The 143,109-nt window shown below is 43.5% G+C and overlaps 2 protein-coding genes and 1 long non-coding RNA gene across 3 annotated transcripts; 2 read left to right on the top strand and 1 right to left on the bottom strand.

Moving 5' to 3' along the window:
• Nucleotides 1–26,221: 26,221 nt before the first annotated feature.
• On the top strand, nt 26,222–32,628 carry TMEM101 (transmembrane protein 101). The gene is made up of 4 exons (XM_089674547.1): nt 26,222–26,458; nt 29,063–29,243; nt 31,620–31,766; nt 32,157–32,628. Exons 1-4 carry the CDS (start codon nt 26,328–26,330, stop codon nt 32,463–32,465), a joined length of 768 nt encoding a protein of 255 aa, XP_089530673.1. The 5' UTR covers nt 26,222–26,327; the 3' UTR covers nt 32,466–32,628.
• Nucleotides 32,629–47,522: 14,894 nt separating this feature from the next.
• NAGS (N-acetylglutamate synthase) lies at nt 47,523–70,309 on the bottom strand. Its single transcript, XM_089674546.1, has 7 exons — nt 69,916–70,309; nt 64,126–64,388; nt 60,443–60,656; nt 60,185–60,365; nt 57,476–57,647; nt 56,344–56,526; nt 47,523–49,738 (listed from the first exon to the last, which is right to left on the bottom strand). The coding sequence occupies exons 1-7, from the start codon at nt 70,240–70,242 to the stop codon at nt 49,594–49,596; spliced, it is 1,485 nt and encodes a 494-aa protein (XP_089530672.1). The 5' UTR covers nt 70,243–70,309; the 3' UTR covers nt 47,523–49,593.
• Nucleotides 67,351–106,259, top strand: LOC149464551 (uncharacterized). The gene is made up of 3 exons (XR_016312361.1): nt 67,351–67,412; nt 79,460–79,725; nt 106,066–106,259. It is a non-coding gene; the product is annotated as an uncharacterized LOC149464551 (long non-coding RNA).
• Nucleotides 106,260–143,109: the final 36,850 nt, after the last annotated feature.

Raw genomic sequence — 143,109 nt, 5'->3', positions numbered from 1 at the left:
CTGTTTTTCATCAGTTTACATTCATTTTTTGACATCCTTTACCAATGCAAAAACAGACCATATGTCAGTTTACATCCGTTTTTCCATTTACATCTGTTTACATCTGTTTTTCATCCATTTACATCCGTTTTTCATCTGTTTTTTGACATCCTTTACCAATGCAAATACAGACAATATGTCAGTTTACATTTGTTTTTCCATTTACATCTGTTTACATCCATTTACATCTGGTTTACACCTGTTTATCAGTTTACATCCATTTTTTGACATCCTTTACCAATGCAAAAACAGTACATATGTCAGATTACATCCGTTTTTCCATTTACATCTGTTTTTCCATTTACATCTGTTTACATCTGTTTTTCATCAGTTTACATCCGTTTTTTTACATCCTTTACCAATGCAAAAACAGACCATATGTCAGTTTACATCCGTTTCTCCATTTACATCCATTTACATCCATTTTTCATCCATTTACATCTGTTTTTCATCAGTTTACATTCATTTTTTGACATCCTTTAACGATACAAAAACAGACCATATGTCCGTTTACATCCGTTTCTCCATTTACATCCATTTACATCCGTTTTTCATCCATTTACATCTGTTTTTCATCAGTTTACATTCATTTTTTGACATCCTTTAACAATACAAAAACAGACCATATGTCATTTACATCAGATTTTCATCCATTTACATCTGTTTTTCATCAGTTTACACTCATTTTTCCATTTCCATCCATTTCCATCCGTTTTTCATCCATTTACGTCTGTTTTCCATCAGTTTATATTCATTTTTTGACATCCTTTACCAATGCAAAAACTGACCATATGTCAGTTTACATCCGTTTACATCTGTTTTTCATCAGTTTACATACATTGTTTGACATCCTTTACCAATGCAAAAACAGACCATATGTCAGTTTACATCCCTTTTTCCATTTACATCCGTTATCATCTGTTTTTCATCAGTTTACATCCGTTTTTGACATCCTTTACCAATGCAAAGGAGAGCAACCCATTCTTTCACAGATGTTTGTAGAAGCAGTCTGCATGCCTAGGTGATGATTTTATACACCTGTGCCCATGAAGGTGATTGGAACCAGGGGCGGACTGACAACTTATGGGGCCCCCGGACAATAGGGGATCATGGGGCCCCTGTGTCCTTGCCCAAACTCAAAAAATCCTATGAAAAAGGTACCAGGGGCATCTCATGGGGCCCCCTACTGACCCCGGGCCCTCGGGCAGTGTCCGAGTTTCCAAATGGTCAGTCCGCTCCTGATTGGAACACATGAATCCAATCATTTGGAGGGGTGTACCAATACTTTTGGTAATATAGTGTAGATTCCTTAGATTTCTGCAGCTGCCATTCACACTGACAAACTGCCCGTATGAATGTAGCCTAACTTGCTGAGTTGTCTCCCCTGCCTAACAAAGGCCACAGAGCCCTTAATTCTATAGATAACCAAAGACCTCCAGTGACGTCATTCTTTATTTTTTGTAGGATAACCTTGATGTGAGTGAAAAAAAATGGTATTCCTATTTGAACAATAAATGCATTGCTGATGTATCATTACTGACTTTCCTAACCAGCGGAAAAGGACGAGGGGGGGGGGGGGAGGGGTGTTGATCAGATCAGATTAATTTACTTATTTCTTATTATTTTGCATAATAATTATTTTATGTTTGAAAATTATTACTTTTTGTACTTTTTGTAAGGGGCTCAGCAATGGATTTTGGTGATATGGGTTGAAGAGAAATATGTGAATTCAAGCAATGTTGTCTTCCAAGGATGAGGTTTCTGGAAGATGTTTTTGCTATGGCAGGGTGATCTTGATACTCTTCTTACGTGTCACCAGCATTTGAATTCAGTGCTACCCAACCTCCATTTTAACATCATACATGTCTGGATGGACTTTTGTCTTTTTTCAGCCAGACTAACTATGTAACTATGATTTTCTCATTTCTGGACACCAGGGTATACCTTCAGGATGGCTGCCTCTATAGTAACCTTGTTATTAATATACCTATTGAAAGTAATCAATTGGTGAAGTTTACTAGTTTCCATCCACCACCAGTATTTAAATCATTCCCAAGGAGCCAACTGCGCATGTATCCCGAATTGTCCAGGATGAATTCTCCGCTCCTTGCAGGACCTCCTACTCTCTAGCTCTTGTCTGCTCCTCCCATGCTTGTCTCCAAGACTTCTCCAGAGCCTTCCCCATCTTCTGGAACTCTCTACCCCAATCTATCAGACTATCGCCTACTCTGCCAAATTTAGGCGATCTCTGAAAACCTATCTCTTCAGGGAAGCCTATCCTGCCTTCAGCTAATAATGGAATCTTCTACTCTTCCTACCACTCCATCCCCCATAGTTACTACCTTTTGTACCACCTGCCCCTCCCTCTTAGATTGTAAGCTCCAAGGATCAGGGCCCTCCTAACCCTCTTGTATTGAACTGTATTGTTGCTGTATTGTCTCCCTTTATATTGTAAAGCGCTGAGCAAACTGTTGGCGCTATATAAATCCTGTGTAATAATAATAATAATGAATTGATTAAGAAAGATAGACATTTGGAAATGAGTAATGGACTTGTGGCACAAGGTTATCCAGATAAAAAATCGGGATCTGACACTAATACCCAATCAGATTAAGACTTGATCGTGAATATAGAATATAGAATTCCGTGCATATCTCAATAGCATGAAATGGCACAAAATATTTATTTTTCTTGCCCTAAGAGACATTGACACGTAGTGATGGGTCGGTAGCCACAAATGGGAGAACCTTTTCATGTTTCTCTCCATTCATATAGAAGATGACGGACGATTTATAATCATGGTCCGTGTTGACTGTGTGGGCCCGCCCCCCCCCCCCGTATCTACTACTACTTTTGTAGATGCCAGAAACGGGTAATAATCCTTGTTTATTGTGTGTTCATTCCTCAGACATGAGTAATGGGTCTCTTTTTTTCACCCACACCAAGATTACCCAACAAATCCAAGAATGACGTCACTTGTTTGACTTTTTTTTGTTATCTATGCAATTAAGTGCTGTGTGGACTTTATTATGTATAGGAGGCCACTCAACAAGGTAGAAATAGACTTGCCAGACACAAATATGTAATTAGGGGTTAAGGAGTGAAACAGCCTTTGGCACAGCAATTTCTTGAACAGAGAGACAGGTCATTGTCCGAACTGAAACATACAATTATTGATTCAGTGCCTGAGATCAAAAGAGGAGGTGACAGGGAATTGCTTCTTAGACTAGCTTCATACTCATGCCTGTGCTTTTCAGGCGTTTTATGGTACATTTTTGTGAAAATAAAAACCTGCGCTACACCCAACATATAATGTGAATAAATATACATACAGTGGGGATCGAAAGTTTGGGCGCCCCAGCTAAAAATTTGTATTAATGTGCATAAAGAAGCCAAGGAAAGATGGAAAAATCTCCAAAAGGCATCAAATTACAGATTAGACATTCTTATAATATGTCAACAAAAGTTAGATTTTATTTCCATCATTTACACTTTCAAAATAACAGAAAACAAAAAAATGGCGTCTGTAAAAGTTTGGGCACCCTGCAGAGTTAATATCTTGTACTGCCCCCTTTGGCAAGTATCACAGCTTGTAAACGCTTTTTGTAGCCAGCCAAGAGTCTTTCAAGTATTGTTTGAGGTATCTTTGCCCATTCTTCCTTACAAAAGTCTTCCAATTCTTTGAGATTTCTGGGCTGTCTGTCATGCACTGCTCTTCTAAGGTCTATCCATAGATTTTCAATTACGTTGAGGTCAGGAGATTGTGAAGGCCATGGCAAAACCTTCAGTTTACGCCTCTTGATGTAATCCCCCGTGGATTTCAAGGTGTGTTTAGGATCATTATCCATTTGTAGAAGCCATCCTCTCTTTAACTTCAGCTTTTTCACAGATGGCATCAAGTTACCATCCAAAATTTGCTGAAATTTTATTGAATCCATTTTTCCTTCTACTCGTGAGATGTTCCCTGTGCCACTGGCTGCAACACAACCCCAAAGCATGATTGATACAACCCCATGCTTAACAGTTGGACAGAGGTTCTTTTCATTCAATTCTGTGCCCCTTCTTCTCCAAACGTACCTTTGCTCATTCCGGCCAAAAAGTTCAATTTTAACCTCATCGGTCCACAGAGCTTGTTTCCAAAATGCATCAGGCTTGTCTATATGTTCATTTGCAAAGTTCAAACGATGATTTTTGTGGTGAGGACGTAGAAGAGGTTTTCTTCTGATGACTCTTCCATGAAGACCATATTTGTACAAGTATCTCTTTATAGTGGAATAGTGGACCACAACTCCAGTGTCTGCCAGATCTTTCTGGAGGGATCATGCAGTCAAACATGGGTTTTGAATTGTTTTTCTCACAATCCTGCGAGCTGTTCTGTCTGATATTTTTCTTGGTCTTCCAGATCTTGCTTTAACTTCCACTGTTCCTGATGACTGCCATTTCTTAATTACATTCCGAACAGAGGATATTGACATCTGAAAATGCTTTGCTATCTTCTTATAGCCTTCTCCAGCTTTGTGAGCGTCAACTATTTTCAGTTTCAGTTTTCTAGACAACTGCTTAGAAGAACCCATGGTGCTGATTGTTGGGGCAAGGTCAGATGAGTCTGGGCATTTAAAACCTTTGAGATTGACATCACCTCGTCTTCCCAGACAATGATTGAGAACAATCCATGACACTGGCAGGTCTAAGCTTTGCAAAGGGGGCAGTGCATGCTATAAATTCTGCAGGGTGCCCAAACTTTTGCAGACGCCATTTTTTTGTTTTCTGTTATTTTGAAAGTGTAAATGATGGAAATAAAATCTAACTTTTGTTGACATATTATAAGAATGTCTAATCTGTAATTTGATACCTTTTGGAGATTTTTCCATCTTTCATTGGCTTCTTTATGCACATTAATACAAATTTTTAGCTGGGGTGCCCAAACTTTCGATCCCCACTGTATATACATACATACATATATATACATACATACATACAGGGGCGGACTGACAACTCATGGGGCCCCCGGGCAATAGGGGATCATGGAGCCCCTGTGTCCTTGCCCAAAATAAAAAAAGCCTATGAAAAAGGTACCAGGGGCATCTCATGGGGCCCCCTACTGACCCCGGGCCCTCGGGCAGTGCTCGAGTTTCCAAATGGACAGTCCGCCCCTGCATACATACATACATATATACATACATACATACATACATATATACATACATATATATATATATATACATACATATATATATACATATATATATATATATACACATATATATATATTTGTGTGTGTATGTATATATATATATTTATTTGTGTATATATTTATTTATTTATGTGTGTGTATATATATATATATATATATATATATATATATGTATGTACATAAATAAATATATGCACAAATATATATATACGCATACACATATACACACACACACACACAAATATATATATATATATATATATATATATATATATATATAAAATAAATGAATGAATAAATGAATAAAGTGAACTGCCGCTACTCTCTTCCTGAATACCAGAATAATCAAAAATAAAAATAAATGAGTGCGCTGAACACTATAATAACCTGACACAAGAAACAAAAAATAAACCACAAATTCACATAAGCAAGTGTACAAAGAATACATATATGGTGCTATGAATTAATGTCCATAACATAAAAGTACATAATAAGTCCCAAATCCAATATGAAAGTGCTGCATGCTGAATATAATCTCCAACAAAGTGCTATGGTGTCCACAAGTGCTCGCCATACCAAACAAATCAGCCTCTTATGCAGGCCATAGATTTTTCCGCTGCAAAAAAAATCGGCCGATTTTCGCACCGTTAGTGGGTTAATTGGTCAGCCATTTTTCGGGATTTTGGCACATTTTTTTTATCAGTGAAGTTGGAAAAAAATCAGCCGATTTTCGCACCATTAGTGGGTTAATTGGTCGGCCATTTTTCAGGATTTTGGCACATTTTTTTTATTGGTGAAGTTGGAAACAAATCGACTGATTTTCGCACCATTAGTGGGTTAATTGGTCGGCCGATTTTTGGGATATTGGCACATTTTTTTTATCGGTGAAGTTGGAAAAAAATTGGCTGATTTTGTCGATCAGCCGATTTTCCTGGCAATGATGGGCAAATCGGCCGATCTTTTTACCGATAAAAAAATCTGCGCATGAGCCGTGACCTGCAAGAAGAAGAAAAAGAAGAAGAAGAAAAAGAAAAGCAGAAAAAAAAGAAAAAGAATTCCAGTCCGCTATTATATTTGACATGAAAAAGTATTGCGGTTGCAACATTGTATCTATTTGTATCCGAATAAAAACATCTGTATCCGAAATGGAGACAAATAGATACAAATGGATACATTGTTGCAACAGCAAGACTTTTACATGTCAAATATATTAGCGGAGCTCTCTGCAGGGACAGAAGTAATTAAATGCTGGCTGTAGACGGGACGAAAATCGGCCGATTTTTTTTACCGTTGGTGGTAACATCGGCCACACACAGGCGCGTGAACGTGTGCACATGTACGAGTGTGGGTGCACATTGGCACAAAGCAGGCTTTTTAAGCTGCACTAGTCCACTGTGTCATTGCCAAAATTTGTGCTTAGCACACAATTTGCAAAGTGTTGTGCTTAGTGCGCAATTTGCAAAATGTTGTGCTTAGTGCGCAATGTGCAAAACGATGTGCTAAGTGCATTTGGCAGCCCATTCAACTGAACGATCTTCAAAACCAGAACGCGCAGATTTTGACTGTATAGTCTATGATAACACGGTTGCTTTGAATAGACTGAATAATATACAGTAATTGATTGAAGTTGATTATTGCTGGTCTTAGCAGTATATATGTGAGTTCTGATGTATCAGTATGTATCTGTAGAATTGTTTTTTGGGTTTTTTTCGCTACTGAGGTCCATCAGAAAGAAAACTGTTAGTATGTCCATTTTAATATTCTACAAATCTTGTTATCTGATACGATAACAGAAACAAAGGGAAGAGGAAGTTCTTTGTTCTCAAAGCCTACTGTAAAGCCCAACTGAATTCCTAGTGTAAAGCAGAACTAAACCTGTCCTTCCCACTCATTAGTTTCACAATTCGTTCCACTTTCAATCAACTAAATACATTCCATCTGAAGGAAAAATTTAACAGGTCTAATACTTTATATTCTTTTGATAACAGCCACAGCCTGTTGTAGAAAAGCCTGTCACCTGCCAGCATGCTGCAGAGAAGGAACCTTGCTCTCTATTTGGAGGCAGTGGTCTCTTTGCAGAGGTCTGATATGCTCCTGATGAGCCAGACCAATAGCTCTGCAATCAGCATGGAGCCTGATATATTTTTTTTTAAATATATTCTTCAGATTTTTTTAACATATAAAAAAGTAATTTTAACATATATTTTTACATATATTTGTAAATGCATTCCAAAAATGTAGATTTGTATTTTTAAAGACATACAGAATATTTGAAATATATTTTTAAAAATATTTTTCATATATTTTGTAATAAAAACGCATTGCAACATGCAGTATCTATGTATGTATATATAATATCTATCTATCTATCTATCTATCTATCTATCTATCTATCTATCTATCTGTCTGTCTGTCTGTCTGTCTGTCTGCCTGCTGTCTGCTGTCTGTCTGTCTGTCTGTCTATCTATCTATCTATCTGTCTATTATCTATCTATCTATCTATCTATCTATCTATCTATCTATCTATCTATCTATCTATCTATCTATCTATCTATCTATCCGTTATCTCTCTCTCTCTCTCTCCCCCCCCTCTCTCTCTATCTATCTATTATCTATCTATATTGAAATATATTTTGAAATATATTGAATATGGCCAAAAGTGTAGCATTTCAAATATATGTCAATATATTTGGGAAGAATATTTTTTAAAATATATGTCAAATATATTTTCCTTCCATATGGGTATACTATTCTGCCCAGTGTTTTGCTTCACACTGACCTGAAGATCTCTTCTTTCCTGCTGCTGGCACCACTCTGGAGACTGCTAGCTGGGATTAGAGGTGATTGCAGTTGGTATCACTTTGCATGGGCCAGGAGCCGGCACTACAGAGGAGGCATCAGCGTATTGGGCTCTTGCTCCCTACTACACCTCCAACTTTACAAGTAGTCCCTCTGCATTGCACTCCGTTTGATGCTCTGGGATGGGGGGGTCAGCAATCCCAGACAATGATCTATCAGTCACCTGGCCAAGATCTACTGGTAGATCGGGATCTACAGGTTGCTGACCCCCAACATAGAGGCTTATCAGCCCCCACTGATAGCAATGAAGGTCAAGTTAAAAAAAAAGGAACATTTTAAAAGTTAAAGTTAAGTTTTTGGATTATTGATGTATCCTTTCTATGATTTTAACTCTTCTGCTTAGAAAGTTGGTAGATTTGCAAAATCACTGTAAATGACAGTGGCTGATCCACAAGATGTCTTTAGTTTCGTTTCTCCAATATTACAAGGTGAAGCAGATGCTTGTGCAGTAATGGTTCACATACACCTAGGCAGGTTTTACCAGTTTGGAAATGTCAACCACATGGACAGGAATTTTCTAAAGGAATTTTTTTTTTCCTTTTGCAATATTTTTTATTGTTTTTTGTAATAAACAAAAGTACAAACATTTATTCAGATCGAAAAAAAATAGTTTATTTATTCAGATTAAAAAAAAAAAAGCTGCAAAAAGCAGTGAGTCTCAGAACATATACAATACTTGATTGATATACATATATATATATATATATATATATATATAAAAAACAATGTGCAGTGCTGGTACACTTGGTGATAATAACTATCAAACCAATAAATATGTTGTCACATAAAATATTGAAAAAATAGTAAGGCAATAGTGAATCTGTGAAATAAACATGCAAGAAAAAGAAAGTCTTCGATCATTCTTAGATACACAGAATATAACTGGATACTAACATTTATAGGTAAAGTTGATCCAGGGAATATCCGATTGCCTCTCTGGGGGATCAGGAAGGAATTTTTTTCCTTGCAGAAGCAAATTGGATCGTGCTTTGCTGGTTTTTTTTGCCTTCCTCTGGATCAACTGTGGACAGGGGCGGACTGACCATTTGGAAATTCGGGCATTGCCCGAGGGCCCGGGGTCAGTAGGGGGCCCCATGAGATGACCCTGGTACCTTTTTCATAGTTTTTTTTGAGTTTGGGCACAGACACAGGGGCCCCATGATCCCCTATTGCCCGGGGGCCCCATGAGTTGTCAGTCCACCCCTGACTGTGGATATAGGATTATAACTTTTTTTTTTTTAATGGTTGAACTGGATGGACTTTTGTCTTTTTTCAGCCAGACTAGCTATGTAACTATGAATAAATAATGCACTATATTTAGATTTTTAGAGTGATTTTCCACTTTGCGCCCCTTCCGATACCACCTTGTGAGCAGGGGTGGACTGAACATTTGGAAACTTTGGCACTGCCCGAGGGCCCGGGGTCAGTAGGGGGCCCCATGAGATGCCCCTGGTACCTTTTTCATAGACTTTTTTGAGTTTGGATGTTCTTCTATTGTGCTACAAATCAGGTGTGAGGAGGGGGCTAAAAGAATGGGGACTGTAAATTCAGCCTTAGACAGCAATCCAATTATATATTTTATGTCACCTTAATGACACCTTTATTGATATTTGGCACCTAATAAAAAAGCACAGCTGCTATATAGGGCAGGTATGGGGAACCAAGAGCAGAATAAAACAATTTTTAAATAATGTGCATGCAATAAGGAAATATATATGGGATTTTCTCTTCCTCAATATTTTAATGACCCTTTAAATGCCCAGCTGTTATATTGGGTCAGAATAGGGAACCAAGTGCAAAGAATAATGATTTTTATATGTTGTATATGCAATAAACAAATCTTTAATAGAGTTGTCACTGCATGTTTTGTCTTCCTGAATATTGTCATTACTTGTGTCATCATACAGCAGCAATAGTTTGTGAAATGCACAGAAAAGAGAAGTTATTTAGAGGAAGAGCCTGAGCTGCCAGGTGGGGACAGTTTATTGCTATGTGATCACATTTCTGTTCTTTTTTATACAGATTTAGAATACACAACAGTTAAAGGCAGAAGTCTGTCACTGTTTTATCTCTACGCATAGTGGGGGTTTGCAGCAGGTGGTAATATGTAACAGTTATACATAAAGGGCATTGACGGGAAATCACAAATACTTTTTTTTAGGTTTATGTCTACGGAAAAAAAATGTACAAAAAAAAAAATAAAATACACTATTGCCAAAAGTATTGGGACACCTGTCTTAACACACACGTGAACTTTAATGGGATCCCAGTCTTCATTCATAGGGCTCAATATTGAGTTGGCCCCGCCCTTTGCAGCTATAACAGCTTCACCTCTTCTGGGAAGGCCGTCCACAAGGTTTAGGAGGGTGTCTATGGGAAGGTTTGACCATTCTTCCAGAAGTACATTTGTGAGGTCAGGCACTGATGTCGGGGGAGGAGGCCTGGCTCACAGTCTCTGCTCTAATTCATCCCAAAGGTGTTTTGTCAGGTTGAGGTCAGGACTCTGTGCAGGCCAGTCAAGTTCCTCCACCCCAAACTGGCTCCTCCATGTCTTTATGGACCTTGCTTTGTGCACTGGTGGGCAGTCATGTTGGAACAGGAAGGGGCCATCCCCAAACTCTTCCCACAAAGTTGGAAGCATGAAATTGTCAAAAATGTCTTGGTATGCTGACGCCTTAAGAGTTCCCTTCACTGGAACTAGGGGGCCAAGACCAACCCCTGAAAAACAACCCCACACCATAATCCCCCCTCCACCAAAATTTACACTTGGCACAATGCAGTCAGGCAAGTACTGTTCTCCTGGCAACCGCCAAACCTAGACACATCCTTCATATTGCCAGACAGAAAAGTGTGATTCATCACTCCAGAGAACACATCTCCACTGCTCTAGAGTCCAGTGGCGGCGTGCTTTACACCTCTTGTATACTGTCTGCAGTCTCTGACCATCTCCTGTATTATTTCCACAGTCTTAGATTATCTATCATGTCATGTCTGCAGTCTCTGACCATCACTTGTATCATGTCTGCAGTCTCTGACCATCTCCTGTATTATGTCCACAATCTTAGATCATCTCTTGTATCATGTCTGCAGTCTCCAACTATCTCTTGTATCATGTTTGCAGTCTCTGACCATCTCCTGTATCATGTTCGCAGTCTCTGACCATCTCTCGTATCATGTCTGCAGTCTATGACCATCTCTCGTATCATGTCTGCAGTCTATGACCATCTCTCGTATCATGTCTACAGTCTATGACCATCTCTCGTATCATGTCTGCAGTCTATGACCATCTCTCGAATCATGTCTGCAGTCTATGACCATCTCTCGTATCATGTCTGCAGTCTATGACCATCTCTCGTTTCATGTCTGCAGTCTATGACCATCTCTCGTATCATGTCTGCAGTCTATGACCATCCCTCGTATCATGTCTGCAGTCTATGACCATCTCTCATATCATGTCTGCAGTCTATGACCATCCCTCGTATCATGTCTGCAGTCTATGACCATCTCTCGTATCATGTCTGCAGTCTATGACCAACTCCTGTATCATGTCTGCAGTCTCTGACCATCACTTGTATCATGTCTGCAGTCTCTGACCATCTCCTGTATTATGTCCACAATCTTAGATCATCTCTTGTATCATGTCTGCAGTCTCCAACTATCTCTTGTATCATGTTTTCAGTCTCTGACCATCTCCTGTATCATGTTCGCAGTCTCTGACCATCTCTCGTATCATGTCTGCAGTCTATGACCATCTCTCGTATCATGTCTGCAGTCTATGACCATCTCTCGTATCATGTCTGCAGTCTATGACCATCTCTCGTATCATGTCTGCAGTCTATGACCATCTCTCGAATCATGTCTGCAGTCTATGACCATCTCTCGTATCATGTCTGCAGTCTATGACCATCTCTCGTTTCATGTCTGCAGTCTATGACCATCTCTCGTATCATGTCTGCAGTCTATGACCATCCCTCGTATCATGTCTGCAGTCTATGACCATCTCTCGTATCATGTCTACAGTCTATGACCATCTCTCGTATCATGTCTGCAGTCTATGACCATCTCTCGAATCATGTCTGCAGTCTATGACCATCTCTCGTATCATGTCTGCAGTCTATGACCATCTCTCGTTTCATGTCTGCAGTCTATGACCATCTCTCGTATCATGTCTGCAGTCTATGACCATCCCTCGTATCATGTCTGCAGTCTATGACCATCTCTCGTATCATGTCTGCAGTCTATGACCATCTCTCGTATCATGTCTGCAGTCTATGACCATCTCTCGTATCATGTCTGCAGTCTATGACCATCCCTCGTATCATGTCTGCAGTCTATGACCATCTCTCATATCATGTCTGCAGTCTATGACCATCCCTCGTATCATGTCTGCAGTCTAAGACCATCTCTCGTATCATGTCTGCAGTCTATGACCATCTCTCGTATCATGTCTGCAGTCTATGACCATCCCTCGTATCATGTCTGCAGTCTATGACCATCTCTCGTATCATGTCTGCAGTCTATGACCAACTCCTGTATCATGTCTGCAGTCTCTGACCATCTCTTGTATAATGCCCATAGTCTTTGAATATATCATGTTGTGTTTCTACTTTCTCTGATGATGAATATTCACAGAATTTTATGTGTAGCCCTTTAGGTGATGTCAGGGGTCTCATTTGGGGCCCTCTGTATCAAGATAGTTGACCACTACTGCTCTAGGGTGTTGAAACCATCTGTCTGGGAACAGTTTATTTAATTAACATCAATACTTTACGATAACAATACCAATACGTTAATGGGCCCAGTGCTATTTTTCCACTTTCCCCAACTAACTTTGTAACCGAGAAAATATGCAGGCTGCCTTTGCTGACCTCTCCTTCTAAAGGACTCTAACTCTTTGGTCATCATGCTGATCCTGTATTATTTCCACAGTCTTAGATTAATTATCTATCGTGTCATGTCTGCAGTCTCTGACCATCACTTGTATCATGTCTGCAGTCTTTAACCATCTCCTGTATTATATCCACAAACTCTGACCATCTCTTTATCATGTCTGAAGTCTCCAACTATCTCTTGTATCATGTCTGCAGTCTCTGAACATCTCCTGTATCATGTCTGCAGTCTCTGACCAACTCTTGTATCATGTCCGCAGTCTATGACCATCTCTCGTATCATGTCTGCAGTCTATGACCATCTCTCGTATCATGTCTGCAGACTCTGACCAACTCTCGTATCATGTCTGCAGTCTATGACCATCTCCTTTATTATGTCCACATTCCTAAGTCATCTCTTGTATCATGTCTGCTGTCTCTGACCATCTCTTGTATAACGCCCATAGTCTTTGAATATATCATGTTGTGTTTCTACTGTCCACTTTCCCCAACTAACTTTGTAACTGAGAAAATATGCAGGCTGCCATTGCTGACCTCTCCTTCTAAAGGACTCTAACTCTTTGGTCATCATGCTGATCCTGTATTATTTCCACAGTCTTAGATTATCTATCGTGTCATGACTGCAGTCTCTGACCATCACTTGTATCATGTCTGCAGCCTTTGACCATCTCCTGTATTATATCCACAAACTCTGACCATCTCTTGTATCATGTCTGCAGTCTCCAACTATCTCTTGTATCATGTCTGCAGTCTCTGACCATCTCCTGTATCATGTCTGCAGTCTCTGACCATCTCCTGTATCATGTCTGCAGTCTCTGACCAACTCTTGTATCATGTCCGCAGTCTATGACCAACTCTTGTATCATGTCCGTAGTCTATGACCAACTCTTGTATCATGTCTGCAGTCTCTGACCAACTCCTGTATCATGTCCGCAGTCTATGACCATGTCTTGTATAACGCCCATAGTCTTTGAATATATCATGTTGTGTGTCTGCTGTCTCTGATGATGAATATTCACAGAATTTTATGTGTGGCCCTTTTGGTGATGTCAGGGGTCTCATTTGAGGCCCTCTGTATCAAGATAGTTGACCACTACTGCTCTAGGGTGTTGAAACCGTCTGTCTGGGAACAGTTTATTTAATTAACATCAATACGTTACGATAACAATGCCAATACGTTAATGAGCCCAGTGCTATTTTTCCACTTTCCCCAACTAACTTTGTAACCGAGAAAATATGCAGGCTGCCTTTGCTGACCTCTCCTTCTAACTCTTTGGTCATCATGCTGATCCAATGGCTTCAGCACGTTCTCAAACAATTGGAACAGGTATATAGATCAGGAATTCTGACTTCACTCTGACTTTTATGCATGTTCATTCCAGGTCATCAAACTTCTTTCCTAGTATTGAATAGTCTTCTCCACTACGGTTGAGCTTGGTTGTGTTCAGATCTTAGTCTGAACCCACCTGAGTGAGTCCCTCAGAAAGCTGTCACTGTACTGGGCCAGTCTTCTGCAGCCGGTGTATTCCCTGCCTCACAACCATGGGTATACAAGGGGCATGTATACGTGTGGCTTTGGGGAATGCCTTAGTGGCTTATGATTGGCCCAGTACAATGACAGCATCTTGGCAGGTATGCTCAGGTGGGTTTGGACTAGGATCCCAACAAGCCCAAGCTCATCCCCAGCCTTTACAGAAACTCAGCAGGATTGAACAGGACAGAAATCCAAAACTGAAGGACATATGCTGGTTGAGAGTTCAATCAATGGGAAAAATACAAATTAAGGCAATTAGAGGAAATGTGCAACAGCTGAATAGATTCATTTTGCAACATGGTAATACAATGGCAGCAAGAGATGAAATATGTGGTCAGCAGTTCTCTATTCAGGTCCAACACTTTAACTCCAGACCATTTCTGGCACATTGTGTTTACATTTTAAAATCAGTATTTTTTGCTAGAAAATGCCTTAGAACCCCCAAACAGGGACGGACTGACCATTTAGAAACTCGGGCACTGCCCGAGGGCCCGGGGTCAGTAGGGGACCCCATGAGATGCCCCTGGTACCTTTTACATAGGCTTTTTTGAGTTTGGGCAAGGACACAAGGGCCCCATGATCCCCTATTGCCTGGGGGCCCCATGAGTTGTCAGTCCGCCCCTGCCCCAAACATTATATTATTGGTAAATTGGTGGTTTTTTATTTTATTTTATGTCACACATATTTGCGCAGCGGTTTTTCAAGTGCAATTTTTGGGGAAAAAATTAGCTTTTTTGAAATACACAATACACAACCCAAGTTTTTTTGTAAAATATAAAAGATGGTGTTATGCCGAGTAAATAGATACCAAACATGTCACGCTTTAAAATTGCGCATGCCTATGCAATGGCGACAAACGGAGTAAATGTTACTATAGGCGACACTTTAGAAGCCTTTACAGGTTACCACTTTAGATTTACAGTGCTAGAATTACTGCCCATGATCTGATCATGGCAATAACTCAGATTTGTGGAACGATCGCTGTTTGTGTGTGTGCGGGACCGACACATGCGTTCATCTTTGTGCATAAGCATGGGGAAGGGGCGTTTGCATTTTCATTTTTTTTTTTTTTATTAATTTTATTTTTCATTTTTACACTGTCAATGAAATTTTTTTTTAAATCACTTTTATTGCTGTCACCAGGAATGTAAACATCCCTGGTGACAGCATTAGACATGTGACAGGTATTTTTATGGAGAGATCTGGGGTCTATGAGACCCCAAATCCTTCCTCTGCACTTGAAACCATTCAAAACACCAAGATTGCTGTTTTTGAATGCTTCCAGATTTGGCTCCAAAAGTTTCTGAGTAAACCAGAAGTGATGTCAGGTCATCGCTTCCGGTTTACAATAAAGGAGAGCCGATCAGAACCGACTTGGCTGTCCGGCCAGCCAGCTGATGCTGGACTCCTGGTGGGACTGGAGATCACGAGAGAGTGGCGGGAGTCCCCTCCCGCTGCGTGTACAATCAATGGAGCGACTAGTAGCCACTCCGATTGCTTGTACAAGAACGTGGCTCTAAAAAACGGTACCGGGGTGATGCCTGTAGCTGCAGGTATCACTCTGGTATAACCATGGAAAGTCCAGCGACGTACAAGACCAACTGAACTTTCAGTTCAAATCAGCAATTCCTTTTCATTGGAAAGCAGCCACATCCTGCGTGGAAAAGCCTGTCTCCTGCCAGCATGCTGCAGTGAAGGACCCTTGTTCTCTGTGTGGAAGCAGTAGTCTTTCTGCAAAGGTCTGCGTCAGAGTTCCTATCAGCAAGAAGCATACACTTTGCTGATTACAAGGTTACCAAGTTGGCATTTGCTGAAAATAGAAGAAATTGGTGAAAGATCACTTGTATAGTTCCAGGGGTTACAATGGTTATAACCTTGACTTGGCCCATGTTGCAGGACCTGTGCACTGTAATGAGCATGCTCAGCAGAGATATAATCTAGAACTGAGCTGTGCCGGGACATACAATTGGGTTGGTTTAGAAAACAGGGGTGCTTCTCCCTGTGTCTTGGTTGTGTGATACTGGAAGACAGCAAGAGGGAAGGGGTCAAACAGGGATGGCAAATAGGAGATGACCCAAACCCTGCACCAAGACCCCTGACTCTACACCCCTGGCACAGGGATCTCAATAATAGTATTTTTTTGAATATTGTTGTATGCAGATCATCCCTTTGATCTGCACATGAATGGAACAGAGTGAATACCATGTAACAATGAAGTTATTACATTGTATTTGTTGACCTAGGTCAGCCTTTCTCAACCATTTCAATGCAGAGGAACCCTTGACGTAACTTTCTGGTCTCAGGGAACCCCTGTTTAAATGACTATATCTACAATTCATGATACATTAGTGTGATGGTCAGTGGGAAGAATGCTCCTTACACTTGTGTTCATTGGGAAGAATTACCCCCTTACAGATAGCTAAAAAGATCAATGGTGTCAGTAGGAAATTATCTGAGAGGCAAAAATTGCTCATTGCTCAAGGAACCCCTAGAAACCTCTGGAGGAACCCTGGTTGAGGAACCCTGACCTAGGTCCTCAACTAGTTTAACAGCCTCTCTGGTGCAATTGCACTTATTTTGTAGCCTGTCCAGGCTCAGGGGCCAGTGTTGATGGGTGTTGGGCTTGTGTGGATGACATTAGAGTGACATCAGTTTGAGAAGCTGCTGAGATCCCTCAGAGTTCATTGATAGGCACATTCAGGTCCTCTTAATAGCATCATGGGCCCCTTGGCAAAATAATGCACTGGGGCCCCTAACAGAGAGATTGCGATCAGTGGCGCACTAAGCACTCTGGGGCAAGAAGTGGATGTGGCTAAATATGCTACGTGTTGGGCGTGTCTTTTTAGTCTGATTAGAAACAATAAACACAACCATGGATTTATCCCAAATTAAATTCACCCCTTGTACGCACTGCCCCACCCTCTCTACACACTGATCCCCATTGTACTCTTTTCCTCTATTCTAATTTTTTAAAACATTTTTGCAGTTTTTGATTTTTTTCTAATTTTTTACAATTTTTTAAAACACTGTTCGGAATCTTTGGTGAAATATCAGTGATATAAGCAGACCCCTGATGTCTCACTTTTGGGACAAGAAAGGGACTGGAGGCATACATTTCCCCAATCCCTTTCTCTGCAGCCTCAGTTGCACTGGAGATGAATGACTAGGAAGCACTTTGTTCATTCACAAACTGAAGCATAGTAAACTCAGTGCTTCAGTTATGAATAAACACAATGAGTGATCAGTGCCAATCATTTGCTGTGCTCATTCATGAAAGGAAGGGGCCAGTAAGTATGAAATATTTACCATCCCCTCCTCCTTCACAAGCTTTCCATCTCAATCACATTGCATGACAGGCACACAGCAGGGGGCGCACAGTGGGGGCATGGGCAGCAGGAGGAATCACATGCGGACAAAGCGGGTGATCAGCGCAGCGGATGGGGGAAATAACTGGAATGGGTCTTCTGTGTGGCTCTTTGCAGCAGCTGAAAGATGAAGGAGGAATTGCAGGCTTTCAGCTGCAGCAGTGAGTGAAGATAGCGACGAAGGAAGAATAACCGTAAGCAGGGGCGGACTGACCAATTGGAAACTCGGGCACTGCCCGAGGGCTCGGGGTCAGTAGGGGGCCCCATGAGATGCCCCTGGTACCTTTTTCATAGGCTTTTTTGAGTTTGGGCAAAGACACAGGGGCCCCATGATCCCCTATTGCCTGGGGGCCCCATGAGTTGTCAGTCCGCCCCTGACCGTAAGTGACAAGGGAACAGCATTTCTGGCAAAATCAACAGATATTTTCTGTACTTGCTAAAAAAATGTGATTGGTCTGAAAAAAAGAAAAGTAATGCAGCCACCACATCACAAGGGCTGTAAGATGCAATATATTACATTTTTGATCTTGGGTTTAGTTATTCTTTAACCCTTTTACTACCACTGACGTAAATACTATGTCGGTGGCTTCCCATATGGAAGAGAAATATATTTTCAATATACTTAGAAAAAAAAATTATACCTGCGACATATATTTACAATATATTGGCCTACACGAATATATTTTAACATGTATTCCAAAATTGTAAATTTAAAATATATTTTTCAAATGCCTATATTTAAAAATATATTTTTCGAATTATTTTCCAGATATTTTTGAACATCTAAAAAAAATGCATTTAAACATAGATTTTTAAAGATAATTGTAAATGCATTCCAAATTACACTTTGATATATATTGCAGCATGTGTTCTGAATACATTTTAATAATATATTCACAAATATATTGAAATATATATATGAAATATATTGAATATGGCCAAAATTGTGGTATTTGAAATATATGTCAATATATTTGGGAAGAATATATTAAGAATTTATTTTTAAAATATATTTTTCTTCCATGTGGGTTTGGGGGTGATTTTATGTAGTTTGTGTAAATCTGACAAGCTAACTGTTGGCCAGGGGCGGACTGACCATTTTGGAAACTCGGGCACTGCCTGAGGGCCCAGGGTCAGTAGGGGGCCACATAAGATGCCCCTTGTACCTTTTTTTTCATAGGCTTTTTTGAGTTTGGGCAAGGACACAGGGGCGCCATGATCTCCTATTGCCCGGGGGCCCCATGAGTTGTCAGTCCGCCCCTGCTGTTGGCTGTCAAATGGAAGCGATCTGGTGGCTGTGCAGCCACCAGATCGCTTCCACACACCCTGGTAAATCCCAGTCAGCCCCCCACCAGTTTCCAGTGCCTTGCATACCCATTGGCAGACCCGTGACATCCGTTTGCTGATCTCCCCTTCCTGTTACTGACTTGGAAGCAATGTTTAACAACATATAGCTTGCTGGGGAAAATACTAACAGAATGCAATCTGCATTCCATTAGTTTAATTGGAGGACAGGTGAGACGTCAAGGGACTTTTAGGATGTCTCATCAAAGAGAACCTGTCACCAAAAAATGCATCACATGCATGTGATAAAAAAAAAAAAAGTTTAAAAAGTGTAAAAAAAAAAAAAAGAAAGTTACACCCAAAAACCTAAAATTTCCCCCCATAAAAATGTTTGAACTCCACCACCCCAGGGTTACTCTTGGACAGTTTCCTGTGTTGCTAATCTGTCTTAACCAGTGCTCATGATTGTTCATGGGCTTAGTGGTTAGCAGCTCTGGTTTGTATTGCAAGAGTCAACAGTTCAAATCCTAACTACAGCACAATTTGCTTGGCTTTTGCATGGGTTTCATCTGGGTACTTTGGTTTCCTCCCATGCTCCATAGACATGCTGGTAGGCTAACTAGCTCTATTATGTGAGATGGCCCACATGGAAGAAAAATATATTTGAAATATATTTTAAAAATATTCTTCCCAAAAATATAATGACATATATTTGAAATGCTACAATTTTGGCCATATTAAAAAAAAATATATATACTATATATATATATATATATATATATATATATATATATAGTGTTGAAATGCATTTTTATATATGAAAAATATTTTTTAAAATTCATTTCAAATATGCTGTGTGTCTTTAAAAAAAACAAATCTACATTTTTGGAATGCATTTACGAATATATGTAAAAATATATGTTAAAATTACTTTTTAAAATATTAAAATAATCTGAAGAATATATTTAAAAAATATTTATTTTTAAAAATCTCCAGCCTTCCTCAACCACTCAATCCATCTTCCACCCAACATGCCCAGCCTCTTGCCAGGAGATTGGCCAAGACCCCAAAATATGTAGATCTGGTCCTCCTCCCCTCCTTTCCCCAGATCCCCATCAGTTCAATAGGAGGGCCTGGGCACTTGTCAAGCAGGAGGGCCGTCTGTACTGCTTTATGACTCTTATGGATCCCCCTGGCTTTCTCCCTCTAGCTGCTCTGCAAGGGGATTGGTTTTTGTTTCTGCGCCCCTTTTCACCTGCTATCAGCAGCCCCCCCCCGTGTGCCCCCTCCCCGGCAGAGCTGCTGGCTTTCCTCCTCTCTTTTCCTTTCCCACCGGCAGCTGGTGAGGATACACAGGGGGATGTACAAAATGGAGAGCGGGACAGGGAGGAGCTATGGGGGCTAAATATGTCATATTTACCAGCCCCTTCCTTTCCTGAATGAACACAGTGGGCAATTAGTACCAGTCGCTCCTGTGTCCATTCATCACTGAAGCAAAGCATAGTAATCTGTATTTACTATGCTTCAGTTTGTGCATGAACAGAAAGCCTCAGAGTGCTTACTATTCATTCACTGCCCAGTGCAAAAAAAGGGACTGATAAATCTTGCTCTCAAATGTGAGACATCAGGGGTTCGTTTAGCCCCCCTGATATTTCGCTAAAGCCCCCCTCCCACCAGGTCAGTTACAAAAAATCTACAAAATAAAAATTCTTAAACAAAGAAGGAAATTCTAAAGAATAATCTTTCAAAAGGGCTCGTTCACATGTGCTTTGCTCTCTGAAGAGCAGTCAGCATATGGATCGCTCTTAAGAGGGCATTTGACAAGCGGCGAGGAGGCATATTGCTTGCTTTACACCCTCCACAACTGTGCGCTGTGTACTCAGTTGCTGGGCGCTTGCAGAGCATCGCTGTTCACTTGGATGGGTTATGCTGCCATGGTTGCAAAGCACAGCCATGACATTTTGATTTTTTTTTTGGGGGGGTCCTTCCAGGTAGACTGTAGAGGACCCCGTGATTTCTGACAACAGCCCTGCTGATCGTGATTCTGTACCTATCCACCTGGCTGTTACTGAAATCAGCTTGGGATCTGACTCCACGCTTCTGTGCATCTGACCTCAGTACTTCCAAGTTCAAGTTCGCTGATCCAGCTTCTTGACCCCGTCCCCTGCACTGGTGGTCCCTGGCTCTGCTACTAGGGGTGCTTGGACAGGAATTGTGCAGGAGGCCACCTTCATCATCTCGAGCTCCACAGACAGGTACAGTGTCGGACACAAAGTTTGCATGCCTTCTGGTAAAAATGGCTTGCATGGCATTTGAAACTAGTTTGAGATTATTATTTCAGGTACTTATATGGCGCCATCAATTTACATATATATTGTACATTCACATCAGTCCCTAACCCTCAAGGGGCGTACAATCTAAGGTCCCTAACTCACATTCATACATACACATACTAGGGACAATTTAGACAGGAGCCAGATAACCTACCAGCATGTCTTTGGAGGGTAGGAGGAAACCAGAGTACCTGGAGGAAACCCACGCAGGCACAGGGGGAACATGCAAACTCCAGGCAAGTGGTGCTTTGGTTGGGATTCGAACCAACAACCCTAGTCCTGCCAGGTGGAAGTGCCCACCACTTACCCACTGTGCTGACTGCAGCAGGTGTGCCTTCTACAGGGCTTCCACATTGACTTGCAATGGGAATAAAAGCCAATGTGACATATTGCTGCAACGCAGGAAGTGCTGTTATTGACAGAAGTGATTTTACTGAGACATGAATTTCAAAATTGAAAATGCATGTGGTAGTGATTCACTTCCTATTCTCATCACATGCTGAGTGTCACAATCACTCCTGGACCACCCGGGCTTGTGGTCATAGACTAGTCTTTAACATTCTACACCAGTGGTATCCAATCTTTTACAATTGGTTACAAACCAAGATGAACCCTTAAAGGTTTGTATTTATAAATGAAACCTCAACCTGATCAAACTTCTAAAATATTCTGATTGTACAATCTCAGAATTTCTTTCAGATTGGTCTACTGAATCCATCCAATTTATATCCAATCAAGACTTTGGTATTGTATAATTGAGAAATGTAAAGGAGATTGCACAATTCCTCTGTGATGTGTATGGGCAGCTTAAATCCATGCATCCCCCCAATAAAGCTTAATCACCCCACCCCCAAGCTAGTCCTCTAAATATATTTAAAAAAAAAATTAAACTGATTGCCTCATTTCTGCAAATGGATAAACCGCACTCCAATGATGTCACAAAAGTCTGACAACACACACGGCGTCCTTCCACTCTAGATCCGCCCCGATAATGCGTTTCACCCATCAGGGCTTAGTTGTAGAGACGGGTGTACAGGGTAACCCACATGGAAGAAAAATATATTTGAAATATATTTTAAAAATATTCTTCCCAAATATATTGACATATATTTGAAATGCTACAATTTTGGCCGTATTCAATATAATTCAAAATATATTTCAATATATGTATATATAGAATATTCTTAAAATATATTTCATATATATATATATATATACACTGTATGTCGAAATGCATTTTTATTACAAAATATATGATAAATATTTTTAAAAATAAATTTCAAGTATTCTGTATGTCTTTAAAAATACAAATCTACATTTTTGGAATGCATTTACAAATATATGTAAAAATATATGTTAAAATGACTTTCTTATATGTTAAAACAAATCTGAAGAATATATTTTTAAAAATATATATTTTTTAAATATATTCTTCAGATTTGTTTTAACATTTATTGTATTAATGTATTTTAAAAAATATTTTTCATATATTTTGTAATAAAAATGCATTTCAACATACAGTATGTGTGTGTGTGTGTGTGTGTATATATATATATATATATATATATATATATATATTTGAAATATATTTTAAAAATATTATTCCCAAATGTATTGACATATATTTGAAATACTACAATTTTGGCCTAGGCAACACAAAAATTGGATGCCCCCCTCCCCCCCCCCCGAGAGAGAGCCTGCCAGTGACCTACAACACCCCTGCCCCATCCCCTTCCCCCCGAGAGACCCTTCCACTAACACCCACCCCGGCAACAGAAAGAAAGACACTCATCTTTACAGCTCTGGCCATCCCCAGGAGTGACAGTTGGGATCTGCATACACCATCAAGCAGCCCACAGCCTCTCTTGGATCCCACCTGGTCCCCATGTCCCTCCTTCCAGGGGGCAGTGCTGCTACCTAAAAAAATGCCGCCCTAGGCGAATGCCTTGTTTGCCTTGTGGTAAATACGCCCCTGGGTAGAGTGGAGTGCGCAAACACTGCTTTGCTGATCATACTAGTGAAAAAACTTGAGAGTAACAAAAACATGTGACATGCGTGATGAAGGGGTCCCCGCGAGGCTCTAAAACGTTCCTTCTGTCACTGAATAAAGCTTTAGAAATCCTTGGTGTGTTGGTATTATGATTTCTGCTTTGAATGTCTTTGGTTTCCAGGTTTCCCCCACTTTCATTTACAGCCATTTTTCAGGAACATGTGCATTGTGTTTAACCCCTTGCCTACCGGGCACTTATACCCCCTCCAGGCCAATTTTCAGCTTTCAGCGCTGTCACACTTTGAATGACAATTGCACGGTCATGCAACACTGAACACATGAAATTTTAATAATTTTTTCACACAAATAGAGTTTTCTTTTGGTGGTATTTAATCGCCACTGGGTATTTTATTTTTTCCTAAACAAATGAAAAAAGACTGAAAATTTTGAAAGAAAACATGTTTGTACAATAAAATTTTGCAAACTTGTAATTTTTCTCCTTTACTGATGTACGTTAACGAGGCTGTACTGATGGGCACTGATAGGCAGCACTGATAGGCAGCACTGATGAGACGTCACTGATAGGCAGCACTGATGGACACTGATAGGCTGTACTGATGGGCATTGATGAGGTGGCACTGATGGGCATGGAAGAGGAGGCACTGATGAGGCTGCACTGATATGCAGCATTGATGGGCACTGATAGGTGGCAATGATCGGCACTGATATGCTCACTGATGGGCACTAATAAGCAGAACTGAAGGGCACTAATAGCCAGCACTGAAGGAAACTGATAGGCGACACTGATAGGTGGCACTGACTGGCAGCACTGATGGGTTTGGATTGGCAGCACTGATGGGCACTGACTGGCAGTACTGATGGGCACAGATTGGCAGCACTAATGGGCAGTGACTGGCAGCACTGCTTCGCAGCACTGCTGGGCACTAATTGGCACTCTTGGGGCTACATTGATAGGACAGTAATTGGTGCCCTGTTTATCAGTGTAGATGTCTGCTTTCACACTTGCCAGTTATTGGCAGTACTTTCCTCACACTGTGATAGCGTGAGGAAAGTACTGCCGATAATCGGCAACTGTGTTCACATCGTCAAAAGCTATGATTGGACACAGCTGATTACGTGGTAAACGGCTGCTGTGATCGGCCCTAGAGGTCACCAGACTTTGTATATTGAGTCATTGTGTCAATATGAACATTGGCCATAAGAGGTCACCAGACTTTGTATACTGAATCATGTGTCAATATGAACACTGTCCACTAGAGGTCACCAGACTTTGTATACTGAATCATGTGTCAATATGAACACTGGCCACTAGAGGTCACCAGACTTTGTAAATTGAGTGTGTCAATATGAACATTGGCTACCAGAGGTCACCAGACTTTGTATATTGAGTCATTGTGTCATTATGATCTTTGGCCATAAGAGGTCACCAGACTTTGTATATTGAGTCATTGTGTCAATATGAACATTGGCCACTATTATTATTATACAGTATTTATAAAGCGCCAATAGTTAGCTCAGCGCTGTACATTACAAAGGGGGACAGAACATGTGACAGAACAATACCAATACAATGCAAAACACGAGGGGATTGAGGGCCCTGCTCTTTCGAGCTTACAATCTAGGAGGGAGGGGATGGTGGCACAGGAGGAGATAGCTGTGGGGGATGGGGTGGTAGGAAGAGTGGAGGAGGTCGGCAAGTTAGCAGGGGGTGGGGTAGGCATCCCTGAAGAGGTGGGTTTTCAGGGTGCGCCTAAAGGAGAGGAGAGTAGGTGATAATCTGATGGGTTGGGGCAGGGAGTTCCAGAGGATGGGTGACACCCTGGAGAAGTCCTGGAGGCGGGCATGGGAGGAGGAGACCAGGGAACTAGAGAGAAGGAGGTCTTGTGAGGAGCGGAGTGTGCGTGCTGGGCGGTACTTGGATATTAGGTCGGTGATGTACTTCGGGGCAGTATGGTGGACAGCTTTGTACGTCAGTGTTAGGATTTTGAATTTGATCCGTTGCGCAATCGGAAGCCAGTGGAGGGATTGGCAGAGGGGGGGTGGCGGAGATGGAGCGGTTGGAAAGGTGAATGAGTCTGGCAGCCGTATTCAGGATGGACTGAAGCGGGGATAGCCAGCGGCGAGGCAGGCCAGTGAGGAGGGAGTTGCAGTAGTCGAGTCGTGATATGATGAGGGAGTGGATGAGCTGTTTAGTGGTTTCTGGGGTTAGGAACGTGCAGATTTTGGCGATGTTGCGGAGGTGGAGTCTGCACGAGCTTGTTAAAGATTGGACTTGGGGCTGGAAGGATAGGTTGGAGTCCAGAATGACACCAAGTACCCTGGCCCGCGGGGCGGGTTTGATGGTGGCGTTGTTGGATATGATGGAGAAGTCAATGGGGGGTGGTGGCCGGGCTGGGGGGAAGACACTAGAGGTCACCAGACTTTGTATATTGAGTCATTGTGTCAATATGAACACTGGCCACTAGAGGTCATTAGACTTTGTATATTGAGTCGTTGTGTCAATATGAACACTGGCCACTAGAGGTCACCAGACTTTGTATATTTAGTCATTGTGTCAATATGAACATTGGCCACTAGAGGTCATTAGACTTTGTATATTGAGTCATTGTGTCAATATGAACACTGGCCACTAGAGGTCACCTGAGTCGGCGAAACTGAGCCCGGCCCCTTGAACAAGGCAGAAATGTCTCTCCTCATAGCTGGCGGAACTCTATGGCTTGGATGGCTTACTCGTCCCCGGCAGAGCCTGTGCTGTGGTCGGCGGAAGTGAGTTGTCCTGGCGGAAGTGGGGAGCTGGCCTGGGTGTCAGTATATCGATAATGGAGGCCAATGGACGGAGGAAACTTCTGCAGCTGGTGACCCGGTTTGGGGTGCTCCTGCTGACCCGGTGCCCGTTCTGGTTTTGTTTCAGCCAGCTTATGCTGTATGCAGAGCGAGCAGAGGCTAAGAGGTACCCAGTGTGTACATGACTGACCCCCCATTCATTTCCAGGGACCCTCAGCTGCTGCACCGGTATATGTGAGCGCCACAGGGGGCGCAGAGGTCTCATTGAGGAGATAGGAGGGGGGGGGGCGCTATCCACTGCTTCCACTGGGATGGCGGTGGTCGCAACACTTTGCCTGGTGATGGTTTGCAAGGAATGTGATTGGCTACTAGTAACTAGGGACTTGTTTTTCGGAGGCATTTGACAGGCGATGCGTTGGCAATGGTTTAACCCCCAGAATGCCAGGCCACTGTGCCGCCACCATCTGCGTTACATGTGGTTGTGGGGCGCCTCCATGCGCTTTATTGGGTTCAGCAGCGGTACTACTGCGCCTACCTTGCTGGAGTAGCTGGTCAGGAAGGGGGGGGGAAATGGTGGATCAGCCGCCTACTTTTACTGCCCCCACCGTGTGCCCAAATTACAAACCGATTACACAATCTGCTCTAGATCTAGCGACATGTATGTAGTCTGATTGGATGGGTTAGGTACATTCTTATATTACCTAGTTTCATCTGGGCTTTTTTTAAAACTTGAACGCAGTTCCAGCACTGAATGTATGTCATGGGTAGGGGTGTTGCGTGATCCCGACGCTGGGGCGCTGTCCGTTCCAGCGAGCCCGGTGCTGGGGGCGCTGTTCGTTCCAGCGAGCCCGGCGCTGGGGGCGCTGTTCGTTCCAGCGAGCCCGGCGCTGGGGGGCGCTGTTCGTTCCAGCGAGCCCGGCGCTGGGGGGCGCTGTTCGTTCCAGCGAGCCCGGCGCTGGGGGGTGCTGTTCGTTCCAGCGAGCCCGGCGCTGGGGGGCGCTGTTCGTTCCAGCGAGCCCGGCGCTGGGGGGCGCTGTTCGTTCCAGCGAGCCCGGCGCTGTTCGTTCCAGCGAGCCCGGAGCTGGGGGCCCTGTTCGTTCCAGCGAGCCCGGCCCTGGGCCGCTGTACCTTCCAGCGACAATAAACTGACCCTTTTGTTTAGAAAGTTTGAAGACACCTGGTCTAGAAGAAGGTCTATTGTTGTTAGATGCTGAAGTTTGCATTGATACTGGCTGCTGGGGTGTGTGTCTATTGTTGCTGGGAGGGATCTACTGTTGAGGGTGGGGTCTTTTTTTGCTAGCTGCTGGAGGGACTACAGATGCTTGGTGCGGGAAGATCTGTTGTGGCTGGGAGGGATCTATTGTTGCTGAGGAATGGGGGGGGGGGTCAATTGCTGCTGGCATGGATCTACTGTTGATGGAGGGGTCTCTTGTTGGCCACTGGGTGCTGCTGCAATGCTGACTGCGGATAGGGGTCTGCTGCTGCTGAGGATCTATTGTTGCTGTGAGGGGGCTATATTGATGTTTGCTGTTGGGAGATCTGTTGTTGCTGGGAGATTTACTGTTGAGGGAGGGATTTATTGTTGGCTGCTGGAGGGTCTATTGATGCTGACTGCTGTAAGATCTGTTTCCACTGGAGAGAATCTGTTGTTCCTGGCAGGGGGTCAATTGTTGCTGGTAGGAATCTACTGTCTAGAGGAGGGTGTATTGATGCTGACTGCTGGGAGATCTGTTGTTGCTGGTGGGTATTGTGTTGCTGGGGAAGTGGGGATCTCTTGTTGCTGAGGGTGTTTATTGTTGCTGGTAGGGATCTACTGTCTAGAGGAGGGTGTATTGATGCTGGGAGATCTGTTGTTGCTGGCGGGTATTTTGTTGCTGGGGAAATGGGGATCTCTTGTTGCTGAGGGGGTTTATTGTTGCCGGTAGGGATCTACTGTCTAGAGGAGGGTGTATTGATGCCGGCTGCTTGGAGATCTGTTGTTGCTGGTGGGTATTTTGTTGCTGGGGAAGTAGGGATCTCTTGTTGCTGGCTGCAGGGGATCTATTTTACTGCTTTTCTTGTTCTCATTAACACATTCTATACAAGCAGCAGCTGTAACCAATCAGAAGTAGCCACTGTTCAGGTATTCTGTTAGACATTGCCAGTGGCAGCAGGAACAATTGATCTCAAACAATCGAACTGCAAAAGACGCACGTTACTGTTCTGCACTTTAAATGTCGAAGAAAAAATGTGCTCAATCACGCGTCAATCTAAACGAACTATTATGATTGTTTATTTGATCTGCATTATGATTGGTTCTCTGATACAAAAGGAGATTTTTTTTTTCTGATCAGTCAGAAGGGAGTGAGAATATTCCTCCACAGCTGATTGACCTGGCAAAGCCGAAATCACCTAGTAACTCAGTGCACTGATTAAAGGGGCATTGATTAGATTTTTTTTTATTTCTCTATTCAATTTGATCAGATTGGTCAGACTGAACGATTATAGTGATACACGTGCTGCCGCCATAACTATTAGTAAGTGAAATTGTTCAAGGCAAATTTACTAAAACTGGGGGCAGGCAGAATCTGGAGCAGCTGTGTACGGCGATCGAGCAACTTTGCACGGCAACCAATCAGCTTCTGTCTTTGGCTTGTTCAGTTAAGCTTTGAGAATGTAAACTAGAAGCTGATTGGCTACCATGCACATCTGCTTCAGATTCTGTCATTGTGTCCTGTACATCTATAACTGTCCTCACATGAGTGATCATTTTATTCTTCTGTTATCTTAGGAAACCGGACATCCCCGTGCCTTATCTGTACTTCGATCTGGGAGTGGCAGTGCTGTGTGCCAGCTTTATGTCCTTTGGTGTAAAGCGCCGCTGGTTTGCCCTGGGTTCTGCCTTGCAGCTGGCTGTAAGCACCTACGCAGCCCACATAGGAGGTCATGTCCACTACGGCGAGTGGCTGAAGGTGAGAATGTCTAATGCAGGGCTTGAAATTTCCACCCGCCTGCTCGCCAGTGGCGAGTGGAAATTATGGTGGGGGCAAGTGTGTCCCCCGGGGCCATCTTGCTGAGCAGGCTTGGAGCTCAGGCCGGATCTGTCATTGGCACTGGGTGCCGTCAAACTGCTCAATAGCTGAGTGCAGTGAAAGCAAAGCAAGGAGTGTGTGATGTGCTCTCTGCCTCCCCCTAGAGTGCAGTACCCGGATCTGTGAGTGAACAACGAAGTACTGCAACTTTTTATGGGGGGGGGGGGTGGCAGTGTGTGTGCGCATGTACAATTGTACATGTGTCTGTGTGTATGTACATTTGTGTATCTGTACATGTGTCTGTGTGTATGTACATGTGTGTATGTATGTACATGTGTCTGTGCGTGTGTATGTACATGTATCTGTGTGTATGAGTGTCTGTACATGCCTGTGTGTGTACATGTGTCTCTGTGCGTGTGTGTACATGTTTCTGTGTGTGTATGTGTATGTACAGTTGTCTCTGTTTGTGTGTGTTTGTTGGTGGCGAGTAACTCTAAGGCCTGGCTAGTAGCTCAGGACTTGAAATTTTGAGCCCTGGTCTAATGTGATGGCCAAAGTGATCAACTTGGGGTGTTTTTTGGCAAGTTGCGTCACTCTTGCCATCTTGATGGCTCGGGTGCTGTCCATATGTCATGTTTATTAGGGTACATGCACACAGATGCAAGTGGGTCATGCAGTATATAATCAGGCATATCTGTCCACCCACGAGTCACAGTGCAGTGTACAACCCTTGTGGATCAATGATAGGCCAAAAAATGCAGCCGCTGCACTCCGATGTACTAACATCTGAGTGGTACTTGCATGCAGGGATGTGTGCACTGCCCTGAACGCAGACTGTCTATACGCAAGTACTGCTCAGATGTGCATAGACCGACGTACAGCCTGTCATTTATTTTGACCGGCGGCTGTGCACTGCACTTAATTGCACACCGCATGGCCCTCTTGTAGCTGTGTGCATGTACCCTAAAAAGATTTCCCTTCCACACTTCTAATCTGCAGGTTTCTAATGGGTTCGGTGACTGAGAAAGTATTGGAGCCAGAGATGTCCAGGCAACGAGTATTTTTAGCAGGTGGTCAATAATCTCATCTCCTATAGTTTTCTCAGTTCAGGTTTCATTCTATTATGATATTCTCAGAGGTGGTTGCACCCTGTACTGGAGGCATCATAGGTATACTGAGTACTGGCCGGTTACAAAATTTATAGCATGTCATAAGTACACCAGGGTTATAAGGGATCAAGTCTTTTTTTAACTGCACAAAAACAGGAGAAACATGTTTTGGGGTAAACTTTAGTGGTGTGCCGAAATGAAAATTCTGGTGCCGAAACCGAAATTCAGGATGTGCTAAAGGTATGACAGCTGGTATCATGTGCAGGAGAGTGTAACAGAGTAGTGGATACAGGAGAGGAGTGTGAAGGGTATAACAGCGGGCAATATACAGAAGTCATGAGAGGAGAACTGGTTTGATGGCAGGTAGTATGTGCAGAAGAAGGGGTGCAGAGGGTATGATGGTGGGCAGTATGTGCAGTAGAAGAGCGCTGAAGGTATGACAGTGGGTATCATGTGCGAGTGTGGAGGGTGTAACAGAACAGTGGATAAAGGAGAGGAGTGAGAAGGGTATAACAGTGGGCAATATACAGTAGTCATGGGAGGAGAACAGAAGGTTTGATGGCAGGCAGTATGTGCAGAAGAAGGGGTGCAGAGGGTATGATGGTGGGCAGTATGTGCAGTAGAAGAGCGCTGAAGGTATGACAGTGGGTATCATGTGCGAGTGTGGAGGGTGTAACAGAACAGTGGATACAAGAGAGGAGTGTGAAGGGTATAACAGCGGGCAATATACAGTAGTCATGAGAGGAGAACTGGTTTGATGGCAGGTAGTATGTGCAGGAGAAGGGGTGCAGAGGGTTTGATGGTGGGCAGTATGTGCAGTAGAGGAGCTCTGAAGGTATGACAGCGGGTATCATGTGCGAGTGTGGAGGGTGTAACAGAGAGCAGTGGATATAGGAGAGGAGCTTGAAGGGTATAACAGTGGGCAATATACAGTAGTCATGAGAGGAGAACAGAAGGTTTGATGGCAGGTAGTATGTGCAGGAGAAGGGGTGCAGAGGGTATGATGGTGGGCAGTATGTTCAGTAGAAGAGCCTGAAGGTATGACAGCGGGTATCATGTGCAGGAGAGGAGTGTAAAGGGTACAGAGACAGCAATAAAAACTCTAGAGTTTAAACACTTCCACTTTATCCAGCATAAGAAAGTATTTCCTAATGGTTGGGCTCTCAAAGGGCAGATTTAACAGTTTCCACTCCTCCATGTTACTCAGGTACGAATGTACTCTCGAATCATTGCTGTCATTGGGGGATTCCTCATCCTGGCCAGCGGAGCTGGAGAAATTTACAGGCAGAAGCCTCGTAGCCGATCACTGCAGTCCACAGGACAGATCTTCCTGGGCATCTACCTCATCTGTCTGGTATGTAGACTGCTTCATGATATTTACTGTGAGCACGTCTGTCAGGATCAAGGTGGATGAATACTTTTTTAAGCCTTTTTTACAGATAGTGATTTTATGTCAGCTGTATCTTTCTGTATGTCACAATGCAATGATCCATGCCTGAACATCTATTCATAGGACTGGACATTGCCATAGGAGCAGGAGAAGGTACCTGTGGTTCTCTAATTCTGTGGTTGCAGAGGGTATTTGGAGGGGACAAGGGTGCAGGGGAACATTGGGGGGGGGGGGAGTGTTGGCATACAAAAGTCAAGGTATGTTCTGCAGCAATTGTGTAACTAGCATTGGAATGATGCTTGGTGGTGACAGAAGGATAGAATTATTAAAAAAGATCTCTATTGTCTCTACTAGGCATACACGCTACAGCACAGTAAGGAGGATCGCCAGTCCTATCTGGACTTCCTCCCAGGAGGGGAACCGGTCCTGCAGATCATTTTTGTCCTGTATGGAGTGTTGGCGCTGTCCTTCCTGTCCGGCTACTACGTAAGGTTCTCTGCTCAGGTACTTGCTGTCCTGCTCCCCTTCTCTCTGCTCTTCGTAGATGGAAACATTGGCTTCTGGCACACTAACCGTCGGGTTGAATTCTGGAACCAGATGCGAATGATCGGACAGAATGTTGGCATTTTTGGAGCTGCTGTCATATTGGCTACAGACGGTTGAGAACAAATCTGTTCATTGTTCATAATCCAGAAGCAAAGCAATGGTGCACAACGGTCTCAAGTTCTTTAAATTGTCCTCAGACTTTCATGGGAGCATTGTTAAACCTTTCATTGGAATGGCTCCATATCTGTGAAACAGGTCCCATAAATCATTGTTCATATCACCCAGAATTCTCTACTCTGTGTACTGATGGCATGAGGGATGCACCATTTTCTTTACATTCCATATTTCTACTATGCTGGGTCTAGGAGTGTTTTTTTTATATTTTGTCTTTATTGTTCATGTGAGTGAGTGGAAGCGCTGCAGTACTGAAAGGCGTTACCCTCCAATGGACATAGGCAGAGCGAGTGAAAAAACACATATTGATGGCAGGTGCCCTACTGTGGGTCTGCATGTACAGGATATCTCACATACACAGGCAGTCTTCTATGAAGATTAGTCCATTTTGGCAGATACAGACTGCACAATGGTGGAACTTTGAGCTGTGCTGTATACACACGACTCATGTTCATAAAAGACATGAATGAACAAAGCACTGAGCATCAAACCAAACACAGTTCAGTGCTCTGTTGTATGCAGATCTCCTGGAAAGTTTTGAGTCTTTTTCTATTTATTAAAAATCAGCACAAGGGACACAATGTACAGATAGTATGTTTTCCTTGTGCTGATTTTTCTTCTTTTAGGGGAAATCTTCCTCCGCTCTGAGCAATGCCAGTTTTGAGTGGTTCCAGACCAGTAGCTTCTTAAATGTCTTGGGTACCTTGGTGGAAGGTCTCCACGCCTGAGTTCCCAGCACCACTGACCCATTTTTGCCATTGGAATGTTCATTTACCTTACATCGCAAAGACTGTAGCAGAAACCGTGATTTGCCCTCGCAATGGTTCCGGTGGGTGGAGTTGAGAACACTGCCTTTTTTTTTTGGGCTAGTTCCCATGGTCTGCGGTGGCCTGTGTTTTCTGCACTGGATAAACGCAGGTCACAATTTCGTTTTCTGAGTGCCCTATTCACACCAGAAAACAAGTGTGATTGATGGTGCATAAAAATGCAGCTTGTGCAGCGCACTAGATGGAACCGAATGCCACCAAGCAGCAGTGCAACGACAAGGATGAAGTGTCATTATGTGACACTTCAAATAAAGTTGAAAAAGAAATAAACAAGAAAGCCGTGTGTTGCGCTGAAACGTGTATCGCACTGCTACCTGCTGGAGTCGACACGAACATTCGCCCGTACGCTGCGTTTTACTAGATGGGATAGTGTGGACCTTGCGTTTAAAGGCATTTATAAGACGTTAGAGCCTACTTTACCGATGTGCATGTTTTTTGTTGATTATGCTGAAGACTTAAAGGGGTGTTCTATATGAATGTGGTTTGGTCACTTGTTGAAGGACTGATGAAGCAGGAAGCATTTCCCCCTATAGGGTGCTGGATAGAAAAAAAAAACCTGTGCAGGCATAATGGAACTATGTTTACAAAGTTATTGCTTTATATCTTTCTTACAATATCAGGTTTGCTGTTACGGTCATTCTTTAATCCATACGTGAAATATGAGGCTGCCATGGCTGACCTCTCCCAGAGAATGATGGCTCTCCGACTTTATTATTTGTAATCACTGACCGGGAACATGTTTGCAGTTAAAGTGGTAGGAAAAGCTAAACATTTAATATTCTTAAAAACATTCCTTTCCCCCTCCCCCTACCTATGATGCGTGCCTCGTATGCTTACCATTTTTTTTTTATAAATTCAATTTGGTCACGTAATCCTGCAGCTCTGGCTTCCCTGTGTAAAGGAGTACTTGGGAAAGGCTGTGAATTCTAGGAGCTGTGACATCACCCAGGGGCGTATTTACCAGAAGGCAAACAAGGCATTTGCCTAGGGCGGCGTTTTTGAGGGAAGAAGGGACAGGGCTGTTTGATGGTGTACGCAGAGCCCTACTCCCATTCCTGGGGATGTCCGGAGCTGTGAAGGTGAGTGACTTTCTCTCTGTTACCTGGGGGGGGCGGTGTGTTAGTGGAAGGCTCTCTTGGGTAGGGGTGTTGTTGGTGGTCACTGTCGGGCTCTCTCCAGGGTAGGGGGTCTGGTGTTGGTCGGTGTCAGTCTCTCTCCGCCAGGAAGGGGGGGCGTCTGATTTTTGTGTTGCCTAGGGCAGCAAAAAATCTAAATGCACTACTGACATCACCCGTGGCCCAGCCATCGTTGCCGCTCCCTTGTGTCTCCTGCAGCAGCTGCTCACTGAAACAGGGAAACTGGAGCTGCAGAATCACATGATTGGGCCACAGTGTATTAAAAATGGGTAGGTACACAGATCCTTTTTTAGGTGGAAGAAGCGGGAAGAGAACTTTTTTTTCGGAATATTTGGCCTTGTGCTTTTCATCCACTTAAAGTCACTAAACCTCATGTGCATAATTGCCCACGGTCAGTGACCCTAAGTGTTAATGCAAGAGGGCCAGAGTTACAGACAAATAGGGAGCGAGCGATAGCAGCCTCCATGTTTTCTTGGAAGGTTTCCTTCCTGATTGGACATTCATTTTAAATTCGCTAAATATTTCAGATGCACCAGAATGAAAGGTGCTCAAAGCAAACGCAGTCTAAGTGAAAAGAGAAGCCTGTCCCCTGCCAGCAAGGTGTAAAGAGGGACGCATGTTCTGTGTGGAAGCAGTGGTCTCTCTGCAGAGGTCTGACGAAACCCCTGCTAAGCCAGGACTATATAGCACTCTCCAGTCATCAGGGAACATGAGCTGGGCTGATTGCAGATCTGTAGGTTTGACTCAGCAGGAGGCATGTTGGACCTCTGCAGAAAGACCACTGCTTCTACACAGAGAGCAAGAGTCCATCTTTACCCCATGCTGGCAGGGGGACAGGCTTTTATTCTCCGCTAACTTCTAAGTAAAACAAACTAAAAGGTTTCACGCTTGTTTTGCTACACACCTGGAATGCAATTTTAACTGAAAGTCCAGTTGGGGATTAATCATGCCATGAGCCACCAATGGTATAGCTTGTTTACTGGCTGATAAACCTGTGCGAAATCTGCTTGGTTTTTTTATATTGACACCTCTTAAGTCCCGGTTCACACTGATGAAAATTCTATGCGGATTAGATCCGAGAGGCATAGATTCGCATGTCATCTGAGAAAACATTGTTTGCTATGAAAGACGTTCACATCTATGCGGTGATTCTGATCCAGTTAAAAAAAAAAAAGGTCCGCTGCGAGCTTAGCGCGGGTCCGGTGTGAATTTTATCTCTAACTATGCCAAATCTCGTCAGAAATCGCATTAATTCACATTAGAATCACAGAAATCGCACTGTGAAATTGCATCAGATTCGCACCACATCAGTGTGATCCTAGCCTTAATGAAGATTCCTGTATGAAACTATATATTAATGTCCTCAGTCTAGAGGAGCTGTGCAGCGCATACTGTCCATGGACAACTGAAAATCAGTCTTTATTGCATTTCTGCAATATCACCTTTTGGGGCAGCAGAGCCCATTCAGGGGTGTCAAACTGGCGGCCCGCCAGGTATTGTGAAACTACAAGTCCCATCATGCCTCTGCCTTTCAGAGTCACGCTTGTAACTGTCAATCTTGCAATGCCTCATGGGACTTGTAGTTTGGCAACAGCTGGAGGGCCGCCAGTTTGACACCCGTGCCCAGAGTCTAGCTTGTATATGTTTTAGTCTATGTAGTTGACATGATGTGCCTTATCATCAAGCTGCTTTTTCACTTGTAGAGTTACAAATCTGTTCATTTCCAGGGTGCCAAACGTTTGTTCCTGATTTTTTTTATCCTGGCACAATTATGTCACAGCATTCTCTGGTTGAAAGAAACTAAAAAAGGGTAAAACCATTATGAAAGGGAAGGTAAAATAGAAATTAATATTTATTAGCATTCAATGTGTTTAATTTATCTTGTTCTAGTAAAGTCCCGTTATCGCCTATACAAGCAGTAGAACTGTGTACAGAACAAAGCTCTACAAGAGTGACCCAAGATGGTTACATAGGCCGGCTGAAAAAAGACAAAAGTCCATCCAGTTCAGACATAAAAAAAAAAAAAAAAAAAGTTATAATCCTACACCCACAGTTGATCCAGAGGAAGGTGATAAAAACCAATTTGCTCCTGCAGGGAAAAAAATGCCTTTCTGATCCACCGAGAGGCAATCGGATATTCCCTGGATCAACTTTACCTATAAAATGTTATATCCAGTTTTATTCTGTGTATCCAAGAAAGAATCCAGGACTTTTTTAAAGCAACTCACTGAGCTGACCAGAACCAACTCTTGAGGGAGTCTATTCCACATTTTTACAGCTCTCACTGTGAAGAAACCTTTCCATATTTGGAGATTAAATTTCTTTTCCTCCAGATGTGAAGAGTGCCCCCTTGTCCTCTGTGATGACCTCAGGATGAATAACTCTACACCGAGTTCACTATATGAACCACTGATGTATTTATACATGGAGATCATATCCCCCCTTATGTATTATACATAGAGATCATATCCCCCCTTATGTATTATACATGGAGATCATATCCCCCCTTATGTATTATACATGGAGATCATATCCCCCCTTATGTATTATACATGGAGATCATATCCCCCCTTATGTATTATACATGGAGATCATATCCCCCCTTATGTATTATACATGGAGATCATATCCCCCCTTATGTATTATACATGGTGATCGTATCCCCCCTTATGTATTATACATGCAGTTCGTATCCCCCTTATGTATTATACATGGAGATCGTATCCCCCCTTATGTATTATACATGGAGATCGTATCCCCCCTTATGTATTATACATGGAGATCGTATCCCCCCTTATGTATTATACATGGAGATCATATCCCCCCTTATGTATTAAACATGGAGATCATATCCCCCTTATGTATTATACATGGAGATCATATCCCCCTTATGTATTATACATGGAGATCGTATCCCCCCTTATGTATTATACATGGTGATCGTATCCCCCCTTATGTATTATACATGGAGATCATATCCCCCCTTATGTATTATACATGGAGATCGTATCCCCCCTTATGTATTATACATGGAGATCGTATCCCCCCTTATGTATTATACATGGAGATCGTATCCCCCCTTATGTATTATACATGGAGATCGTATCCCCCCTTATGTATTATACATGCATTTCGTATCCCCCTTATGTATTATACATGGAGATCGTATCCCCCCTTATGTATTATACATGGAGATCGTATCCCCCCTTATGTATTATACATGGAGATCGTATCCCCCCTTATGTATTATACATGGAGATCGTATCCCCCCTTATGTATTATACATGGAGATCGTATCCCCCCTTATGTATTATACATGGTGATCATATCCCCCTTATGTATTATACATGGAGATCATATCCCCCTTATGTATTATACATAGTGATCATATCCCCCCTTATGTATTATACATGGAGATCATATCCCCCCTTATGTATTATATATGGAGATCATATCCCCCCTTATATATTATACATGGAGATCATATCCCCCCTTATGTATTATACATGGAGATCATATCCCCCCTTATGTATTATACATGGAGATCATATCCCCCCTTATGTATTATACATGGAGATCATATCCCTCCCCCTTATGTATTATACATGGAGATCATATCCCTCCCCCTTATGTATTATACATAGAGATCATATCCCCCCTTATGTATTATACATGGAGATCATATCCCCCCTTATGTATTATACATGGAGATCATATCCCTCCCCCTTATGTATTATACATGGAGATCATATCCCCCCTTATGTATTATACATGGAGATCGTATCCCCCCTTATGTATTATACATGGAGATCGTATCCCCCCTTATGTATTATACATGGAGATCGTATCCCCCCTTATGTATTATACATGCAGTTCGTATCCCCCTTATGTATTATACATGGAGATCGTATCCCCCCTTATGTATTATACATGGAGATCGTATCCCCCCTTATGTATTATACATGGAGATCGTATCCCCCCTTATGTATTATACATGGAGATCGTATCCCCCCTTATGTATTATACATGGAGATCGTATCCCCCCTTATGTATTATACATGGTGATCATATCCCCCTTATGTATTATACATGGAGATCATATCCCCCTTATGTATTATACATAGTGATCATATCCCCCCTTATGTATTATACATGGAGATCATATCCCCCCTTATGTATTATATATGGAGATCATATCCCCCCTTATATATTATACATGGAGATCATATCCCCCCTTATGTATTATACATGGAGATCATATCCCCCCTTATGTATTATACATGGAGATCATATCCCCCCTTATGTATTATACATGGAGATCATATCCCTCCCCCTTATGTATTATACATGGAGATCATATCCCTCCCCCTTATGTATTATACATAGAGATCATATCCCCCCTTATGTATTATACATGGAGATCATATCCCCCCTTATGTATTATACATGGAGATCATATCCCTCCCCCTTATGTATTATACATAGGGATCATATCCCTCCCCCTTATGTATTATACATAGGGATCATATCCCTCCCCCTTATGTATTATACATGGAGATCATATCCCTCCCCCTTATGTATTATACATGGAGATCGTATCCCTCCCCCTTATGTATTATACATGGAGATCATATCCCTCCCCCTTATGTATTATACATGGAGATCATATCCCCCTTATGTATTATACATGGAGATCATATCCCCCCTTATGTATTATACATGGAGATCATATCCCCCCTTATGTATTATACATGGAGATCATATCCCCCCTTATGTATTATACATGGAGATCATATCCCCCCTTATGTATTATACATGGTGATCATATCCCCCCTTATGTATTATACATGGAGATCATATCCCCCCTTATGTATTATACATGGAGATCATATCCCCCCTTATGTATTATACATGGAGATCATATCCCCCCTTATGTATTATACATGGAGATCATATCCCCCCTTATGTATTATACATGGAGATCATATCCCCCCTTATGTATTATACATGGAGATCATATCCCCCCTTATGTATTATACATGGAGATCATATCCCTCCCCCTTATGTATTATACATGGTGATCATATCCCCCCTTATGTATTATACATGGAGATCATATCCCCCCTTATGTATTATACATGGAGATCATATCCCTCCCCCTTATGTATTATACATGGAGATCATATCCCTCCCCCTTATGTATTATACATGGTGATCATATCCCTCCCCCTTATGTATTATACATGGTGATCATATCCCCCCTTATGTATTATACATGGAGATCATATCCCCCCCTTATGCATTATACATGGAGATCATATCCCCCCCTTATGCATTATACATGGAGATCATATCCCCCCCTTATGCATTATACACGGAGATCATATCCCCCCTTAATCTCCTCTTCTCAAGAGAGAATACATTCAGTTCCTCTAATCTTTCCTCATAGCTGAGCTCCTCCATGCCTCATATCAGTTTGGTTGCCCTTCTCTGTACTTTCTCCAGTTCCCCAATGTTCTTTTTGTGAATTGGTGCCCAAAACTGAACTGCATATTCCAGATGAGGTATTATTAATGATTTGTACCGGGAAATGATATCTCTCTCTGGAATCTATACCTCTTTTAATACAAGAGAGGATTTTGCTCGCTTTAGAACCCGCAGCTTGGCATTGCATGTTATTATTAAGCTTGTGATCTACCAGAACCCCCAGATCCTTCTCCACCATTGAGAGGCTGTGTCCTCCTGATTCCACTGCCAGGCATACAGTAAATGGATTTTGCACAGTTATCTCTGGAAAGAGGTTGTCTCTTGGTAACTGTCTCTGTAATACAGATTTCGGGCTTCCGTTCTTCTTGCTGCTTTATTGGCTGTATCATGGAATCAGTTTTCAAGGGAGGACTTTTTTTTTTTTTAAACTTAGATATAGGCAGACAAACTGTGAATAAACTGAGAGAGTTTTTTAAATCTGATTTATTTTTGCATGTCTTGTAGTGGTAGCAGGTTGTGTGGAAAACGTTTTATTTATTTTTTCAGTGAAGATCCAGTTCTGTCTAGTCCCTCTCTGTTGTTGGCACCCTTGCTGCCAGCCATTCTTATCTAATTGGAGGGCAGATACAAAAATAAGGCATGCATCTGTAGGAGAAAAGAGAGGAGGAGACTGGTGGAGGAAATTCACGGTACTGGATCGGACCAGCCTGGTTACCCACATTACATCCACTAATAAACAAAGCCTAACTATACATTACTTTTTATTATTCGTTAGCAAGTTCTAGTCTGAAGAGCAAGCATTTTGAAGGCATTTATTAAACCTCTAGCAACTTTCTTGAAGCCCTTAAAGGTGAATATATTCTGTTTCTTACTATGTTTGGCATCATGCCTCTCTGTAAACAGTTTTCTTTAACCACTTACCCTCCAGAGGATTTACCCCCCTTCCCGACCAGGCCTTTTTTTTTTATTTTTGTGATACGGCGCTGCGTTGCTTTAACTGACAATTGCGTGGTAATGCAACGCTGCACCCAAATGATATTTATGTCTTTTTTTTTTTTTTTTTAACCACAAACAGAGGTTTCTTTCAGTAATATTTGATCGCCTGTACGTTTTTTTTTATTTTTTGTGCTATAAACAAAAATAGACGGACAATTTTGAAAAAAAACAAAACCATATTTTTTACTTTTTGCTATAAAACATATCCAATAAAATTAAAAAAAAAAAACTTATTTCTTCATAAATGTTAGACCAAAATGTATTCTGCTACATGTCTTTGCTAATAAAAAAAAAAAAAAAAAATCCCAGTACATGTAAATTGGTGAAAGCTTTTAATACACACACAATTTTTTTTTTCTTTTACTGGTAATGATGGCGATCAGCGACTTATAACGGGACTGCTGCAGGCATTCTGACACTGGGTGGGAACTGACTAACTGCCACTGACATCCCCAATGACATTAATACAGTGATCAGTGCTAATAAAAAGCAATCAAAGGGTTAACTGGGGGCGATCAAAGGGTTAACTGTGTGCTTACTAGGGAGGCATACTGCTTTGTATCTCTCTGCTGTGCAGAGAGATACAAAACAGCATGTCCACGCTGACAGGGGAGAGATCTGTGTTGTTTACACTCATGTCCCTTTCCTGTCAGCTTTACCTGGCGATCGCCAAGTGCCAGCCGGGAATCACTGGCCGGGACCCGGTGATTGACATCCCTAGCCGCCAATAGCGGCGCGGGTAGGCCGACACGTGCCCCGCCCCCCCCACCGCTATAGGGTGGCAGGAAAGCAGTTAAATGGTTTTGTGAGCTTTTTGTAAAGTTCCTTTCATGGAGATCCTGCCAGTAACAGCAGGTTGACCGTGTTCAGCTACTGCCCAGCAGCAACGCCAGCCTTCCATGTAAGCCCACTTCAATTGGCTCTTAAGCTGCCTAGCTAATAGACGTGTCAGGCAGCTCCAACAGCCAGCTAAAGGAACGCACACAGCAGGCTGGCAACATTGCTGCTAACTACAAGGCAGCAGCTTAACTTGTCAGCCTGCAACAGGAATTGCTGTTACTGGCAGGATCTTCAGGTCAGAAATGTTATTGTATACAGTGAGGTGTGATGCTACACATACGAAGACACAGCTTTGGGGTTTTCATACATTTTAGGCCCCCTGCGTACAGGGCGATCTAGGAGTTGTGCATCCCTCCTGGGTATTTATTGTTCCGGGGAGGGACATATCCAGCGTCCAGCCCTGCGACAGGTAACATGTAAAAATCTATGGCAGGCTGTGGCTGAGTGGTACCAACATTTAGGGCCCTGTGTGTTCAGGGAAAGGGTTCTGGAACTCAGGTCTTCTGCATTTCAGACCTTCATCCCTGAACAGACAGGGCCCTAAATGTCGGTACAACGTTCAGCCACAGCCTGCCGTAGACTTTTACACATTGCCTGTAGTGGGGATGGATGCCGCACCTGTCCCTGCTGGATGCACTAAAACACGGGGAGGGTCAAACTGCTCCTAAGTGGCCCTGTGTGCAAGGGGCCTTAAGGTAAGCTTTGCATTTACCTCGGCTATAATTTCCTAAATACTTATGTCTGCTAAAGTTTCCTAAGTGCCAGATGCATGCCATGTTCTTCAGACTAGTCATATAAATATTAAACGTAGTTCAGGCAGAGGTGGTCCTTTAAAGGGACCTCCAGCCAAAACACCAGTAAATACATGGGGGTTACTTACTAAAACCGCATGGTGCAAAATCTTTTTGCAGCTGTGCACAGAAACCAATCAGCTTCCAGGTTTTATTGTCAAAGCTTAATTGAACAAGATGACGTCAGAAACTGATTGGCTTCCATGCACAGCTGCACCAGTTTTAGTAAATCTCCCCCATAGTGGCAGTCTATTGATGCTATATAACTGGGAGGCGCAGCAGTTCTTGCACTAGTAGGGGAGGGTTTAGTGTTGATTAGATCTTCCCTAAGTTTAATGGCGGTTGTGCTGTTCAGGACTCGGTAAGTAGAGGTTGGCTCTGAAGTCAGGCCTGTCAAGCCTTTACTAATGAGGTGAAACTAGGGTCAGAGGGGTGCACAGTGGAAGATTTTTGGCTAACAAGTGATTGTAGGTATACTGTAATATCTGATTTTTGGTGAGAATTTACAGTTCCTAATGGAAAAGTCCTGGAAGTCGCACACCTCTGTAAGAAGGTGTATGACAGCCTCAGCCCGGGCTCCAACCAGGCCACGCACACACGTGGAGCTGAAAGTGGTTCTAAAGGCTCAAGATTTTTTACCTGCATACCTTCTGTGTGCAGCTCACCTAAGCCCCCCCCCTCGATCCTGCGGTGTGCACTGCAGTCTCGGCTATTCCTGCGATTCCCTCTTCTCATTGGCTGAGACAGCTGTCAATCACAACCAGTGAGCCAATGAGAAGGGGGGGGGGCTGTGGCTCCGTGTGTGAATGCTTTGCTGTTTTTTTTTCGCCTTTCTCTGGATCAACTGTGGGTGTAGGATTATAACTTTTTTTTTTTTTTCTATGATTGAACTGGATGGACTTTTGTCTTTTTTCAGCCAAACTAACTATGTAACTATGAATGGATACACGGAGCAGCGGGTGCCCCCATAGAAAGCTGCTTGCTGTGTGGGGACCCCACAGGGGGAAGGGGCCAGATCCAATATAAACATTAAACTTAGTTCCTGTGGGGGGACCCCACAGGTGGAAGGTGCCGGCGGGGGACCCTAGAAGAGGAGGATCTGGGATGCTCTGTGCAAAACCACTGCACACAGCAGGTAAGTGTAGACATGGTTTTTTTTTTTTTTTTTTAAATTTAAATAAGCCTTTAGAATCGCTTTAATCTTGACTAGGTTCCGTGGGCAGAGTGAAACTCGTTGAGGCGTGGCCCTGTGGAGCCCATGCTGAGGCTGCCGCACACCACCTTATGGGGTTTTGGAGAGATGTGCAACTTCCAGGACTTTCCCCTTTTCCATTAGATGTCTAGAGCTGCGATGAGCTCTGTTCTTGTTTGCACTCCAAGCCATTGCTACGTAGAAGGACCCGGTGGAACCTTGAGCAGCACGCGTCAATTTAGTTTGGGTCACGGTGAGTTTGCAATTCCTCACAGCTTAGAGAAACATGGTTTAGCTATATTTATTCTCTAGGTCTTCTTTTTATGGTTTTAAGGACTGGGATTCACTGCTTTTGGAGAAAAAAAAATATTTTTGTTAACATCTCTCTTCTTTTGTTATTTGAAATATATTTATTTTCAGGTTCTATGAAAGCTAAAAATTTTTTTGTTTAAAAAAAAAAAATAAAATCCACATGAAAGTTCAATGTCTGCCAGTCTTCTGTTTGACACGTGAGTAATGTCTCTGGATATTACATACAAGCAGCCTAAAATGTATTTAAATTGTAACCCCCGCTAGGCAGGTTTTATATTCTACAGCATGAGAAAACGTGAACATATTTGTATAGCATTCAGTCAGTACCTGTCATGTTGTGTGGTTTGTTTTTTTTTTTTTTTTTTTTTTTTTTTCTTTTGGTGTGTTCCTGAAGTATTGTTGATATCTAAAGGGATACAGGCGTGCCTCGGTTAACATAATTTTACGAATTAAAATCCATTGAAAATAATGCCTCGGTTTACAATTTTTTTTCGCAATACGAATGGATTTATTGGTTTTCAATGCATTTACAAATTTTTTTTAATCATGTCCCTGTACAGTACTATGCCTTTAAAGTGCACTTTATAAAGAGTTATTTGGACAGAAAATAGCCTTTTTTTTTTTTTTTTTTAACTGTTTTCTGACCTCCGGAACAGATTAATTGGTTTTAAATGCATTTACGAATTTTTGTAATCATGTCCCTTTTAGGCCTTTAAAGTACACTTTATAAAGAGTTTTGAACAGATAAGACTTTTTTTCTGACCTCCGAAACGGATTAATTGGTTTTCAATGCATTCCTGTGGGAAACCGTGTTTTGGTTTACGAATTTTTCACAGTACGAAAAGTCCCGCAGAATGAATTAAATTCGTAAACCGAGGTACGCCTGTACTTGGCTGCCATTGGGGAACTGTGGGGAGGTACAGTGTTGGGTCTGTGACATTGTGCCTTACTTTGTATATAATCCCATGGCAAAATGTTAAAGTAGAAGACCAGTCTATTCTAACAAAGCTATTAAACCTGCTCCCACCCCCATTCTAAATCCTTATCTAAATACCCTGCGAAAGGACGATGTATCTCCTTACCTAATTACAGTGTCGGGTCACGTGATTGCCTCCCAGCTATGGCTTCAGGGGAGAGGAGGCTCAGCCGACAATGGATGCCCTATAGTAAGCCTATGGAGAATGTCAATGCACAGGCATTGCAGCCATTTTTTGCGATTTCTCCTCTCCCCTGAAGCTGACCACTAGGGAGATCATGTGAGCAGTCGAGAGCGCCCTGAGAATAGGTACATTTAAGCCGACAAGCCCAACATGAAATTTCAGCTGGCTTGCAGAGGATAATCAGAATGTGACATAAAGAAGTGTAACATACAGTGCCACGTAGACTAAATGGAAGTTTAGTCTGTATCCGGCACTTCTTTGGGATATCATCGAGCTGCAGACAACATAAAGCCGGTATATTACTGTTACTTTCTGTATAGAGACCACTCGAAGTAATGTCCACATGTGGAATTGACAGCTAAATGCTTAAATAGTTTGTTTTGGCCAAGTTGACTCAACAAGGCTTCCTCTCATTGGCTGAAGTGGAGATTTTGACATCATCCACCTGACTCTCCACCTTAGTCAAAGGAAGCCTTTTATTCATTGATAGAAATGTAAGGCTTCCCGTGAATGGCTGAGAAGCACCGAACCTGACTCAATTTTGTTCGGGCAGAAGATGAGAAGTTCCCATACCGTTGTTGGAACACAGATCTGTATACTATATGTAGCTGATGCCGCATCAATTAGTAACAAAGTTCATTTGGGCCAGCTTGGCCTGAGTGAGCTACAACGTATTTAAAGTAAAAGGAGACCTGAAGTCAGGCTTTAAGCTCCTTGCCTATTGGTAGCTCTCAAAGCTTTTTGAGGGCATATTGTCAGTTTATTAAAAAGATCACAACCGAGACTCTCCCATGGGACCTGGAGTTATTGTTATTCAACAATACAGCCATACCCATCCCCAAATATAGGAAATCAGTGATATCCCGCCTTCTAAATGCAGCTAGGAGTCTGATCCTAAAATACTGGGAGACCTCAACACCAGCACCAATGGAAGCATGGATACTGCCAGTAGATATAATACACATGTTGGAAGAGATTTACTATCCAAAAAACTGCCGAATTAAATTTCCTGCCATACCTGGGTGAGTTGCCTACTTTCTAAAAACTCATATTGCTGTAGATCTCTACTGGAGATATGCAGGACATGGAACCCACCACAACCTCTAGATTTTCTATGCATTCCTGGTGAGTTTAAAGCATTTTTGGGGCCTATTACTGGTTTTGTGCAAAGTTTTTTTTTTTTTTTTTTTTTGCACGTGTATCTCACTTTATCCATGTGTTTCCCAGACTGGGCTAGTAGAGGAATTTTCAGGTGCACAGACGCATGGGTCACGCATTTTACAGATGCACCCATTGATGTCTTTGGGGGCAAAATCACCCTGAATTCACTCGAGAACTGGTAAGTAAAGTATACAAATGTAAATAGAAAAAAATGCAGCGCTAATTAGAAAATATAATAAAGTCCATATAGATCCTCAAACAGATGAAATGAAATATAGAAAATATAATCATGTCTAAAATAAAGTCCATATAGATCCTCAAACAGATGAAATATAGAAAATATAATAATGACCAAAATAAAGTCCATATAGATCCTCAAGCAGATGAAATACAGAAAACATAATAATGTCCAACATAAAGTCCATATAGATCCTCAAACAGATGAAATGAAATATAGAAAATATAATTATGTCCAAAGTAAAGTCCATATAGATCCTCAAACAGATGAAATGAAATACAGAAAATATAATAATGACCAAAATAAAGTCCATACAGATCCTCAAACAGATGAAATACAGCCTTTACAACCAGTTTATCTCCAGTTTGGAGATCTTTGAGTTATAATCCTGTACCTGGGAGAGAGGATATCTACTGGAGATTATTTGCTATACTGATTCCTTAACACACTGCGCTTAGTAACCGTTGATATACGGTCAAAGTGTCCGGTAAGGGGACAGTTTTTTCCAGGTGTATGGTGACTGTTTATGGGATCAAGATTTTTCTTTTGCATTTCACCTGTTTGAGGATCTTTATAGACTTTATTTTGAACATGATTATATTTTCTAATTAGCGCTGCATTTTTTCTTTTACATTTTGCAATATCGCCTTTTATTTGCCAGCTGCTTTTTGTTTTAACTTTTTTTTGCTTTTTGAGTGTTGCTATATTCTAGCGCAGGTATTTGTGTTTTATAAAATGTACAAATGTAAAGAGGATGAACTGCAAAAAATGGGATTGTGCATGTTGAGTGCTTTGCAGCTTGTTTCTCTATGCCAGACTACGCTCAAGTGTGAATGGAGGCTTAAACAAAAACTCCAGACTTTATCACAAAATCAAACTTTTATTTTTAATACAACTCAAACACGTAGCAAAATCTCAGTTTACAGACAACCGGCCATGACTGAATTTATGGAAGAATATGAGCCTTCAGTCGGACAATATTTGAAGGGTGTAGGCCAATGTCAGGATATTTACAGTGGCTGCTTTATTTACTTTTCCATCTGTCTGATTTGCTTGGCTTGTGTGCTTTAATCACTTGTTTTGTGTGGGTCTTATTGATTTCATCATCATGTTACATTTTTTTTTCCTGGTGCTTTATGTTCTATAGGTGAAAACAAAGCCTGGCTGCTGCCTGACCCCTCATCCAGCTTCTGAAGGTGCGGTCTGTGAAAGGGTCAGTTCACCTTTACAGAAAAAATGTAAAGGTGAACTAATACACCCCTGGTTTCTGCAGTATTTACCTTCGGGGACGCTGAACTGTCAGCACCCCTCAGCCAGTCCAGGGGTTTGAAATCCATGCTCTTCTCTGCAGCGTTTCCATGCGGGTCGAGTTAGATTCTGATTGGCCAGTGCTGATACAGTGAATCGATGTCATCTGTCCTGGAAGTACTGCAAAGTGAATAAGGATTTCAAATCCATGGACCGTTGTACCAGCAGACAGCTTATCAACCCCAGAGGGAAGTACTGCGGGGACCACCGGGGGGAAGGGGGTTGGTCAGGGTGTTAAGTGTTCACCTTTTCAATTTTTTTTTTTTTTTGTAGAGATGAACACTTGAAGTCAGGCAGCAATTTAAAAATTTTAGCAAAATTCCAGGCACCATAATTTGAATACATCTCGGGATATTGGGAGCTAGTTGCCTCTGCAGTGTGTCCATCCAGGCTTTTCCTAAGTCATCCTCCAGGACAGTCACATGAGAGATAGGCTCCATCTCCCACAGGAAACACAAGCACAGAGAAGTTTAAAAGGCCGCCTACAAGGCTACCCCTCGGTTCTTGTGTTTCCTGCATCCAGCAGGCATCAAGCAAAGCATCTCCAGTTTGTTGTTTTTTGTTTATCCCTCTATTTGGAGAATGTGTCCCTGAATACCTCTTACCCTCCTTCCAATCATATTCAAGTGAGGCGGTCCTGTTTCAGATAGGGGGTAAGAGGAGGTGGGAGGAGATGTCGGTGGTGGTGTGCAGCAGGGGGTGTAGAGGCCAGGCTTACCTGGATGGCTGGCCAGGAGGCTGTGGTGTACATCCATCATTTCCTGGAGCTTTTCCTTTTTATCCATACAAAAAATAGGGCTTTTAATTGCTCCAGATAGTACAACTCTTACAGTACTTGCCCCCCTTCCTGTCTATGCTAATGCTGGACATAAAATTATATATTATTTTCTACATTCTAAATGAAAAAAAAAATCTAGTATGGATTGAGTAATGTCCCATGCCGGCTATTGTATTCTGATAGCCAGCTCCAGCAGCTGTCAGAATACCCAAACAGTGTCTGCATCTGATAGAATACAGATGCTGTTTGACAATTTTCCACCTGGTTCCTTTGACAAAAATCTATTAGAGTTACCCATGGCTTGAATTTCTGCTGAATCAGCCAAAATTCAATCTGTGTTTGCCAGCCTTTAGCCATTCACACCATGGAGTCTGTTATAATGCCATAGCAGTGTGTTTCGTAAATGGGGCAGAGATACAGACACCAGTGCTGTATAGAATTACAATGGAAACTGTTACTATCCAGAGCAACCGAAAGCCACGTTTTTAAGCTGCAAACATAATGAAAACCTGAACTGACACAGCAGAAGTTACCACTCTAAAGATATTCTAATGATGATGCCTGGAGTAAAAGGTGTAGAGTCAAACAAAGGCAAAGTAAAAAATAAAGCAGTGGTCCTAAATCTTAAGTATCTCACACAATTATAATAATTTATGACGGAATATTCAGACTTTTACATAAAGGTTGGAGATTGGTTCTCTTGGAAGTTCTTCATGCCAGGATTAGGCCTATCTGGCAGTTCCAGCAGAATCTGTGCAGGAAGAAGACACTTTGTTCCATCAATGTTGCATAGAACAATGTTGGCTTTGTAGAACAGAATATTGTCCATCATGGGGTGCAGGAGGTCAGGAGACCGAGCCTTTACAGAAGGAGTCAGGCAGACTCTTGGCATGGTTCACCAGTTCATAGGAGTCTCTAATATCCGCAAGACCCAACCAGAAAAATATCCACTGCTTGTTAGAAAAGCTTCCATCACTGTTCTTGAAGTACCTGTTGGAGGAAAGGGCTTGTATGAGTAACAGGCTGAGTTGTAGTATATTCCAAATAAAAAGTTACCTTGGAGAACATCAGTCTGATTTGGGGGAGCACAGCCTGTGTGGCTAGGGATATCAAATTGCTTCCAAAAATGCATTTTTGGGGGCCCAGATTACCAAATTGATCTGTTAGGTTGCCCCTAGACACTCTATCAGGAGAATCATAAAGGGTGTTATAGACACCCTTTAGAATCCCATCGGGGTACAGCACTGACAGTGTTGGTGCTTGTGACAAATTTATGTACCTGCCACAGTCAGGTACATGAATTTGTCAGTGTTTGCACTGGGGAAGTGTCTACACTTCACACCCTTTCCTTCGTTCACTCTCTTCCTCTCCTCTGTCCGCTGCACCCGTCGCACTGACAGGCATAGGTCCAAGGATTCTTATATTGGGGTGGGCAGAGCCTGTTAGGGAACTGAGAGACCAGTTCCTCATCAGGTCTGCTCCACTTTTTGCCCGCACACAGCTGTTGGCAGATCCATTGCCTCTATTCAGTCCAATAGGAGCTTTCAAATTAGCCCACTTGAGTGGACCTGATGAGAACTAGTCTCTCAGTTCACCATAAGGCCTGCCCAGCTAGTGATAAGTCATTTCCAAAATATGGGCATTGCAGAGTTGGTCTTAATTACAGACAGTTTTCTAAACATAGGACTGACAATAGTGGTGGAAAAACGACCTAAATTTGCCACACGTGCAGGTAATGTACCGACAATGGTGTAAATGCTTGCCTAAATTAGGTGAAGGTAGTTCTTCAGGCTAATAAGTGTTTTTTTTTTTTTTTTAAAAGAACCCCATACTTTTCTTTTATCTTTGTTTCTGGGACCAGGCTTAGCTTGACTTCATAGTTGAGCCATTTCAACTGCCATTCCACTGTCCAATGAGAACACCTCTGTGGCAAGTAAGAGAATTCTTATTGGACAGAAGGAAGGCAGTTAAGCGATGCTTACTATAGTAGGCAAGCAAAGTAAATCTGAGAAGGCACAGAAGAGGCTTCTGGGGTAAATAGTGGGCATGTTATGGTGTTTTGACTGAGGCAATACTTAAAGGGGAGTTCCACCCATTATTTTCATGTTCCTTGCAACACAATGCTCATGCACAGAACAGTCTGTATTGGCAATTTAATTTTTTTTTTCTTCTAACTACCTTATTTTTCTATATGTAGTCTGCACTTCCGGTCCCGGCCAGCTAGGCGATTACATCATTAGGCGATCCCCTAGGGCTCCTGGGATATCGCCGTCATCTATCTCAGGAACCTTCAGACCGCATTTGCCTTCCTTCTGCGTTCTGTGTTGATTGACAGGTTGCCATAACAACAGGGTGGAAACTTCTGCCAATGCCGCCATTGTTATGGCAACCTGTAAGCAACACAGTATGCCACGCTGTGTCCTTACTGTGCAGGTGCAAAATTGGGAGGTGCATGCTGCACGGAATCCCGGAAGCAAGTAATAGCGGGCTTCAGATGCCCACACTAGTAATGGCCACTACCTGTCTGCAGGGATCCTGTGATGAATGTCATATTTACAAGTAAGAAATGCACTTATAACTATCCTTTTTATATTGTGCAAGTAAAGAGAATCACAGGTGCCTTTTGTAGAAAACTGTCAAGGTGACTGGAGCTCTGCTTTAAAATCCCAACCATGACACCACCTGCATGGAGTGTGCATGTTCTCCCTGTGCCTGTGTGGGTTTCCTCCCACACTCCAAAGACATGCTGGTAGGTAAATTGTCCCTAGTATGTGTATGTATGAATGTGAGTTAGGGACCTTAGATTTTACGCCCCTTGAGGGTTAGGGACTGATGTGAATGTACTATAGATGTGTAAATTGACGGCGCTATATAAGTACCTGTAATTAATAAATAAAACAAATACGAAATATCAGATTGTGTATTTCTTGCTGTCTGAAAGAACAGGATTTGTCTCTTATGTAAAGGCTAGCCATACACATAGATTTCTCTCATTCAGCCTTAATAGATTCCCCCATCCATGCTAAACAGTGTGGATGGAGAAATCTCCACGCCCAGCTATTGTAGTGAAGTAGCTGCAACACCCCCAGTTCTCTGAATACCCAGACAGTGACTGCATTTGATAGGATGCAGTTACTGTTTGGTCAGTATGTTTCAGCCGGGCTCCTTTTTAATTTCTGTTGAGCAGGGTGTTGCTGGCAGTAGCACCCCAGCTTGTATTTTTGACAATTCAGCAGGAATCTGCCAACATTTGAGCCATGTATGGTCAACCTAAGGCTTATAACATTGGTAAGCACATGTCCTGGCAGAGCGATGTATAACAAGTGCTTTTATGTATATACTGTATACCTGCACTGCCCTGATTGTCTCAGCAGCTGCACCAAACAGTAATTGTATCACCATATAAAGATCTTTATGGGCAGTGCGCACTATACACGCTATTACCAAATTCCCATTCTACCATAAATAAATACATAAATATTTCATATACCTAATATAAAATGTCCACTCCTGTGCTTACTGTATGCAATATATCAGTAACATGCAATTCTACTACATTCCAATTAATGAATTAAAAAAAAAAAAAATCATTCCATAATGCAATCCTGTAATGTGTCCGATGCAAATAAAGATCATTCCAACTCATTAATGAATAAATAAAGTACAAATGCTCGACAATTCATCTCAAGTGTCCAGTGTAAATAAAGTTAATTCCAAAGATGTGTTCTTTTCCAAACTGTGTTCCTGAACAAGGCGGTACTTCTCTCGGAAGTGACATCAGGGCCTGCTAGCTCTGCCCCTACGTGTTTCATCTTCTGGAGTCCTCTGCGAGTGATACAGGTGCTAATAGGTCCACTCTACTCTTATGCACTGCTTAACTCTTTTAACAGCTCTAGAAGGGAGCAAGAATTGGATCATCATCAATCATCATCATCCCTAGCTCTTACCAGTCCTGGTAATAGCTCCCTAACCTGGCACTAAAATGGATAAGTCCTAGTTCCTCCAAATCAAGTTTCATCAAATCTTGGATCATTATTAATACTATGCAACCTGTGAGTCCAAAACTGGAGTTCACCAGCCCATCTGCTAAAAGCTATGACCACAGCCCCATAAATAAGGATAATATACTAAGTCCCACTTTTTTTTTTTTATTATAAACCTGGGGTAAGACCTCTCATTACAAATATTGTTGCCTGTAGAGGCGCCGGCAGGGATATTGGCTCACCTGGTACTAATCTTCATTAGTGTGCCAATTAGGTGATAAAGATGAATGAATTGATGAAACCAGTGATCATTTTATTTACTAAGTCTTAATATTTAAAGGGCTGCCTGCTAAATTACTGAGCCAGAGATTATCCACAGTCCCTTAAAATAAATGTTAAAAATATTCTAAGTTCCACTTTTCACCTACCTGAGTAAAACAGCTGTCTAAAAATATTGTCAGGAAATTATCAATCAATGATCATGTTATTTACTATGTTGTGGGTTACTAAGTCTTGATATTCCAATAGCTGGCTGCTAAATGCCAAGGCAGAGCTTTGCTCTGGTGTAGGGGTTCAGCAGCCAACCAGTTCTGCTCACAAGTTTGAATCCTGTCTATTTCTTAAAATTTTTATGAGTCGGTGATCACTCTTTTACTGATTAAGTCTTGATTGACCATCATGCTAACCCAAAGGCTGGTTGGCTCAGGGGTTTAGCAGCCAGCCCACAGCCACAGAACTGTTTTCAAGTTGCAGGTTCGAATCTTGGTTTCTGCTTTTAAATTTGAGACAATATTATAACTCTGAAATAGTAGAACGAACACTCAAGTGACTGAGCAGAGGCAAGTAGCTCAGAGGATTAGAGTGTTGACCCAGGGCGCCGTAGACCCGAGTTCGAATCCATGAAGCGCTGTAGACCCTCAAGTGCAAATACCTGAATGCGCTGTAGACTCCGAGCTCAAATCTCTGAGTGAAAGTCTGGAGGCCATGGACAACCCACCAGTCTGCTCCAGTCCCAGGCCCCCACAGGCCTGTAACATGTGTGGGCATCACATTAGGTTGTGGACACCCTCCCTCTTCGGTCCACAGTCTGTGACATCACTGCAACATATATAAATAGAATGGGCTGTCTTAGTGGGGCAGCCCATTCAAAAAAGTGGGACTTAGGGGTTTTTCTTGGCCTCACCCACCACAGTACCTGAATTCACTGCTGATGGGACAAGGCAGTGGGCTTGAAACATTTTCCACTGCTCCATCCCACCACCAGGTGGTTCAGGCACTGTTCAGCATCTGGCTTGCCCCCAGAGGGATTTGAACTCAGGTCTCCAGCAGACCAGTCAGTGCTCTAATCCTCTGAGCTATCACCTATGCTCCTACATTGATGTGTTTGTTCTTCTATTTCAGAAATAGGCAGAATTTATACAATAAAAAAAAAAAATAAAAATCAAATGGCAAAACAACTTAAAGAGTACCTAAAATCAATAATATAACATCATAGCACTACCATAAAGTCTCATTTTTTGGGTAAACGACTATTGCGTTAAATTGTTCTTTAATTTCAACCACTATTTGATATGAAGGGGTTCTATAAATGTAGAAGGTGTATACTTTGCAAAGAGAGGATAAAACAAGGGAAAAAGGTCACACAATATAAATCTAATGTGAATGGAAAAAACATATGATCTCAGCGCTTTTTGTGACAGCACACACGTGAACTTCATACTGGAATGCCCATATGGGATTTTTTTTTTATGGAATAGAGTTAAGGGTCACTGGGGAGGGACATACATGAAGAAAAAGGTCTTGCAAAATGAAGTGAAATGAATATACGAACTGGAAACTTTAAGCCCAAATGGGTAAAATATCGACATTGATATTGAATTGCTTTATAACTAATTTTTAAGATACATGGTATCTTTTTTAAATTCATGGTAATCTGCATTAATAGATGGAATGTGGTAATAAGATAGAATCAAAAAGAAAAAAATGTGTTAGTAGATGTCTTTAGGAAAAATAGAGCTGTTCTAGCAGTAAAAAAAGCACTTTATTTGGTGTTTAATATTATACTTATAGTATACTAAAGAGGAAGATTGAAAAGACTGCAGCAGGTATACAAAACTTTTTTTAGATAGAGTTTTTTAATTTTTGCTTTAGATAAACCATAAAGATTAATCAAAAGGAACAAATTATATGCCACAGGTGTGAAGGAAAGAGAGAATAAAGCTCAGGTAACAATAGTAGTTGGAAGATGAAACGCGTAGGTGCGGAGCTAGTAAGCACTGACGTCACTTCCGCCAGAAGCACTGGGCTCGGACAGGGACTTAACAGAGCCCGTACAGTATTGTATAACACTGATATAGAAGTGCTGCTAAACCACGAGAAAATGTGAGCACAGTGATTTTAAGTGGAAACTAAAAAGGTTTATGCTATGAGTATTTCTGTATTTTTCCTACGATCTATTTAATGGCAATGCATTGTAGAGAATGAGATGGTGATTAAGAGAGGGGGAAAAGCAGTGGAAAGAGACATCCTGTCCATTGGTAAAGAGCGTGATTTGACCCACTTGAATAAAAAAAAAGAGTCAAATTCATGGTGAGTTCTCGCAGATGTGGAGGCGGGTGCATGACCACTGGTGACATGGAGTGAAAGTGAGCTGTGGAGACACTGGAGATAAAGTGGCACAATGAAAGGCACAGAGCACTTTTTTGGGAAGAGATTACAAGGGACCGTTTAGAAAAAGGACACAAAGCACGCATCCTTGGAATTAACTTTGCTACAAATATGAAAAGATATGGTCCCCTTCAGGGGCGGACTGACAACTCATGGGGCCCCTGGGCAATAGGGGATCATGGGGCACCTGTGTCCTTGCCCAAACTCAAAAAAGCCTATGAAAAAGGTACCAGGGGCATCTCATGGGGCCCCCTACTGACCCCGGGCCCTCGGGCAGTGCCCGAGGTTCCAAATGGTCAGTCCGCCCCTCGTCCCCTTGATTTCATCTTGCATTCCTTCCAACTTTGATAGATCCCTACTACACTTATGATGTACGCATACATATTTTATATAACAATTAACATCAGTGGCCCTTATCTAGTTATTTCAACATCTCCATCCCATTCCTTTATATAAATACCTTACCTTATTGTTTCCAAAAATTTCTGCCTTATTTTATATATATATATATATATATATATATATATATATATCCCAGTTGTGTAGTTAGGTTTTGTGCTGCCCTGGGCAACACAAAAATTGGCTTCCCTACATTGACCAACAACACCCCAGTCCCCTCCCCCCACCCGAGAGAGCCTTCCATTACCACCGCTACCCATACACTGGCAACCCTCCACCCTGACAAGAGATAAGACACCTTCACAGCTCCAGATATCCCCGGGAACAAGCATCAGGCTCTGAATACAGCCTCTCTCAGATCCCACCTGGTTTCTGTGCTGCGTGTGTCCCTTCCTTTCCTTCTTTCGGGGGACAGTGCTGCCCCCCAAAAAAATGCCACCCTAGGCAAATACCTTGTGGTGAATACACTCCTGATATATCCTGCGTACAAACATTATTCCATATATGACCATTATTGATACCTGTAGACTAAAGTGTTTGACTCACCAGGAGTTGATGGGATTAGTAGCTCGTGATCTCCAGAAGAGGGTCTGCAGGTCCTGCCTGATGCACTCCCATAACATCTGCCCAGAACCCTGGCCTTGCCGTCCAGAGCTGACCACAAACTTGTCCAGGTAAGGGGTTCCTCCAAGCACTGGCTCAGTGGTGATTATGGCCGCTGCATTGTATCTAGAGAAAGATGTAAAAGATGTGTCCCAGGATTTACCAGATTCATTTATATTTATTTCTATTGAACTTGTTCTTGGAAGTGAAATGCCAGGAAAAAATGATTTTTAGAAGTTATATTGGCCCGACTTAGTTACCTGTAATGATTGGCCTCTCAGCTTTGAACCTCTGGGCACTTCTAGTGTGACTTTTCATCTGGTACAGTGATTATAAGGGGCTGCTATATCTGCACCTCACCCATTATTATACAGGATTTATATAGCGCCAACAGTTTGCTCAGCACTTTACAATACAGCAACAATACAGATCAATACAAGAGGGATAGGAGGGCCCTGATCCTTGGAGCTTACAATCTAAGAGATTCCCATTTAGAAAACATTTTTTATTCTTTTCAATGAATAGATGGTGTTTGTGATTGGACAAAGTAGAGAGGAGGAAAATGTCACAATCTACCCTGGTCCAATCACAAAATGCCTTGTGTTCATTGAAAAGAATACAACATGCACAAGGTACAGGGAGAGCGCCCCCCTATCATCACTGTATGAGATGGGAAGTTGCAGCAGCACCTGGTCCAATCACAAAATGCCTTGTGTTCATTGAAAAGAATACAACATGCACAAGGTACTGGGAGAGCACCCCCCTATCATCACTGTACGAGATGGGAAGTTGCAGCGGCACCTGGAAGGTCAGAGCTCACAATGTATCTGGCACAGAATACAACTGGGAATGTTAGAACCCCCCAGCCCTCTGAAAATTAGATACCACTCATTAGAGACAACTAGGTTTGCCCAATATAACTTCTAAAAATCATTTTCTTCTCCAAGTCCTTGAATACAAGTTACTTGTATTCTCTCCTTATCAGAGAATTGCAAATGCTTGCTGTTCACACTGCTCTTATACAAACTGAAGACTGGATGTACAAAGCCCAACAATCTTGCCAGCGTGCACTTACCCTTCGGATAAGTAGACTGAGTGTAGTTTCTTGGCCACGTTGCTGATATAATTATCGTTCAGCTTTTTCTGGAAGGATCTGTTCACTAGGAAGATAAGACGCTCAATGTCGATATCTTGAAGGGAATCAAACCTCAGCATTCGTTCTGCATTTTTGAACAAAGTGCCAGACCCTTTGAAAAGCAAAAGAAGTCAACGCATGAGGCTGTAGGAAATTTCTAGGCATTTCTTCTTTCCATAGTAACCAATCAGATGGTAGAATGTTTTCCTTTACTGTTTGTAGAAAAGACCATGGCAATCAGTCTACAAACCATCAAAATAGAAGGTATTCACAATAGACAAATTAATAGCGTAAAACAGGCATGAAAATTGCATCCCTATGATGGCAGCTATACCATAAACTGCCATGTTGTCAGTCTTACCCCTTTCACCCAGCCTGGTAGTTTGTTACGTGAAGTAAAGGCTAACTCTCCCTTTAACTCTCATATTTAGGATGTAGCATGGTGCCTAGCTAACCCCCCACCCCCAAAAAGCCCCCTTGCTGACAGCATGCAGGGGTTCTTCTTCCCCACAGCAGCTGTCAGATTTAAAATTAGCATGGCTCTGGCTGCAGAGCCTCATCATTCAGTCACAGGTATCTATGAATGCATAACCTACAAGTTCCATCTGCTGCAGATTTGTAGTTCTCAATGGAACATAAGTATGGTGATCACCGCACTCATAGTCCATTGACATTCCTCCAGCTGTCTAACTGAAAGTCCGTACCTTGCTAAAATAAGTCTGCAGGAGCTTGGCATTGCACCCACAATCCATTGATTGTTGTTGCATTGCTTTGTAGGCTCATTTACCTGGCCATGGAACAGCTGAGAAGCCAATTGTCCCATTACTTTTGGTCCCTTAACAAGTGGGAGGCACATATGCAAACTGTTGTAATTCCTACACCGTTCACCTGATTTGGATGTAAATACCCTAAAATTAAAGCTGTCAGTCTGCAGTTAAAGCAAATCTTGTTCATTTCATTTCAAATCCATTGTGGTGGTGTATAGAGCCAAAAATGTTAGAATTGTGTCGATGCCCCAATATTTATGGACCTGACTGTATATAGATGTATTTTTGTATTACCTATTTATTTTGCAAAATAGTGTGAATCACTAGAGGTAGATCTGCTAACAGCTTTAAGAATTACTGAGGGGGAAGGTAACAATAGGAATAACACAGATGATGCTGATGGAGGACAGATAAAGGAGGGAGAAAAGAAAAGAAGGAGAGGTTGATAGGACAAACTCTGCTGCCACTAATACACAAAAGAGTAAAACATACAAGTATATCTTAACTCCCTGATATTCTCCAATCAGCTACTGCAACCTTCCTCTCTAGCTGAGCCCAGACATACAATCAAGGCTGGAAAAAAAGTGTGCATTTCCAGCCTTAATTGTATGTCTGGGTTCAACTAGAGGGGAAGGCTGCAGCAGCTGATAGGAGAATATCAGGGAGATAAGATATCCTTGTATGTTTTACTCTTTTGTGTATTAGTGGCAGCAGAGTTTGTCCTGTCACCCTCCTTTTCTTTTCTCCCTCCTTTATCTGTCCTCCATCAGCACCATCTGTGTTATTCCTATTGTTTCTTTCTTAAATTTTAAAGCAGTTTTTGAGACTAAAGCCTACCATACAAAACTGGATACTTGGATCAAAATTCAGCTGGTTTAGCAGGGACTTTCGATCCATGTATGGGTACGAAGGTTATACAGAAGTCAATCTACCCATCAACTTCTGTACAACAACCCTGTTGGATTTTCCCTGTTCGTACAGCACTGCAGGCTATAGCCTGCAACGTTTCTGACTGCAACTTTAAAACACGCTAATTTTGGTAGCATAATTATTAATGTGGAAAGTATGCTCCTTCCTAAAGAACATCATTTTTATCAAGTTGTTATGTGTAAAGTTCAGTTTAAGTGTTTTTCACATGTATGGGTAAGCAACAGGTCCCCTTAACTTTCTGTTTCACCAGCAGCATTTGACAATATTTGAGAATTTGCTCACAGCAACTCTATGGATAGGCAATATTATCAAAATTGAGATTTTCTACAAACAATGTAATAATCTTAATTTGATAGAAATAGGCCCGAATCATTAGAAAACAACGCAAGTACCAATGGAAAACTAAAATAATTCCTCATTTGTTACTTAAGAGAAAATGTTAAATGATGATTGGATCAGAACATGAGGGGAAAGCCAAAATTGTATGACTGTCACCTAAACAGGAGGAGTGGAGGGTAAATTTTCCTATGGGGACACCTGTTGTGGTGATGATACCTAGTAGAGCATGGGTGTCAAACTGGCGGCCCTCCAGCTGTTGCCAAACTACAAGTCCCATGAGGCATTGCAAGATTGACAGTTACAAGCATGACTCCCAAAGGCAGAGGCATGATGGGATTTGTAGTTTCGCAACAGCTGGAGGGCCGCCAGTTTGTCACCCCTGTAGTAGAGGATTCACTTTCACATTAAAGGGATTTCCCCTCTTTTCCTGATCAATGGGATACAGACAGAGGAAAAAAAAAAAAAAAACTGACCAGGATTTTAACCATTCACTGCACTAACCAAATGTTATAAAGTTTGCTTTCACTGAATGACCGATTAGCAGCCTCTAAGTTTTTCTCAGGAAAGCTTGCCTTTACACCAGACTCTACCAAGCATCTCTCTACCATCTCACCTTTATTGCTGAAAAGCTCGCTCAAGAGGGTACGGGCAGAGGTGATGACAGCAGAGGAAGAAGGGGGCAGGCGGTTCAGGAGGTCCACAATGACAGTCACTTGCTGACGCTGCCTCTCGCTCATCCACACGGCATTCCTCATTAGTTCCAAGTCTGCTGGGAGATTGACATGTTCCACCACCTGCACATACATGGCTTTATAAGGGTTACGGGCAACATCTCACAATTAAAACAGGGATGAAATATAAAGCAACTTACATTTTCACTCAGAGCCTTCAGTCCTCCAGCCGTATTGAGGAAGATGATTTTAAGAGGGTTCAGTGCCCGGGAGATACTGCCGGTCACTTCGATAGAGTCCAGAAGTACCGACCGTCCAGATGGTGTCTCACCAATAGGACAGATGATGGGAATGTTACCAGAGTTGAGGCACCAAGTAAGAAGCTCAGTGTCCACCGAAGAAACAGATCCATAACTAATAAAGAGGAAATTATGTACATATTATCATGAACTGACAAATACAAACACCAAGACCTGCTCATGTTGGGCTACTACTGTGGATTTTTCTAGGTCAGCTATTCATGACTGCAACAAAACCTTTCCTAGAAGATTGTCTATCTCTTATGACTGTATCTAATCAAACGTCTATATCTTCATATAATGTGGTTGAAGAAAAGACACATAGCCATAAAGGTTCAATCAAAAGACAAAATGAAGGAAATAAAAACATTACACTTTGAATCATCAGAGCCCTAAACCCAAAGTTGGTTTGGAGGAAGGCAAAAAAATCCAGTGTATAGGGACCTAGTTAGGGGCGCAGGAGGTCTGTCACATAAAAAAAACCCAAAGTGTTGTCCAATTTGCTGCAACAGGGAAACGATTCCTTTCCAATACGCAAAGGCAACCAGATATTCCCCAGATTAAAATTCTTCAGTTGTTTTTTCTGCATTTAGAAGCATATCTAGTTCTTCATAAAAGATATAACATGTACGGTTCCTAACTTATTTATGGTGACTGCAGCATAGGATGTTTCAGGTGAAGGCACAAACCCTATTAGATACTTGGCAGATGTTTTGCTTAGGGGTAGGTAGTGCTGCATCTGTAATCATACCACTGAAAAATATCTACAACAAACATTAGCCATGATCCTAAGGGCTGGCAGTCCAAAGAGTAATAGATGAACCAAGAAATTTAGAGAAATTTTATACCAGCATGGTCCACAATGATAATACGACTGGTTGTTTGCAGTCTTTCATTATGTTCTCATCACATTGTAGACTGCTTTGACCAGAGATAAAAAACGATAAGACCGATCCAGAATACAGTTCTCACACAATGTATTCACAAAATGTGGTTGGTAATCCCTGAAGAGTGTTTTTTTTTTTTTATAAATGTTTATTAATTTATCAACCAAATTCCCCTGAAGAGTGTTGAATCCATACTCAGGACTTAAAAGTATAACTGAAGGCAAAACTTTCTTTTCAGTTTTGGATAGAGTGGAGAGGGATTAGAACACTTGTCAGGTATGTACTGCTGTGTGTGCCCCTGTTAGAGAGATTCACCCTGTTTGTTCTGTTTTCTGTTATTATTAAAAGTGAAAGTAAAAGAAAATCCAAATTTTAGGTTGTCCCCAGAACAGTAAGAGAGGGGAAATCTTCCACTAGGGACACTAGTTCTGGTGACCCGAAGAGATTCCCTTAACTTGCTGGAATTTCCTCTCACTTCCAATTTTGGCTATGGGACAGGAAGTGAAGGGAAATCTCCCCAATGGGACACAGATGAAGCAAATAAAACGGACAGGGGTTATAATCCTTCTTTATTCTATCCAAAAATGATTAAAGTGATTCTAAAGGCAACAGTTTTATTTTTATTTTTTAAATAATAAATGCATTATACTTACCCGCTCTGTGCAATGGTTTGGCACAGAGTACTCCAGATCCTCCTGTTCTTGGGTGCTCTGCTGGTACTCCTGGGCCCTAGGCCTGCCAAGTGCTTCCCATAACAAGTCGCTTGCTATGGGGCACTCGTGCTTGCTCGTTCCCAAGCCAGCTCTGTGTGTCCATAAAACATACAATTTGTAGTTTACCCCCACCTCCGGCTCCACCATAACTGGCTGTGATTGACAGCAGCAGGAGCCAATGGGTCCCCCTGCTTTGTTGGAGCCAATGAGGAGAGAGTGAGCCTCTGTTCTTGTGCACATTGCTGGTTCATGATTAGGCTAAGATTAGTATAAGGGGGGCTGGGTTTTTTTGGCGCCAATGAAGAGAGAGAGAGCCTTTGTTTTTGTGCACATTGCTGGCTCATGAGTGGGCTCAGATTAGTATAAGGGGGGCTAGGGGGTTTGTTGGAGCCAATGAGGAGAGAGAGAGAACCTTTGTTCTTGTGCACATTGCTGGCTCATGATTGGGCTCAGCTTAGTATAAGGGGGGCTGGGTTTTTTTGGCGCCAATGAAGAGAGAGAGAGCCTTTGTTTTTGTGCACATTGCTGGCTCATGAGTGGGCTCAGATTAGTATAAGGGGGGCTAGGGGGTTTGTTGGAGCCAATGAGGAGAGAGAGAGCCTTTGTTCTTGTGCACATTGCTGGCTCATGATTGGGCTCAGATTATATATGGGGGGCTGAGGGGTTTGTTGGAGCCAATGAGGAGAGAGAGAGCCTCTGTTTTTGTGCACATTGCTGGCTCATGATTGGGCTCAGATTAGTATAAGGGGGGCTGGGGGGTTTGTTGCAGCCAATGAGAAGAGAGAGAGAGCCTTTGTTTTTGTGCACATTGCTGGCTCATGATTGGGCTCAGATTAGTATAAGGGGGGCTGGGGGGTTTGTTGGAGCCAATGAGGAGAGAGAGAGAGCCTCTGTTCTTGTGCACATTGCTGGCTCATGATTGGGCTCAGATTAGTATAAGGGTGCTGGGGAGTTTATGTTTGAAATATGATATGTATTTTTTGCACGGACATTTATTTAATTTATTTGTGATAATTTATTTGTGATTATTTTTAATTACATTTTTTGCGCAGTTTTTTGTGTTATTTATTGCTGGGGAGTTTGTTGGAGCCAATGAGGAGAGTGAGAGCCTTTGTTCTTGTGCACATTGCTGGCTCATGATTGCGCTCAGAGTAGTATAAAGGGGGCTGCTTGCAGAAGGTTTTTACCTTAAAGTGGGAGTAAACTCCCATTGGACACTTGTACCTACAGGTGAGCTTATAATAAAGCCTACCTGTAAGTACAAGGAACATGCACCATATAGGAGATGTCTCTGCAGCTGATGTCACCAGCGCATGTGCTCTGAAGGAACTTCATACCCGTGTAGTTCCTTCAAAGCTCTGTGCCGTGGCCGAGGCTCTTGCGCACATGTGTGGGAGTGACGTAATCATAGCTCAGCCGATCAAGTGGAAGTGGAACCTGGAAGGAAGACCAAGTGAAGATGGAAGTTCTGTCAGCGGTGCCAGCACGCCGCTGGAAGGCTTCATTTTAAGGTGAGTATTTCATAATCTGCTAGTGCGCAATGCATACTACCACATTATGATTTTACCTTGCTGGGAGAAGTTTTATTTTTTTTCCTGAGTCAAGTCTGCATTAAGAATGCATTAAGGTAAAAAAAAAACAATTCTGCCTTTAGAATCACTTTAAAGCAGAACTAAAGGCAAACCTTTTTTTTCTACTTTGGTTAAGGTAAGAGAGGGTTATTATCACTGATTGTTTTTTACCATCTGCGTTCCATTGGGACATGGAGCAACTGGAAAGGAAAGGATAGGCGAGTAGGTGCTGCTGGGGGACTTGCTCTAAAGTGACCCTTTGTACAGACAAAACACAGGGTTAGGGTTGGCTTCTGCTCACACCATAGAACTGACTGCATAGCTGGGATTCATGGCCCTACAGAAAATGCACATTAGGGTTATCCTTTCATTGTCCGTACTGAAGCAGCGTTACAGAAGGCACTAAAACATACCAGTCATCCTGTTCCCGAGCTGCCAGCACAGATCCTCCATTGAAGAAGGGTAACACTGTACCCGAGTTCGCATGAACTGCGTCCACTAGAGTTTGGCAGTTATGCACCAATAGAGATTTGGCATCATGGGCTGAAGGACGAGAAGAGTACGTGCTGGGCAGACCCATTACTACCAGTGGTTTCATGTCCATTCGCTGCAGGAAGGCAAGTGCAAAGGCCACGCTATTCAGAGATCTCTTGCAGCTGAACACATTCTCGTCCACCTGCAGAGAAGACAAAGTATAGACCCAGTACAAGTCAGAGCTATACACAATCACTGCACATTGATTTCTGTACATATTCAGTATGGGCGCTTACAGTGGATCAGTATATTGTTCAGTATGAGTACTTACAGCTGGTCAGTGCAGCAGTCAGTATGAGCACTTACAGTCGAAAAGTACAGTTAGGTCCATAAATATTGGGACATCGACACAATTCTAACATTTTTGGCTCTATACACCACCACAATGGATTTGAAATGAAACGAACAAGATGTGCTTTAACTGCAGACTGTCAGCTTTAATTTGAGGGTATTTACATCCAAATCAGGTGAACAGTGTAGGAATTACAACAGTTTGCATATGTGCCTCCCACTTGTTAAGGGACCAAAAGTAATGGGACAATTGGCTTCTCAGCTGTTCCATGGCCAGGTGTGTGTTATTCCCTCATTATCCCAATTACAATGAGCAGATAAAAGGTCCAGAGTTCATTTCAAGTGTGCTATTTGCATTTGGAATCTGTTGCTGTCAACTCTCAAGATGAGATCCAAAGAGCTGTCACTATCAGTGAAGCAAGCCATCATTAGGCTGAAAAGACAAAACAAACCCATCAGAGAGATAGCAAAAACATTAGGCGTGGCCAAAACAACTGTTTGGAACATTCTTAAAAAGAAGGAACGCATCGGTGAGCTCAGCAACACCAAAAGACCCGGAAGACCACGGAAAACAACTGTGGTGGATGACCAAAGAATTCTTTCCCTGGTGAAGAAAACACCCTTCACAACAGTTGGCCAGATCAAGAACACTCTTCAGGAGGTAGGTGTATGTGTGTCAAAGTCAACAATCAAGAGAAGACTTCACCAGAGTGAATACAGAGGGTTCACCACAAGATGTAAACCATTGGTGAGCCTCAAAAGCAGGAAGACCAGATTAGAGTTTGCCAAACGACATCTAAAAAAGCCTTCACAGTTCTGGAACAACATCCTATGGACAGATGAGACCAAGATCAACTTGTACCAGAGTGATGGGAAGAGAAGAGTATGGAGAAGGAAAGGAACTGCTCATGATCCTAAGCATACCACCTCATCAGTGAAGCATGGTGGTGGTAGTGTCATGGCGTGGGCATGTATGGCTGCCAATGGAACTGGTTCTCTTGTATTTATTGATGATGTGACTGCTGACAAAAGCAGCAGGATGAATTCTGAAGTGTTTCGGGCAATATTATCTGCTCATATTCAGCCAAATGCTTCACAACTCATTGGACGCCCCTTCACAGTGCAGATGGACAATGACCCAAAGCATACTGCAAAAGCAACCAAAGAGTTTTTTAAGGGAAAGAAGTGGAATGTTATGCAATGGCCAAGGCAATCACCTGACCTGAATCCGATTGAGCATGCATTTCACTTGCTGAAGACAAAACTGAAGGGAAAATGCCCCAAGAACAAGCAGGAACTGAAGACAGTTGCAGTAGAGGCCTGGCAGAGCATCACCAGGGATGAAACCCAGCATCTGGTGATGTCTATGCATTCCACACTTCAGGCTGTAATTAACTGCAAAGGATTTGCAACCAAGTATTAAAAAGTGAAAGTTTGATTTATGATGATTATTCTGTCCCATTACTTTTGGTCCCTTAACAAGTGGGAGGCACATATGGAAACTGTTGTAATTCCTACACCGTTCACCTGATTTGGATGTAAATACCCTCAACTTGAAGCTGACAGTCTGCAGTTAAAGTACATCTTGTTCGTTTCATTTCAAATCCATTGTGGTGGTGTATAGAGCCAAAAATGTTAGAATTGTGTCCATGTCCCAATATTTATAGACCTGACTGTATAACATTCCATTTGGGTACTTACAGCTGACCAGTATAATGTTCAGTACACGCACCTACAATTAATCAATCAATCAATCCATTATGGATTACAGCTGATTAGTGTAACATTCCGTATGGGCACTTTAAAACCTAATTTTAAACCCATTGTGGAAGTCCATTAAATCAGTGTAAAAATAACCAGCATTGTAGGATATAGTTCACTGTCCCTGTGTAGGTTTATTTGCTCAGTACATTAGTTTGCTTAGCTGATACAGTAGTCTGACATTCTGATAAGCAGGTACAATGGAATTTACTTTCTGATGATACTGCTGCCTGTACCGTTACAGTACAAGGACAGATTTCACTGCATATGATCAGCTCGTGCACACGCCATCCAAAACTGCTGAGTCCAATCAATGCTTGGTGTGCCTGTAGTTCCAATGGAGTTGCAGAGTTAACTTGAGCCGGTAGTGGAATTTCATAAAAAAAACAATTTGTCTCTTGGGCCAATTTCTTTTATAACAAAAACAGAAATGCAGCAATCATACGAGCACCCATGTTTAGGGCAATGCAGAGAGGTGCAGGAGGATCTCAAAAAGCCAAAAGTGACCATGAAGTGTTTAGTCCAACATTTTGTTAGCTGAAATTGCATGCTTGTGGCTGTTGGTTGCTGCCCCATAGATATTAAATTGTCACCGGATCCTACAAAAAAAGGCCAGACTGGAAGATCATCTAATGGGCCTTTTTAGCTCTAACCTTTCCATGTTGAAAAACAAAAGTTCTGGCTTGGGTAGGTTTTCTGAAGCTAAAATGGTGTAGAATTTTCAATAATTTGATCGGCACAATACCAGATTGGCACAATACCAAATTGTACGATTTTCATTTAATCAGTACAGTCACTAGTATCACTTCCACAATCAAAGCTGGGTCAAAAAGTGAAAAAAAAGGTTAAAAAAAAGCCAAAAATAAGAAAACTATCATAGCCACTGCATCTACGAATTGGTAAACTGCAATAATTTATTTTTTCCTGTTTAACAGCAAATTTAATTTCCATTTGTTTATTCTATAAGAATATTGGTTTGAAAGTTCAACGACATTCCCAGATATTTAGATATGAAGCTGTACTCCAGTATGGGAGAGGTTAAAGACCTAAAGGTCGAGGACGTGGATTTTGGGAAAGATGAGAGCTCTTGGTCAGCTTTTCCGCAGCTAAAGGGGTAAGTCACTGGACACAAAGATATACATTTTATATCTTTACTGTATTTATGTTTAGTTTTATCCTACAGATCTGAATCTCTTCTTTGAACTTAAAGGTACCTACAGATATTAGATGTTGGTTTATGAAATCACAACTTGGTAAAATCTTCAAATTGGGGAAAATAAAATGTCTGTGCCTATGGAGAAGGGAGCATTCAGTAGACACCACCTCACTGATTTATAGGAGGATCAGGCAAAATTAATTCTATTGCAGCAGGCTGGTAATAAATGGTCAGATTTCTGAGAAAGATTGGCAGAATCGATATTATGGGGAGTAACACTAATGATTGTTTGATATTCTCCTCCATTTGGTCAGTGAGTGAATATGACTTGGCTGCCAATCCCTTTGTTCTCTCTTCTCCATAAAAATGGAAACATTCAGAGTTTCCCTGCACACAATTTGCCAGTTAAAAAAAATGTTTTTTTTGTTAAATGGTTAGAAGTGATCAGTGCCGCCACCTTGGGGCACATAGTTGGCTTGACCCTCTCATGAGCATGTTGGGTGTGCAAGGGGGAAAGCACCAAAAGTAGAACATATGAAGTCCAGATTTGACTCATATTATAAAAAGCTAATGTGTTTCGGGGGGCTCAGAGGGTCTCACTGTGTCAGGGTTTGGTACAGTTTTACAAAGTGTGTACTGAACTAATAAAACTGAAGGGATCGAGACTGGATGCTCCAAGTACAGGTTCAGCCAGGCTACACCTGAAACAGGTTTGCTTTTTATGATATACAGTATCTCACAGAAGTGAGTCCACCCCTCACATTTTTGTAAAAATATTCTATCTTTTCATGTGACAACAATGAAGAAATGACACTTTGCTACAATGTGACGTAGTGAGTGTACAGCTTGTATAACAGTGTCAATTTTCTGTCCCCTCAAAAGAACTCAACACAGGGCCAGGGGCGGACTGACAACTCATGGGGCCCCCGGGCAATAGGGGATCATGGGGCCCGTGTCCTTACCCAAACTCAAAAAAGCCTATGAAAAAGGTACTAGGGGCATCTCATGGGGCCCCCTACTGATCCTGGGCCCTCGGGCAGTGCCCGAGTTTCCAAATGGTCAGTCCGCCCCTGCACACAGCCATTAATATTTAAACCGCTGGCAACAAAAGTGAGCACACCCCTAAGTGAAAATGTCCAAATTGGGCCCAATTAGACATTTTCCCTCCCCGGTGTCATGCAAGTCGTTACTGTTACAAGGTCTCAGGTGTGAATGGGGAGAAGGTGTGTTAAATTCGGTGTTCTCGCTCTCACTCTCTCATATTGGTCACTGGAAGTTCAACATGGCACCTCATGGCAAATAACTCTCTGAGGATCTGAATAAAAGAATTGTTGCTCTACATAAAGATGGCCTAAAAGAAGATTGCCAAGACCCTGAACCTGAGCTACAGCATGGTGGCCAAGACCATACAGCGGTTTAACAGGACAGGTTCCACTCAGAATAGGCCTTGCCATGGTCGACCAAAGAAGTTGAGTGCACGTGCTCAGCATCATATCCAGAGGTTGTCTTTGGGAAATAGACGTGAGAGTGCTGCCAGAATTGCTGCAGAGGTTGAAGGAGTGTGGGGTCACATGAAAAGTTATAATAAAATATTTGCAAAAATGTGAGGGATGTACTCACTTCTGTGAGATACTGTAGGAGTTTAAATAAAATTCTGAACTTTGTGTCCTGCTTTTGGCACCTTCTACCTTGCAAATCCAGTCCTCACTGCAACAAAGAGTCAACCTTCAGCCACCACTCATGGGAGAGCTGCCTAAGGGGAATTTATTATTATTATTATACAGTATTTATAAAGCGCCAATACTTCGCTCAGCGCTGTACATTACAAAGGGGGATAGAACATGTGACAGAACAACAATACAATGCAAAACGTGAGGGGATCGAGGGCCCTGCTCTTTCGAGCTTACAATCTAGGAGGGAGGGGATGGTGGCACAGGAAGAGATAGCTGTGGGGGATGGGGTGGTAGGAAGAGTGGAGGAGGTCGGCAGGTTAGCAGGGGGTGGGGTAGGCTTCCCTGAAGAGATGGGTTTTCAGGGTGTGCCTAAAGGAGAGGAGAGTAGGTGATAATCTGATGGGTTGGGACAGGGAGTTCCAGAGGATGGGTGACACCCTGGAGAAGTCCTGGAGGCGGGCATGGGAGGAGGAGACCAGGGAACTAGAGAGAAGGAGGTCTTGTGAGGAGCGGAATCATTCCTTCTACACAGTACAAGAACTGACTGAAAACACCATTTTAGGAGATCCATTGTACCTCACCTTCCTTCAAATTCATTGACATTGATGCTTGAATGATGAGGCTATCTTTGCCTACCCTTAATTGGCTTCTCTGAGGACAGTGAACCTGTTCTAAATTTCCTGGGTTGTCCATTTTATATATTACCTCCCGTATTGTATAGTTAATAGTTTGGGATTTAGAAATGTGCAAGAAAGTCTTGTGCAAGTATGGCCATTGATGTCACTCACCTCCACAACCGCAAAGGCCTTCTGATACGTTGAATGCATCTCCTGGAACTGTGCCAGCCAATGACGGGCTTCGCTAGGTGTGCCACCACATTCTCTCAGAAAAGCGCGAATGTCCCTCCGCACCAGGGATCGGTCTACCATTGAGGAGAGGCCACCTTGTTCCTTGATGCCATCCTGTTGACTGGGTGCATTTTTCAGTTCTTCCTGGGTGGGATAATTTCTGGCCCTTACTCGCTGGTGGAGAACAGAGCCACTTCCACCTCCTAGGGCGCTAAGAAAGCGCGTATTACGGAAAGAGAGACACGAGATCCCAGATACAGTTGTCATGGAGAACTGATGCTGTGTCCTTCACGTTTTCTCACCCGAGTTTAACCTCTCTATTGCCCCAGTAATCCTTTCACCCTTTTCACCTTAGCAGCAGATGCACTGTGTCACTCGCTTAGGTTTGGTTTATATCACTAGGGCTGGTGACATCACTGGAAGGCGTAGTTTGGCTGTGGGAAAGGAACAGAGGTTATGCAGCAGGTCAGCGAGGCTTCTATGAAGGCCAACAGTTCATAGTTTTGTAAGAAAGAAAGAGCACAAAAGCACAGCAATGCTAAAACAGGTGCTTGGATGGATTAAACAGATAATGACAAAAGCAATGGCACACTTATCCTGGATAAGGGTGGCAAATCTGAGAATTTATGTTGGACTTTGTTTAGTACATTGTTGATTTTTCATTATAAAGAATGAGAACGGTATGTAGTTTTAAACAGCCTGGTATCTTTTACTAGTACAAACGTAAAGTACATTGCATCAACTAAGGCTTAAATTACTCAAGCCTCAACAACAAACATTTTTTTAAAGCCAAATTTCAGTTTTGATGCAAACCTGTACTCATCTGTTAGTAAATCACATATGCCATGTAACAGCATGCAGTTCCAGATGGCTGTAAGTAGCTTCAACAATCTTCAGGAGCACCTTAGTCGTACCAACATGCAGAACTCTGTCATGCAAATAAAAGTTGGATGCTTAGCCCTGCTTCCTCAGTCTCCTTGCAAATGGTTGTTATGTATGATGGATGACCTTACTGACCAATGGTGAACCATGGAAGAAAGCGGGGCTAAAGGCGGACTTTCTAGATCAGTGTTTCTCAACCTTTTTTCAGTCAAGCTGCCCTCTAAAATTATGGACAATGTCAAGGCACCCTCTAAAATTATGGAAAGTCTTGAGGCACCCTCTAAGATTATGGAAAGTCTTGAGGCACCCTCTAAGATTATGGACAGTCTCGAGACATCCTGTAGCCTCCCTAGCGGTCTCATTATATCAGTATTTCTGTGCTCAAAGCGGTACATTTTTTTGCATGGAAAGATGTTGTTTTTTTATTGTAGGCCTGTAATTTTTAGGAATAACTCACTGAAATCTGTCCGAACAAGAGTCTAGTAAACATCCTGGGTATGTTAAAATTGAAACACGAAATCATAAATTATAATTTAATAAATAATCATAAAAAATAATAATAATAAATTGAATTCAATAATATAATCAAACCAAAAACACTGAAATATAGCGCCAAGTTCGCATATCACTGAGCAAAGTCGCAAAATCGTTTTCAGTGTCTGATGACAAATTTCCCCCACGAATCATTATCACTCAATTCTGCAAGTAGTTCTAATTTACTATCGCTGTTCTCTAGCCGGTCTAAAACCGATTTTGACCTAAAGGGACGCTTTTTGGACACCATGGACATTTCTCAGTTTCCAGGCAGAAAGAACAGTCAAAATGCAGGCAGGGCACAGGACAAAGCACTCAGGACAAAATGTATGTGAAATGGTTTTGTACAGTAATGTAATACTATGTGATTTTAGTGTATTTAGTGAATGTCACTTTTTGACATTTTTAAATTTCCCGCCGTTCTGTCCCCGTACGTCCCGACATCGCAGGGAAAGGAACCCAAAAGACAGATGTGGCCGGTGGACATTGCCAGGAACACTGCAGGAGGGACATCGCGGGAGCGAAGGACAAGGAAAATGAAGAAGAGATCCCGGAGCAACGCTACAAGGTATTCCTGAGTGTAGCTCGGGGTTACCGCTTGTGGTGCTGAAACTTTACCCCGAGCTACACTCGGGAATACCGCCAGGGAGGTTAAAATTATGGACAGTCTTGAGGCACCCGATTCTAAGGTGTAAAAAAACTATTCTAATAGTTTTATATAATGCAACAACAGCCAAACACATAGGACAACCAACATTAGAAGTGATTTATTCTTCAAAAGCAAATACACTTTTACACACTGGTACTTGTGATGATTGCAGCATCAGACCCCTGACCTTTTCACCAAACTTGTGACCGAAGGACTAGCCAATCTGAAACTGGTTTATAGCTCTGAGCCCCTGCTGTGCCATGGCCGGCCTGTGATACTTCTAACACACAGGCCATATGTCCCTGTGTATGAACAGAGAGGAAGGGGGAGAATGAGGACAGATATGTTTGTACAAGATGGTTGATCCTTTGCCAAGATGGATGTTAGAGCAACATGGTTGAACCGCGTCCATCTCTGGGTGTACGTGTGCTACAGTACTGACTAGTATTCCAATGTTTTCTCCATCACTGAGCTAATGTGACCCCAGCACTGATGAAGAGGGCAGAGGAGGGTCCAACAAGGATGCTGTGCAGGCAACCGACATCCTCCTTATCAACTGATGATGTCATTGGTTGTCAGGACGCTGGCGAATAGAAGGTCGTAATGGTGCACAATGAAAGCCTGTGGCTTTGTGGAACTAAAAGGCAGGCTTTTGCCATCTGCTGGCTTGTATACATATTTTGGGCAATTTTTAGACATTATGCCAAGGCACCCCTGAAGAAACCTCAAGGCATCCTGGTTGAGAAAGGCTGTTCTAGATAGTCAATATTGTCATAAGCATCTGGCCCTAGTTTTAGGGGTACCAGGATAACTTTGGAAGATGGTTACTTCTGCTTGGGGGCAGATTCAGGTTACCTCTTTTACATGGCATATTAGATTTACTAACATCTGGGTGTGTTCTGCATACATTCATTAAATGCCTCATATAAGAGCAGTAGTATTACATTTTAAGGGTCATCCAAAGCTATAGTTTTTTGGCTGCTACTTGATATTTCAGCCGTCTGGCAATTTCATATATGGTATCTCTTACTGATTTTTTGATTGAAAAGATACTTTTATTGCAGAAGCATCAAAAACAACATGTTACGTGTAATCGGGGTACATCTCACCCTGTACTGCGACGCAGCGCACCACATAGCAATACAGTTCCAAGCATACGATAAATACAGTCAGGCAAATAAATACATTCGCTCAGCGGTATGATGCCTGACGTGATGTGCACGGAGGATGAATCCCCCGGACCACCACGTCATGCATGACGCCGCTTACCCCAAAAACTGTAGCATCCTAATACAATATACATTTCCTAGTCACTATGTCATGCACGATAACGATAACTGAAAAACACGGTCAACAATAGGCATCGGGTGTGTGGGGGGGGGGGAAGGGGGAGGAAGGGGGAAACACAGGCCCGAAGCTTTATTGAAGGGACAAAGACACGCAAGGGGGAGTAGGGGGAAGGGGGAAATCTTCAGACGTCCTCTTCCTCCTTAAAGTCCATCAAGGAATAGTCTCTGAGCAGACTGAGGGTCAGTCTGCGGCAGTCCTCAATGGACATCCTCTCCCGCTGGAGGGTGAGGCGCTTTCTGGCGCACCATAAAGCGTCCTTAAAACAGCACAGCACCCGCCAGGCGCTGTCAATGTCCTCCAGAGAAAAGGTTCCACAGAACAGTCCATTCAACACCCCAAAGTGAGTGATGGCTGTCTGTGGCACAAAGTCCTTGAGTTCAGGTTCCAGGGCCCCCAACAGGGCCTGAGCAAATGAGCACTCCCAGAAAACGTGGTAAGACGTTTCCTCATGGATGATGCAGAAGGGGCAGTGTCTGTATCTGCTCAGGTTCCTGGCATGCATAAATGTCCTGAGAGGCAGTCCCCCCTGGATAGCCATCCATGCCAGGTCTTTGTGCCTGTTGGTGAGGATGTTTGAAGAAACATTCCTCCAGACCACCTTGCAGGTGTCCGAAGGCAGGCCTGGAACCGACTCCAAAATGTCGCTGGCTCGGATGAGCTTGTAGATAGTCTTTGGCTTCCACAAGTCAGGCTTGACTCCCTGTAGCCCTTGCTCCCTGATGAACTTGAAAGTATCCAAGTAGTACCAAGGAGTGTCCCAGTTGTAGGGGATGGAACTATCCCAAGTGTCCCACCCCAGGGACCTCCAGAGAGGCAACAGGAAGAAGCGAGACATTGCGTTCCCGCCAGAGTCCATAGTCCGTCTTGGCAAAGTTCTGCGGATGCAGTTGCAAGCAAAGAACACCCTCAGCTGGGTGGCGATGTCGGGCACGCCCTTACCGCCCTTGAGGGGTTCCTTGAACATGACTGCCCGCTTCACTCTGTCCATCTTGGAGCCCCAGATGAAGTGAAACACCGCCCTGGTGATGGCCTTGCAGGTGTTGACCCGAGGGGGCCAGGCCTGGGCGAGGTACTGCAACACAGGGAGAATCTCGCTGCGGAGTACCAGTGTCTTCCCTTCGATGGTGAGGTCTCTGAGGCTCCAGAGTCCAAACTTTTGGCGCATCTTGGCCAGTCTCTCCTCCCAAGACTTCAGGGCTGCGCCCTCGGCACCAAACCAAACTCCCAAAACCTTCATGAAGTCTGTCTTGATGCCAAAGGGCATGGATGCAGAAGAAGGCAGGAACCACTTTCCGAAGAGCATGACTTCCGACTTCCCGCAGTTGACCTTTGCCCCCGAAGCTTGGCCGAAGTCCTCGCAGGTCTGGACGAGCAGGTCGATGGAGCGCTGGTTGGCACAGAACACCGTCACGTCGTCCATGTAGAGCGAGCACTTCACTTCCCGTCTGTCTGGTCCCGGTGCGGTGATTCCCCCGATCTCTGGATTCCGTCTGATGCATTCGGCGAAGAGCTCTATACAGCAAACAAAAAGCAGAGGTGAGAGAGGACAGCCTTGTCTGACCCCGGAGAGGACCGGGAAGGGGTCAGTCTTCCAGCCGTTCACCTGCACAGAACTACAAATGTCATTGTACATGATGTCAACATATGAACAAAACATTTCCCCAAGACCAAACCTGCGCAGGGCTCTGCACATAAACCCATGGGAGACACGGTCAAAGGCCTTTTCCTGATCAAGACTGACCAGGGCCGCGTGCACACGGCGGTCCTTGATGTATTGGACCGTGTCCCGGACAAGCGCTAGGCTGTCCGCAATCCTGCGGCCAGGAATGCCACAAGTCTGATCCGGGTTGATGATCTGTCCGATGACAGCCTTCAGCCTGTTCGCCATGACTTTGGCGAGGATCTTGTAGTCCACGTTCAGGAGAGAGATGGGACGCCAATTTTTCAAATCACATCTCTCCCCCTTACGCTTGTACAGGATCGTGATCATCCCCTCCCTCAACGAAGGAGGCATCTTGCCCGCCACCACCATCTCCTCGTACAGCTCGAGCAGGTCCGGGCCCACGAGGTCCCACAGCGCTACATAGAGCTCCGCTGGGAGACCGTCGCAGCCCGGGGTCCTGCCTTGCCTAAAGGATTTAGCGGCAGAGTGCAGTTCCTCCAACGTCAAGGGGGCGTTGGTGGCCGACAAACCTGCAGGATCAATAGCGTTAGAGATACCTGACAAGAACCTGTCGGCCGCTTCCGAGTTTGTTTCTTTGGGGGAGTAGAGGTCGGAGTAGTAGTCGCTGACCACTTCCATCACGGCCTCCTTCCCCTTCTGGAGTGTTCCGGTCTTGTCACGCAGCTCAGACAGGGGTGTGTGTCCTGAGTGGAGTTTCCTGAAAAAGAAAGAGTTACACTTCTCACCTTTCTCGAGATGCTCCACCTTGGCACGGAAGACAATGTGCCTGGATTCTTCCTCAAAGTGCTTTTTCAAGCACTTCTTGGTGTCCTCCAGGTCTTGCCTCACGTCCCAGCCACAGTGATGAAGGTCCTGCAGGGACTGCAGCTGACGCTGCAGCCTCCTGAGTTCCTTCCTCCTGGCACACACTTGCTGGCGTCCCCTGGCCTGAAAGAAGCTGCGCAGCTTGACTTTCACGAACTCCCACCAGTCGCTTACCTTAGGAAAGAAAGACTTCTCCTCTCGCCAGGCACCGTAGGTTTCCCTGAGCTCCTCTAGCAGTTCCTCATCGTCCAGCAGGGTGCAATTCAGCTTCCAGGAGCCTGGGCCCGGGGCAAAGCCCTCTCCCAGATCACCTTGAAAGTGAATGGCCCTGTGGTCAGAGAAAAAGCAGGGAACCATGGAGAACCCGCGGTGCCTGACTGCCCTGGAGGTGAGCACAAAGTCAATCCTGGAGCGCACAGATCCATCGGGGCAGCTCCATGAGTAATTCACGGAACCGCGCCCCACGGATCCCACTGCGTCTCGCAGGGAAGCCTCCGCAATCATCTCCCGGAGCAGCTTCGAGGTGGTGTCGAGTTTTGCGTACATGCTGGAGCTGCGCCCATCCTCCTCTATCGGACAGTTAAAATCACCGCCGATTACTACTGTTCTCGTTGTGGCGAGTTGCGTCCGCAGGGTTTGGAAAAGTTCCAGCCGCGCGTTCTTCTCCGGGGGGGCGTACACGTTGATGAGCCTAACGGGCTCCCCCGCCCACGAACCGTCTATGACCAGAAGGCGGCCACAGACGAGCTCATGGACGGAGTCAACAGTGAAACGTCCTCCCCTGATAAGAACCGCGACCCCTGCGGACTTGCAATCGCCACCCCCAGACCAGTAGGAGGGACCGTGGGTCCACTGGGAGGACAAATGAGTGTACCTCCTCAGAGGGGGAAGTGCGCACTCCTGAAGCATGTACACATCACTCTGCTGAGTGGAAAGAAAGGTCAGCACAGTCTGCCTCCTAGACACATCCTTGATGCTCCTCACATTAATGGAAAAGATAGATATCTCAGCCATCATGGGAAAGAGATGAAGGGGTTAGTCGGCAGGGGCTGTGCTTACCTCCCCTGGGGAGGGGGGGCGACCTCTGTGACTTCTGCAGCCTGACAGGTGTCCTGGCCCAGACCAATCTGATTGAGGACCTCGTTGAGGACCTCATCGAAGTCGGTGGAGAGATCTGGGTCCAACTGGGTCAGAGCCATCTCTTCTTCCACCTCTTCTTCCTCCAGCGTGTCGAGGTCTTCCCCCACGGGGTCGGGACCTGCGACATTCTGGAGGACGGCAGGCCGCTTGGTGGCAGAGGAGGGGTCCTCCGCCGCTGGGCTAGCCTGCTCCTTCTTCCGCTTCCTGTATCCCGTCGCAGAGTTGCTGACAGGGGTGACAGGGGGAAGGGGCGGGAAGTCCTCCTGTGAGGACAGGTCAGGGGGGGGTGGAACTGGGCCCGGGGCAGGGGGACCAGGGGCAGGGGGCCCAGGGGCAGGGGGGCCAGGGGCAGGGGGGCCAGGGGCAGGGGGACCAGGGGCAGGGGGGCCAGGGGCAGGGGGACCAGGGGCAGGGGCAGGGGGACCAGGGGCAGGGGCGGGGGGGCCAGGGGCAGGGGCAGGGGGGGGAGGGGGGGCAGGGGCAGGGGGGCTCGGGGCAGGGGGACCTGGGGCAGGGGGACCTGGGGCCTGGGGGGGGTTCCTCTTACCCGGGTCCTTTGGAGGTTTCTGTGGCGCTGGTTTGGTGGCAGGGCCCTTGCTCAGGGCCCCAGCGTACGTCCTGCTTCTTTCCGGGCAGTCTCTGTAGACGTGCTCTGACCGTCCACAGAGGTTGCAGGTTCTGGACCTCGGGCAATCCTTGGTCTCGTGACCTGCAGACCTACAGAACCTACAAGAAAGCACACTGCATTCCTTACCCTCGTGCCCCGGCTGGCCGCACCTGCGGCATGACTGGGGTAGGTCTGGGTAGTGTAGGAGTCCTGATGACGATCCCAGGGAGAAGCACTGTTGCAGGTGTTGGAGATCTCCAGCGGGACGATCTCTTAGTAGCCTGCAAAACACAGCCCACTTACCAGTCCAGAAGCCGTTGGTGTCTAGTATCCGGACTGGGTCCTTCAACACGACACAAAACCTTTGGAGGTAGGTGGCGATGTCTCTGCCGGGGACGTGAGGGTTCCTCATGGACACCGTGATCCTTCTTTCGTCCCTTTGAATGGGAGAGTTCGCAGTGAACTTTCGGAAGAGGGAGTCGGGTCCAGCGGTCTTCACTGCCTCCCAGTACCTTCTGCACACCTGTAGGGAGACAAATGTGACAAGGAACAAACCTTTCACAAAGGACTGCACCGACAGGGTCTCTGCCTTGCTGAATCCTTGTTCAAGGATCATTTTCTTGCCAAAGACTTCCGGGGTCATGTCCGGGATTCTGCCTTCCACCTCTTTCAGCCGTAGCACGACTGTCTGCTTCATCCAGGGCTCCAAGGGAGGGAGACCGTCTGCAGGGCCGGAGCGGTCTGGGGTGGAGGTGGAGGCGGAGGGGGCTTCTCCCGGGGTCTTGGCGGGAGCGGCGTTCTGTGGCTTCTTCACGGTCTGTTTCTTCCCCATCTTGGCGCAGAGGAGTTCTCAGGAGGGCTTCCCAGAGATCTTGGTCGGGTTCCTTCTCCTTCTTCTTCCTCGGCGGCTTCACTCTCGCTTGCTTAGCCTTTGAAAAGGCTATTGAGCGTCTACTGCCCGGAGGTAGTAATGCAGAGTGAACAAGGGGGGGGAAGATCACAAACTCGTTCTGTGTGGGGGCTAAGCCTCAAACCCAATAGCAGCAAGTAGGTGAAGCCGAATTTAATCGACGATCCTACAAGGCCGAGAAGAGGGTACCCCACACAGACCAAATGGCTTGGATAGATACAAGTGTTTCTCAACGTCCTAGCTGGAAGCCGGGACACCCCTAAAGGCAAGGTCGATACTACACTTGATCTTAGCCAAAAGGCCGATATGATATCTGCGCTCATGTTCCTGGGTCTGTATGTCTACTGTGGACATTTGAGTTATTTCATATTATAGAGAATGTAGCAGGAGGAGCTCGGACAAAGAAGGGTGGATACATCCATATCTCCAAAGTGGACAGAGTCGAGATATACATTTTTTTTAAATTCAAGGTTCAGCTCCACACAGCATTGCACCCTGGATGTGTGTCTCACCAGATACCCCTATTATAGCCCACCAACATTTTTCAATTTCAATTAGAAAATGTGTAAATCTTGGATGAAAACATTTATACTAGACCCTTTATTGCAAAAAAAAGACCCTGTCTTTTCTTACTTTGCTGCTAGCAGGTCTCCAATGCATGGCTGCACAGCATACAATCACAACTTGCCTTGGTGTCAGGATGAATTAACTCCTATGCTTGCATAGGGAGTTAGGTTATCCTGGCCTGGTCAATCCAGATAAAGAATCCTGATATGCAATCTTCTGTTATACACATCCTGCTGTGTAATCCTATTCTACTGCAATTTCAAGATGATCTCCAGCTGTGTCTAGATGGTTTCTGTATGGCCAGAGATTAACAGTCCAGAAATGTCCAATATTAAAATATGTTGTGCTCTCCAACAGAAACCCATCGTCATGGATCCCAGGAGGTGTCTGGTTATTGTACATCACATGCACGGATGCACGCCATCAAGGGACCGGTGGGTTCTTCCTGGTATTTGCAGCCAACCCTTTGATGATGGGGCGCATGCATGTCATCAGCAAGGACCTGGAAGAGACAGTAATCCCGATGAGGTAGCTAAAGAAAGTGGTACGGAGGGACCTGACTTGCAGTGTACAATTGGCAAAGTGTACGATTACGACAGTACAATGTTGAGTCCGCTGGACCAGTGAGTATGTATTCTAAGGATAACCCAATAAAACAGTAAGAGGGGATTGGGGTGATTTTTTTCTTTAATATCAATTCTCAGTAATACACTGGAGGATAGGTGCACTGCTTCATGGTTTCATTGCATCACCAATCACTTTCAGGTTTTCACAACAGGTTTGAATCTTATTGGTGGCTGTCAGGATCTTTTGCTAGTGGCGCTTTTTTATCATCAGGCTTTCTGAGTGTGAGAGACAGTCAGGTGGGTGTTCCATCATCACCAGCAGGTGTGTTCCAGGATCAGCAGGTTATGGACAAAATGGAACGGGGTGGCTATCTGTATTTTCTTTGGAGTGAAGCCACTCTTTTCCTCTGGAGTTGTGCAGTCTGTAGGGCATAGAATGAGCTCCTGCTGGCATCCAGGACCCAATCTTCTATAAGGCCTTATTCACCTGGGCATACTGATCCGTATACCCATGAGAAGGGCTGTCTTCACCTGTGCAAGTAGGCAACTTGTTCACGTCAATGATACGCTTGAAGCAGGGGCGGGCTGACAAATCATGGGGCCCGCGGGCAATAGGGGATCATGGGGCCCGTGTCCTTGCCCAAACTCAAAAAAGCCTATGAAAAAAGGTACCAGGGGCATCTCATGGGGCCCCCTACTGACCCCGGGCCCTCGGGCAGTGCCCGAGTTTCCAAATGGTCAGTCCGCCCCTGGTTTGAAGATCCGTGCAGTCAGTCGCCTTTGATTTGAACAGACTGCCTGTACGGAACTGCAAAAACAATGGAAGAAAGGGCGCACCAGCCTAGTGCATTACCTGAGTATAAAACTAATAGAAACACCAAAATATACCCACAAACAATTATGTAACAAAAGCATCATAATCTCAAAGTGACCAGGCCACCTTCAAAACCTAGAGAAGACCCTCAGATGGCCGACGTGTTTCGAGGGACAGTTCCCTCTTCCTCAGAGCCAGTGCTGGGAACTGTCCCCCGAAATGCGTCAGAAATCTGAGGGTCCTCTCGAGGTTTTGGAGTTGACCTGGTCGCTTTGAGATTATGATGCTTTTGATACATAATTGTTTGTGAGTATATTGTGGTGTTTCTATTAAAGCGACTAGGTCACCAGGTCAACTCCAAAACCTCGAGAAGACCCTCAGATGGCTGACGTGTTTCGAGGGAAGTTCCCTCTTCCTCAGAGCCAGTGCTGGGAACTGTCCCTCAAAACACGTCAGCCATCTGAGGGTCTTCTCGAGGTTTTGGAGTTCAAAAATCTTGAGCGAAGGGGAATTCCTCTGTTTTTGCCTGCATGGAACAGCTATGCATCCTGCTCCGGGGAAGACAGCCCTTTGTGCGGGTGTACGGATCAGTACACCCATGAGGCCTAAGGGTGACCTGGTTCAGGTCTTGGGAGCAGCGTATAATATAGTTTTGCAAGTACAGCAACATTTGGCTGAAACACTGTACCGCTCACTATGTGCACTGTGTCCCCTGTGATATTGCATAGCGAACCTTTAAAAGAAGAAGAAAAAAAAAAAAAAGCGTATTTTGGCATCAATTGCTCCTACTATGTATATAAACAATATGTACATTTGCAGGTGTTGCGTTCATATATTTGCCTTGTCACGGAAAATCATAGCAGAATGCCCTAAAACAATCATCTCTTCGAGCGTCACTTGAAAATAACCTTTTTTCCTTATCAGTATAAACTGACAATGATTTACTGTCAACAGAGATAAATTGCTGCAAGGTCCCAGGGGGGGAGGGAGGCCAACCTGATCCCTCTTGGCAGGTCCTGAAATTGAACCTTGGATCTCAATTTGTTCTACAGGCTTTAATTAAAAGATTTTGCATGTGCAGATTACATATATATATATATATATATATATATATATATATATATATATATATATACACACACTGCTCAAAAAAATTAAAAGAACACTTTGAAAACACATCAGATCAAAATCTCATGCTGGATATCTACAGTCAGATCCATAAATATTGGGACATCAGCACAATTCTAACATTTTTGGCTCTATATACCACCACAATGGATTTGAAATGAAATGAACAAGATGTGCTTTAACTCCAGACTGTCCGCTTTAATTTGAGGGTATTTACATCCAAATCAGGTGAACGGTGTAGGAATTACAACAGTTTGCATATGTGCCTCCCACTTGTTAAGGGACCAAAAGTAATGGGACAGAATAATAATCATAAATCAAACTTTCACTTTTTAATACTTGGTTGCTGGGTTTCATCCCTGGTGATGCTCTGCCAGGCCTCTACTGCAACTGTCTTCAGTTCCTGCTTGTTCTTGGGGCATTTTCCCTTCAGTTTTGTCTTCAGCAAGTGAAATGCATGCTCAATCGGATTCAGGTCAGGTGATTGACTTGGCCATTGCAGAACATTCCACTTCTTTCCCTTAAAAAACTCTTTGGTTGCTTTTGCAGTATGCTTTGGGTCATTGTCCATCTGCACTGTGAAGCGGCGTCCAATGAGTTGTGAAGCATTTGGCTGAATATGAGCAGATAATATTCCCGAAACACTTCAGAATTCATCCTGCTGCTTTTGTCAGCAGTCACATCATCAATAAATACAAGACAACCAGTTCCATTGGCAGCCATACATGCCCACGCCATGACACTACCACCACTATGCTTCACTGATGAGGTGGTATGCTTAGGATCATGAGCAGTTCCTTTCCTTCTCCATACTCTTCTCTTCCCATCACTCTGGTACACGTTGATCTCGGTCTCATCTGTCCATAGGATGTTGTTCCAGAACTGTGAAGGATTTTTTAGATGTCGTTTGGCAAACTCTAATCTGGCCTTCCTGTTTTTGAGGCTCACCAATGGTTTCCATCTTGTGGTGAACCCTCTGTATTCACTCTGGTGAAGTCTTCTCTTGATTGTTGACTTTGACACACATACACCTACCTCCTGGAGAGTGTTCTTCATCTGGCCAACTGTTGTGAAGGGTGTTTTCTTCACCAGGGAAAGAATTGTTCGCTCATCCACCACAGTTGTTTTCCGCGGTCTTGCGGGTCTTTTGGTGTTGCTGAGCTCACCGATGCGTTCCTTCTTTTTAAGAATATTCCAAACAGTTGTTTTGGCCACGCCTAATGTTTTTGCTATCTCTCTGATGGGTTTGTTTTGTTTTTTCAGCTTAATGATGGCTTGCTTCACTGATAGTGACAGCTCTTTGGATCTCATCTTGAGAGTTGACAGCAACAGATTCCAAATGCAAATAGCACACTTGAAATGAACTCTGGACCTTTTATCTGCTCATTGTAATTGGGATAATGAGGGAATAACACACACCTGGCCATGGAACAGCTGAGAAGCCAATTGTCCCATTACTTTTGGTCCCTTAACAAGCGGGAGGCACATATGCAAACTGTTGTAATTCCTACACTGTTTACCTGATTTGGATGTAAATACCCTCAAATTAAAGCTGACAGTCTGCAGTTAAAGCACATCTTGTTCGTTTCATTTCAAATCAATTCTGGTGGTGTATAGAGCCAAAAATGTTAGAATTGTGTCGATGTCCCAATATTTATAGACCTGACTGTATATTGATATGGACTGGGTAATGTGTTAGGAACATAAGGATGCCCCATTGTTTGATGGAAATGAAAATTATAAACTTACAGAGGACTGAATTCAAAGACACCCTGAAAATCAAAGTGAAAAAATTATCCAGCAGGCTAGTCCATTTTGCTGAAATGTCATTGAAGCAACTCAAAGTGGTACTCAGTAGTTTGTATGGCCCCCCGTGCTTGTATGCATGCCTGACAAAGTCAGGGCATGCTACTAATGAGACGACGGATGGTGCCCTGGGGGAATTCCTCCCAGATCTGGATCAGGGCATCACTGAGCTCCTGGACAGTATGAGGTGCAACCTGGCGGCGTCGGATGGACCGAAACATGATAACCCAGAGGAGTTCTATTGGATTTAGGTCAGGCGAGCGTGGGAACCATTCAATGGTATCCATTCCTTCATCCTCCAGGAACTGCCTGCATACTCGCCCCACATGAGGCCGGGCATTGTCATGCACCAGGCGGAACCCAGGACCCACTGCACCAGCGTAGGGTCTGACAATGGGTTCAAGGATTTCATCCTGATAGCTAATGGCAGTCAGGGCACCATTGTCTAGCCTGTAGACGTCTGTGCGTCCCTCCATGGATATGCCTCCACAGACCATCACTGACCCACCACCAAAACAGTCATGCTGAACGATGTTACAGGCAGCACAATGTTCTCCACGGCTTCTCCAGACCCTTTCATGTCTGTCACATGTGCTCAGGGTGAACCTGCTCTCATCTGTGAAAAGCTCAGGGCTCCAGTGGTGGACCTGCCAATTCTGATGTTCGATGGCAAATGCCAATCAAGCTTTATGGTGCTGGGCAGTGAGCACAGGGCCCACTAGAGGATATCGGGCCCTCAGGCCCCCTCATGAAGTCAGGGACATTCACACCAGTGGTCTGCTGGAGGTCATTTTGTAGGGCTATGGAAGTGCGCTTCCTGTTCCTCCTTGACACAAAAGGAAGAGCAGATACCGGTCTAATTGATGGGTTAAGTACCTTCTACGGCCCTGTCCAGCTCTCCTAGAATAACTGCCTGTCTCCTGGAATCTCCTCCATGCAAACCTTCTGGCAATGGCATGTATTAATGTGCCATCCTGGAGGAGTTGGACTACCTGTGTAAGTCTGTAAGGTCCAGGTATGGCCTCATGCTACCAGTAGGGACACTGACCATAGCCAAATGCAAAACTAGAGAAAAACAGAAAAAATGAGAAGGGAAAAAAATATCAGTGGCCTCCACCTGTAAACCCATTCCTGTTTTGGGGGTCAACTCATTGTTGCCCAACTAGTGCACCTAAGCAGCTGAAACTGATTAACAACCCCCTCTGCTACTTACCTGACCAGATGAATATCCCTGGAGTTTCATTGACTTGATGTTATACTCTGAAAATAAAAAAATGTTCCTTTCATTTTTTAAGCAGTGTATGTGTGTGTGTGTATATATGCAGTATATATATATATATATATATATATATATATATATATATACACTCAAACACTTATTTTGTATATATAAATTCTCTAATATTCTATAATATACAAGATCTATAACCATAATGTTAAACTACAAAAGTAGGCCTAAAGACCAAATGCAATGATTAAAATGATGAGAACACCATGATTGAACTGCATCAGTGGGGGGGAGTTGTCTTGTGGGCACTGTCATAGGGTCGATGCATTCTATAGAAAGTATAGCCCAACGCATTTCAGATCACTGTTTATCAGGGTTGGTATGTTGGCAATGACGTATGTTAATATTAAACAGATAATTATGGGGAATGAAGATTAACCGCTTCCCAAACGCGCTATAGCCGAAACAAAGAAAACTTTTTTTTTTCAGATTTTTTGCTCTTTTTTCATTAACACCCTGGTCACATCGGGGTAGACTTGGCATGCGATTTTCATGCCCTGCGACTTGCAAATCACATGCCAAGTCGCACCCTATTGTCAGCAATTACAGCAGTCATATTGGTGCGGTTCCGACTTGGTCAAAGCCGCACCGATTTCCAAAGTAGTGTATGCTATGCAGATCACACCTCAAATCGGTGTGTCACCTGACTTTGAAATCGCGTGGCTTCACTGTAAATCACACAATTTTAAAGCCTGGCTTAATGTGACCGAGGTGTTACAGTACACAAAAATAAAAACCTCTGTGGCGATTAAATACCACCAAAAGAAATCTCTATTTGTGTGAAAAAAATGATAAAAATTGTATATGAAAACAGTGTTGAATGACCGCACAATTGTCATTCAGAGTGCAACAGCACTGAAAGCTGGAAATTGGCCTGGGCAGGAAGGGGGTAAAAGTGCCAGGTAGGCTAGTGGTTAAGTAATTGCAGGAGGTGTTGTGGGAGGGTCTGGATCCTGAAATGTGTGCAACTCTCTCCCCCTTTTCATCATTGTTCTCAGTGCCGCTTTCACATCACAGTTCCCCATTAGATCAGTGTCTTCAGTCCCCTCTACAGATCAAAATCCTACCCCTCTTTACATCAGTTTGCCCCCTTTCACTTTACAGCCTCCCCTTTACATCAGTGTTTTCAGACTCCCTTCACATCAGTATCCTCAGTCCCCTTTCACATCACATCCCTAAACTTCACATTGATGTCCTCAGTCCCCCCTATAATATCTCAGCTCCCCCCATTAAACAATTATCCTTAGTTCCCCCTCCAGGAGCAAATTGGATCGTGCTTTGCTGGGTTTTTTGCCTTCCTCTGGATCAACTGTGGGTGTAGGATTATGACTTTTTTTTTTAATGGTTGAACTGGATGGACTTTTGTCTTTTTTCGGCCAGACTATCTATGTAACTATGTAGCTCCCCCTTTGAACTATTATCCTCAGGCCCCCCTCCACATCACAGCCCCCTTTACATCAGTGTCCCCAGTCCCCCTTTCATGTCACAGTTCCCAGCTTCTCATTAATGTCCTTAGCCCCCCTTCACATCACAGTCCCCCTTTTACATCATTATGTCTTCAGTCCTTCTTTTGCATTGCATTCGTCTGAAGTGTAAAAAGACAATGACTTTCCTATGCCCTGTCTCTGCAAAGAACTAACAAAGAACTATCTTTTCCTGAAGTAGGTAGGTTCCAGGATCATCAGATTGCAGGTAACAGGACTGGTGCACTATATCTATGCCTGAAGTAGGTAGGTTCCAGGATCATCAGATTGCAGGTCATAGGACTGGTGCACTATATCTATGCCTGAAGTAGGTAGGTTCCAGGATCATCAGATTGCAGGTAACAGGACTGGTGCACTATATCTATGCCTGAAGTAGGTAGGTTCCAGGATCATCAGATTGCATTTCATAGGACTGGTGCACTAGATCTATGCCTGAAGTAGGTAGGTTCCAGGATCATCAGATTGCAGGTCATAGGACTGGTGCACTATATCTATGCCTTAAGTAGGTAGGTTCCAGAATCATCAGATTGCAGGTAACAGGACTGGTGCACTATATCTATGCCTGAAGTAGGTAGGTTCCAGGATCATCAGATTGCAGGTCATAGGACTGGTGCACTATATCTATGCCTGAAGTAGGTAGGTTCCAGGATCATCAGATTGCAGGTCATAGGACTGGTGCACTATATCTATGCCTGAAGGAATATGTTCTAGTATCATGATAGTGCAAGTCATAGGACTGGTGCTGGTGCTGACTGGCGCTGACCAAGGGAACATAGAAAAAATCAGGGAAGGGTCTAGCTAGGTCTAAACTAATTAGCACTAAACAGAAGAGGAGGACAGAGGAATAACCCAAAACACAAACAAGCAGTAGTGGTCCAAAACCACCACTAGACTTCTCCATACGTCAAAACAGTAGTAACTTGATCCAGTTCAATACAACAGAAAAAAACACATATAGGTGGAACAGCCATTGTGTTTCAAACGCACCTCAATAGGACATGCTGCGTCCAGAGACCAGCAGCGCAACCCACAGCAGGTCAAATGCGCCTCTGACCTGCCATGAGAACTGCTCCAGCAAATTTTTCTAGCAATTTTCTAACCTGCGTGTGATTTGCGTTTCAAACGCAGGAGCACAATTCTTGTGTTTGTGAGCCCATAAAGTAATTTGGTTTCTCAATTAAGAGGAAACTTTTTTGTCCCCTCTACCTGAATCTATCTTGCACCCCCCTCCTCTGTGTTCCCTCCAATGTTATTTGCTGATACAACAGCATATGATTACACAGTCACGCGCTTTGGCTCTCGTCACACAGAATACCGTCCAAGTTGCGTATAAACAAATAGATTTTGGCTGGATGTCAGGTCATTGGGGAACGTAGAGGATGTAACAGGACATGAAAAGGGATTGGGAGATGATAAAACAGAACGTCATATTCCGGTTCAATTTTCAACTTCAAATAAGTATACAATGTCCACCGCTCACCATTTTCACCCTCTATGAGGAAGGAAGGTCCCAGAATTCCCCTATGACCTGCAATATCATGATCCTGGAACCTACTTACTTCAGGCATAGATATAGAGCACCAATCCTGCTACCTGCACTAACATGATCCTGGAACCTACCTACGTCAGGCATAGATATAGACCACCAGGCCTATGACTTGCACCAACATGATCCTGGATCCTACCTACTTCAGGCATAGATATAGAGCACCAGTCCTATGACTTGCACTAACATGATCCTGGAACCTATCTACTTCAGGCATAGATATAGAGCACCAGTCCTATGACTTGCACTATCATGATCCTGGAACATATTCCTTCAGGAATATAGTGCACCAGTCCTATGAACTGCAATCTGATGAGGAACCTACCTACTTCAGGCATAGAAATAGTGCACCAGTCCTAAGACCTGCAATCTGATGAACCTGGAACCTACCTACTTCAGGCAGAGATATAGTGCACCAGTCCTAAGACCTGCAATCTGATGATCCTGGAACCTACCTACTTCAGGAAAAGATATAGAGCACCAGTCCTGTTACCTGTAATATCATGATCCTGGAACCTACCTACTTCAGGCATAGATATAGAGCACCAGTCCTATGACCTGCGCTATCATGATCCTGGAACGTATTCCTTCAGGCATAGATATAGTGCACCAGTCCTGTTACCTGTATTGTCATCATCCTGGAACCTATTTCAGGCATAGATATAAAGCACCAGTCCTATGACCTGCAATATCATGATCCTGGAACAAACCTACTTCAGGCATAGTTATAGAGGACCAGTCCTGTTATCTGTGTAGCATCCCTCTAGTTAGCTAGGGGGAGCTAGCTAGTTTTTTTTTGGGTGTGAGTCAGCCAGGTCACCTTAGTTCAGGGCTGAGAGCTCGCAGGTCAGTTCCCTGATACCTGCCCCCGCTCTAGAGACTTAAGATGTTTCTAGAAAGCAGTGGGTGTGGGTGAGGAGGGGCTGCCCTGCATACTTAAGGGATCCTTTCCAATCCCAAGGCAGGAGGTTTGGCATGGGGTCAGGACAGTCCTTAAGTGTGACTGAGCATGCTCAGCAGCAGGAGAGTTCAGGTGGAAGATGGTGTTACATTCTGGGATGCATGATCCTGGAACGTACCTACTTCAGGCATAGATATAGTGCACCAGTGCTGTCACATGTTATATCATGATCCTGGAATGTACCTACTTCAGGCATAGATATAAAGCATCAGTCCTATGACTTGCAATATCCTGATCCTGAAAACAGTGCGTTGAGGCATAGATATAGTGCACCAGTCCTGTTACCTGTAATATCATTACCCTGGAAACTACCTACTTTAGGAATACGTATAGGGCACCAGTCACGTTAACTGTAATATCATGATCCTGTAACGTACGCGCTTCATGCATGCATATAGTGCACCAGTCCTAATACCTGCAACATCATGATCCTGGAACAAACCTGCTTGAGATGCTGGGACACCCACAGCTACCGCTCTCATACAGAATCCCTGATATACTTATGACCCAAACTATCACCCCTGCCCCCATTCCTCCCACCCCAGCTTGCACCCATTCTTTTTTTTTTTAATTCCCTTCTACTTACCATAAATCCAGCAATCTTTTGGATGGTCACATGATGTCCTTGGGTACTTCCTCTTCGGCTCTGTAGTCAGCAGTATGTGGTCTTCAACACTGCAGAGAAAGTATTGATGGAAGACAATGTTGACCAATGTTGTAATGCACCCCTAGGGGAGAGTATTCATGTTAGCCTGGACTCATAGAAGGAGGGTTCTGATCCCGGTTATCATTCAGTCCAGAAAAGGACGAATGGCCAGCAGCAAAGACTTTCTGAGGGGTACAGCCCTGGAGAAGAGGTGAGTACTGCAGCGAGAGATAACATTTTAATCACAAAACTTATGGGCAAAATGAGTTTCAAAAACAGACGTTCTACATTAATACATTTCTTACAGTCAGCAATCAGTTTCAAACTTGCCCTCAAAGACTGAATGTGATGGATGATACAGGAAGGTAGGAGGGGGAAAGCTGCATGGCCTAGCAGGCTCCAGGAAGTACGCTCCTACTGCCCCTGTTTGTAACCTTCAGCAGCCAGATCTGCAGAAACCATCAAACACTTCATATTAAAGGCAAATTGAGTGAATGTGAGGATTTCAGCACAACTCAATAGTTGTGGCTCACTGATTGATTTTCTCTGTTGCCTGGAATCGTTCTAATAAAAATGCATGGTTTTGATAATGCACGAAGCCCCATATCACCTAAAGCAGGCCTTGAATCTAAAGGAAGGGTTTGAAAGCAAGACAACGTTTCAGGCCTTTTCTATGGAAATATTTCTATCCCCATTAAGTTAATATTTTGGGCTTTTATCGATTGTAGCTTTATTTGATTTGTTCAGATGTGCTCTTATCCAAGGTCTCTGCGTGTTTACTCAAAAACAGTGGACAGCTTGGCTGGGAATGATTTATTTCAGGTACTTATATAGTGCTGTCAATTTACACAGCGCTTTACATATATATTGTACATTCACATCAGTCCCTAACAGGGGCGTACTGACAACTCATGGGGCCCCCGGGCAATAGGGGATCATGGGGCCCCTGTGTCCTTGCCCAAACTCAAAAGAGCCTACGAAAAATAATGGCGCACTATTCCTCCCACTGACACCAATAATGGGGCGCTATTCATCCCACTGTCACCAATAATGGGGTGCTATTCCTCCCACTGATACAAAAAATGGGGCACTATTCCTCCCACTGTCACCAATGATGGGGTGCTATTCCTCCCACTGACACCAATGATGGGCCGCTATTCCTCCCACTGACACCAATGATGGGGCGCTATACCTCCCACTGACACTAATGATGGAGGGCTATTCCTCCCACTGACACCAATGATGGGGTGCTATTCCTCCCACTGACACCAATGATGGGGTGCTATTCCTCCCACTGACACCAATGGCAGGGCACTGTTCCTCCCACTGACACCAATGGCAGGGCACTATTCCTCCCACTGACACCAATGATGGGGCACTCTTCCCCCCAATGATGGAGCACTATTCCTCCCACTGACACCAATGATGGGGCACTGTTCCTCCCACTGACACCAATGATGGGGCACCATTCCTCCCACTGACACCAATGATGCGGCACTATTTCTCCCACTGACACCAATGATGGAACACTGTTCCTCCCACTGACACCAATGATGGGGCACTATTCCTCCCACTGACACCAATGATGGAACACTGTTCCTCCCACTGACACCAATGATGGAACACTGTTCCTCCCACTGACACCAATGATGGGGCACTGTTCCTCCCACTGACACCAATGGCAGGGCACTGTTCCTCCCACTGACACCTATGGCAGGGCACTATTCCTCCCACTGACACCAATAATGGGGCACTGTTCCTCCCACTGACACCAATGATGGGGCACTATTTCTCCCACTGACACCAATGGCAGGGCACTATTTCTCCCACTCACACCAATGATGGGGCACTATTTCTCCCACTGACACCAATGGCAGGGCACTATTTCTCTCACTCACACCAATAATGGGGCACTGTTCCTCCCACTGATACCAATGATGGGTTGCTATTCCTCCCACTGACACCAATGATGGGGCACTGTTCCTCCCACTGACACCAATGATAGGGCACTGTTCCTCCCACTGACACCAATGATGGGGCACTATTCCCTTCACTGACACCAATGATGGGGCACTGTTCCTCCCACTGACACCAATTTTGGGGCACTATTCCCCCCACTGACTCCAATGATGGGTTGCTATTCCTCCCACTGACACCAACTATTTCTGCCCCAATACCAAAATCCGGGCATGGTTTCCTCCCATTGGGCACAGTCTGGCCCCTCTAAAGTCTGAAGGACAGTAAACTGGCCCTTTCTTTAGAAAGTTTGGAGACCTCTGCCCTAGCCCACCTATAACACGATGGGGGTGTCTCTTGGGCAAATGGAACAAAGAGGCATGACTGGTGCAACTGAACCTCCACACGTACCATGGCTGCCCAACCCTTTGTCACTCCCAATGAAACAGAGGGCGACATTGATATGCGTGGAGTTTTCGCCTAGTTTTCATTACTAGTAGTGCAGACCCAGACTGGGTGATTGTTCCTTTATTCTTTGTAGTCTACAATCACTAAATCATTAATATCGTAATGTATTAAATCTGCAGTATTCATTCAATACCTGATGATCCTGCCATGAAAGTCCTTGTTCAGGGGCTTCCTGTTATGCTGTGACAACATTCTGTCCTTTTTTAGCTGCGGGAGGTGTTTGTAGGTATGGTTATAGAACAAAATATGTAGTAATTCCTCCTGTGCTAAATGGATCTAACTCTACCACTGACAAAGCTGCTAGCACCCAAACCCTTTACCCAAAAGCATAAATGACATAAAATATATAATATGGTGCAGCGCTAAATACTTCAATAATATACACTAAAATACATAAATTATATATACAGTATATATAGATAACACAGTATTGTGAAACTATAAGAGGTCCTACAGGGATCTATAATAAAGTGCCATATAGTGCAAATGGTGAAAAATAACCAATAGGTCACAGAATAGGACCCTTATTCAAAGTGAAAAAAACAATATACTTCACAGTCCCAAAATTGGGATAATATTCACACACCAAACGTGTAAACAAGGTGAATCCCAGTATTGGGATAATCATCATATATCAAATAACAAAGTGACAAGTGCTCATCCACAACTCATAAAAGTGACAACAAATCATCAATACAAAATGTGTAATAAAATGTATAAGATAAAATTATAGAACAATTTATATATATATATATATATATATATATATATACACACAGTGAAAAATCCAAAAAACACCAGGTGGTTAATGAACCAAACTTTGCCTTGCTAGAGAGCAGGAGATAATGAAAATGTTTTGTTGAGAAGAGCGCCAAAAAGCGTGATCAAATTGGGAGCCACACAAGGTCTTACTGAGTAAGCTGGAGGTTGTAAGGCCATCTGCTTAACTGTCCAGGAAGGGGGAATATTCTTACGCTGTATGCGGAACCCTGTTTGTGGAGGTCGAATAAGAAGGAGATCTGTGCCGTAGGATCCTTGTGTGATCCGGAAAGCATATTGGCCCATAGGGTCATTGAAAGAAGGGGAGGGGGCATTTTAGCCACCATAGGATTTGTTTGGTGCGCACACCACACGGCACCAATTTTCTCAAGAATAGTGAAGCACCTTTGATGTGGGGGATTTTGTCTGCACTTTATTGGACTTAATTGGACATTTGCTGTTTGTGTTTTTTGGATTTTTCACTGTATATATATATATATATAAATTGTTCTATAATTTTATATTGTACATTTTATTGCACATTTTTATTGATATTTTTATTGATTTGTTGTCACTTTATGAGCTGTGGATGAGCACTTGTCACTTTGTTATTTGATATATGATTATCCCAATACTGGGATTCACCTTGTTTACACGTTTGGTGTGTGATTATCCCAATTTTGGGACTGGGAAGTATATTGTTTTATTCACTTTGAATAAGGGTCCTATTCTGTGACCTATTGGTTATTTTTCACCATTTGCACTATATGGCACTTTATTATAGATCCCTGTAGGATCTCTTATAGTTTCACAATACTGTGTTTTTATATATATATATATATATATATATATATATATATATATATATATATATATATAAAATGTATGTATTGTAGTGTATATTATTTAAGTATTTAGTGCTGCACCATATTATATATTTTATAACAATCTGTCCTTGCCTCCCAATCTCTCCTGCGTTGTCACTTCATCACATGTACTTCCAGCAAAGGCTATAAGGGATCATTCACACCAGATGTGCTGAAGTGCGAATACATTCCCAATGCATGGCATCCCAAAAAATAATAGTCCCCTATGAACGCAGTTCACACCAACGCATTGCCTTTACCCAGGACTGAGAAAAAAAAAATTATGGCCTGCAATCTGCATAAATGCAAGCACTTCAGGCAAATCTAGGCAAACAAGAAAAATAAAAAACACAACATATGTAAAAATGTACACCAACAAAAAACACAATGCACTGCAACGGGCATCGCGCTGCGCGAATGTCTGCCTTGTCCATCATGAACAATAACATGCCACTGCAGCACATGTATGTAGAGAGCAAGAGGATACAGGAGAACAACAGCCCCACCATGTAAAAGTGGATTAAAGAAAAGGTAAAACAGTATTTGTAAACAAAAATAAAAACTTAATAATTGTTCAGATTACACAAGATAGCAAACTAAATAATCCAGTTACTGTTTACATCTACGTGTATAGATCCTGCAGCTGCTGCGGACATTGATGAAGGCTGATTGGTGCACAGACTTGCATACTTGAAATAAAAAAAGGACCATGTTGAATTTATCAATTTTTGTTTTTCATCATGATCGTCAAATTGCTAAACTGCCACTAGGTGTCACTAACACCTTACCACCATTAACACTGCTCACTTGCTGAGCCTTAGATTTGTATTAGCCAAGCTCTGATAATTATGTGTGTCTATTGTTTCTGGTGGCTAATGGTCCTCACAAACTAATTACACATTCAATAGTTGTGTCCCATTATAAAGACAAAGAAATACCGCCAAGCAAACACGGTTGTACAGATCATTTTCTCAAGGTAGTTTTATGCAAATGACTACTAACATTCATGTTTATTCCAAAAGAACCTCATGTGAGCAGTGCTTATTATTCCTTATAGGTTACCTGTCAGGAGGGCATTACCTATGCTACTATTCCTGCCCCCTCCTGAAAATACCATATGCCTGGCTGCCATGCTGATACTCTGCATCAGTATTTAGTAACTGCCCCCGAACAATTATGTACAGCAAGGGCTTCAACATGGCTGCCTGACAATGATTTCTTAGGTTGAAAAGCGAAGGATGACAAATATATATATATATATATATATATATATATACATACATACATATATACACACACACACAATATTGCCAAAAGTATTGGGCCAGCCCTCCAAATCATGTGATTCAGGTGTTCCAATCACCTCCATGGACACAGATGTATAAAATCATCACCTAGGCATGCAGACTGTTTCTACAAACATTGGTGAAAGAATGGGTCGCTCTCAGGAGCTCAGTGACTCCAAGCGTGGTCCCGTGATAGGTTGTCACCTGTGCAATAAGTCCCTCCGTGACATTTCCTGGCTACTAAATATTCCACGCTCAACTGTTAGTGGGATTATAACAAAGTGGAAGCAACTGGGAACAACAGCAACTCAGCCACCAAGGGGTAGGCCACGTCACATGACAGAGCGGGGTCAGCGCATGCTGAAGCGCAAAGTGAGCAGAAGTCGCCAACTGTCTGCAGAGTCAATAGCTAAAGACCTCCAAACTTGGTGTGACCTTCAAATGAGCACAACAACAGTGTGTAGAGAGCTTCATGGAATGGGTTTCCATGGCCGAGCAGCTCTATCCAAGCCTTACATCACCAAGTACAATGCAAAGCGGCGGATGCCGTGGTGTAAAGCACGCCACCACTGGACTCTAGAGCAGTGGAGACGTGTTCTCTGGAGTGACTAATCACGCTTCTCTGTCTGGCAATCCGATGGACGTGTCTGGGTTTGGCAGTTGCCTGGAGAAAAGTACTTTCCTGACTGCATGCCAAGTGTAAAGTTTGGTGGAGGGGGGATTATGCTGTGGGGTTGTTTTTCAGGAGTTGGGCTTGGCCCCCTAGTTCCAGTGAAGGGAACTCTTAAGGCATCAGCATACCAAGACATTTTGGACAATTTTATGCTCCCAACTTTGTGGGAAGAGTTTGGGGATGGCCCCTTCCTGTTCCAACATGACTGCACACCAGTGCACAAAGCAAGGTCCATAAAGACATGGAGGAGCGAGTTTGGGGTGGAGGAACTTGACTGGCCTGCACAGAGTCCTGACCTCAACCCCATAGAACACCTTTGGGATGAATTAGAGCGGAGACTGTGAACCAGGCCTCCTCCCCCCGACATCAGTGCCTGACCTCACAATTGTACTTCTGGAAGAATGGTCCAACCTTCCTATAGACACCCTCCTAAACCTTGTGGACGGCCTTCCCAGAAGAGTTGAAGCTGTTATAGCTGGAAAGGGCGGGGCCAACTCAATATTGAACCCTACGGACTAAGACTGGGATGCCATTAAGGTTCATGTGTGTGTAAAGGCAGGCCTACCAATACTTTTGGTAATTTAGTGTATTACACACTATAAGCAGGGCTCACTTATATACTTTACTTCACTATGCCACAATGGTGCAGGTATAAAAAGTAAATGTTTTGTGAGATGGCATTCCAGCTTGATACAGGGGTGTCATCTTATGAGGAATGGGCTGCTCTAGAGATTTTGCCAGAAGGAGCACAAAGTGGGATAAGGCTAGTATATATAAAAACTTTCCCTACAGTTTTTTTTTTCTTTTTCATCAATGCAGCATTTGGCATAGGGAAAGCTAGGGTAAGTAAGTAGACCCTGTGTTTTTAGTGAAAGGTCAATTCTAATCCATGACAAAGGATTCCCAGAGCATTACAGGTAGACCAAAGCATATTGCCTTTCAGATACCTTTGTCTGATTGAGCGCACCCTCCCCGTTATCATACAAGGTTAGAGTGGCTGCTTTGGTGAGTTCTGTATCAATCAGCTTCTCTCAGCAGCACCACCTGTTAGCTGGAAAGAAGACAAACCTAAAGTACTGTACAGGTGTACCTCGGTTTGTGAATTTAATGCGTTCTGCGGGACGTTTCGTATTGCGAAAATTTGTAAACTGAAACTTGGTTTCCCATAGGAATGCATTGAAAACCAATTAATCCGTTCCGGAGGTCAGAAAAAAGTTAGAAAAAAAGTATTTTATCTGTTCAAAACTCTTTATAAAGTGCACTTTAAAGGCATAAATACTGTCATAAATGTCATAAATACTGTCATAAATGCATTGAAAACCAATTAATCCATTCCAGAGGTCAGAAAAAGTGCACTTTAAAGGCATGGGGCCGGCGCTATAAACGCTTCATATTGCGAAAAACATTTGCAAACCGAGGCATTATTTTCAATGGAGTTTCATTCGTAAACCGAAAATTACGTTAACTGAGGCGTTCGTAAACCGAGGTACTCCTGTATATGTAAACCTTCATCTTGTAAAAGATGACCAATTCAGTTTAAAATAGAAATCAAAGGTAAATCATTTCTGTATACATTTATTAAAAAAACCCCAAACATTATAAATACATTTTTCTCCCTTTTTTTTATATGTGATAGCATACCCTCTGTTCTAAGCTGCATAAGAGCTCAGAGAGCAGGGGGGAAGAGAACCAGCAGGACACTGCTCTTCCCAGTGAATGGATGTGGGGAGGGGTCATGTCAGCACAAGCCTGATCATTGGAGGAGAGCAGACTCTCAGAAGACTGACCACGCCGTGCCCTCACGTCTAGTGTGGTCAGATTTTATTAGGAAAGCAAAGGGACTGGCAAAACACCAGAGACTTCACACAAAGGAAGCAATACAAAAAGAACAGGATACTTTTTCATACAAGTACATGGTACAGCAGGCACATATCAGGCATACAAAATATTAGGTTTACATATTTTTTTTTTTTTTCTTTGCAGCCCGGTGGCTGCAATGTGCCGCAGTGTAGGCCCATCGTTTCTGGGTGTTGAGGTGCCATTCAAAATGAATGCCACCACCATGCACAAATAAAGATATAATACTCATACGGTGCCACAAATAAATGATAAGCTGCTGCAAGCACCTAAATGTGTTCCTACATCAATAAAACTCTCCAAGAATAGTGCTGCACTGCACCCTAGTGGCCAAAAAAAATACAATTATAAATAAACACCCCCCTGAGCATCAAACCCAGTGTGTAGTAGAATAAATTGGTGAAACAAATAAAGTCAATTGTACATATATAAAAAAAAAACTGGCTGAGCCACTAAATCCAAATGATAAGTGAAACCTATATAAAAAATAAACCAAAATCATTTGTTCTTGTCGGCAACTAGAACAATTGCTCAGGCATGGAAGAGCTCGTCTGTCCCTCTTCAGGGGTTGCGGGACCATATGACCACACTGATGCTTAATGAACAGATGTTGAGTATCTGTAATGACTCCCAACGGAAATTTTTGAAAATATGGGAGCTGTGGTTGACATATGCTTTTCCCATGCTCCCCCAGGCTAGCCTGGTAACATACCTTTGGCAAAAAAGAGCCCAAAGCTCCTTTCGTCCGATAGATTTTTTTTGTGCAATATTTCATTGTTACCTGACAAATTGAAAAAAAAAAATCTTTAGTTTTTAGTCCCGACTTTCTAAAGACCCGCATTTACATAAGGTGATGTTAAATTTGAACTCCAGTCAGCTATAAGACACAATCTAATTTAGATCTGCATTCAAAAATATATCATATTTATATATATATGTATTTTTTGTAATATTAGCTGTGAAGTACCTAAATCCGACCTGGCATCAGTCTTTTGCAGTCCTGGTACAGCAGAGCTCAGCCTGGGAGAGAGAGAAGCAGCACAAGCAGTTCCATGTGCTGACAAGGAGCATGCTTATAGGAGGAGAAAGAGGGACAGAGAAAGGAGCTCATTACTTTGTTGATTTTCCTCAGTCACAGGCTGGGGGCGGGTCCATGACAGCCTAGGCTCACAGGAACCTGAATATTGCTGTATGTCATTCAACTGAGGACATCTTGTGGCAGAAAAGTAGTACTGCAAGGGACACCTTTAAGATATGTATTTCAGGATATATGTTTTATCCTTTATTATTTTTATTTTTATTTTTTTAAATTTTGGCTCGAATTCTGCTATAAAAAGGGGGGGGGGGGGGCACAGGTCAACCTTTCTGCATTGTCCAGTTCATGAATGGAACTGGCACTTTTAGCTGCACCTTTCATATATTATGTAGAGCCAAGTCTTCTGTCTCACCTGTGGCTGCTGATTGCTGCGGAGGGGGACTTTGCCTTTGATGATCCCTCTTTGAAAAAGACAGAGAAATTCATTAGCTGCGTGACCTCCCCTTCTCCTTCATCCCCCTCGGTTATTCTCTCTCAACAAGATGGGCACAGATGGAGCTGCATTTGGTTAGTCCGCCGGCAGTTCTTTCGCTGGCTCCTCAAGAGCGAGGAGTGTTGTATTTGTAGAGCCTCTCCACATTCCATACCTTGTACAGCATAGGCAGTCGCTGCGTTCCCATAGAAAACTCCTCGCCTTCCACGCAATTCTTTCGAGAAGGCTCATCATCTTTTTTGCAGGCATGAACAAATGGCGGAGTTCCAATTTAAAGTCTATTTAAGCCAAAACTTTTTTTTTTAGCTTTGAAAAGAGAAGGGTTTGAACCTCTGCTAGATTTTTTTTATTGGTGTCTGTGCCCCTGCTGGATCCTAGTGACCGTTTAAAGTTATGTAAAAACCCAAAAGTTGGAATTGAGGGAGAATTGTCTATTGGGGACACTTGTTCTGTTGACAAATGTCTAAGAGATTCAAAGTTGAATCTTTAACCTCCATTGCAGCATACTCCCAGCCTGTCAATTGGACAGTAAAGTAGCACCTGCACAAGGATAAGGTCTTCTCTCTGCTCATCCTGTTAATCTATGAGCACTTTATTTCTACCTTGAGTTCGTTTTTTTATTGCGTCCCACTTGGGGTAATTTGGATAGATCTAGACCAGGGGTGGACTGACCATTTGGAAACTTGGGCACTGCCCGAGGGCCTGGGGTCAGTAGGGGGCCCCATGAAATGCCCCTGGTACCTTTTTCATAGGCTTTTTTGAGTTTGGGCAAGGACACAGGGACCCCATGATCCCCTATTGCCCGGGGGCCCCATGGGTTGTCAGTCCACCCCGATCTAGATGCACCCAGTTAGAAAGAATCTGTCCCTTTGCTTATATGGGGTCTTCGTCATAGGGAACCCCACCATTCATCCGAAAGAAAGACTGTGAAGGGAAGTCTAAAATTTTTCAGTTCTGGCGGCAACGGTCTAAGAAAGGAATTCTCACTTTATAGAGATTACTTCTCAGTTCCAGTTGCATCTCCAAGTTAAAGGAAATCCTTCCAATGGGACACAATAGGCAATAAAATGACACTTCTACTCTATGACATTAGACATAGAAGGTATTAGCTATGCATTTCAAAGGCAGGCTTGAGACCCTGAAACACATAGCTATGTCCTCCAGCATCTAATGTCATCAGCAAAGTTCCCATGCTGTCAGACTGGCCCCTGAGCTGATGTATCCTGATCCTTGTGCATCTCATAACATTGGAAATGTTGCTCCCTTCTGCTTCAGACGACCCAAGTCCTCATGGATAATGGCTTTGAAGCTTGATGTGCTGTTTTATTTCTACAAGTGAGTGTCTAAATTTCAATTTTTCTTTTTACTAATAAAATATAATCTGCTGCACTAAGAAGCATCCTCTTGTGTCTCCTTTACATTACCACAGATATTCCTTCCATCTGTTGAGTTGCACTAAATCCTTTGAAGACATCTGCTATACTTCATTTGGTATTATGAACTATTCAGCTAGGACTTCACCACTCTAGAGTCTACTGGCTTATTTCTGTGTGCAATAACGGATTTTTATCTCTGGCCATACATACATTTTAAGAACCCCTGTTCGAGGAAATTGGGAATTTTGCTCAGATATCCATCTCTGGTGCTGTAAAATCACATGGTACTAAGGCTTCAGAAGAGACCATGATGCACAAATTCTCCAGTGGTATGGAAGACTTGTTGGAAACCCTGGATTTTATTTTAGACCAGAAGCATAGTACTTATTGGCATGGGAGGACATAGTTTGATTAGATGCAAATGTCCTGATTCTCCAAACCCCTCATGACTTGAACAACCTATTGGTGGGTTAACTGGCAGAATCAAAATACAGTTTGCGTAAGGCATTGGTTTACGACTGTGTCCCTTTAAGAACATATCTTGTTTTTGAAGAATTTATTTGTGGCTCTAGTGTTGAAGCTAATGGTTTGGGCAGAGCACCGTACAGATTCGCCCCCACCTTTTGAGTAATGGCAGATAAAAATGACGGGAGTGGTTGGCACCAAAAGATAGCAGCACCTAATGGAGAGTGGGGTGAGGTCATCTCTCGCCCACTCACTACATAGAAGCACTCTCATTGTCAGCGTGTATAGAGTGATGCCCTGGATCTGGAGATCAGAATGTTTGCGTTATCTGCCCAAGTCGAGAAAAAATACTGGTCTCTATAATACAAATAGGGCAAAAAAGTTCCTTCTTTTCAAAGGGTAACTAACAGAAACACTCCGACCAATATAAAATATTAAAGAGGATCTACATTTCTGACACCTCCCAATATACAACCACAGTATTTTTTTAATCAACCCTGTACTTTTTATCATTCTTAAAGTGTATGTCCAGGTATTATCCAAATGTAACCCCCAAACCTCCTTCTCCCCCTAAAGAATGTATTCCAGCTTTATTCTTTTTTTTCTAGTTCTTGTTGCAAAAAACAACATATTTGCTCCGTTTTAACATTCTTTCCGGGGTGGTTACTGGTAAATCAGTTTCTACTGATGTAAATAATCCCCTAGAACTACATCTCCCAAGAGCCCCTACCCTACACAGTGTTTGCGCAAGTTCTTTTGTAAGCATGGCAGCAGCATTGCCTTGCTTTGCATGAAATCAATGTATGCATGTATAGAGGGACAGAGTAGGGCAAGGGAGAGTCAAATGTACTGCATGAATATATTGGGGGAGATTTATTAAAACCAGTGAACTCAGAATGTGGTGCAGCTGTGCATGGGAGCCAAGCTGATTGGTTTCTTTGCACAGCAGCACCAGATTTTGCACTTTCCAGTTTTAGTAAACAATCCCCATTGTGATTTAGAAAACAATAGAATAATACACAAGTACCAGGGGTGGACTGACCATTCGGGAACCCGGGCACTGCCCGAGGGCCCAGGGTCAGTAGGGGGCCCCATGAGATGCCCCTGGCACCTTTCATAGGCTTTTTTGGGTGTGGTCTGAGTGTGGGCAAGGACTCAGGGGCCCCATGATCCCCTATTGCCTGGGGGCCCCATGAGTTGTTAGTCCGTCCCTGACAAGTACTGTACATACAGTATGTCTGAAGCTGGCCATGCATGTTGAACAAAAGAAATCACTTGATTCCCCCATCACCGCTAAACATGATCAGACCTAATTTCCAGGCAACCCAGATTTCTGTCAACCCGAACAGTGACTGCATCTGATTGGATCAAAGTGATACATTCAAGGGATGCTGGGACTTCAATGCAAATTAGTACAGAGAAGTAAAGGGAAAGAGACCATTATTCAAAGAGTTCACTGGCTCTGATTAGGCAGCTTTACTTGCAGATAGGGTTACCCAGGATTATAACTCAGACCCTAAACCAACAGAAGGAGCACCAGACCATAGTCTAGAACAATTCACAAAACAGCCAACAGGTTTCGAGGGCAAAAGCACTGTCCCTTCATCAGGGCTACAATTACAAAAATCTAAAAAATAAAAATACAAAAATAATTACAAAATTGAATAACCATAAAAATAGGGGATATCTTACAATGAGCACCCAGGATTGTCACTTAAACCTACAGAAGGAGTTCCAGACTAAAACAGCTTTAACAATTCAGAAAAAAGTCAACACGTTTCAGGGGAAAAAAAACCACTTTCCCTTCATCAGGGCTACAAGTACAAAAATATGAAAAAATATAAAAAATACAAAACTTATAAATTTGAATAACTTTAAAGAAAATGTTTAAATATATTTTATATATATATATATATATATATATATATATATATATATATATATATCCACACACCGTGTACGCAATTATTAGGCAAGTTGTATTTTTGAGGATTAATTTCATTATTGAACAACCACTGTGCTCTCTGTCAATCCAAAATTTTAATGAACCTCATACATGAATATTTAAGAAAGAAAATGTGAGGTTTTGCCTTTCTTGGGAGAATATTTATGTGAGCACAATTATTGAGCGACTATTAGTGTGCATAATTATTATGAAACTAAATGAAAAATGAAAATTTTCCCATCTCACTTGCTCATCTGTTAAAGTGAAAATAATAAACAAACAACTCAAAATTTACAAATAAACATTTAAAAAAGAAAAAATCAGTGACCAATACAGCCACTCTTCTTTTCAAGAACAGTCAGAAGCCTTCCATTCATGGAGTCTGTTAGTTTCTTGATCAACTTTTTGTGCAGTAGCAACCACAGCCTCCTAGACACTGCTCAGAGAGGTGTACTGTTTTCCTTCATCATAAGTCTCCTGTTTAAGAAGGGACCACAAGTTCTAATTAGGGTTTAGGTCAGGGGAGGAAGGGAGCCATGTCATTATTCTTTCATATTAAGGGCCTTTACTGGCTAGTTACGCAGTGGAGTACTTCAATGCATGCAATGGAGCATTGTCCTGCATAAATATCATGGTCATATTGAAAGATATAGACTTTTTCCTGTACCACTGCTTGAAGAAAGTGTCTTCTAAAAACTGGCAGCAGGTTGGGAGTGGATTTTGAGTCCATCTTCAACCCGAAAAGGTCCAACTAACTCATCTTTAATAATACCAGCCCATACCAGTACCCCACCCCCACCTTGCTGCAATTTGAGTCAAAGTGGAGCACTGTGCCAGTTACTGATCCAGCCACGGGCCCATCGATCTGGTTCATCAAGAGTTACTCTCATCTCATCAGTCCATAAAACCTTTGAAAAATCTGTCTTCAGATATTTCTTGACCCAGTCTGGACATTTCTACTTATGTGTCTTGTTCAGTGGTGGTTGGGTTTCAGCCTGCCTTACCTTGGTTATGTCTCTGAGCACTGTACACCTTGTACTTCTGGGCACTCCAGGTAGGTTGCAGTTCTGGAATATGACAGCAATAGAGGATAATGGGTTCCTGGTAGCTTCACGTTTAATTCCTCTCAAATCTTTGGCAGTTAATTTGCGTCTTTTTTTTCTCAACATGTTTCTTGTGACCTTGACTATTTGCAACAAAAGGTTTGATGGTTCTTTTATCACGCCCCAATATCTTAGCAATTTCAAGCAAGAGTGCTGCATCCTTCTGAAAGACTTTTTAAAATTTTTTACTTTTCTGAGTCAGTTAAAGCTGCCTAATAATTATATAATTAAACAGTGCAGCGCTAAAAACTATGATAGACAGTATAAAATTGAATAGAATAATCAGAGTTCAATGTAAACTGTGTGATTATAAAGTGCCAAGTGACTTGGTAAAATTCATTGGCGGTGCTCCATGAGAAATGGCAGAATTACGCACTCACCAGATGCGTAATAGTTATACGCATTAAATATCACATCCAGAGGTTTCCTCATCAGATATGGGTCTGGTCAAGGTTAAGGTAATCCTCCCTCAGGGTAGTAGTCATCAAATGCCCAGAATCGAAATTACTCGGATCCAGGTAACCAGAGGTCCCTTTAAGGGATGGGTAGAAGAGGCTGCCTGCTTACAGGATATCTTCCTTCTCTGGGTAAGGCAACTGGATCATAATAATGGGCTCTGCAAATAAATACTCCTCACAGGGAGTCAGGGAAGGATGCCCATAGTGTAGTATTTTAAATTAGATATTTAATGAGTAAGAAAATGTTTGCAAACAGAGTAAAACGATTGAAAACAGCATCAGGGGTGTAGAAGTAAAACTAACCCTCCAGTAATCAAAGATGGCAACCGGGCCTCCACGTGGTTCTGGCGGCGTAGCGTCACGACGTCCTGGCCCCTCCTAGGAGCCACGTGGAGGCCCGGTGGCCATTTTGATTTAGATTTTCAACTCGAAATTTATTTTTTTTTACTACAAAAAAGGCAAGACCTGCCATTTGAGTTACTTGTTCAGTTATGAAAAATAATGTAATTTAGATGATGTCCATCCTCTTGAATGCAGCTTTCAATCCTTCGCTTGAAATTATCTATCACTCGGGCCAACAGCTGTTGATCAATCGTGAGCACTTCTTGTCAGATGGCATCCTTCAATTCATTCAATTTACGGGGTTTATGAGTGTCTCTTCAGGAACCTCCATAGGAAGAAATCACATGACGACAAGTCAGGAGACCTTGGGGGCCATGGCACATCGCCGAAACGTGAAATGAGGTGCCCAGGGATAATTTGAAGAACTTCCATTAGTGCAGTATGTGCTGTGGCACCTTCCTGACGAAATAGCCACTGCATTGCTGTGATAGACTCACCACTTCAAGAAGTGGGGGGGGGGAGATGCCTAGCTCATCCCCCTCCCATCGCCAATTAACGTGTACTACCTGTTCTAAAAACGTCTCACTCCCGTCGATCACCCTGTATTTTTTAAATAATTTGATGCGAAGACTATAAAAAATAAATATTCTAAAATAAAAAATATTTTGTGAAGCTGGTAAATTAGTATTATATTTAGCCAAAATTTTCATATTTTTGTATTGGTTTTGGTCTAATGAAGGCTGGGCCTGTTTTGCCCCCCAAATACATTTGTTGTTTTGTGAATCATGTGGTTTTGGATTCCTTTATGAATTTGGCCTGGAGGGTTTGGGTCTGCCTTTTTAAGCTCTGAGTGCATCAGATTGGATGTTCGGCCAACAGTTTTCCTTCTTTTGCCTATGCTTTTTGGCTTGAAGGGTGTCCGGTGGGAGGATGCTGACCAAGGCCAACCAAGACTCCATTTTCGGCCAGCTCATTAGGAACTGGCAGAAAATTTGCTCTGTCTATGGCAGGGACGGACTGACAACTCATGGGGCCCCTGGGCAATAGAGGATCATGGGGCCCCTGTGTCCTTGCCCAAACTCAAAAAAGCCTATGAAAAAGGTACCAGGGGCATCTCATGGGGCCCCCTACTGACCCCGGGCCCTCGGGCAGTGCCCGAGTTTCCAAATGGTCAGTCCACCCCTGGCCAGCTTAAGACATAGTGAATGTTACTTACACAGAGCTTCAGTCTTTATGACTAATAACACCTTTACTTTCCCTAGCACAGTGACCGGCTCATACAATGTTGATAAGTACAATTGAGAATGCACCTCCAGTAAATACCGAATCCATACATCGCCTCTAGTGTGATGAACAATAAGTGAGGGATATATGGTTTCACCAGACAAGTATCTCTCGGAGATTTGTGACTGCAGATATGGTCAATCTTTACAGACTCCGGAAGGAAGTACAGGCAGTGGGCTTTCAAAGCCACTTCTCTGATCGGGCAAACAAAGGGATTAAAGTCAAGCCTGGCAGATGCAGCCCTTTATCTGTGAGCATTCTGATAGTAGCAATTAACCTGAGAGACAGAAAGCTCCTAATGTAGCTGTGTAGTAAGTGAAAGGCAATAAACACATCCACTCTTATCTATTTACACAGCTCTGTATTTGGACATGTGAAAGGCCAGTATGAAGAAGATCCTAGGGAAGTCCCGTTGTCTCCAACAGCATATTGGGGTGCAGCTCAAGATGGACCAAGACTTCAGAGGGCAGATGGACATTTAAGCTGGCTAAACATGGCTTCAATTTAATTCGAAGTACTTACAAAATTCTAAATAAATAATTTGTGGAGCATTTGTTGAGTCAATGAATTTTGATCAAAAGTCCTTAAAAAATGTGTTCAATTGCCAACTTATAGAACTTTAATGTTTGAATTTCAAGTACATTATCTTTTTCCCAGAAATGAGGACCAAATTAACAGTAAAGCTGGCCATACACTATCAGAACTTTGTTCAAAACATTTCATTTCTGGGAACATTCATTTGATTCTCTATTTGCTAGTGGGGTCAAATAGATATTTCGTTCTCAACCACAAAGACGAGAAAATTCGAAGAAGCATGATGGAAAATGTTTCTTGAATGAACACATTTTCTAACGGTGTATTTGGTTTTTGTTTGGGAAATTATACTCATTCCAAAACAGATTGTATTTTCCCCAGATTTCACTGTTAAACAAGATCTCCATGGTATGCACTGGTGATGTAGCTTTCCCAGGTAGCATCCATAGGGCTGTGGCTAGGGCAGCAGTGCCTCAGAAGACCAGGAAGGAAAATTCTTTAGGAGCTCCTCTACATTTGCAGCAGTATTCACCATGGCATTTCACAGGTAGATTAGAAGCAACATGATGCCTCCTGGGTGTCTGATTTAACCCTTGAAAGGTTGCAGCACTGTACTACAACCACCTCCCTTCAATAGGTTGTATTTGGTGGCAGGTAGTATTGCCTCCTGAACACAACCATATTAACATGTGGCAAGACCATTCAGAAAGGGGCAGCAAAACCTCTTTTCAGCTGCCTATTTTTACAGTCCTTTGGCCACCCATTAAAACGGGTTCCTAATGGTAAGGAAAACCCCATATATTTAATTTAAGACATGATTGATGTGTATCCCAGTGAAAGGGGTTAAAAGGTTCACTTTAAGGCCATTGATTTTGAATAGACTTTCAATGCTCTTCAGTACACATCGAGAAAAAAATGCATTACACTATTTAAGACAAATGACCACCATTTCCACCACAATGTGAAGAGCATTTCTATATTTGGGAAGTGGCATGCTATTGTGCACATTTTTTTTCTTTTACTGTGCAAATAGTGGTTTCTTTTCCAAATAAATAACAATACACCATAATAGATATATGTCCTCACATTTCTGCAAGAGAAAGATGTAAATCCAGTTTCATGCCAAACATCTTGGTAATGTCCCAACACCATAGCGCATTGCTTATACCCATATGGAAGAAAAATATATTTGAAATATATTTTAAAAATATTCTTCCTAAATATATTGACATATATTTGAAATGCTACAATTTTGGCCATAGTACTGTAGATATATTTCAAAATATATTTCAATATATATATATATATATATATATATATATATATATATATACACTGTTGAAATGCATTTTTATTACATTATATATGAAAAATATTTTTAAAATACATTCCAAATATTCCGTATGTCTTTAAAAATACAAATCTACATTTTTGGAATGCATTTACAAATATATGTAGAAATGACTTTTTTATATGTTAAAAAAAAATCTGAAGAATATATTTAAAAAAAATATGGTGGAGAAGGATCTGAATGGAATGTATTTTAAAAATATTTTTCATATATTATGTAATAAAAATGCATTTCAACAGTGTGTATGTATATATATATATATATATATATATATATATATATATTTATTGAAATATATTTTGAAATATATTGAATATAACCAAAATTGTAGCATGTCAAATATATGTCAATATATTTGGGAAGAATATTTTTAAAATATATTTGAAATATATTCTTCTTCCATTTTAAAAATATTCTTCCTAAATATATTGACATATATTTGAAATGCTACAATTTTGGCCATAGTACTGTATATATATTTCAAAATATATTTCAATATATATATATATATATATATATATATATATATATATATATATATACACACTGTTGAAATGCATTTTTATTACATTATATATGAAAAATATTTTTAAAATACATTCCAAATATTCCGTATGTCTTTAAAAATACAAATCTACATTTTTGGAATGCATTTACAAATATATGTAGAAATGACTTTTTTATATGTTAAAAAAAATCTGAAGAATATATTTAAAAAAAATATGGTGGAGAAGAATCTGAGAGTTCTGGTAGATTATATCTTTTTAAAATATATTCTTCAGATTTTTTTTTAACATATAAAAAAGTAATTTCTACATATATTTGTAAATGCATTCCAAAAATTTAGATTTGTATTTTTAAAGACATACAGAATATTTGGAATGTATTTTAAAAATATTTTTCATATATTATGTAATAAAAATGCATTTCAACAGTGTATATATATATATATATATATATATATATTTATTGAAATCTATTTTGAAATATATTGAATATGGCCAAAATTGTAGCATGTCAAATATATGTCAATATATTTGGGAAGAATATTTTTTAAAAAATATGGTGGAGAAGGATCTGAGAGTTCTGGTAGATTATATTTTTTAAAAATATATTCTTCAGATTTTTTTTAACATATAAAAAAGTAATTTCTACATATATTTGTAAATGCATTCCAAAAATGTAGATTTGTATTTTTAAAGACATACAGAATATCTGGAATGTATTTTAAAAATATTTTTCATATATTATGTAATAAAAATGCATTTCAACAGTGTGTGTATATATATATATATATATATATATATATATATATATTTATTGAAATATATTTTGAAATATATTGAATATAACCAAAATTGTAGCATGTCAAATATATGTCAATATATTTGGGAAGAATATTTTTAAAATATATTTGAAATATATTCTTCTTCCATGTGGGTAATTATTATCATTTTATGTATTTGTCACTTCACTTGTGCTTTTCAAAGGTCAGTAATTTAGCCTTTGCTCCCCTGGGCATTAAAGACTTACAAAGACTATTTTTGGATTCGGAGAGACACAACAGACCAGTGGAGACCTTGTGACTAATCAACGCTGACTAACGAAGTCTGTGTTAATTACTTATTGATAACAAACTAACAAGTCATTCTGTTCATCTTCCCGATCGATGAGTCTCTGGTGCGGACATGCTTAATTAACCTTCGTTGAATTGTACGATTGATGAGGCTCGCTGGCCGACCTGTGTAATACATTTTTGGTGACTCGGGGGCATGGTGATAATGGGTGTTAAAAGAAAAACTTGACATTATTTGTACGTCAATTATCTGAAATAGAGGGACAGGTGTAGTGTATAGGGGACGTCAATACGACACATCAATCCTGCTGTCTGAATGTAAATGATTACATCAATGTGACATCACTGTCCATGGAGCATCGAACAGAGCGACTGCCTGAGTTTTTTTCCATTGTTTCCTGGTAAGATCCCTATTGGGTCAGTGACAATACATGCACCTACAACAATGGGCCACAGGCTATTCTGGGCGAAGTCAGTGATGTTTCAAAGTCATTATTGGTCAGCAGTAGATGTTCAAACTAGCCAATGCAGAAAAAGTAATAAAAGAGCAATTCAAAAAGTAAAAGTAGTCAGTCACTGGTGCTATCCAACAATCTCCAGAAATGAAAAAATGTATACAAACGCAGGAACCAAAATGTACATTTGCAGCTTGCTGGTCCTTCCCACATGGAAGAGAAATATATTTGAAAAATATTCTTCCCAAATATATTGACATATTTTGAAATACTACAATTTTGGCCATATTCAATATATTTCAATAAATATATATATATATATATATATATATATATATATATACACACAGTGGTACCTTGACCTACGAGTGAATTAATGTACGAGCTTTCCAAGGTACAAGTCGTCACTCGGTCGATTTTTTGCTTTGTTACGCGAGCAAAAAATTGAGGTACGAGCTCGAGACGCCGCTGCTAGATGGCGTGGTGAGCAGTGACACCACAGCATTCCCCAGCCTCCAACACGCTCTCTCGTTCTCTTCACGTGTTCACCTCATAGAGTAAAAATTAAATTAAATTAAAAAAATAAAAAAAAATTGTGAAGTAGCAATTAAGTTCAGGGATACGTAGTGTACAGTAGTGATAGCAAAAAACGAGTCTTCCATCCTCCTCCATCTATCTCCTCTACCCTCCACCTCCGCCAGTGTCTTTGTTACCTCAAGTCATCTCATCTCCAAGGTAAGTACACTGTATAAAACCTTATTATATCTTTACATACTCTTTCTATTATGTTTTTATACAATATTTGTTATTTAGAAATGTATTTTCCTTATTTAATAACATGAAACATAAAAATATGGGGTGGCATTCTGAGGGTTGGAACGGATTAAAGGCATTTTAAGTATTTTCAATGGGGAAAATTGATTTGATGTGCGAGTAAACTGAGCTACGTGCTCAGCCATGGAACGAATTAAACTCGTAGGTCAAAGTACCACTGTATATATATATATACATATATATATATGTTGAAATGTGTTATTACAAAATATATGAAAAATATTTTTAAACATACATTTTCAAATATACTATATGTCTTTAAAAATAAATTTAATCTACATTTTTGGAATGCCTTTATATGTAAAAATATATGTTTAAATTACTTTTTTATATATTAAAAAAATCAGAAGAATATATTTAAAAAATATATATTTTTAAAAATATTTGTCATATATTTTGTAATATATAAAAAACACATTTCAACATGCTATATATATTTTAAATATATTGCATTCGGCCAAAATTGTAGTATTTCAAGCGCTCTGCCCGCTCCCAGCACATATGTCAGCGACTCCCGGAAAGGTCCCGATCTCCCCTTTTGATTGAGACCTTTTCCAATCATGTGCCCACCGTGATGGCGAATCACGCTGGTCACATGACCCTAAAACCCCACCCTGCCTCCCGGCTTCTGAAACTCTTAAAGGGCCAGGAGGCGCCGGCGCCAAGAGGTTAAACAGATTAAAAGGGTACAAGTAAGAGTTCATTGTTAAAGTTTACATATACTGTACATTAGTTGTTAAAGATAAGCTTCAGCCAGGTTCCAAAAAAAAGTTTATCTGCTGACTTTTATTAAACACTCACGTGTCCAGGGATCCTCACTTGGGCCAGTTCTTTGCTGGTCTTTGGGTCCCTGGTGCCAGCATGTTCTCCTTGTGGCTTCACAGCTGGTTTTCCACTGCGCATGCATGAGCCATGCTGTGCCCTGTGAGTGGTCTTGCAGCATCCTGGGACCTGTGATGTGTCCCAGAAGGTGGTGCGCAAGGAGGGGGCAGATCTTCCACTCGAATCACCTAGATTTGAAGAGAAGTGGGAGAGGTTGCCTGCCAAAGCTAAATATCCGCTCCCCCCCCCCCCAAAAAAAAAAGGAGGATAGGAGAAAGATGAATAAAATGTCCCCTTTTGGGTAAAGTTCCACTTTAAGTTTCCCTCTGGAGTTTTTTCTTGGCTACAATACTCACCTTTAGTCTGGAGGTGTCCCCTGTATTATAGGCTGACTAGACGTCCCTGATTTGTAGGGACAATCCCTGTTTTCAGGAGGCTGTCCCTAGAACTAAAGTGTCCCCAGTTAATAAATGGGAGTTCCTGGTCCTGTAATCCTTGACAATTTGTTTACATTGCCATCTCCATGACAGCTGTGGGTACTTTGCTGTGTGGAGATGGCTCTCTTGGAGGGGTGGGGAGTGCTACAGGCTGTAACCAGAAGTAGGGCAGAGCTATGCAGGCACCATTCATCTGTCAAAGTTATACGTGACTCCTCCCTAATTAGGGACACCTCCATTACCATAAATACCACTTGCATGGGGGTGGAGTCAAGCCAATCCACATTGTAGCTGGGACCAAGACCTATGCTGGTGTCTCTGCAGGTTCATTGCTTTGGATGGTGCAGACCGATACTAGCCAGCCAGTTGCATCACCACAACGGACCAAAAAAACCACCCACAAATGACCCGGTGTACCACAATGCACAGCATGTGCAGGTGCCCTCAGGCACAAAGAATAGCACAAGTTTGCTTTATAGTAGGGATCTCCAATCTTTCTAAAAATAGGACCAGTTTAAAAGGGATTTGGGCTGTGGCCAGTGGTTGTAGAAAATGCCCCAGAAATAGTTGGAATAAACAATGCACCATAATTGGGATCAGTGGGAGGAATAGTGCCCCATTGTTGGTATCAGTAGAGGATCAATGCCCAATTGCTGTTGGCAGTAGGAATAGCGCCCTATTGTTGGTGCCAGTGGGAGGAATAGTGCCCCATCGTTGGCGTCCGTGGGAGGAATAGTGCCCCATCGTTGGCGTCCGTGGGAGGAATAGTGCCCCATCGTTGGCGTCCGTGGGAGGAATAGTGCCCCATCGTTGGCGTCCGTGGGAGGAATAGTGCCCCATCGTTGGCGTCCGTGGGAGGAATAGTGCCCCATCGTTGGCGTCCGTGGGAGGAATAGTGCCCCATCGTTGGCGTCCGTGGGAGGAATAGTGCCCCATCGTTGGCGTCCGTGGGAGGAATAGTGCCCCATCGTTGGCGTCCGTGGGAGGAATAGTGCCCCATCGTTGGCGTCCGTGGGAGGAATAGTGCCCCATCGTTGGCGTCCGTGGGAGGAATAGTGCCCCATCGTTGGCGTCCGTGGGAGGAATAGTGCCCCATCGTTGGCGTCCGTGGGAGGAATAGTGCCCCATCGTTGGCGTCCGTGGGAGGAATAGTGCCCCATCGTTGGCGTCCGTGGGAGGAATAGTGCCCCATCGTTGGCGTCCGTGGGAGGAATAGTGCCCCATCGTTGGCGTCCGTGGGAGGAATAGTGCCCCATCGTTGGCGTCCGTGGGAGGAATAGTGCCCCATCGTTGGCGTTCGTGGGAGGAATAGTGCCCCATCGTTGGCGTTTGTGGGAGGAATAGTGCCTCATCGTTGGCGTCCATGGGAGGAATAGTGCCTCTTCGTTGGCGTCCGTGAGAGGGATACTGCTCCATCATTGGCGTCAGTGGAAGGAATAGTTCTCCATCATTGGTATCAGTGAGAGGAATAGTGCCCCATCGTTGGCATCAGCGGAAGGAATAGTGCCCCATAGTTAGCGTCCATGGGAGGAATAGTGCCCCATCATTGGCGTCCGTGGGAGGAATACTGCTCCATCATTGGCATCAGTGGAAGGAATAGTGCCCCATCGTTGTTGTCAATGGGAGGTATAGTGCCCCATCGTTGCTGTCAATGGGAGGTATAGTGCCCCAAGGCAGGATAGAGGCTAGCAAAGGCCTGCGGGTGGCAGTTGGAGATCCCAGCTTTATAGGATCACCCCTATAGGATAGGATAATTTGTTTAAAAAAGGTACAGGCTATTGCTCTTAACTTACTAGTCAACTTCCTCTATGTTTTTTGAATGACTACATATGCCAATTTATCACAGCTTCCATGAGAGGTCTTATTGCCATTAGTTCTAGTTTTCATTATTTTACATCACAGAGACTTCAGCTAGTATTTCAGCTCATCACCACTAATCCATAACTGAAATATCCATTTTAGGTGGTGTGACGTCTTGTAACATTTTTGTACCGTGTTCTCACTTTTACTATATGGTCAGCAGATGCCAACGGTGTCTTTTTATCTTTCATACCTTTTCACAGTTTATGCCCCTTTGTTCTGGGTAAAGGGAGCTGGACTGTGTGCGTGTGTGTCACACGGCAATATTGTGCAATTTATTTGGAGAATTGTACATTTAGTGACATTACAAGTCCCGTGAGTCACCAGGAGTCATTGCGTGGTTACAGAATGTGTAACACAAGTGATATCAGCCTCTTGATGAGATGGAATCTTTACCCGAGGACACAGAGATAGTGAATGCATCTGTCTCCCTCGTACAAAATTAATGAAAGAGTGACCGTTTCTAAACAGCGCAACCGGAAGCTTTATTACTAAGTGTGGACAGCAAAGGAAATCTTTGTATGTTTCAGATTCCTTTTAATAAAGGCCCAAAAAAACACCCAAAACTCATATCCATGTTGGTGGGTACTGGTAGGATGGGTTGAGTCACCTAGTGGTGTCTATCTCTTCAGGACTCTCATGGAAACATCTATCTTCAAAAAACTGCCTTCCCACCCCTTCTATGATACTGTAATTGAGGCCTGATGCATTTACAGCTGGATATTTCTGTTACTACAGAGTCCTTCAGTGCGACACCATCTTTTTGTAATGGCCACTACAGTAAGACTGTAAATGCAGTTTTGGTAAGGATATTCAATTATTTGAGCCCATGTGAAACTGTGATTGAACTTACCGAATACCGCCAGAAATATACAAAGCTGAAATATTGGTCCTGAGTGGAACTTCCCTCCACAATGCACTATTTTATGACCCATTTTTGGCTATCTTGCAAGGTAAATGAACAAAGTTACATCAGCTCCAGAATACACTCCCAACACAGGTAATGAAAAAAATCATACAGACCTGACAGTGGCACTGACAAGAGTTCCAGAATACAATCCAACACAGAAAATGAAGTACAGTTACAGTATAAACCAGACAGTGGAACTGGCAAGAGCTCCAGAATACACTCCAACACAGAAAATGAAGTAAACTTATAGACCAGACAGTGGCACTGGCAAGAGCTCCAGAATACACTCCAACACAGAAAATGAAGTAAACTTATAGACCAGACAGTGGCACTGGCAAAAGCTCCAGAATACACTCCAACACAGAAAATGAAGTAAACTTATAGACCAGACAGTGGAACTGGCAAGAGCTCCAGAATACACTCCAACACAGAAAATGAAGTAAACTTATAGACCAGACAGTGGAACTGGCAAGAGTTCCAGAATACACTCCAACACAGAAAATGAAGTAAACTTATAGACCAGACAGTGGAACTGGCAAGAGTTCCAGAATACACTACAACACAGATAATGATGTAAATGTATAAACCAGACAGTGACACTGGCAAGAGCTCCAGAATACACTACAACACAGAAAATGAAGTAAACTTATAGACCAGACAGTGGAACTGGCAAGAGTTCCAGAATACACAACACAGAAAATGAAGTAAATAGAGATGAGCGAATCGAACTTGGCGAAGTGGAATTCGTTTCGAAGATCAGGAAAAATTCAATTCGCGCCGAATCCGAAAATTAGCAAACTTCGGATGCACGAATCGAATTTTCCCAAAAATGGCGGCGACATGTGTGGCGACGGAGCGGGGATCTCTGGGAAGGCGTGCAGACAAGGCGCGCTGACCCATAATGCATTCATTCATGACATGTGATCGCATTAGCCAATCAGCAGCCAGCCAGCCAGCACTGTGTAATGGTGGAGCTAAAAATTGCGGCCATCTTAGAATTCTCCATTAGCCTCCGGTCATTCAAGAGAGACAGACCTGTCTGTATTAGGGACAGAGTTAGGGCCACAGAGACTTTAGGGCCACAGAATCGTTACTCAGGGACACAGAATCGTTACTCAGGGACACAGAATCGTTACTCAGGGACACAGAATCGTTACTCAGGGACACAGAATCGTTACTGAGGGACACAGAATCGTTACTGAGGGACACAGAATCATTACTGAGGGACACAGAATCATTACTCAGGGACACAGAATTGTTACTCAGGGACACAGAATTGTTACTCAGGGACACAGAATTGTTACTCAGGGACACAGAATTGTTACTCAGGGACACAGAATCGTTACTCAGGGACACAGAATCGTTACTCAGGGACGCAGAATCGTTACTCAGGGACGCAGAATCGTTACTCAGGGACACAGAATTGTTACTCAGGGACACAGAATTGTTACTGAGGGACACAGAATCGTTACTCAGGGACACAGAATCGTTACTCAGGGACACAGAATTGTTACTCAGGGACACAGAATCGTTACTCAGGGACACAGAATCGTTACTGAGGGACACAGAATTGTTACTCAGGGACACAGAATCGTTACTGAGGGACACAGAATCGTTACTCAGGGACACAGAATTGTTACTGAGGGACACAGAATCGTTACTCAGGGACACAGAATCGTTACTCGGGGACACAGAATTGTTACTCAGGGACACAGAATCGTTACTTTCTGCTTCACAACCACTATTGAATTAAAGAATATGTCAGACAACACGCAGAGGAGTGGCAGAGGAGGCAATGTTTCAGGAGCGAGCAGACGTGGCAGCAGAGGAAGGGGTCGAGGCAGCACTAGTCGCAGCCAGAGGCCAGTGCTCCTGGTGTCATCCAGCGGTCGTGTCTCCACCGACAACCCTGCCGTCATCGATTGGTTGACTCGGTCGTCTTCCTCTTCCCAGGTCACCTCTGACACCTACAGCCAACGGTCGGTGGGTACGTCAGACACAACCGTTAGTTGGCATGGCCCGGGAGCAAGCCCACTGAAATCACGTGTCCTCTACCTGCCCCTGTCCTTTGGTGTTCCCTCACCAAGCGAAGTATCGCATGCTGTGGGCTCAGCCCCACTGTACAGTGAGGAAGAGCTAACAGAGGGCGGTCAGAAACGGGGGGAGACATCCGCCTCTTCAGCAGCCAGACGAAGAAGTACTGGCGAGGAGAGTGGCTCGGTAGCCGGTCTAGAGACAGGTCTGTCTCCTGACCCACACGCAGCCGAGGGGGCTAGTAGTGACGCGGAGACCCTAATTGATGATGATGAGGCTGATCGCACTTGGCAGCCTCGTCGTCATCAGGCTATTGCTTCCGCATCATCAGGAGAAGAGGGTGCCAGCTTGCCAGCGAGCAAAACAGTCGGTGGGTTGCCCAGGAGGCAGCAGGGTCGCAGCAGTGTCAGTGGAGGCAAACGGCCATGGAGTAGAGCACCAGCTCCACTGCAGCCTACCACCACGGCCAGTAGTGGTGCCGGTGTGCACGGAGGAAGTAGCAGTCAGCCAGTGAGGAGTAGCGGGGGCAAAGTTTCCTACTCGGCGGTGTGGCAATTTTTCGTCAAGCCGCCCGAGGAAGTAAACGTAGCCGTATGTCGACTATGTGGCCAGAAAGTCAAGCGTGGCCGGGGGGCCCATGTTGGGACTACAGCGTTGTGTCAGCATATGCAGCGTCGCCATTCGGTGGCCTGGGAAAACCGTGATAAAGATACGGCGGTTCTGCCTGCCCCAGCCCCCGCTCCATCACCCGCTCCGTTACTTGCTCCGTCACCCGACGTCAATCGCCCTCTATCAGCCAGTCAAGGCTCCAACACCTCTGCTGAGGGGAGTTGTCGCTCGTTGGCATCTTCCGCTCGTTCAGATGCTCCTTCTCCTGCTACTCCTCTTCACGGATTCCGTCAGCAGTCTTTCTTGGAATCCGTTTCCAAGAGACAACAGTTTGCGAGCACGCACCCGACGGTGCAGAAGCTGAACGTCCTCCTGTCCAAGTTGCTGGTGCTGCAGTCCCTCCCTTTCCAAGTGGTGGACTCAGCACCTTTCCGAGAAATGATGGCTTGTGCCGAGCCGCAGTGGAGAGTGCCAAGCCGGCATTTCTTCGCCAAAAAGGCAGTGCCAGCCCTGCATTCACATGTAGAAGAGATGGTGGGCCAGTCTTTGAGCATGTCGGTCTCTGCCAAAGTGCACGGCAGACGTGTGGAGCTGTAACTACGGTCAGGGACAGTACATGTCATTTACGGCCCACTGGGTGAACGTGGTGCCGGCACAGCCGCACCAGCAACTTGGACAGGTCACGCCGCTTTTGCCTCCACGTTTGCACGTCCTTGGTCCAGCAAAGATGTCCGCCTCTACCACCTCTTCTTACGCCGTGTCCTCAGCCGCCACCCCCGTGCCAAGTCCCATTACCCGACCGGCATATCACATGTGCAGGGCGCAACGGTGTCACGCTGTGCTGCACCTGGTATGCCTTGGCGAACGTAGTCACACAGGGGAGGAACTTCTGAGTGTAATGAACAGAGAAATCAACAGATGGCTGTCTCCGCGCAAACTGAAAATCGGAACCATGTTGACCGACAACGGAAAGAACATGGTGTCTGCTCTGCGTCAAGGAAGGTTGTGCCATGCGCCATGCATGGCTCACGTGTTCAATCTGGTTGTCAAGCGGTTCCTAAAATCCACCATCCCACTGCAAGACATCCTTAAAATGTCACGTAAACTTTGCATGCATTTCAGCCATTCCTACACCGCAAAGCACACCCTCCTTGAGCTGCAGCGGCAGAACGGAATTCCACAGCATCGCCTGATCTGCGACGTTGCAACAAGGTGGAATTCAACCCTACATATGTTAGACCGCCTTTACGAACAGCGAAAGGCCATCACCGATTTCCTGATGTTACAAGCGGATAAAGGTACTCCCCTGTGTAACTTAGATGTCAGCCATTGGCAGCTCATGCGTGACACCTGCCGCTTGCTCAGGCCCTTTGAGGAGGCCACGCTATTCGTGAGTCGGCAGGACTATGGGATGAACGACGTTATTCCTCTGTTGCACGTTCTGGAACAAATGCTGTTAACAATGGCTGGTCAGGGTGCGGTAGACGTGGCGCACAGATCTCAACGCCACATGACCCCTGTGGGGGCAGGACAGGAAGAAGAGGAGGAGGTAGAGGAGGACATTGGTGCTCAGGAATTATTGAGTGAAATGGGTGGTTTTTCCACTCAGCGGACAGGAGTGGAGGAGCAGGAGCATCTGGTAGAGGAGGAGGAGGAGGAGACAGAGGACCCAGACGCACCGTGGCAGTATGCTGTGGAGATGGAGGCAGGGAGTCCCTCGCATTCCTTGGCACAAATGGCCCATAGCATGCTCGGTTGCTTGCGTAGCGACAGCCGAATAATAACCATCAGACAGAGGGATGACTTTTGGCTGTCCACCTTGTTGGAACCTCGCTACCGTTCAAAAATGGTGGCCTTTTTCACACCTGCTGAGAGGGAGGCCAAAATAAAGTACTATAAAAACCACCTATGTAGTCAGTTGGTCTCTGCCTTTCTGCGCCAACGTCCATCCTCAGACACTGTGGGCCCTGTGCTCTCGCGTTCCGCTGCCATGGCAGCAGGGGAGGGGTGGGGTGGTAGGAGCAGTGGCAGCTCCACCAGCAGCGGCTGCCTCAGTCTGCAGTCGATGATGAGTAGCTTTCTTCACCAGCGCAGTGAGGAAACTACTAACCAGCCGCAGCAGCAGCAGCATCAGGTGGACCTGGAGCAGGACCTCAAACAACAGGCTCGGGCCTACTTGGACAGCACCCTGCCAACCGAGGTAGACAATCCCCTTGACTACTGGGCAACGAAACTTGACCTTTGGCCCCAACTAGCTGAATTTGCCCTTGAAAGGCTGTCATGCCCGGCCAGTAGCGTGGCATCGGAGCGCGTGTTTAGTGCGGCAGGAGGTATTGTAACTCCGCGGAGGACACGACTGTCCACCCAAAGTGTGGAGAGACTCACGTTTGTGAAAATGAATCAGGCGTGGATTAGTCTGGATTTCAAACCACCAGTTCCTGACACAACTGACTAAATCCGCCATGAATCATGCCCCAAACATGTTATTATTTTTAACATAGGCCTCTGTATGGCCTTCAATTTAAGCTGCTTACGCTTCGCCACTCTGCCATGGGCCCCTGTACCGCCTCCTCTTGCTGCTGCCAGGTCCAGAGTGTGTCATGGGTCCCTGTACGGTCTCCCATTGCTGCTGACTTCATCGCCAGACTCTGCCATGTGCCACTTTCAGGTCTCCTTACACTGTTGGTGGGTTCCATTTTGTGATAGGGTGCTGTATGGCCTTCCATTGCTGCTGCCTCCACCGCCACCCTGCGCCATGTGCCTCTGTCGTCTGCTCACGCTGCTGACGGCTTCCGCTTTTTAACCGAGGCCTGTGTTTGGCTTCTGAATACTGCTGCATCCACCGCCACCCTGCGCCATGTGTCTCTGTCGTCTGCTCACGCTGCTGACGGCTTCCGCTTTCTAACCTAGGCCTGTGTATGGCTTCAGAATAATGCTGCCTACACCGCCACCCTGCGCCATGTGCCTCTGTCGTCTGCTCACGCTGCTGCCAGGTCCATACTGATTCATGGCCCCCTGTACCGGCTCCTCATGAACGTGGTTCAGCGGGTTTGCATCACTTAACGGCAAATCGTTGACAAACGCTGGGACGTTCAGTGTTGTGCGCATTAAGCCAGACACCAAAGGGCAGCACAGACCTGTTATTACTCGCTCAAGCATGGCTGAACAAAACCAGTCTCTACCACAAATTGGACCCAGACCTGCCCAGGGTCTCGTAAGTAGATTGCACGGAGGAGTAGAGTTCGTTATTGGAATTAACTGTGAGGGACTTTTAAACCTAGGCCTGTGTATGGCCTTCAATTGAAGCTGCTTCTGCTCCGCCACTCTGCCATTGGACTCTTGATAGTCGACGACTATCAAGAGTCCAATGGCAGAGTGGCGGAGCAGAAGCAGCTTCAATTGAAGGCCATACACAGGCCTAGGTTTAAAAGTCCCTCACAGTTAATTCCAATAATGAACTCTACTCCTCCGTGCAATCTACTTACGAGACCCTGGGCAGGTCTGGGTCCAATTTGTGGTAGAGACTGGTTTTGTTCAGCCATGCTTGAGCAAGTAATAACAGGTCTGTGCTGCCCTTTGGTGTCTGGCTTAATGCGCACAACACTGAACGTCCCAGCGTTTGTCAACGATTTGCCGTTAAGTGATGCAAACCCGCTGAACCACGTTCATGAGGAGCCGGTACAGGGGGCCATGAATCAGTATGGACCTGGCAGCAGCGTGAGCAGACGACAGAGGCACATGGCGGCGGTGTAGGCAGCATTATTCTGAAGCCATACACAGGCCTAGGTTAAAAAGCGGAAGCCGTCAGCAGCGTGAGCAGACGACAGAGGCACATGGCGCAGGGTGGCGGTGGATGCAGCAGTATTCGGAAGCCAAACACAGGCCTCGGTTAAAAAGCGGAAGCCGTCAGCAGCGTGAGCAGACGACAGAGGCACATGGCGCAGGGTGGCGGTGGAGGCAGCAGCAATGGAAGGCCATACAGCACCCTATCACAAAATGGAACCCACCAACAGTGTAAGGAGACCTGAAAGTGGCACATGGCAGAGTCTGGCGATGAAGTCAGCAGCAATGGGAGGCCGTACAGGGACCCATGACACACTCTGGACCTGGCAGCAGCAAGAGGAGGCGGTACAGGGGCCCATGGCAGAGTGGCGAAGCGTAAGCAGCTTAAATTGAAGGCCATACAGAGGCCTATGTTAAAAAGTCCCCCCAGCAGCAGCGTGGGGAGACGACTATTAGTCGTCTCCCCACGCTACTGCTGGGGGGACTTTTTAACATAGGCCTCTGTATGGCCTTCAATTTTAGCTGCTTACGCTCCGCCACTCTGCCATGGGCCCCTGTACCGCCTCCTCATGCTGCTGCCAGGCCCGTAATCTGCCATGGGCCCCCGTACCGACTCCTCATGCTGCTGCCAGGCCCGTAATCTGTCATGGGCCCCTGTACCGCCTCCTCATGCTGCTGCCAGGTCCAGAGTGTGTCATGGGTCCCTGTACGGCCTCCCATTGCTGCTGTCTCCATCGCCACACTCTGCCATGTGCCACTTTCAGGTCTCCTCACACTGCTGGTGGGTTCCATTTTGTCATAGGGTGCTGTATGGCCTCCCATTGCTGCTGCCAGGCCCGTAATCTGCCATGGGCCCCCGTACCGACTCCTCATGCTGCTGCCAGGCCTGTAATCTGTCATGGGCCCCTGTACCGCCTCCTCATGCTGCTGCCAGGTCCAGAGTGTGTCATGGGTCCCTGTACGGCCTCCCATTGCTGCTGTCTCCATCGCCACACTCTGCCATGTGCCACTTTCAGGTCTCCTCACACTGCTGGTGGGTTCCATTTTGTCATAGGGTGCTGTATGGCCTCCCATTGCTGCTGCCAGGCCCGTAATCTGCCATGGGCCCCCGTACCGACTCCTCATGCTGCTGCCAGGCCCGTAATCTGTCATGGGCCCCTGTACCGCCTCCTCATGCTGCTGCCAGGTCCAGAGTGTGTCATGGGTCCCTGTACGGCCTCCCATTGCTGTTGTCTCCATCGCCACACTCTGCCATGTGCCACTTTCAGGTCTCCTCACACTGCTGGTGGGTTCCATTTTGTCATAGGGTGCTGTATGGCCTCCCATTGCTGCTGCCAGGCCCGTAATCTGCCATGGACCCCCGTACCGACTCCTCAAGCTGCTGCCAGGCCCGTAATCTGTCATGGGCCCCTGTACCGCCTCCTCATGCTGCTGCCAGGTCCAGAGTGTGTCATGGGTCCCTGTACGGCCTCCCATTGCTGCTGTCTCCATCACCACACTCTGCCATGTGCCACTTTCAGGTCTCCTCACACTGCTGGTGGGGTCCATTTTGTCATAGGGTGCTGTATGGCCTCCCATTGCTGCTGCCTCCATCGCCACACTGTGGCTCCACACTCTGGTTTTGGCCCCGTGACTGCCCAAATGAGTGAAGTGTGCGGTGATTCTAAGATCGACGGCACTCATCTGCATGTCATACTGACTGACAGTATTATTTCTCTTCCCCAGCAGACTCCAAGGGCATTTAAATTAAAGGTACAGTGTTCTGCACTAATATAAAGGCTCTCTGAAGCCTAGAAACACCCTTTTTACACGTTAAATTCGCAGCGAATATATTCGTCTCGAATCGAATTTATTCCGCGAATTCGGCGAATCAGCCGAATCGAATTTTTGAATAATTCGCTCATCTCTAGAAGTAAACTTATAGACCAGACAGTGGAACTGGCAAGAGTTCCAGAATACACTACAACACAGAAAATGAAGTAAACTTATAGACCAGACAGTGGAACTGGCAAGAGTTCCAGAATACACTACAACACAGAAAATGAAGTAAACTTATAGACCAGACAGTGGAACTGGCAAGAGTTCCAGAATACACTACAACACAGAAAATTAAGTAAACTTATAGACCAGACAGTGGAACTGGCAAGAGCTCCAGAATACACTCCAACACAGAAAATGAAGTAAACTTATAGACCAGACAGTTGAACTACAACACAGGGAACTCCAGTTAAAGCAATCAATTAAACAAAAACAAAAAACCAAGAACAACTTTCAAGGAGAAACATTAATGGCGCCGCTCCAAGCTGGAGATGAAAGGAAGTCACCCCACTGGCAAAAGAAAAAGATGGCGTTTCTGTGACCAAGCCCCGGTGGGCGGGGCGAAATGCATCAGCAGGCGAGTATATGTTGCTGCTCCTGACGCATCCTGGAATATGTAGCTTTTCTTTATAAATTAGTGCTGTGTGTAGATTGTAAAGAGTTATTTTTAGGGATGTACTGATACCATTTTTTACTGGCTAGTACGAATACCGATACTTTCGGTCAAGTACTTGCCTATACCGAGTACTGATACCTTTGCAGTCTGAGCCCATACAAAATGAATAGGCTCAAGTTGCACTGCAAAAAATTGCATGTGATTTGAAAAATGTGTGATTCCTGTCCAAATCGCATTCAGTTTCCCACACAGCTCCTGTGTGAACCCAGGCATAGTGACTTTGAGCCGGAGTTCACAAAGGAGCGCTGCGAGAAACCTCCTGATCCCACTGTGGACATCAGTGGTCACAGCTTGGGTTCTTCCCACCAGCCTCCAGCGGTTCCAGACATCCACTGGACCCCATCCTCCCTGGTCCCGCTGAACCAGATTGCCGATCCACTGCTGTCAGACAATGAATGGTTTCACAGGTCTGGGGATTTTAAATCTCTGCAGCTTCCTCTCCTCGCAGTGCTGACAGTATGGGCTATAGGGATTCTGATTGATCAGCACCATCACATGGAGCCAGGGGAGAGGCAGGAGGAGCCTAAGCAGTGGCCACTGATGTCCACAGTGGGATCGGGAGCCGGAGCTGGTGGAACCAGTCATGAAGGGAAGTTTCCTGCACCTCTCCTGTGTGAACTCAGGCTCACAGTCACCATGACAAGCCTAGGTTCACACAGGAGCTGTGCGGGAAACCGCATGCAATTCAGACAGGAATCGCACACCATTCCTGTTCAAAAAATTCAATTCTTCAGCCCACCAAGCTCCATTCATAATGCTATTTCTTTTGGGGAATGGATCCTTTAAGAATAAGTAAAACTATTAAATAAGGCCACTAGAGATATAAGTATTACAGAGTGATTTAAAGTGCCAGGCACAACTGCCTGATGTAGACTAGATAATAAATTGTATCATCAATTTTTCTGCTCTTGATGCAATGAATGTCTGCAGCTTTGAGCAGACCCTGCCACGTCTCATATGTCTCCAGAACAGGGCTGTAGATTGGAGCAATAAAATACAAAGGAGATGGAATTAAATGGTAAGAAGACACCCTGAAGGAAGCAATAGATTTTACGGTTTCATCCACCTGCCATCTTTGTTTACGAACCTATGTGTCACTGTTTACAGTCTTCCATATATCTGTATCAATGATTGACTGTTGGATGGATGAGCCCCCATCTGCATAATCGCTTCCTCTTCTAACAGAAAGGGGCAGTTGCTATAGTAAGTGTGAGCTCTGCCATCAACAATATGCAATGGAGCGGTGGATACTACAACCGATGCCCATAAACATTGGCTTATTCTTTGCACTAGAAAAAATGTCACCGAAACAGGGGCAGACTGGCAACTCATGGGGCCCCCGGGCAATAGGGGGTCATGGGGCCCCTGTGTCCTTACCCAAACTCCAAAAAGCCTATGAAAAAGGTACCAGGGGCCTACTGACCCAGGGCCCTCGGGTAGTGCCCGGGTTTCCAAATGGTCAGTCCACCCCTGCACCGGAAATATGGTCACTATGGCCAACAAAGACCTACCCTATAGGTCCGGGATGAGTATAAAGTGAATAGCCTCTTTGCTGTTTTGTGGATTTTTTGTATTTCCTTTTTTATTATGCACTTTATAATGGTCAATATAGGAAATTACAGTAAATCTAGGATCAAACCCATTTGTTTTAGTTTTGGATGGAGTAGGGACTGTTTAACCCCTTTCAGTCTAAGCCTAGCATTCCTTTAAGTGGGTCTTTATGCTGGAGGGGGTAGGACAGACATCCCCATCACAACTACTGTGATTGACAGTCACATTGGTCACGTGATTGGAAGCCCATTCTGCCAGCTCTTGATCATGACTAGAGACCTAAGAGTTGTCTTTGATCGCTTGGTTCCTGTGCAGGAAGCGTTCAGAGAGCATGCTCTCACTACAGAAACCTCGGCTGTTCATAGACACGTGTGTTGCATGTGGTCATTAAAGGCCATCTTGGAAACCCGGTCCATGCGGTGACATCATCCCTGCGAGCCTCCCTGCTACTCCGAGCCCTGGACACCACCGAAACGGTGAGAAAACACCCAGAGCGCGGTCAAAGGACCTGATGCTCCCAATGGACCTCCATCACTTGACACGCCTACCTGTTACCTATCTATGTGAATGCAATTTTACCATTAAATCTGCCTGATTTTAACCGTCTACACTTAGAGTGGCGCTGCTGTCTCTTTTCCCTACGGTTATTAAAGCCCACCCTCTTCACTGCCTCACATATGAGTTTCATGGGTGGTACAAGATTGAAAACACTAACTTTTTTCTGTCAATGTTCCATAGAGGAGGTTTTCTTTCTCTTCCTATCCTATACTTAGATAACAAAAAGAGGAAGGAAATCTCTCCAAAATGAGAGAAAACCCCTCTTAGACAGCATCCATCATGTTCAGTTTCAGAGACAATGGTCACCAGCGGACAAATTGAGGGGTGTTTTGGTCAGTGTAGTCCCCCTTATTTGATGTCAGTCCCCTGGTGAAGTGAAAGATGGAGTCTGTGCCCTTTTTAGTAACAGCTACAGGTGGGACTTGACAGTTCGGGTACGGGAACAGGACACCCCTGATCAACACCATGTAGGTCTGCGGCCTGTATGCAAATGAGAGAGAGCTCTCTACAGGGCAAGACTTCCAGGAGGATTAGATATGGACACTCAAGGGAGAAGGTGTAAGAACCTTGTTACACATGACCTTCGTTTAGCAGGTTGGTTTAGGATGGCCTCAGGACCTAGGACTAAAGTGACATTTTGGGTGTGAAACCACGCTTGGGTGAATTACTGGAAACTTCTGGGAAGATGGCTGGACTTAAGGTGTTTGTGATAGCTTCAGTAAAGTGTTCTACATTGCAAAGACTGTTCAGGAAGAGGGATTATGGGCTATAATGCTATGCCAATGTTCTTCAGTAAACCACTGAAAAGCATCATGAGTGGACATTCTTTATTCTGGGTAAGCCTCAGGCTGGCAATGTGTGAGGGGGTGGGTCTCAGGCCAGGAGAGTGAGTGACACAATATGGCGGAGTTCCTCCCTAAAGCCAGGTAAGTGACTATTCTACCTGAAGAAGCCTGGGACAGCTTGGCATGAACCGCTGCCCTAACCAGGCCCTTACCCATGGTGTAGTTGGCAGGATGGGATAAGTCACCACCTATGAACATGTGCCCAACTGTCTGACTGTAGCTGAGCCAGAAGGTGGAGACAGGCCAGAGGGGCGTGGGTGTGATACCTTGCTGAACATGCTACATTTGTATGTAGCACCCTCCTAGAATAGGTTGCTGGAGAGGTTCAGGAAAATCTAGTTTTTTGGCTTCTCTAAAATCATTGAAGCAGTGTGTGATTATTTTTCGATGTTCTTGGCCACACTGGCTGCAGGCTCAACTGCCTCCCCCTGCCTTCTAGTGGATTCTAGAATGTAGTGGGCTTGAAGAGGCAAACTCTTGGCCTGAATATTTATGTGGCATCAGAAAATTCCTGGAAGAGAATACCCAGTAGGTGGCTGAGGAGTGCATAAAGAGTCTGGGGCCTGGAGCAGCAAGGTTCTGGTCCAGAAGGGCTACAGTGTATTTGGATTCTATCGGAATGAATGGAACTGCGCTTCATAAAAATGTGTGTTACATTACTGCAACAACAGTGTGAATTGACCCATACGTTCGCACATATCTTTGACTGCGTGCATCTCTAGGTCAGCGGATCATTTTACCATGTGTCACGTCATTCTATTGAAAGTAAACTCTGTGTATACGTTATCATATTCTGGGTCCACTGCTCAGGTATACCTATTTTTGGAATATTACATTTCTTACCAATCTTTACAATTATTGTGGTTTGTTATGCCAAAAGCTAAAATTTAAAATGCAAACTACTTTCTAATCCAGGTGCGTACATTTGCTATGGGTTTGTATTTAGCTACGGCCTTCTAATGCAATACCAAATGTAACGGCTTTGTTTACTCAGCATCAGCAAGTCTCTGTAAAGGATTTGAAAATGCTAGTGTGTATGAGACCAATGTTTTTACTTTTTCCACATTCTGTTTTTAATGCAGCTCTCTTAATTGCATACATTTTGGAGGTTGCCCCTGTGACGGAAATAGCACCCTCGGTCATGTTTCTATTTGGGATATTGCTTTTGTTTGCAGTAGTAACAGATCACGCACCGCACACTATGGAGCCCAGAATAGCTGAAATCTAAAGCGTTGTTTTGATGGAAGTACACACATACACAGTCTGCTGAGAACGGCTTGGAGCACAGGTATCACGTGACTGCTCCTGTTAACATCTCCGATGGGTACATTAATACTTTATTAGAGCACTGTGAAGTGAATTTATCTCCTGTCTGCTAAATGGTGCAGAAAAAAGTTTCATGGAGCCGAGAGAGAGAGTGCTATGTGCTTCCGCAGTGAGCCGGTCAACACCATCTGCCAACGGGGTCCATTCCCTGTATGCTCAGATTCTAAAACCCCCTCCCTTCCTACAGTGTATTGTGTAGACCTTGTCTGCTATCCAGCAATACAGTACAGTAAGGTGAAGTACTCTATTTCTGGTTAGTATCTTGGTTGTTATTCCAAAAATAAAATTGGACTTTCACTATATTGTTTCTCAACAAAGCGTCTATGGTGTCATTACCAGTTTTTAAAAGCAGTTATAAGGAAACTTGCTAAACAATGTGGTTGTACGGATTTTATGCTACAGCTTACAAAGGTGAAGATATCTCTCAGAGATTGGTCAGGGGCATACAGTATATGCCCATCCTCTGGGTAATCGCCTGAGCCCCAGAAGCCTGTTTTCATTCTTCAGATAATCACCTGAATATATGTCCATCATCCTGGATGAGTCACCTGAGCCCCAAGACCTAGCTCTGTCCTTCAGGGAATCGCCTGAGCCCCATGAACCTATGTCCAATCTCCATGATGGCTCACCAGCCCAGGAGCTATGTTTGTCCTCCAGGGAATTTCTTGAGCCCCAAGAACCCATGCCCATAATCCAGGATGAGTTTCCTAAGCCCCAAGACCCATGTCTGTGCTTCGGGGAATCATCTGACTCCCAGAAACCTATGACCAACCTCCATGATGGCTCACCCAAGGCTCAGGAGCAATGTTTGTCCTTCAATGTCAGATAATTGCCTGAGTATATGTCCATCATCCAGGATAAATCACCCAAGCCCCAAGACCTATGTCTGTCTTTCAGGGAATTGCCTGAGCCCCAGGAACCTATGTCCAATCTCCATGATGGCTCACGAGCCCAAGAGCTATGTTTGTCCTCCAGGGAATTTCTTGAGCCCCAAGAACCCATGCTCATCATCCAGGATGAGTCACCTAAGCCCCAAGACCCATGTCTGTGCTTCGGGGAATCATCTGACCCCCAGAAACCTATGACCAACCTCCATGATGGCTCACCTAAGGCTCAGGAGCAATGTTTGTCCTTCAATGTCAGATAATCACCTGCGTATATGTCCATCATCCAGGATGAATCACCTGAGCCCCAAGACCTATGTCTGTCCTTCAGGGAATCGCCTGAGCCCCAGGAACCTATGTCCAATCTCCATGATGGCTCACGAGCCCAAGAGCTATGTTTGTCCTCCAGGGAATTTCTTGAGCCCCAAGAACCCATGCCCATCATCCAGGATGAGTCGCCTAAGCCCCAAGACCCATGTCTGTGCTTCGGGGAATCATCTGACCCCCAGAAACCTATGACCAACCTCCATGATGGCTCACCTAAGGCTCAGGAGCAATGTTTGTCCTTCAATGTCAGATAATCGCCTGAGTATATGTTCATCATCCAGGATGAATCACCTGAGCCCCAAGACCTATGTTTGTCCTCCGGGGAATTGCCTGAGCCCCAAGAACCCATGTCTATTATTCAAAATGACTTACCTGGGCCCCAAGATCTATGTCTGTTCTCCAGGAAAATGCCTGAGCCCCAGGACTTAAGTTCATCTTCCAGGATGGCTTGCTTGAGTCCTAAGACCTATGTCTCTCCTCCAGGGAATCACCTGAGTCCCAGTATCTGCCATGAAACACATCCAGAGATGACAGCAATACATGCATGTACTGGAGACAGTCCTCCAAGAAATAGCCTTACCACCAAGAATCCTATGAGAAAACAGTAATACATGCTTGGTACTTTGATTATACATGTCACAATACAGGAAATTGTTAGAAGGTAAAAAGCTCTTTGTGTATTACCTAGCATTTCTAAAGCCTTGCATTTGCAAGTGATTTTCAAAATCGGGAGCTTTGCTTCAAGTAATTGAACTATTTATGGATATTCTAATTTATAATAAGTCTGTTTTGTTGTAAAAAAGTACATTTTGTTGTAAAACAGCTTTTTTTCATGAGGGGTTTCCTTACCCATTAGGGAGATTTCCCCTGACTTCCCCTGATAATGATTGCTTAGGACAAATGTGGACCCCATCAAATTCTACAGAGTTATTTTACCCTTCACGTTAGCCCATAATATGTTCCTGGACCATTAAACCCATCCTGGTAACCATTATGAATTTGAAATGAACCTGTATTTCATCTTTGTTGACCAAAGAAACATTTTTGCTTTTTTTTCGTTTTGGATAGAGTAGGCCATGGTTAAAAGCTGTGTCAGGTTTCTTTTGCCGTTTGTATCCTATTGGGGATGTTTCAATACCTCTTGTCCTGTACCCATCTGTTCTTTTCACTATTAAAAATGTTTGATTTTCCCCTTTCAGTTCTTGTGACAGTGGTCACCAGGACCTATAGACAGAGTGAATATCTCCAGATGAGACAAACGGCAATTAAAACTTACACTGGTCACCAGGACAAATAGAGGGAGTGAATATTACCAGAGAAGACATATGTCAACAAAAACATGATAGTGGTCACCAAGACAAATACATAGGGTGAGTATCTCCAGAGGGGATTCAACAGCAAAAAACAACAACGAAGGACCGATAGCTAGAACACAGACAGAACTACATTCTGGTTGTTGAAATGAAAAGCTGCTGAAGGAACATGTCCGTTTTTTCCCTCCAACAACTTACCAAGCTTGATGAAGCTTGGGGTTCCCGAAACATGTTGGCTGTTACAGGGGCGGACTGACAACTCATGGGGCCCCCGGGCAATAGGGGATCATGGGGCCCCTGTGTCCTTGCCCAAACTCAAAAAAGCCTATGAAAAAGGTACCAGGGGCATCTCATGGGGCCCCCTACTGTCCCTGGGCCCTCAGGCAGTGCCCGAGTTTCCAAATGGTCAGTCCGCCCCTGGGCTGTTATAACCTTAACTTTATTTGGATGGCTTTGATGAACACATATCTTTTAAACTGTGAACACAGAGCTTATACTTCCTATGCACACCTTTTACTAAACCATCCTTGGGGCCTTCTGTACCCATCAACTGCCTTTTCAGAGTCAATGCCACCCAAAGCATGCTAATCCTTGGCAATAGACATCTTGCGGGATCCAGTGCTCTTCACTTACTTCTACAATAAAACCTTGACAGGAGCTCTAACACCTCACCACTCTATCCAAAACAAATGTTTTAGAAACTCTGTGTGGCCACTTACCAATCCCCAGCTCTATTCACATGGGAGGAAGGGGTATTAGTCACATGCTCCCACATATATGGAATTATTCCTTTGTTCTCATGTGGCAGAAAGGTAAGTATAAGCCAATGTGGAGGGTCACCAATAAACCTGTCTCCATGGCCTACAGGGGCAAAGCTCAATTATACTTTAATGCACCAAAAAGAATGAAGCCATTAATGTCTTCTACACCGCTTTGCCCTCTCTGCTAGGAATTAGCTTTTACATACATTTTTCTACGATTCTGATAAGATAAGGAATCACAGTGCGACCTGTTAATGTGGACGCACATCCATGGCAATCAATTTAATCTGTGTTAGGCTTGTTCCGGAACTTTCTGGAGCATCGATCAGGCCCCAGAGCTTGTTTAAACAAGATAAGGTAGAGGAGCAAGGTGAATAAGTGGATTCAGTGCTGATCGCTGTGTACACAGCACCAAATTCCCATCACACACCACTTAACGCATTAAATAGGTTTTATGTCAGGACCACTCAGCCGAAAAAAGGGAGAGAAAGGCTGAGATCAAACACGGAGACAGGACGACCTTGACAGAAAATACAGTAAATATTACACAAAAAGCGCCACTGAAGAGCAACACCTCTCAGGGAATAATGGCTTGGATTAGTAATAAGGTTTGAAGTGAAACTCTAACTTTGGCAAATTGCAAGGTCACTTTAAAGCCCAACCCTACCTTTGTAATAAAATAAGCATTTTTAGAAACAGAAATTCAGTTTTTGCTGCAATATTGCCTTCTCTTTGGAGACATATCATTCCAGTTGCACCTGTTCTGACCTGAATTACAACCGACATCATCCAACCCACCTTCTGTGGGCTCAGGTTGTCATGGACATGCTCCTTGGGGGTGTATCATAAGCAGTAGTACCCGACTTACAGTACTTATGCACAGACTGGCGCTTGCACATCATTACATCAACCCGTGACATAATGTGACCAGCCAGATGACCGGGCTTTAGAGTATAGCTACATCCAAGGACAAAAATGTAATATAATTGCAAAACAGCTCTTAGCCCCCTTTCACACGCGAAGACCGATCGGGTCTGCCTGTCCGTTTTTCAAGTGGACCCGATCGGACGCTCCATTGCTCACTATGAAGCGGTGTCCATTTACACCCGCCTGCATCCGCTCCAATCCCATCTGCTAAAAACAGATGGGGATCTGTTCCCTATCCATGTGGTGGATCGAATCAGATGACAGTCGGATGGAAACGGACAGGTCTGTTTCCATCTGACAGCCCATAAAGGACAGCAGGCTGTGTCCGCTCTGCATAAGTGGAGTGGGTGAAGACCTGCCATCCTCTTGCTCAGTGGGGATCAGTGGGCAAGCAGATCTGCCGACGGGTCCGCCCCGTGTGAAAGGGACCTTAGATTAGACTGCATTTGTTTTCATATTCCAGGCTAAAGTACTTTTTCAGAGAATACCTGCTAATCCTGCCAGGATTTCAGTACCCTTGTCATTTACCATGAGCTGTACTGAAAGCTTAATAAATGCTATCTGCTTCCTAGAGATCTTTTGTGTGCTATTTAACACCTCCCCCCATGTTATCTTACCGGGGGACCAGCCTGGAGTGGGCTCTAGGAGTGTATGCTCCTCCATAGATACAGTACAGTAAGTGTTGTCACCCTAGGACAGGAAGTTTTTTACTGGCAGGATCACCAGGTGAGAAGAAAAAAAGCCTAATAAAGAATATTAATGCAGCCACCATATCTAAGAACTGGTAAACTGCACTGTATTAAATTCTTTCAGTTTTAAACAATCAATAAATTGATTTTTAACACATGCATTTGGCATTGCTTTGTGGCCCAGGGGAATGGGGATGGGTTGGGTTGAGGGGCTATATTTTTTTTCTTTTATCAAAGATTTTATTAAGCATGTTAAAAAACATACAAATCGTATGTTAAAAAGCAACAACAAACAATAAAGGGCAGGGAAACATCACAACAAACGCAAGGATACACATACAAGTCCCAATCTGGGATCCTGATAATACTATGGAAGGCAAAGGGCCATAAGGCCTGCAACCACCTACAAAAATATATACATACAAGAAGATAATTGAAAAGAAAACACATAAAGAGCCACATTCTCATGGGCTTTTTTTTATTTAGTAAAGCAGGGGACGGTTAGAATCCCTGTGAGGTTTTTATAGTAAGTAGAAGGTGGAAAGCAAGCACTATATAATACACTAAGAGGCACATTTAAAACTTAGTGGTATGGACTTACCACAACCATATGGCTACCAAAAAAAAAAAAAAAAAAAAAAAAATAAAAAAGATGCATTCTGAGAGAATAATTTACATGTCTAAATCTACCACTACTATAGTGGCAGGAATAAATTAATATTCTAACCAACAGAATGGTTTTACACTCAACACAGTATGCCCGTAAACACGCCTAACTACAGACCAAAACAGTCATTTTTTACGCTTGATTTTTCTGCCATCTCCTGGCAGAATGATCCGGCTTATATAGAAGTGTTTTAATATGCCCCCTGTGCATGAGGACTTATGCATCCCAGGGACACCACAGGCAATACAGGGCAGCCTGCATTTTATGAATGGAACGTAGGATGTACTGGCAGTATGAAACATGCACCACGGTGTCCAGCAGATAGTGGTATCTGCTAACCACTTTAAATGCTAAAAAACATAGCAGATAGTAGCTATATATTAGGCACTATTTATTTATATATACAGTTGCAAGAAAAAGTATGTGAACCCCTTGTGATTACGTGGAGTTTTGCATGAATTGGGCATAAAATGTGCTCTAAACGTCATCTAAGTTACAACAATAGAAGAACACAGTCTGCTGAACATAATACTACACAATCATTAGATGTTGCCATGGTTTAATTGCACATAACATGTAAACATTCACAGTGCAGGGAGGAAAAAGTATGTGAGGCCCTAGCTTAATGACTTCTCCCAGAGCTAATTGGAGCCAGGAGTGAGCCAACCTTGACTCCAATCAGTGTGATGATATTGGATGTGTTGCTGACAGCTGTCCTGCGCTTAAAAAACACACACCTGTTTTGGGTTTACTGGTTTCAAGAAGCACTGTCTGATGTGAACCATGCCTCGCAGAAAAGAACTCTCAGAAGACCTACAATCAAGAATTGTTGACTTGCATGAAGCTGGAAAGGGTTACAAAAGTATCTCCAAAAGCCTTGATGTTCATGTGTCCACGGTAAGACAGACTGTCTACAAATGGAGAAAGTTTAGCACTGTTGCTACTCTCCCTAAGCGTGATCGTCCTGTAAAAATGACTGCAAGAGCACAGCGCAGAATGCTGCATGAGGTAAAGAAGAATCCCAGAGTGTCAGCTAAAGACCTACAGAAATCTCTGTCACATGCTAACATTTTTGTTGACACATTTACAATGAGGAAAACATTAAAAAAGAATGGAGTACATGGGAGGACACCACAGAGGAAGCCATTGCTGTCCAAAAAGCATATTGCAGCAAGTTTGAAGTTTGTAAAAGAGCACTTGGATGTTCCACAGCACTACTGGCAAAATATACTGTGGACAGATGAAACCAACATTGAGTTGTTTGGAAAGAACACACAACACTATGTGTGGAGAAAATGTTCTGTCTGGAATATTTGATCAACCTGTATTCTGTAAATTGGAATCTGATTGATACAACTGCAGGTTGTATGCCACCACTAATCCTAGCAATGCTTTAATGGGAAAGTACTCTGAGCAGTTTACAATCCCCAGACCTCAACTAGAATCCCCGTCCATGCAGATTGCATTGGGCCACCTGTGAACATGTCAGTGATTTCCAATACTTTCATAGTCCCTACTTCCCATTCCTATTGGCCTGCAGGCTGCTATAGATGTGTGCAATTTATATTTGATAGCATCTTTTTTTATGAATCACTTTAAAGTATTTTTTTTTATTTGACAAAAATTACAAGTTTGCTTTGATATATATTGTTACTAAACATATATAAATATATATTATCTATAAATATATAAAATAGAAAAATATAGAGATTTGTTGATTAGCCATTAATTGGTAGGGTAGATTAGCCACTACAATGACTGTCTATCTGTCTACCTCCTTAACAATTGTAAGGTAGGGATAAGCAAAATTGAGAGTAGACATTTCCTTGAAATATGGGGTTTAGGGAGAAATTTAAATTGCATTGGCATCAATAGTACAGGCAAAAACACCTTTTTTTTTGCAATGGGCTTTAAATGGCTTCTGAGGGTAAAATAACCAAAAGTACCCTAAATATCCTCCACAAATCCAAACCCTCTTAATAACAGAAACAAGTAAATTTCTCCTAAGCCGCATAATTTGAAATTTTACCAAAATCACTGCTAATCCTTACTCTTGAGATATCAGCCGACAATGCATTTATTTTATTTTATTTTTATTTTATTTATTTATTTATTTATGGTACTTATATAGTGCCATCAATTTATGCAGCCCTTTACATACAGTATGTATTATACATTCACATCAGCACATAATTTTTATCGAGACATTAAAGTATAGTATTTAAAAAAACACAAACATTGTAAAGATTATACACTTTTGTTTTTAATAAATCTAAATTAAATATAAATAAATATATTTAATTTTTTTTTTAATTTCCTCATTCCTTTACATTTACACTGAACTGTCTCCTCACTCCTGATATTATTACCCATTGTTTCGTGGATCTACATAACTCGAACATCAATACTGCTTTGGCATTTGATTATTATTGATTTTAGAACAATAAACTGGCCATTTATTGGTTATGAGATAAGATAGAGGTAATATGGTATAAGGAACCACCAGCAATAAACATATAATTGAATTATTAAAACAGGCGCAACAGGAAGTTGGCTCAACAGCCCAGAACAAAGAGAAAAAGGACAGCTTGAATTATCTTTCAAATATTTATTAAAGTAAAATGGGTTATGTTTGAAGGTTAGTAGAGGGTAAAATGTAGGGTTTAGGTTAAGTTTTAGAAGTTGGGTCAAGAGTTAGATGTTGCAATTTACATTAAGGGCTGTGGTTGAAACATAGGTTAAAATTTAGGGGTTAGGTTTAGAGGTCAGCTTAACATTTAGGGGTTAAAGTTGTAACCTGGACTGTAGCTGATAACTACTGTGGAATTTCTTCCTTTGTTGCTCCTAAATTATCCTTCTACAGTGTGGACAGGGTTAAACTGAATATTCATTAATGCAGAAGTGCAGCAGCCATCTTGAAGGAGACCACTTTGTGATGCTCTACGAAGCATCACCATTGCAGGGGACAGCCATCTTGGCTGGGTTTGGATAAAGTCTGGAGGAGGACAGAGATTGGCTGATGCAACAGAGTAAGGGGACAGTGAACTGGACTGCTGGAAAAGGGTGTCATCAGCCATCAGCCTGGAGAATGCAGTGAGGAACCACTGTTGGGACCATGTGTTGCTGCAATCATTCCCTGTGCTGAGCAGCTGATAGAGAGCACCACAAGGTTGCAGTGAAGGGGGAACAGTGGTGTGTGGCCAGAGTTTGCTGGAGCTATCTGATGCTTTGCCAGGAGAAGAGTGCTGATCAGAGGCTGCTGCCGCCATTATACTCAATGCAATATTACATGTGAGGGGACCTGGATCTTGAGAGCCTGCACTGGGGATCAGTGTTTCACCTGCTGGACGTGGGGAGTGACTGTGACCATCAACAGACCGCTGATCATCAGGACAGAACATTGGCCACTGCTACTGGGCTCTAGCTTGCCAGGGAGGACCTCTTCGTAAACCTATGTTGCAAACACCTGAAGTGCCAAGCATGCCTACTGTGGTGAGAGGCCTCAAGGTCTGCTTCAAGGTTTAGAATTAAAGAAGTTCCAAAGTTACAAGATTTTTTTACCTTGATGCATTACTTGCATTAACCGCTTAAGTACTGCCTTATAGCAGATATACTGCTACAGGGCGGAACCTGTGCGAAGAGTCACATACATAATTTTGTATTTCCGGGTAGGGGGCGCGCACGAGCACCCCCCATTCTCAGCCTTGGATTTCAATCACTGGGTCCTGGCCGGTAATTACCAGCCGGAGCCTGGTGATTATCAAGCATCTCCAATGGGGAGGAAGATTGTTTTGTTTACAAACAATCTTCCTCCCTGTTAGCTCAGGCACACTGCTCGGGATGGCTTTGTACAGTACAGCCATCCCAATCAGTGTGCTTACAGTGAAGAACACCCCCCCCCCACCCAGCCCCCTAGTAAAACACTCCCAGCACACAATTATCCCTTTGATCGCCCCTCACATTAACCCCTTCCTTCCCAGCGTCATTATTACAGTGTCAGTGAGTTTTTTTAGCACTGATCACTGTATTGGCGTCACTGGAAGTGTCAGTGACATCAAGTTAGTTCCCCCCCAGTTTCAGAATGTCCGCCGCAGTCCCTCTAAAAGTTGCTGATTGCCGCCATTACTAGTAGGGAAAAAAAATCCCAGTATCTATACTGCCATTTGTAAACGCTATAACTTTCACGTAAACCAATTAATTTACACGGATTGGGATTTTTTTCTTAGCAAAGACATGGAGCAAAATACATTTTGGCCTAAATTTATGACGAAATTAGATTTTTTACATTTTGTTACTGGACAAAAAATAAAAAACCCACAGGTGATCAAATACCACCAAAAGAAAGTTCAATTTGTGGGAAAAAAAAGGACGTAAATTTCATTTGGGTGCAGCATTGCATGACCGCACAATTGTCAGTTAAAATAACACACTGCCGTAATGCAAAAAATGGCCTGGTCAGGAACGGGGGGAAATCCTCAGGAGGGCAAGTGGTTAAAGTAAGAAACCTTTCAGTAGTTGTTTGCTCCCTCCACTTCCCTAAATACTTACCCAAGTCCTTTCTCGATACAGTGCTGTCTCCATCTGCAGCAGCATTGCTCTCTCTCTGGGGCAGATTGAGAGCAGTGGGAGCCATTGGCTCTTGCTGCTGTCAATCAAACCCTGTGACCAGGTGACAAAAGTCGAGCTGCGCCAAGTCTTTCAATGGACACACACACAGCCCAGCTCAGGAGCGAGCCTGCACATATGCCCCATAGCAATTGGCCTGCTATAAGGGCAGAGACAGAAGAGCAGGAGCAGAGAGCAGGTAAGTATACAGGTTTTATTTGGGGTTTTTTAGGTTTAAAAAAAAAAAGGAGGTGTCTTTGGTATCACTTTAAGCTTTCATTAACCAGTTAGCAAGGGGCATCTGAAGTTCTCTGTTATTGCTGTCAGTTATTAAACCCCAACACTGGAAATTGTAAACCAGGAAAATTTTGTGGTCCTCCCCAGTTGAAGGATTTATTGATCGTTTCATCAAAGGGATGTTATAAAAAAAGTCTAACTTAATTTTCTGAGGTTCCACTGATGACTGGTGCCATAACGCCCAGCCCATTTTGGAAAGAGTAGGGAGACCATTCCAGTTTTTTCCTCCAGCCCAGTTGGGTCCCATTAAAGAGGTCTGAGCACTCACTCAATAACTGGTACTTTTAGAAACATTTTGTTGGAAACATTCATTACGTTTCTCAGTAATTCCCGCTCAGTGTATATTCCCAGGTCTTGTATGGCTGCAGCACTCTTAGAAAGGTGCTCAGCAGAGGGCAGCATGTGTCCATACAGTGAGCACCCTTTCAGGAGACCCTATGGTTGATAACCTCTTCAGCACAAGTTACGTTTCTATATGTAAACCCAGTTACTAAATTCTCGTAGCTTTTATATGTTCATATCAATTCCTTTTCAATTTTTAAATCTGCAGTTTTCATTAAAAAAATACCAGATGATCCTGCCATGAAAGTTCTTCTGGCCCTTCCTGTTACTTGGTGAACATTCTATGGAGACTATCCAGTGGCTGTTTCAACACACATTACTTAGACATGGCCCACTGTTATTATCATTAGGGAACCCTCTCTGAGAAATGCCATGCAGCCTCTCTGGAGTGCATGTCTTACCTTTACATAGGCTATCCCCCCTCCAGTCCATCATGAACACTGCTGCCGGGCTCATCCACCTTACCAGTTCAGTGTCTGCTACCCCTCTCTGCCAATCCCTGCACTGACTTCCACTCACTCAACCAATAAAATTCAAAACACTAACAACTTACAAAGCCATCCACAACTCTGCCCCCAGCTACATCACCAACCTGGTCTCAAAATATCAACCAAAGTGCTCTCTTCGATCCTCTTAAGACCTTCTGCTCTCTAGTTCCCATGTCACCTCCTCCCATGCTCGCCTCCAAGACTTCTCCCGAGCTTCTCCCATCTTATGGAACTCTCTTCCCCAATCTGTCTGGCTGTCTCCTAATCTATCCACCTTTAGACAATCCCTGAAACCTTTTTAAAGAAGTCTATCCTGCTTCTACCTAGTAAACCACCATTTATTTCATCCCCCCCACAGCTATTATCTTTTTGTATCACTGAGCCCTTCCTCCTAGATTGTAAGCTCTAACGAGCCGGGCCCTCTGTTTCCTCTGTTTCCTCTGGTACCAAATTGTATTGTAACTGTAATGTCTACCTTCATTTTTTAAAGCTCTGCGCAAACTGTTGGCGCGATATAAATCCTGTATAATAATAAATAATGTAGACAGGCAGCAGCTTCAAAGAGGCTGCAGGAGATCAGCAGCACTGGGAGGCAACAATGGATGACAAAAGTGAAAGCAAGCGCTTTATTAAAAAAAAGGCAATTATTTAGGCTACAGACTGTCCTAATAACTAAATGTCATTTAGTCTCCATTCACACTACTGCGACCTGAAAGTCCGCCGACTTACAGTGCAACTTTGCCAGGCGACTTGAGTACTACTCTGAAGCAACTTCCAGGGAATGCCTAGGTAATCTTCCTATAATGTCGGATCCAAATCACATCAATATAGATGAGGATCCGACTTGGAGGCGACTTCCACTAAAGTCTATGGGCCCATGTCAGATAGAAGTTGCCTTGAGGCAGTACAGGAACCTTTTCTAAAGTCGGAACGACTTCAGTAGTGCTAATTAAGACTGCTGTCATTGACCAACATGGGATTTCACATGTCATGTGACTTGGGGTCTCACAAGTTGGTTCCCAAGTCGCAGCAGCGTGAACCGAGCCTTAGAGTTTACATCTGCGTAAAGGTTTGGTCCAATGTCTGAACACAAAGGTCATTATATACTTAAAGCGGAGCTCCACCCAAAAGGGGAAGTTCCGCTTTAATGCAGGCCATAGATGGGGAGAAAACCAGATGGTTTTTTTTTAGAAAAACTAAAAATCGGTTGTTCAATCAGCCGACGTTACCACCATTGGTAAAAAAAAGTCGGCTGATTTTCGTCCCGTCTATGGCCGGCAATTATATAGAATCTGCAGAAGAAGAAGAAATAGAATATGAATAAAAAGAAGAAATAGAAAATGAATAAAAAGAAGAAATAGAATATGAAGAAGAAGAAATAGAATATGCAGAAGAAGAAATAGAATATGAATAAAAAGAAGAAATAGAATATGAAAAAGAAGAAATAGAATATGAAGAAGAAGAGAAGAAGAAGAAGAGGGGAAAAAAGTTGCAACATTGTATCTATTTGTATCCATTTCGGATACATATGTTTCTATTCGGATACAAATAGATCAGTGGTTCTTAACCTGGGTTCGATCGAACCCCAGGGGTTCAGTGAGTCAGTCTTGCGGGTTCGGCAGAGGTGAAGACCCACACCCGACTCATATGATTCGTGCAGTAAATATTCATTATTATGTTTTTGTTTTTGTGTGAAAATCATGTTTTAATGGTTTTGTTCTTTGTTCTTAACGGTTTTGTTCATTTTGTGCACCTATGTATAAATATATACCTATGTTTTGAATTTTAAAAATCATATTTTATTTTTCCAATTAAGAAGGGTTCGGTGAATGCGCATATGAAACTGGTGGGGTTCAGTACCTCCAACAAGGTTAAGAACCACTGAAATAGATACAATGTTGCTATACTTTTAAATGTCAAATATAATATCGGACTGAAATTCTTTTTTTTTTCTCTTCTTATTCATATTCTATTTCTTCTTTTCTTCTTCATATTCTTCTACTTCTTCATATTCTATTTCTCCTTCTTGTTTATGTTCTATTTCTTCTTTTTATTCATATTCTATTTCTTCTTCTCATTCATATTCTCTTTTTTCCTTTTCTGCTTTTCCTTCTTCTTTCATGTCACTGCTCATGCGCATTTTTTAAAATTGGAAAAAGATCGTCAAATTTGTCCATCATTGCCGCGAAAATCGGCAGAACGACAAATTTGGCCGATTATTTTCCAGCAGTGCCGATAATCCAAAAACGGCCGAACGATTACCGCACTAACGATCTGAAAATCGGCAGTATTTTTTTTTCGGCCGATTTTCGGACGCTTTTCATCCCGTCTATGGCCCGTATAAGCCTTTGTCCCCTGCTCCCCGTTAAGGATTGGCACCTTTGGGGAGCAGCATTTGACAGGTACTTGCTCCCACTTCCACTGCGGTTGCCTAAGGCGATTGGAAGCGGAAGTTGTCCTCCCTCCATGTAGTCTTCTGGGACACATGACAGGTCCTAGAAGACTACGGGACCATTCACAAAGCGCAGCGCTACTTGCGCATGCGCAGTGGGCACCCGGCTGTGAAGCTGCAAGCGGTCACAGCCGGGTGCGCACACTGAAGATGCCAGCGCCAGGGAGAGAAGACGGCCGGTGAAACCAGCAGTGGTAAGGACACCGCTGGACCGAGGGACAGGTAAGTGGCTGTATTTTAAAAGTCAGCAGCTACAGTTTTTGTAGTTGCTGACTTTTTTTTTTTATTCAACTGGAATTCCGCTTTAACAACAAAGCATAGTGCAGAGAGCAGTGACTTCTAGCAATCAATTACAAAGTATGTAACTGCTCTAAGCGAATGAAAGTGGATTGGCTGCTTTGGCAGATGCAACATCAGACCCTTCTCATCCCACGCATATACTGTTTACACCTTCTGCATTCCCCATAGACAAGCCTTCTGCACAACTCCATAGATACACGTTTTGCCTTCCTCCATAGATACAATTTCTTGATCCTGTCTCATTGATGCACCCCCCCCCCCACACACACATATACAACTTCTGCATCTCCCCATAGATATGTCTTCTGCCCTCTCTTCTTCCCCCCATAGATGCACCTTCAGCAAATCCATGCAAGTGCATTTGCAGCACCATAAATAGATAACCATTCTGCCTCCCCCCACAAAGATGGACCTTCTGACCCACCCAATATACACTGGGGTGCAGGGGCGGACTGACAACTAATGGGGCCCCCCGGGCAATAGGGGATCATGGGGCCCCTGTGTCCTTGCCCACAATCAAAGCACACCCAAAAAAGCCTACAAAAGGTACCAGGGCCATTTCATGGGGCCCCCTAGTGACCCTGGGCCCTCGGGCAGTGTCTGAGTGCTCGAATGGTCAGTCCGCCCCTGGTGGGGTGTATTTACCACAAGGCAAACAAGGCATTTGCCTAGAGTGGCATTTTTCGGGGGGGGCAGCACTGCCCCTCGGAAGAAGGGACACACGCAGCATGGGGACCTGGTGGGTTCTGAGAGAGGCTGTAGGTTTCATGCCGGTGTATGCACAGGCCAACTCTGGTTCCTGGGGATGTCCGGAGCTGTGAAGGTGAGTGTCTCTCTCTCTCTCGCCATGGGGGATGGTGGCTGTTGTATGGGGGGCAGAGGTAGTGGAAGGCTTGGGTGGAGGACAGGGGTGCACTTGGTCAATCAAATGTCAGGCTCTTTCTGGGAAGGGCGCCAATTTTTGTGTTGCCTAGAGCAGCACAAAACCTAAATACACCACTGAATATACATGATCTGCACCCCTCTCCTAATAACAGATGGGTCTTATGCCACCCCATATGTGCACTTTCAGCACCTCCCCATAGACAGTCCTTGAATACTATAGATATGGCTTTTTCAGCCCCATAGATGACCCCCTCCCTCATGTTCTGCAGTCCTCACATAGAGGGGCCTTCTGCAACCCCCCAAAAAAAACTTATAGATGCACCTTCTGCATCACCCCCAGAATTGCCTTCTGCAACTGCTATAAATACACCTTGTGCTCCAGCGATAGATGTGCGTTTTGCACTCCTTTATAAATGCACCTTCAGAACCCCTTGCAGATGCACCTTTTACATCCTCTGTAGATGGTCTTCTCTATAGTATGCTAA

This window comes from Staurois parvus, unplaced genomic scaffold (genome assembly GCF_062004578.1).
Source record: "Staurois parvus isolate SC_StPar_1 unplaced genomic scaffold, SC_StPar_1.0 ptg000151l, whole genome shotgun sequence".
NCBI lineage: Eukaryota > Metazoa > Chordata > Amphibia > Anura > Ranidae > Staurois > Staurois parvus.
Note: the sequence above shows the minus strand (reverse complement) of the source record. Positions and strands in the feature narration are given on the sequence as shown.

Bases quoted from the DNA above. Each gene is read 5' to 3' on its own strand.
- TMEM101 (XM_089674547.1), top strand. From the start codon at position 26,328: ATGGAGGCCAATGGACGGAGGAAACTTCTGCAGCTGGTGACCCGGTTT. The intron at 26,459-29,062 runs GTACCCAGTGTG...CTGTTATCTTAG, and splicing joins GAGCGAGCAGAGGCTAAGAG to GAAACCGGACATCCCCGTGC. The intron at 29,244-31,619 runs GTGAGAATGTCT...CATGTTACTCAG, and splicing joins ACTACGGCGAGTGGCTGAAG to GTACGAATGTACTCTCGAAT.
- NAGS (XM_089674546.1), bottom strand. From the start codon at position 70,242: ATGACAACTGTATCTGGGATCTCGTGTCTCTCTTTCCGTAATACGCGC. The intron at 60,657-64,125 runs GTATGTTTTAGT...CCTCTTTATTAG, and splicing joins GCTCGGGAACAGGATGACTG to TTATGGATCTGTTTCTTCGG. The intron at 60,366-60,442 runs GTAAGTTGCTTT...ATGTATGTGCAG, and splicing joins TGAAGGCTCTGAGTGAAAAT to GTGGTGGAACATGTCAATCT.